At 35.3% G+C, this 144,179-nt stretch overlaps 9 protein-coding genes, 8 long non-coding RNA genes and 6 pseudogenes across 29 annotated transcripts; 9 read left to right on the forward strand and 14 right to left on the reverse strand.

Moving 5' to 3' along the window:
- Nucleotides 1-403: 403 nt before the first annotated feature.
- Nucleotides 404-4,232, reverse strand: LOC147506237 (uncharacterized). Its single transcript, XM_086558483.1, is given in 3 exon segments — nt 404-953; nt 1,232-3,346; nt 3,349-4,232. Coding segments are annotated over 3 exon segments (3,069 nt in total). The 5' UTR covers nt 3,887-4,232; the 3' UTR covers nt 404-537.
- A 2,217-nt stretch (nt 4,233-6,449) lies between these two features.
- LOC147506238 (3-isopropylmalate dehydratase large subunit, chloroplastic-like) lies at nt 6,450-12,536 on the reverse strand. The gene is given in 16 exon segments (XM_086558484.1): nt 6,450-6,849; nt 7,803-7,961; nt 8,051-8,098; nt 8,832-8,963; nt 9,133-9,187; nt 9,816-9,865; nt 10,033-10,050; nt 10,053-10,130; nt 10,265-10,342; nt 10,472-10,546; nt 11,286-11,402; nt 11,482-11,550; nt 11,661-11,813; nt 11,895-12,065; nt 12,160-12,288; nt 12,373-12,536. Coding segments are annotated over 16 exon segments (1,527 nt in total). The 5' UTR covers nt 12,427-12,536; the 3' UTR covers nt 6,450-6,708.
- Nucleotides 12,537-12,678: 142 nt separating this feature from the next.
- Nucleotides 12,679-14,689, forward strand: LOC147506239 (putative receptor-like protein kinase At1g11050 pseudogene; annotated as a pseudogene). The gene has a single exon (XR_015221133.1). The product of XR_015221133.1 is annotated as a putative receptor-like protein kinase At1g11050 pseudogene (transcript).
- Nucleotides 14,690-14,797: 108 nt separating this feature from the next.
- LOC147506240 (elongation factor 1-alpha-like) lies at nt 14,798-17,618 on the reverse strand (annotated as a pseudogene). The gene is made up of 7 exons (XR_015193657.1): nt 17,208-17,618; nt 17,021-17,122; nt 16,908-16,940; nt 16,682-16,824; nt 15,743-15,957; nt 15,146-15,633; nt 14,798-14,948 (listed from the first exon to the last, which is right to left on the reverse strand). The product of XR_015193657.1 is annotated as an elongation factor 1-alpha-like (transcript).
- Nucleotides 17,619-18,477: 859 nt separating this feature from the next.
- Nucleotides 18,478-19,582, forward strand: LOC147506241 (uncharacterized). Its single transcript, XR_015193659.1, has 4 exons — nt 18,478-18,531; nt 18,618-18,805; nt 18,918-18,985; nt 19,070-19,582. It is a non-coding gene; the product is annotated as an uncharacterized LOC147506241 (long non-coding RNA).
- A 4,937-nt stretch (nt 19,583-24,519) lies between these two features.
- Nucleotides 24,520-28,465, reverse strand: LOC147506242 (uncharacterized). Its single transcript, XR_015193658.1, has 6 exons — nt 28,136-28,465; nt 27,727-27,769; nt 26,000-26,087; nt 25,799-25,877; nt 24,627-24,684; nt 24,520-24,549 (listed from the first exon to the last, which is right to left on the reverse strand). It is a non-coding gene; the product is annotated as an uncharacterized LOC147506242 (long non-coding RNA).
- A 225-nt stretch (nt 28,466-28,690) lies between these two features.
- Nucleotides 28,691-30,239, forward strand: LOC147506243 (uncharacterized). Its single transcript, XM_086558485.1, has 5 exons — nt 28,691-28,765; nt 29,119-29,148; nt 29,265-29,492; nt 29,634-29,924; nt 30,020-30,239. Exons 2-5 carry the CDS (start codon nt 29,141-29,143, stop codon nt 30,123-30,125), a joined length of 633 nt encoding a protein of 210 aa, XP_086414611.1. The 5' UTR covers nt 28,691-28,765; nt 29,119-29,140; the 3' UTR covers nt 30,126-30,239.
- A 6,558-nt stretch (nt 30,240-36,797) lies between these two features.
- Nucleotides 36,798-40,630, reverse strand: LOC147506244 (uncharacterized; annotated as a pseudogene).
- Nucleotides 40,631-42,870: 2,240 nt separating this feature from the next.
- On the reverse strand, nt 42,871-48,986 carry LOC147506245 (3-isopropylmalate dehydratase large subunit, chloroplastic-like; annotated as a pseudogene). Its single transcript, XR_015193655.1, has 15 exons — nt 48,773-48,986; nt 48,560-48,688; nt 48,295-48,465; nt 48,061-48,213; nt 47,882-47,950; nt 47,684-47,800; nt 46,869-46,943; nt 46,662-46,739; nt 46,432-46,527; nt 46,216-46,265; nt 45,533-45,587; nt 45,232-45,363; nt 44,454-44,501; nt 44,206-44,364; nt 42,871-43,253 (listed from the first exon to the last, which is right to left on the reverse strand). The product of XR_015193655.1 is annotated as a 3-isopropylmalate dehydratase large subunit, chloroplastic-like (transcript).
- A 98-nt stretch (nt 48,987-49,084) lies between these two features.
- Nucleotides 49,085-50,936, forward strand: LOC147506246 (putative receptor-like protein kinase At1g11050 pseudogene; annotated as a pseudogene).
- A 133-nt stretch (nt 50,937-51,069) lies between these two features.
- On the reverse strand, nt 51,070-54,036 carry LOC147506247 (elongation factor 1-alpha-like; annotated as a pseudogene). The gene is made up of 7 exons (XR_015193656.1): nt 53,627-54,036; nt 53,425-53,526; nt 53,312-53,344; nt 53,083-53,228; nt 52,142-52,356; nt 51,545-52,032; nt 51,070-51,347 (listed from the first exon to the last, which is right to left on the reverse strand). The product of XR_015193656.1 is annotated as an elongation factor 1-alpha-like (transcript).
- Nucleotides 54,037-54,991: 955 nt separating this feature from the next.
- Nucleotides 54,992-55,861, reverse strand: LOC147506248 (uncharacterized). Its single transcript, XR_015220765.1, has 4 exons — nt 55,714-55,861; nt 55,533-55,653; nt 55,269-55,449; nt 54,992-55,174 (listed from the first exon to the last, which is right to left on the reverse strand). It is a non-coding gene; the product is annotated as an uncharacterized LOC147506248 (long non-coding RNA).
- Nucleotides 55,862-62,227: 6,366 nt separating this feature from the next.
- LOC147506249 (replication protein A 70 kDa DNA-binding subunit B-like) lies at nt 62,228-63,587 on the reverse strand. Its single transcript, XM_086605721.1, has 5 exons — nt 63,475-63,587; nt 63,054-63,215; nt 62,699-62,969; nt 62,518-62,617; nt 62,228-62,423 (listed from the first exon to the last, which is right to left on the reverse strand). Exons 2-5 carry the CDS (start codon nt 63,201-63,203, stop codon nt 62,228-62,230), a joined length of 717 nt encoding a protein of 238 aa, XP_086461847.1. The 5' UTR covers nt 63,204-63,215; nt 63,475-63,587.
- An 867-nt stretch (nt 63,588-64,454) lies between these two features.
- Nucleotides 64,455-68,383, reverse strand: LOC147506250 (uncharacterized). 9 transcript variants are annotated; one of them, XR_015193667.1, is made up of 8 exons: nt 67,506-68,382; nt 66,832-66,996; nt 66,491-66,633; nt 66,217-66,402; nt 65,527-65,935; nt 65,334-65,457; nt 64,859-65,162; nt 64,455-64,770 (listed from the first exon to the last, which is right to left on the reverse strand). It is a non-coding gene; the product is annotated as an uncharacterized LOC147506250 (long non-coding RNA). The 9 variants fall into 9 exon arrangements; XR_015193668.1 differs by having other exon boundaries at nt 64,851-65,162; nt 66,832-68,383; XR_015193665.1 differs by having other exon boundaries at nt 66,728-68,381.
- A 7,534-nt stretch (nt 68,384-75,917) lies between these two features.
- Nucleotides 75,918-77,223, forward strand: LOC147506251 (uncharacterized). Its single transcript, XR_015220766.1, has 5 exons — nt 75,918-76,087; nt 76,210-76,268; nt 76,357-76,544; nt 76,657-76,724; nt 76,809-77,223. It is a non-coding gene; the product is annotated as an uncharacterized LOC147506251 (long non-coding RNA).
- A 3,187-nt stretch (nt 77,224-80,410) lies between these two features.
- On the forward strand, nt 80,411-81,751 carry LOC147506252 (uncharacterized). Its single transcript, XR_015220767.1, has 3 exons — nt 80,411-80,845; nt 81,199-81,306; nt 81,437-81,751. It is a non-coding gene; the product is annotated as an uncharacterized LOC147506252 (long non-coding RNA).
- Nucleotides 81,752-81,971: 220 nt separating this feature from the next.
- Nucleotides 81,972-86,185, reverse strand: LOC147506253 (uncharacterized). The gene is made up of 5 exons (XR_015220768.1): nt 85,876-86,185; nt 85,466-85,508; nt 83,525-83,603; nt 82,364-82,421; nt 81,972-82,286 (listed from the first exon to the last, which is right to left on the reverse strand). It is a non-coding gene; the product is annotated as an uncharacterized LOC147506253 (long non-coding RNA).
- Nucleotides 86,186-89,593: 3,408 nt separating this feature from the next.
- On the reverse strand, nt 89,594-92,167 carry LOC147506254 (HIPL1 protein-like). Its single transcript, XM_086605722.1, has 4 exons — nt 92,129-92,167; nt 90,585-90,817; nt 90,433-90,490; nt 89,594-89,754 (listed from the first exon to the last, which is right to left on the reverse strand). Exons 1-4 carry the CDS (start codon nt 92,165-92,167, stop codon nt 89,677-89,679), a joined length of 408 nt encoding a protein of 135 aa, XP_086461848.1. The 3' UTR covers nt 89,594-89,676.
- Nucleotides 92,168-96,059: 3,892 nt separating this feature from the next.
- LOC147506255 (uncharacterized) lies at nt 96,060-97,379 on the forward strand. The gene has a single exon (XM_086605724.1). The coding sequence runs from the start codon at nt 96,060-96,062 to the stop codon at nt 97,377-97,379; it is 1,320 nt and encodes a 439-aa protein (XP_086461850.1).
- Nucleotides 97,380-99,011: 1,632 nt separating this feature from the next.
- Nucleotides 99,012-99,782, forward strand: LOC147506256 (uncharacterized). Its single transcript, XM_086605725.1, has one exon. It carries the CDS (start codon nt 99,012-99,014, stop codon nt 99,780-99,782), a length of 771 nt encoding a protein of 256 aa, XP_086461851.1.
- Nucleotides 99,783-102,317: 2,535 nt separating this feature from the next.
- LOC147506257 (uncharacterized) lies at nt 102,318-109,673 on the reverse strand. Its single transcript, XM_086605726.1, is given in 7 exon segments — nt 102,318-103,365; nt 103,489-103,592; nt 104,851-105,717; nt 107,181-107,218; nt 107,518-107,640; nt 109,348-109,518; nt 109,607-109,673. Coding segments are annotated over 7 exon segments (2,418 nt in total).
- Nucleotides 109,674-113,412: 3,739 nt separating this feature from the next.
- Nucleotides 113,413-115,174, reverse strand: LOC147506258 (uncharacterized). The gene is made up of 2 exons (XR_015220769.1): nt 114,571-115,174; nt 113,413-113,887 (listed from the first exon to the last, which is right to left on the reverse strand). It is a non-coding gene; the product is annotated as an uncharacterized LOC147506258 (long non-coding RNA).
- A 988-nt stretch (nt 115,175-116,162) lies between these two features.
- Nucleotides 116,163-117,510, forward strand: LOC147506259 (GDP-mannose transporter GONST3-like). Its single transcript, XM_086558487.1, has one exon. It carries the CDS (start codon nt 116,163-116,165, stop codon nt 117,276-117,278), a length of 1,116 nt encoding a protein of 371 aa, XP_086414613.1. The 3' UTR covers nt 117,279-117,510.
- The last annotated feature ends 26,669 nt before the right edge of the window (nt 117,511-144,179 follow it).

A 144,179-nucleotide genomic window follows, 5' to 3' on the forward strand; every position in this document is an offset into this window, starting at 1 on the left:
ACTAAATACGTTGGAACACACTAATTTTGTGTTTGTGCCTGTTCCCGTTGTTCTACCCAATGATTAATATGTCTTTTAGAATTGAGGTCTACGCTGTTAGTGTATAGAACAAAAGTTTGTTGTCTGAAATTGAGGTTAGAGAACGATAATGGAGAACGATAATGGATTGTGGCCACGTTATCAACGATAATGCAGACTCGATCAAAAGTGAGCTATCTACGTGATATACTGGTATTACCGTTATTACCCACTTGTCCGATGGAAAAGGATTGTGTCACATTTGTTTTGGTTATATACTTATATTGCAGTGGCCTGAATTGGTTTTAAAGTTTTAATGAACCCGGCCAGAGTTTTTGTAAACAATAATCCAGTGGCTATAGAGTATAATTAACACTTGGCAATACGAGAGAAATGAAATTTTATTATTTGTACAGAATGAGAAACAGTTGTACCACCGACTTGAAATGAGATAATACAAACTTGGAAGAAAGAAATATATTGAAGGAAATGGCTCTAGAAACATAATTTTGTTAACTATTAATATAGAAGGCCTGCTACTGGTGAGGTACTAAAGATTGGTTTCTCTTTGTTATTATAGTAGTTACTACCATTGTTACTAATGCTTTTCCTTCTTGGTTTTGCTTCACCAAGCATTGTTATCACATCTCTCATTGAGGGTCTGTCCTTTGGTAGCTTAGCTGTACATAGAAGTGCTATTCTTAGGACTAAGAGCATTTCTTCCTGAACAAGTTTGCATTGAGCGCCTACATCGGCATCGAGTGATTCTTCCAAGGCATCTTTGTTTCTGACCTTCCCACGAATCCATTCAACAATGTTCATTGACTCACCAAATTCAGGATCCACCGGTCTTTTTCCCAAAAGAAGCTCCATAAGCACGACCCCAAAACTATAGACATCACTCTTTTCATCTACCTTCAATGTGTATCCGTATTCTGCAATGGAAGAATCCAGACACAAAATTATAGGTTGAATTTCAGCCATCTCAAGTACTCAATATTGCAATCAGTGACTATTAACATTAAGCTAGGTAGGAGCTATTAATTTGGAATTGGACCATACTAGCTAGTAATAATGTGATTCTGTTATATCTCGCATTCTTGCAACAGAACTTGGTGCAAACTTTCTTCTATCAACCTAAAAGCTCAACTTATTTTGCCAACGGTTGGATTTTTTCAAAATAACAAAATGGAGATATTCACAATTGATTTACCTGGTGCAATGTATCCATAGGAGCCGGCAACCATTGATACGGTCTCATTCTTATGAATCATCATCCTTGCAATTCCAAAATCAGCAATTCTAGCCTCAAGGTTTTCATCAAGTAGAATGTTGTTAGACTTAACATCCCTGTGGATGATTGGAGGATTGCAGTCGTGGTGGAGATAGGCTAGTCCTTGAGCGACGCCAAGTGCAATATTGTATCGTGAAACCCAATCTATTGACGATTTCCTAGCTTGTTTCCCATGTAGCATTTCACCAAGGCTTCCATTTCGCATGTACTCATATAGTATCATCACATCAGAGTCATTGTGAAGATAACCCAACAGCCGAACAATGTTCCGATGTCGAAGCCTCCCTAGAAGATTCACCTCTGCTAGTAGATCATTCGCACTTCCAGTCTCAATATCAGCCTGTGAAGCCCACAACTTCTTAACAGCCACAATGGAATGTGGCCGTTGCAACTCTGCCTTGTAGACGATCCCTGTGGCACCCATGCCAATCACATTTGACTCTTTGATGCATGCTAGTATGTCACTACTAGTGAAGCCAATTCTTTGAAATGCAGACATCCTCCATGGCCACTCCCCGCTTTCAACCTTAAATTGAGCTTCAAAACAACCACTGTTCAAGTACCACCTATTGTACAGCCACCGCCCATATAAAACTGCTGTTCCTATACTCAGAAGCACTGAAATACCCACGAGCCATCCTGCGATTATGTGTTTGATGTGGACGTTTTGTCTTTTTGACGATGTTATGGCATAACTGTGAGAACATGGTGGTAGTACGCCTCCACAGAGGCCTGGATTGCCCGCAACGTCATCCAAGTTGATAGTTCTTAACACTCCACTTGTCGGAAGTGGACCTTCAAGCTTGTTATATGAGATATTGACTGCTTCTAACGCTGGTGAGCTGCCAAAATTTTGTGGTACGGTACCAGTCAAGGAATTCTTGGACAGATCAAGAATAGCTAGAGTTGGCATCATGGCAATGGCACTAGGAATCTCCCCTGTGAACAGATTGTTCTGAAGGTTTAGAGTCACCATCTTCTGACAAGAGGCAATGCTTGCTGGAATGCTTCCAGTGAGATGGTTTGTTGATAGATCAAGCACAGTGAGTGAAGGGGACTCCTGGAATTGGTCTGGGATTTGGCCTTCCAAATTATTATCTGAGGCCATGAAACTTTGAAGATTTGGGATAGAAAGAATGCTGGAAGGAAGTGATGACTGAAAGCTATTTTGAGAGAGATCAATAAAGGTTAGTGATATGGACAATGCAATGTTACCTGGTATATCGCCACTAAGACTATTGTTTGCCAACTCCAAACGCTGAAGTTTCTCGAGTTTGCCTAGTCCAGATGGAATAGTGCCAGAAATGAGGTTATTCTGCATACGAACTCGGACTAAGGAGAGACATGTAGATAGACCGAACGGGATTGGACCAGAGAAGGCATTATTGAAGAGAATGAGTTTAGTGAGATTATCGCTATCGCACAAACTAGAGGGGATTTCACCAGACAACGAATTTGACGATACATCTAACCACTGCAAAGGCGTGTTCCGTCCAAGATTTGCTGGCAAGGGACCTGACAGAGAATTGTTCCATAGCTCAAGCACCTCTATCTTGGTTAGTTCACCAAGTTCAGTAGGAATGTGACCTGTTAATTGGTTGGACATGACATTCAAGAGCTGCAAATTCTTCAAGTAGCCTAACTCTGCTGGAATCTTTCCAAATAACTGATTCTCAGACAAATCCAAGAACACTAATGATGAGCAGTTTCCGATTTCACGTGGGATATCACCTTCAAAGTTGTTTTTATATAGAAAAATCGTATTCAATTGCTTTAGCCTCCCCAGTTCGGCTGGAATCCGTCCACTGAGACTTCCCACCGCCAAGTCGAGATACTGAAGATTGGTGAGATAACCAAACTCAGCTGGAATTTCACCTTCAAATGCATTATATCCTAGAATGATACTCTCTAAAGATTTAAGCTGCCCAAGCTCACTTGGTATATGACCAGAGAGATTATTACCTGAAAGACCAAGAAACTTCAAGTTTTGCAGATTCTTGTAAGCCAATGGAACTGAACCTTCAAAGAAGCCCCTCTGAGATCTAGGATTTCAAGCAAGGTAGCATTTGCAAGGTCTTCAGGTAACAGGCCTGAAAAGTTATTACTCGACGCATTGACAATTTTTAATCCTCGTGCCATTCCAAGACCAACAGGAAACGCACCGATAAAGTTATTCTGGCTGACATCGAAACTCATTAGAAATGTGAGACTGTATATTGATTTCGGTAATGACGATGAGAACCCATTGCAGCATAGATTTAGAACAGTTAGACCGTGTAGCTGCTGGATGTCATCCGTAATGCGGCCACTGAGATTCATGTAGGAAAGATCAAGCTTCTCGACTGCACCATTTGAGTTGCACCAAACTCCAGTCCAATTGCAATGGACTAAATGATTCTTCACTCCATTGCCTGGCAACTTCCAATCTCCAAGGCGATCCATCGGGTCTATAATATCTGCTTTTATCAATAACAAGGCTGATACAGCATCGTTTGAAACATTTGAGCTTGCGCCATTTGCTAAAACCATAGAAAGGCTAATGTGAAAGAGGAAGAACACTAATGAGGTCTTCATTTTATTGTTCTTCTCCCCTTCTTTCTGCTAGGTTCTGAGCCATTTTAGCTTGCGTCTTTGCAATAACAAGAGAGGAGGCAGAACAGGATTTGAAAACACTGTTCTATTGACAATAAGAGAAGATTGGTTATAATATGGAAAATATGTCGTGCAATCTTGGGTTCTGCAACAGCTGTTGTTTTGCATAAATGTCTGGAGATTTTGGAGTTATATAAACCTTTCCAGACATCAAACATGGAGAGAATGTATTCATGTTAATCACATTGTCTTCATATTTTCCTTCTATGATCATTGTCAAACTAACTTAACTACATGTTAATCATAAACGTTTAATTTTAAAACTTTCTTACTGTACTTTTGGCCTATTTTTTATTCAGTTTTCAGGTTCATCAGTTTTGCTCTTACAGGTGATTTGTCTATTTAACAATGTGAGCACCTATGCATACTTCGAGTCTTCACTCTTCAATATTGTTTGGATTGAATCAACTAATCAGCATCAAGCAGTACTATCCTCTCGGAAAAATAAATTTTTTAACAGACTTCAGTTAGAAGATTGAATAGAGTATAGTTTTCATCAAAATTTATAAATAAAAGTTACTACTTTACATGGAATTTCAAATCTAAAGTTGCACATAAATGATTCAGGTGTAATCTTTCTCTAATAATTGGTAACTGTTAAATCACAACTCTCAAGAGAATGATCACATATTTGGACCACTACTCCACTAGTTAGCTGTTGTACTTTTGATTTGTATAATTAAGTTCCTTTTTAACTGTTTAATAGGTGAACTACACACACATATATATTACATAGTTGAACTCATATATTAAAAAATGAATAATTGGCGTTAAGGGTCCTTAAGGGACTATGGATGCTTCAATCCAATGCCAAACGGAATCCAATAGAAAATGAAATGATGCATGCATTTGTCGCGCAATGGCACTCTTAGACATTGTGGGCGAAAATCCATCTAGGCGAAAAATCTCTCTTTCTCCCCACAATAATATAGCACCAATTTACTGAAACTAAAGTAATTGCAAACTTGAAAAATAGATTAACACTTTCACCAAAAAATCACTCACCAGCCAATAATTTGCAAGGCATAGACTTAATAATGGGTGAATAAAGCAGAATCTTTTCATGTTATAAGCAAGCGCATATAGAATCAGAGCAAGATAATTTCATTTATTTAGTCTTTTTTATCACAAACACGGTACAGATATAATGGAAGTGAAGAAAATGGTGCAACACTAAAAGAGATTATCCCCATCAACAATGATTGAAGATGGCCTGCACTGGTTGTGGGCCCACCAACCGCCATTCCTATTCCTGTATCACAATTCACAAACGCTCTGGGTTTCACATGCACACATCTGGCTAAGTCCATTATAAAATGAACCAGTACAAGTGAAGGTTAAAAAATTGTTTATGAACATTATAAGAAGATGGTAGCCATGTGAAATGGCAGCTTCCTTGGGAAGAACTTTGGTCCATTATTAGAAGCCCAGGTATAGAGAAGCAGCATATTTTGAGTTATTAATAGTTATCTTGCACCCTTATTGAGTTGGAAGGGTGCTTACTACCTGCTTCCACATGGCATTATTTGATTTGAAATCACATCTTCCACTGATGATTTGATGATGGTGGAAAAGTGGGCCTTTCACCTATGTGGGACTTGTGATTCTTTAACAACAGCACCTACTATTATTACAATTGTGAATCTTTGGAAAAGCTATGAAGAGCTCCATTAGAATGATGGTTATGGTTCAATGATGGTTATGATAATTTGCCGGTGAAAATTCATGCAGGCTCATGGACATAGTGGATTCACTAAAATATTAACAAGGAGATGTTAACACAAATCTTCATTGCTTCCTCATACTATTAAATCTATAACCTCCCCCCTACTCCCAAATATGGCTCTGTGGCTGGTGAATGTTGACGTACATTACTAGACGAAAATCCATAATTTTTCACTATCTACTCGAACAGGAAATTCAATTTATCACATCGCGAATTCTTTAACGATTTTGCAGACTGGCGTACATTTCTTAAGCTATTTGATGTTTGCACATCAGTACATGATCTGAACCCATCTTCAAGTTACACACTAGCATACGTTATAAACTGAAATTTATAATCTAGCCTAGCCCTGAAATACACCTGGGCTTTCAGTTAACTTGCAAATCTAAACTCTTTAAGGCAACAATGAATGTTAAGAAAGAATCCTCTGTACCTTGAATCTGTCTTTTGATCCATGCGTTCGCTTGGAAAATTGCCTCAAAAAGCAAATGTTGAGAATCACCCTTCAGAAATCAGACCTATCGAAATCCGTAGAGCTGGTTCTGTAAATATTTTCTTTTTGAGACTTGAGAGTGATAGTCAGTAGTGACACTTTCAGATGAAAATGGTTGGCACATGTCATTTCATGGGTGGCAATGTGGCATCTATGCAACCCTTCAACTCTTTAAGGAGTTTCTTTTTAGCATTACACACTTCATTTCTGATTCACAAGCTGCATCATCTTTTCGGCAACAAATTTAAAATCAAGAACACCATGCATTTTACACCAGTACGAATTCTTAGTTTTTACTATTTCCTTTTATTACGTCAAAACATAACTACTATGCATTTTACACCAGTGTGAATTATTAGTTTTTACTATTTCCTTTTATTACGTTTATACAATTCCAAGTTCGGAAATAAGATTACAACAGACAAAAGATCCACCTCTGCTACAAGTCATCTCTCTCGTGGCTTATATCAAGAGAAAGGTAAGCACAGCCTACCAATCATTAACTGATGAGCTATTTATCTTCCGTTACTGCAAAAACTCCCTTGGGTCAGTGACGAAGCCTGTCAGAGCAGATGCTGCTGCGGTGTATGGGGAAGCCAGATATATCTGGCCTTCTTTATGTCCCATTCGACCAGGGAAATTCCTATTCGTCGTTGAGACACAAACCTGTAAAAGAGTAACAGTTTAAGGTGTCTTCACATAATAGATCACCCACCTTAACAAATTCAATTAAAGATTCATAAATTGGATTTTTCACTAGCATTGGAAGCACCATCATGGACATTCAAGATAAAACTAAACTAAAGTAAAAGCTGCAATGCAATTGGTTCAGAGCTGAATCTCACCATAAAGGTGTTCACTGTTCAGTAGAAGGACTGTCTTTGGTTAGTTACTTGATTCATGATCTAAAGAATTATGGCATTGTTTTGTGACCCTCTATTTCCTTCAGTAACTTTCCTTTTAGAAATTTCATATCTGGAGAACTGGGTGTGTATAAGATTAGATGCCTCAAAGCATGAAACTGAATTATCGTGTGGTGTGCACTGAGATGCAACCAAGTCCCAAGTGAAATTAACATGTAAATCAAACTCCTATGAGAAAAAGATATAATGAAACAAAGTCCATCTTCTTTGATAAGTTATAACCTAAATTCTATTCTCATTGTATTTTTCTTATTTTAATTTATAATTATCTGTATCTGATCACGCCAAAAGGCTATCGTCATAAGCCCAGGTCATTACCGGCTCCAGCAACCTTTTTATATTATCATCAGGATTTCTACTTTAAAAGGATCTTTTGAACACATCAAGTCACTTCTTTATTTTGACTACATATGAACTGGCTACATGGATGCAATGCTTGTATAAATTCCAGCCGACGAGCATCCTGTTAGTCCACTAAAGGTATAAAGGCAATAAATCGTAGTACAATTCAATGTGCACTAAAAAGTATGTAGCAAGTCATGTATTTGCTGATCTATCTCACTTGATAAGAAAATGGGTTTGGAGAACAGAGTCACTTCAACTGACGATCCCAAATTGGTTATCCAGTGTGACTTATACCAAGTACTTTATGACTCTCACAGAAAACAAACAGTTCATAGACATTATATGACTTGCCTGAGGTTCGTTCATGCGAGCATAAGTATCCCTCGGGCCACCCAAACAAGCACCACAGCTAGGACTTGCAGGTGTATCACAACCAGCTTCTTCAAATATTTGTGAGCAAGTCTTTCCACCAGATCCCGGGACAGGAATGCTATATATATCCATCCAAACCTAGCACATTCAAAAAGAATTTCGTTAAAGTGGATATTTTAACTGTAATTCCAGTATAAAATCAGAAGCAGAAAAGGAAGACTAGTAACCTTTTGCGTAGCAGGTACAATAAAAGTTGGCACTTTGACCTTTTTGCCCTGCACATAAGGCAAGAATTTGGTGCTTAAAAAAATGAAGGAAAAAATAATTGTGAACCTAATATAGATAGTTGCATACATAATTCTTACAATGTCCATAAAACAAATATGGTATGTGTCTTGTTGATACATTGGTCCAGATTCAGTTGAAGTTGTTCAATTTCAGACATGAATCAAACTTATCATATAGTAGCAATATACATAGACATTTTGTTTTGGTTTCCTTCATGAATTAAATGTCAATTTCCAGTATATGAAGAGAGATAAAAAAAAAAAAAAAACATGGTCAAAAGACCTACAAATCTACAGCAAAAACATAAACAAAGATTGGAAGAAAGTTCGAAGCTGATTCCAGCATGGTTGACAAAATAGACAGTATCGCAGAAATAAAATGTTCCCTCCACTTGCCTTTTTTTTAAAATCCCTGCTACACCCAATTAAATTAAATATATAACATCAGATTGCCAAACAAAACATTTGCATAAACAAATGGTCATTGAGTAAGTGTTTCTAGTGTGTCAGAAGAACCAGATTGACAACGTTGAACATGAAAAAATAGCAAAAGAGAAGGAAAAGTATTATGTGCATAATTTTGTTCAATCTTCACCAGACACGTATTTTCACCAGACCATTTGATGGTAGAAAATATGGTTTAGATGGCAGCATAAGCTATGACATACAGTTAACAGAAAAACAATGGTAAGAAAAACCAGGGAGATAAATGACTTCTTACCGATGCTTGGAAAAGTTTTGCCACAGCAAAAAAATCCTCTGTCTTTCCACCGGTACATGAGCCTATATAAACTCTGTCTATTTTCACATCTTTGCATTCTCTTGCCAAAGCACGATTATCGGGAGAATGAGGCTACAGACATAATGGAAATAATAAGGTTTTGAGGCAATACTAAAGGCAAGCAACATTAACAAACACAAGAACTGTGACATGAACATATTAATGAATGAATCATTCCTAAAAGAGATCCATTTTTGAATATCTATATTCACAAAGCAACAAGTCTACTGCAATCACTCACCTTAGCCACCAACGGTTCTAGTTTGGAAACATCAAATCTGTACTCCGAGAGAAACCTATAGACAGATATAAACATATCAGGGCATAACTACATATATAGTATCAAATCTTACTTCTACAACGAAATCACATCATATCTCATCAGATTATTGCATTCCTAAGAAGCAGAGTTGGAAAATGGGGCAAATTTTCACAAATAGTTATGTTGAGATGTTTAGTATAGACCTACATGGGACATTGAATGCCTTGCATTACAGTAATGGCCTCGTCACTCATCACCATTTGGCTTTGAGTTGGATGCTCCTAAAGTTTAAGAAGTTAGAAAAAATAAAACAAGTCACACCCAATCAGCTAGTAAGGCCAAGAGCTATTAAGACCAGGAACAAAATTTTAAAATGGAAATGTAAGGCCTAGTCAAGCCAGGTTTTTGAGATCCAATTTGAAATTTTGATGGGCTGAGTGGTGATTGCTTACATTGTGAAACAAATATGTGGATAATTTGAATATATCTTGGTTAAGCATGTTGCTATTTCAGAAACATGGTGTGGCAATGTTAAATGGGAGTTCCTAGGGTAGACTTCTTAATCAGAACACAATTGACAGCAAAACAATAATTCTCTTCTTTACTAAGACATTCAGAACAAAACACACAATTAACTACACAGGATTTAAACTTTCAATTACCTTGCCTCGTCATCGCTATACACTGGTTGATATTCCACTGATGTCTTGCCCTGTGTAATATTTAAACAGTATTAGACATATTACCCACATAACTGATAAAGTAAGAGATTAGCTTCTTTCTTTTTCAATAAAAGATTATGCATAGTAACCCAATTTTTTTTTCCGATAACATGCATAGAAACTCAATACACATCCAATAGCCGCTGGCTGCACTAACCTCAAGGTACTTATATAATCATTACTGTCAGCAGGGACAACACCATTTTTCCCTCCCGCTTCAACAACCATGTTGCACAATGTCATCCTCTCTTCCATCTTTGCGTGGAAAACAGTTGTAGACATATAAGCAAAAATATAAGATAACTTCTGCCAGACCATGATAAATACCAAAACACTTATTTATGCTTTTCGAAGGTAATAGCAATACGTATTCCCTTAAAAGTACTCACAGACAAACTTTCAACAGTAGAGCCAACAAATTCCATCGACTTGTAAGTTGCACCAGCTACACTTATTTCACCAATAATCTGCAATTGTGAAACAACGGAATGGAAAAGCTATGATGAGATCACTTATGTCTTTTCATCATGAGCTGAGTAACCTTCGCACAAACTAAAAGGAAAACTTTCAGAAAACAAAAATACAGATGCACTCACCTGCAGGATCAAATCCTTGGCCAGTAAATAACTTGGCATTTCTCCATCCATTACGAATCTCAACGTTGGGGGAACCTGCAGCTCAATGAATGAGAACATGCAAGTAGCTGACATTGATAAACAGTAAAAGTAGAGCACAAACTCCAGAAGTTCGCATAGAACCCATAGAAATAAGTCACATAACAAAGGAGAAAACAACAGATTATGTAGCATTGTTATGGCTAATCAACAAAACAGAACATGCCACCACCAAACCCAAACGAAAAACAAAAAAACCAATAATATGAATTAAGAGGCGGTGGCACATTGGCATAGAAATTGCATAATATAAGACAACTGTAACTGGTTTCAACCCAAGTCACATTGACAGGGTACGCTTGTCAGTGTCCGACAGTGGACCTATATGAAGTAGCACACGGGGATACTGCTAATTAGAAATGAAAAATATTACTATTCTTTAGTTACAAGACTAATTTTTGGGGTCAAGACCTTACAAAGCAGCTCCTCACAAATAAATAAATATGAAACTGGCTTATCATGGAGTTGAAAATTGCAACTATGTTATTAGATTATTTTCTTAGTCTTTTAGGGTATAGAAGAAACCCTAGTTTGAAATGGTACGGAAAATGTGCCCCGTGTGTCCTACACAGATTTTTTTCAAGAATATGAATTGTCCATCTTACTTAGGTTTCAACAGTTTTTATGCTTTCAGAAAAACTCTAAACCTGTAAAAAAATGAGTGCAGTGTGCACATACATAGCTTGACCGGATGGGACTGGAATATCAATAAGCTACAAAGAAATCACTAACATACCTTTAGAAGGAGTTTTCCAGCACCCATAACAAAACCGGCATCAGTGTTTCCAATTCCACTAGCGAACTGGCCAAATGCACCAGCATTGCATGTGTGTGAGTCAGTACCAAGCAGGACCTGCAGGCAAATTAAAAAAAAAAAAACATTAAAGGGTCACAAAAATAATAGAAGACTACTGAGAGAGAGAGAGAGAGACCTCCCCAGGCCTACAATGACCTTCTTGAGCTAAGGCAACATGACAGACCCCTTTATAATCTGGGTTAGCCTGCAAAACGATTGAACAAATACTTGATAAAAAAACTGGCAGAATATTAAATTCACTTAGCTGGAAAGATCAGTGGCAAGTTCACAACCAAAACAAGAGATCACACATACCCTGAAATCACCAAGATCCTTGATATCATAGAAGTACTTGATATCTTGCTCTCCACAAAAGTCCCGCAAGATGTCCACGTTACGATTGGCACGCTCATCACTTGTGAATATATAGTGATCAGGTATTATTACAATCTTTTCGCGATCCCATACCTTTCAGTTTAGAAATATTCAAATTAGACCTATAGTTACTAAGCATTGTGTATGTTTCAATCACCAATTGAAAAATACTACCTTAGCATTTTCGCCGAATTCTTTCTTAAAAATGCCAATAGTACCAGGACCACAAACATCATGTGTCATCAAAACATCAACATTCACCCAAACATTCTCTCCAGGAACAAGTGCCGACCTCTCCGACGCCCTGGCCAATATCTTCTCTGTCATTGTCAATGCAGTTTTCACCTATTTTACCCATCCAAACAAAAATCACAATTAAAACAAATACTCAAAACACACCCATCCAATTAAAACAAGTGTAGAATCGTAAAAACTCAACTGATCCAGTAGTAGAAGGTGGGCGTTGAGATTGAGTCGGTGTCATAACTGAAACAACTTTCTTTGAACATCTTTTTTTAGGAATAATGTTAAATGAAGTTGAAGAGAAAGTAGACACACCCAATTCTTTCTGCACATTAAAGAAAAAACAATAAAGAAATGATTTTTATAAGAAAAATGTATGAAAGAAAAGTTTATTCATCATGCAAGATACCTTTTTGATGATGAAAGATGTGGAACCGGAAGCTGTGATTGTAGAAGTAGGCATGGTTTTGTGTTTTAACCCGTTTCTGGTGTGTTTATAGTAATGGGATAATTAGGAAGTGCCTGAAAACTGGGATTTTGAGAGTGTGGCGGCTGAACATACGTGGATAGATATTAAGTCAGGCCACACGCTAATATTTCGTTTGCTATTTCATTGGTATTTTGTGGAACGTTGATTTTTTATTTTGCAACCAAATTTTTGTAAGGGTTCAGTATATAGTTTTGAGGATCCATTCTCGGCAACAGAAGTTGACTCCAAAACTTCCCTTCTCTTCTCTTCCTCGCCTGCTACTGTTTAGTTTCCGTTGATGCTGCTATCGATTTCAGTTATGTAGAAACCTTCCCATGGGACAAGTCTTTGTGCTTAGACAACCAAACGCAATGCTGCCAGTCTCTACTCAGCGTGTTTGGTATAGGTCTTGCGCAGCATCTCAAAGATACAAATATGTTCCAACTACCAAATGCAATTTCTTCCTCTGATTGCATTAGAGATTTCCAAACTAAGCTTACGGCATTGTCCTTGCAGCAATCCTTGGCGCTGACATGCTTTAATGATACAAACGCGTTTGCCATTAAAGCTTCAAGTTGTGCAGGAATAGTTACAAGAGATGATTGGGTGCAACAATCCAACTGGACGAGTTTTGTAAAGGAGACGTATCGGGCTTGACCACTTGCAGCTCATGCCTTGCGGCTGGTATGAAGGTAACTTCACAGTTGGTGTCCTTCGACAAAAATGCTAGCGACAAGTGTTTTTACTTCACGGTTTTATATGCTGCTGGCATTGTCAACGAACTTGGTCCTGATGATACTAGAACTGCTTCATGCATACTTGGCTTACAACTGGCCGGCTCAGCCATTGGAAAGATGTCCAAAGGTGTTGATAGTAAACATTTCAAATTGTTCTTTGGAGTTGTCGTTGGTGCTTTTGCAGCTGCCATGGTCTTATTGGGACTAGTCATGGTTTATCGATTTTGGAATAAGCGGCAAAAGCACAAGGAAGGTCATGTGAAATTTGTGAGCCATGCCAAAGCCACTTTGAAACCCCATACTGGTGCTATATGGTTCCAGATAGGAGAGGTTAAACTTGCTACAGACGGGTTTTCCCAGAGAAACTTGATTGCTGGATATGGAGTGGTTTACAAGGGAACTTTATCAGATGGGACTAAGGTTGCTGTGAAGAAGATTATGGATTTGGATTCGAAAAGGGGCGAAGAGTTCTTCAATGAGGTTGAGATAATCAGCACCATAAAGCATAGGAATCTCCTCCCTCTTAGGGGTTGTTGCGCAACTAGTGATGATTTGGAAGGTAAACAAAGGTACCTTGTCTACAATTATATGCCGAAAGGCAGCCTCGACGACCATCTTTTCAACTCCAAAGTTATTAACAATAGCAAAAGTTGGTTGAGTTGGCCTCAACGGAAGAACATAATCATAGATGTTGCAAAGGGACTTGCCTACTTGCATCATGGAATCAAGCCTGCTATCTATCACAGAGACATAAAGGCCACTAACATACTCTTTGATAATGAAATGAAGGCAAGGGTGGCAGATTTTGGATTGGCCAAACAATGTAAAGAAGACCAGTCTCGTCTTACAACCCGAGTTGCTGGGACGTATGGTTACCTAGCACCTGAGTATGCTCTGTATGGGCAGCTAACAGAGAAAAGCGATGTTTACAGCTTTGGCATTGTAATTCTTGAGACTATGAGTGGAAGGAAGGTTCTTGATATGTCATCTCCGACGTCGCTGCTGATCACCGATTGGGCCTGGATGCTCACAAAATCAGGGCATATATCAGAAGTACTTGACGCATCAATACGGGATGGAGGTCCAAGAGGGGTTATGGAGAGATTCGTCCTTGTTGGGATTCTTTGTGCGCATGTGATGGTTGCTCTTAGGCCTACTATTTCAGAAGCATTAAAGATGTTGGAAGGCGACATTGACATACCCAGACTTCCAGACAGACCATTGCCACTCAGTCACGAGTCCTTCCGATCTTCTTTGCTTAGCAGTCGGTCAACATCAACAACCACCAGGCTGAGGTAGAGCAATTTAGCAGCATCAGCAGAACGAGTTGGTGTTTTCCACCAAAATCTGCAAGATGTTGTTCGTGGATACACAAATGGACCCACTATTAGCACATCAATTAATGCACCAGAAATATGCTAGATGCTCCTTCTCTAGTAATTTTGGACTACCAATTTTGATTTTTTGGTTTGTACATATCAGTAAACAATGGTTCATATCATTTAGTACTTTACTAGTTCTTCGGCCTGTGCGTAGGCTAATCTATTTGAATTGGTAGAGTTTACATTTAAGGAAGTACATAAGAGCAACAACAGATATAGAAGTGTAGTAATATAGATACGGTTGTATATGAAAGTATATATTACATACTAAGCCATCTGAATTCTTGTACAGAGTAAAGAATTGGATAGTATACAGGCATCATAGATGAAGTATAGGAGTATGAGATAGATGATTGTCCCTGGAATCTTTAGGAGTAGTCCTACCATCCTTCCATACCTACATATACATATATGGAAACAACCAAGCTTAATTTAAGTTGGAAAAGTGGTCATTAGATGTCCTTAGACTCACAATTAAAATGAAATGTTCTACTCTAAACGTTGATACCTCCAAACCAAGGCAAAGAGCATGTATTTAATAAGAATTAAACTTTAAGACTATTGCGAAAAAGAATGCTGCGAGTTAGAACTTACTGTGAGACGCCAATTGAACCCGCCGATAATTGAATGAAAGCAACATTCTTCACATTAAAACCAACATTGTCACTGGGTAGCGGTTCCTGAAGAGCCTCATGGTGCATTTCGGCTGATTTAACTTCAGTGGTCTATCCAATAGTGCCAAAGGTGATAACAATACCAGGTTTGATCAAACCAGTCTCGACACGACCAACCGGCACAGTTCCAATACTACCAATCTTGTAAACATCCTGAAGTGGGAGATGTAGAGGCTTGTCTGTGGGTCTCTTGGGTTCTGAGATCAAGTAAAAAGCTTCAAGGAGGGATGGGCCCTTGGAACAATCAAGGTTGGTAGACCTTTCAATCATGTTGTCAACCTCAAAACCAGAGATGGGAACAAAGGGTATTTCATCAGGGTTGTACCCAACCTTCTTCAGGTAAGTAGAGACTTCCTTGAAACTTTCCTCATACCAATCCTTAGAATAATTTGTAGTAGTGGCATCCATCTACACACACAAGATTCAATTAGGAATCTGTTGAATATACCAAGCTTCATAAAGATATTCACATAAACATAAACACGTCAATAAAGCTGTTATACACTTATACTTATACCTTGTTGAGATCAAGTCAAGTTCCTCAAAGAGGGATGGACCCTTGGAACAATCAAGGTTGGTAGACCTTTCAATCATGTTGTCAACCTTAAAACCAGAGATGGGAACAAAGGGTATTTCATCAGGGTTGTACCCAACCTTCTTCAGGTAGGTACATACTTCCGTGAAAATTTACTCATACAAAGCCTAAGAATAATTTGGAGGAGTGGCATCCATCTACACACAAAAAATTCGATTAGGAATCTGTTGAATATACCAAGGTTCATCAAGATATTCACATAAACATAAACACTTTAATAAAGCTGTTATACATTGTAACAACAACAAATCATCAGCTTCACTCCCCGAGTGAAGGCAAGTAGAGTGTCCTCACTGGTCTGACCATCCTTGGATATACCGCCGTTAATGTCGGGCCGAGCATATACACAGGTAAGCACAAATGAAAAAAATGTCATGATCAAATGGCTTTTGTGCACATGAAATAGGTAACTTTCTTACCTGCACCAAAATGTCAATGCAACTCAAAGACTCCGCAAGAATAGAAGCTGCCGGGGGTGTCAAAGCACTGTGATAGACATATAGCATACATCAGTTTAATGGAGAGGGGGGAAAACATTATATTAGCTCCAACTGGAAAAACTTAACAAAGGTGAAAAACATTATAAGCCTTATAGCATAAGATAAGACACAAAGCTTTTATAATTTTTTTTTACTGACAGAGCTAATATAATGAAATAACATTCTGATTTTGATAGAGGTAATATTATTAGTAACAAATAAAAATGTAGACTGTATGATTGTCATTTATGTCCTAATAGATATAAAGCTAACAAAAAAGTTTTATAGGATAGGATTCAAAACTGTTGCACAATATCTAGGATCCTACGATAAGGTGTAGCCTACATTAACATAGTTACATAGATATGAAACGAAAACTTACATCAGCACTGTGATTCAACAATGTTTGAAGTGCTTCATGCTTTCCAGCACCCGATCTTTGTAGAGGAGTTCCAAGACTTGAGTCAATGTTCACCTCAGAACCTCTCAAAAGTAGTAATTCGAATTCGAATAACTGGTAGTCTCCTGTGATAATACCAACCCAAGTTAGTCATTCAAAGCAATAAAGAACATCATTTGAAACAGAAAAATTGACAAAGGAAAAGGACCTTTTTCAGCAACATAGTGCAATGGAGTAAAGCCTGCATCATCTGTTGTATTAGGATTGGCCACCTTATCCAGTAAGTAAAGTGCAGTACGTGCCCAAAAGTGAATTTTATACCTTTGAGAATATTATGCAAAGTCCAAATATAAGAAAAGAAGTTGGATTGTATTCACAAATGTGAGGGTTGTGGCTGATCAGCGTCGGCATTAGACCCAGAATCTGTAAAAAAGAAACCCCATGAATGCAACACTACTATATTAGGTTGTAAAGCTCGTAATAGCAACATTTTAAAATTATTGAAAACCTCTCTGTAAACAATGTTTTTTGTATAACCCAGTTTCTCACTTGTCAGAGTGATTGAACAAAATTTTACGTCCATCATCAGACAACGTCCGTGATACAGCAACATATATCACAAAGACAGGTTTCGACAAATAAACTCCAACATATTAATAAATAACGATATATCACAAAATAATCGTAAGCTTTGGGTGATAGAATGACTGAACACATTTTTTTTTTATAGAGTCTGTGTATATCTGTAAATGAAAAATAAGGGGAAGAAAAAAATAACAGATTAGAAATCAGTGAGGGATTGAAATAGGGAATTTGCAGTGAGGGATCGAGTAGTTTCTACTCAAGTACGTGTTGTAATGCTTGGGGAAGGAAATAGAGAGTGAGTGAAACGGTACGCTCTGCGGCTATTACTATAATTTTTTTTTAATTTTTGTTAAGATGACGTGGCACTATGAGAACACGGTAAAGGACAGCCCTCTAGTAGTGTTAATAGATAGATGGATTCATACTACATTTCTTTCATTAATCAATTACAAGGTTCCAGACTTCCTAGTTCCTATTATATATACTAGGTAAGTGCACGTGCTACGCACGTTAAAGTTTAAAGTTATGGAGGGCAATTAATTTGGTTAAATTGATTTCAAGTCAGTGTCGTGGATTATATATCGATTTTTTTTTATATGACCGGGTTGCTGAAGTTAAAGTCTGATATTGTGGGTTTTATTAGGAAATGGGTTTGGAGTTTTAAATAGAAATTGGGCTTTTGTACGTGATTGTCCAAGGCCCAGTTGATTACTTCTGACACGTGATGCGACCTTCAGAATTTCCTTAACATTTGTTTCTCTTCGTGATGAAAGGTAAAACACTTGTAAACATTTGATTGAAAAAAAAATTCGGTGTTAGTTTCATGCAAATGATGTTGTTATATATTAGAGAGAAGGTTGGAAAGTAAAATAGCACTGCTCCTGTGTATTTGTTTACTTACTATATCTGATAAAGTTAAAAATGTCTGATTCAGATCTCTTGATTAGTAGTGATGAGGATTTATTGGGTGGTATAAATGAACCAATTGAGATTAGTAGTCTTTGAATATTCAAGCAGTAGTGAATGTTCATTAAATACTCAACTTAATTATGACAATTGGTTTATGATTGTAAGTTTAATATATAAACAGTTTTTTTTTTTTTTTTTTTTTTTTTTTTTTTTTTTTTTTTTTTTTTGTGCTTTCATAAAAGTGTATATAGTTGCTTGATGATGGTTTTTGTTTTAACAAAATTTGAGGAAAGCGTGATATCCCTTCAGAAGAAAAAGGAATCTAATACTCATGAAAAGTAAAGTTGACATATTGATGAATTTAATGTTGTTAGCAGCATTTGTTTTTTTTATTAACTTGTTTTTTTTTTCGCCTCATTTTTAGCATTTAGATTATCCAAAGCTGGTTTAAGTAAATCAAAAGTAGGTGAGCTTAAAAAGCAACGTTTAAATGGAGTTGGGGTAGGGTGGAAGAAAAGAAAGAAGAAAAATCAAGGGTATGAATTTCGTTCACCTACAGGTGAATTGAAAATGGTTGTTTTAGCTTTAAGGGCGCCGACTATGGATATCAAAGTACGTTGTTATCTTCATATACATTTTGGGTTTAATTGTATACTGCTTAATTGTTACTTTGATTAAAAAATCTTGTAATAATTGTTTGTTTTTGTTTAATCATTTATTGTAGGATTCTTTTGAGAAGCATACTTGTGGCTATGGGAAATTATGTGCTAATAATACTTATGGGTTGAAAAAGTAATTGGATTTTATTTTATAGTTCATATTTTTTTTATTTATTTTTTCATTTATAAATAGATATTTTTTTTGTTGTTGTTTTAGATGTGTGGAAGGCTTTGGAAGAAAATAAAAAGTGGGTTAAAGCTCTGAGTTGGAGTTTAAGCTTGTTGAAGAAGGAACGTATTAAAAAGGAGCTATTTAAGTTATGAGTATGCAGAATATTTAAGTTGTTCATGTTAAGAATTTGAGTAGTGTGTTTAAAAAGGTTGAAATGTTGATGCTGTATGTATTGTTGTGGGGAGGGGAAGTATTAGATGTAGTAATGGTTTATATGGAAGAGTGTTAGATAGTTGGTAGTCTGATGCAATAATGAATATAATATAAGTGTTAACCACTAATTTACAATATTGATATTGAATTTAATGTGTAAGTATGTATTGACAAAGCAAACATATTATTAAGGAGGTCAAAGGTGGAAGTTTACTTAAGTTAGGTACAAAAAAAAACAAAAAACAAAAATTATGATTGGTATATATATATTCAGAAGGAGTAAGTGGATTATGTTTGGGAAAATGTTGACCATGAAAAGGGATTGATAAAAAAAGAAAAAAGAAATTAAACATAATATTTAATAATTAACATAATTAAGTGAAAAAGGTACATATTACAGCTGAGATAGCAGAGAGAAAAGCAACTTAACACACTATATTAACAGATGGGATAGCAGAGAGAAAAACAACTTAACACACTATATTAACAGTACAAAGTGGACTTTGTGTAAGTATCTTGATTGAGAGCCCATTTGCTTGATTAAGTTCTTGTGATTCTATTTGCTTGATGAAGCTCTTGTAATAGGATATATTTTTGTAACAGTGAAGAAACTATTTTTGTGTTGTCTGTTGAACTCATCTATTTTTAGTTGAAAGATAGCTTTATATCCAATAAGATTTTGAAAGAGCTCCAAAGAGTATTTCAAAGACCATTGTCCCAGTATACAATCAATTATTGTAGACATCAAGTTACTGTAAATGAAAAAATGTTGAAATTTAGACAAATAATTGTAGCTTTGTACCTGTGATTCAATTATATGTAGCTCATTTTCAGTTTTATGTAGAAGTGTAACAGCTTCACGGAATGCAACAACTCGTGCTTTTGAAGTTTCGTCGATAATTTCCATTCTCAAACGGTACCTGAGCATTTGAAAATATTTAGTATGTATAAGTGATAAAATGTATGATGTTAACTGTGTATAGTTATATTACTTTTTTTTTATCAGGAGTTACTCCATCGTTGGGCATTAAAGAATATCCTGATCTTAGTAACTCGATTTAGGACAACTTATACATCCAACATAAAACCATCCATCATCAAAAGTATAGTGGAGATAGTTGCTTCACATTTGAATTGAGTAACCTAAACGTAATATCGTTAATAATGTCTGAAACCATAATATAAACAAAAAAATTCTATATATATATTTTTTGAGTACCTGTAACGGAATATCATTTAGTGACTCGAGAATATCAGATAGGGTAGTTAGCTCCTGCGATGATGTACCTTCAGTTGATTGGGATAGTGATTGAGGAGGTTGTACTTGTAATTGTTGAGGTTCTTTTTGAATTGGACTATATAACAGAAGACAATTTCATCATTAAAATGTTAAGTTGCAAATATTTGTTTAACTTAAATCTAATTTTGCTTTAGCAATGATACCTGTTTTTAATAATCGCAACTTCTGGAATGTCTAAATTAAGATAAAACTTTGTTGCTGATGTAGAGGATAGTACATATTCACCTGTCGTATATAAAAGATGATATTATTTTTAAAAGATGGTACAAAATATATTATGATATATAAAGTAGATATATAAAATAATAATAATTTGATTATATATGACAGTACCATTATCATATTTAAGAGCTGTAGAAGCAACAGTGAGAATCGATTTATTTGAATTTTTCTAGATTTTGTGGCGATCGAGTTGTTTGGCTGCATTGCCCCAAAGAGTAACTTTTAACAGATAGCCCCTACATGTAAAAACTTTGTTACTATATGAATTTAGAAAAATATAAGTGAAAAATTGTTAGTAATATTAGTATTATTAGTTAACTTACTCTTCATTTAGAAGTTCAATTTCTTTAATAACGGTATCAAGCCATTATTTTTCTTGATCGATCTTGCTTGGTTCCACACATGGATTCGATCCAACTACATCTGTAAAAAGACATCAAAATTTTTAGATTATATTTTGATGTATAAAAATATATAAAAGCTTAGCTGAAATCAATTATATATTTGATGACCTATTAGATGTCCGGTATTGAACTGGTTTGGTATATCGAGAAAAGGGATGAATGAGAAAGCATATTCGAAATGGAAGATTATCGTATTTTGAGGTTTAATTTTTGTAGTCCATTTGAAGTATATAATCCATTCTCCAAAGAATTAAATTACGGGAATTAACTGCTCTATAAGGAGTGAACCCTTCGATATAGTAAATGCGATTTTCTTCGATTTGATGTCCTAAACTTTGTTTCAACGCTTTAACGGGATTTTTATGTGTATTATGTGGCCTGATATTGGTAAGAAAAATAACAAATGGGTTAGAGTAAGATATTAATGTTAATCATAATTAAGTTGTTTAATAGGTTTAATGTGAATAAATAATAAAACGAATTATATATGTACATGTTCATCAAATAGTAGCATGTCGAAACTCTTGAATTGATATGTTGTATAGTCAGTTGTTTCCCAAATTCGAGCAACTCGTACAACTATTTTCCAATTGCCATTACCAATAATATCATTAACACAGTGATGGTGAGCATAAGACATCCTGGTAATAATGAGAAAGATTGAAAGGTAGGAAGTTTGGGATGAATATGTGATTGTGATCTTATTTAGAGTGAGTTATAGTGTTATGTTTGATATTGTATGGTATCCTTGAGACTGCGTTAAACTATACGTAGATATATATAGAGCCACCTAAATATGTTTAGAATGAAAAGGATAAATTGAGCCGCTTCATTGAAATTGTAAAAAGCCTGTGAATGTAAGGCAAATAGGTTAGTAGGTAGGATATATGATCAGGTGTATAAACGTGGGTTTATGGTGATGTGTAGATATGTGAGGGGAAATGGGTAAGGTAAAATTATAGATAAGGTGATGTGTCAATATAATGAATATATGGGGGAGTGGGTACGCATGAAATTTGGGGTAGTGTGAAATGGGATAAAGTTGTTAGATTGTCAGGTGGGAAGAGGGAGGGAAAGATATATGGTTGCCAACATCATTTCTATAGACAATGTGAGAATAGAACAACGTGACATGTGGAGCAAGAAGTGACGGGTGGACTCATGCATGTTATGGTTTATACAATGCTTTGTTTGTCTCGTAGCTTTTAACTAAGGAAGGTTTCAACTAATGCTTTATACTTGTAGCAAGAAGGAAGTGTGAGCGTGTATCAATTTGGTGTATTTACTTGACATTTTCTCGGACATTTCTTTTGGTTTGGATTAACATGCTTTATAGAATAATTCGTTTGTCTCGTAGATTTAAATAGTTAGGAGAGTTAACTAAGGCAGGTTCCAACTAATGTTTTATACTTTTGGATATATATATGAATGCCTATTTATAGGCATACGATATTAGATGCAACAAAATGATATCAGTTTATTTATATTGTTAGATTTTTTTTCCTTGAGTTTGAAACTATTTATTTTCAATATAAAAGAATAGTATAAAATATAAAACGACTTAACATGGTTAGATGCTGTTATGGGTTTAATTATATATTTAGAAGGAAAGTATTTTGTTATAATGATCTATTCTCTCATAAAAGTTGATTTTTTATGATGAAATCGACTTGTGGTGAATTTAGTACTGAGTATTACTTTTAAGTGTTTAAACACAATTAAACTTGTATTTCACCAAAGTCAATTTTATCGAATTGTCAAGTGCTTAAGTTTGGGGCATATTTGTTGTTAATGTCCTAATCTGTTCAAAAATATCTGGGTACAAAAAAAAAAATCGACAATGTTGTTTTGAACATTGAAATGTTACAATGTAGCAGAGAAAGGCACATGAACAGGAGATGGTTTTATTCAGATAATCAAGATGATTGAAGAGGTATGAAATTATATATAATAATGGAGTTAGTGTTTTTATAATGAGAAAAATATTGAGAAGTAGAAATTTGTTTTTGTTCAAGAGGTGTGTGGTGTTAATTTGCTTGTAAGTATTTAATTATTAGAATGACTTAGGTTAAGACATGGTTTATTATGTATTAAGTGTGAAACTGTATGGGGAGGGTGCATACTTTATCAATGTTTTTTTGTTTTTGGGGGTGTAACAGTTAGTTGTGGAAGCTATGTAGTAATTATTTTGATTTTTTTAAATAATTGAGGTGAAGTTTGGTATGTAGAGTTTCTTCAACTGTTTAGTGATTGTTTTATTTGGTGGTTGTACCGTTATAAATGAATGTACTATTCGACGTTCACAATCTGTGGCTAACTGACGTAGAAGCAAGAGATGGGAGTTAACGACGATTTCGATTGGAGTTGAAAAACCATAGGTTCTTCATTTGTTTGGTATGAATTTACTTTCAGTATTTGTTTGGTATGAATTTGTTTGTTAAATCATGGTTACTAATAGAGAATTTCAAGAGTTTGAAGATTCATTTTTCAGATTAATTTTTCGGTTAACCCAGTACTTTTTTTTGAGAGGTGAGTACTATGGAAGGAAGAGTAACACAACACTTTTTTTTTTTGAGCTGAACAACTGGCTAAAGTCTACATAATAGATGCTTGTCTGTTAAATAAAATAACGAAATAGTGATGCGCTAATGTGGCCCAGTTGAAGGTAGCTATCATCTTAAATGGATAACAAAATTAGACCACTTCTAATTTGGGTTAGCAGAGTTAACTTTTGCTGAATATTGCCTATTTGTAAGTGCAAAGCTAACAGGTTGTCTTTGAACTACCGATGAGTGGTGAAAATTAATCGTTATAACCTCTCTCTTTCCATATGATATGCGTGTGGACACTGCCTCTGGAAAAATTCCGTCAAGCTATTTTTGACATTCTAATATTGTGGAGGTCGTCTTAAGCATGTGAAGCTAAAATAGGAAAAGTGAATTGAACTGAAGTTATAGTAGAGTAACAAAAGTTAAATGAAAGCAACACTAATGCATTAGCTGTTAGTTGTCTCCTGGAGTTGACATAATGAAAAGGCAATCCAACTGAAGTGACTAAAGTAATAAAATTTTAGGGAAAACAATAGTGATGCACTACTTAGTAGTTTCCTGGTGAAGTTTACATATTGAAATAGAATGAACAAAATAACAAAAAGTATTAATGTCATAGGCTGCTGGAGTGAGCAGATTATTGTGATTACTTTCATAAGTTGATATTCATCCACTTTCATTATTTGGAGTTGTTTGGCGCAGGGGTATTTAATGGCCATTATATCCCAAGAATAAGATGAAGGGCATGAGTTCTCTTTTCGCTATCTTTCAACTATACTTTGTTCATCGACGCGTCTATCAATCGGATCATTTGAATGCTGCAATCCATTACGCGGCCTAAGTAGACAAAAACACAATTAAATAGGAATGAATTGAAAGTTTTCAAATAAAAGCAATATCGATATATTACTTACTATTTAAGCTTCAAATCTATCTCCAACGGAGACTCGCAAAGTGGTGGTGGCAGACCAGCTGTAGATATAAAATTAAGCAATTTTTGATCATATAAATGCCTTTAGTCATTGGTAACATATTGAAATAAGTAATATGTTTGGTTTTCTCCTGGGAACAGAGGGATGACTGAGCAATGTAATCGGACTCGTGATCATTATTGGACAAAGCATGATATCTAATACTTTTTAGTAACGTATCAATTTTCTACCCCAGATAACTATTTAAGTTTGATAGAGTAACTTATGTAAGTCTGTTCCTCAGGTGCTGAGCAATCACATGGCTTTATATTCAAAGTATATTGGGATTTTTTAAAATAGTCCGCAATTAATTTTACGAAATATGTTGTACTATTTGGTTTAAAGAAGAGGATAACAACAACGATAATGATTGTGAAAAAAAAAATACCAAATAGACGACGATAATAGAGAATGAAAGAAGAGTTCTCTAAACCCTTGTTTGGATTTAATTAAAGAATGCATGCTCTTAAAAACTTAGAATTAAGAAACGAAATTGTTAGCTTTAAAACTCCTAAAGTCGATTCTCCTCTTGTTATATTGAAAATGATGAAAAAGAAGGTTGTAACAATATATGTGAGAGGCAGGTTTGATAAGCAAAAGTAACGATTCTTTAAACAGTTGATGTTTTTGAATTACACCACCCCTTGGTTGGTTAGTGTACTCAAGTTTAACGGTAGAAACTTCGATGGTCTGTCTTTTGTTAGTAGCTGCCTTTCCTACTAAGCTTTTGGCTATTATTAGAAGGAAGGGCTTACTTGTTCCCGAAAAAAATGAAGGAAGCAAGAAAATTAAGTATAATTTGTTACCGAAAGGGATGAAGAGTGTAAAACATATTATGTAGCCCCCTGTTTAGTGCATACTATATTAACCATGCAAAGGCCTAGACTGTTAGTGAACAATAAGATAGTGCGGAAATTGGAATAGTTAGGGAAAAAACAATTGTACTTTGGACATTATGCATCATTAAAAAAAAAAAACAATCCAATTACTTAAAGCATATAAAAGCATAAATTCGATTTTGAAAATTCGAGGTAATAGCATATATTGCAATCAAATTTTAATCACATTAATTAAACATTTTCTAAACCCATTAATGCAGATTTTTTTTTACATACCTCGTATTTGTGCTTGTTCGATGCATTTCAGGTTTGTACCCATTATCCTGCTTATTCCGTTTTACAATAGGTAAGTACCCTATAAAACATATCATAAAGTCAATAATCATTTCCCTATTCAACCCATCCTTTAATAAACAAATAATAAAACATTAAGATCATTCCAGAAAAATTCATAAAGAAAGATTGAGTTGTCTATACCTAGTAGCTATTTACCAAGCACAATATAGACGAAGTCTCAGTCGGCCGATCGCTATATGTGAAAGTTGTGCGCATGCTTCCAAAATGACTGAGTTGAAAGGGAAGGTCTTATACAAAAAGTTAGAACTAAAGTCTAGTAAAGATGTATAGTCCTACTATTATAGAAAAGATAGGCAAATAAAGCTTAAGTGTTGTATAATAAAATACTCATAACCATTTCATTCTTTTTCAAAGTTATGCAACATAATGTGTACCATCTTAATCTAAGTCGTCAGCCGTCGCATATATGTAACACAATGTAACAAACTATAGATAACCTATTTGTGTAGTTATGTGACTTTTTAATGTCGCTAGTTATGCAGCATGAAACGTATTATGCATGTTTCCAGAAACTGTGCATAGAAGTTTCAACTCTTTCCATCTTTACTTGGTTTATGTTATGACAAAGTTCAAAGAGAAAAACTACATAAAAGAATAGACCCCTAAGGTGTGTATGTCACAGGCGAGAGTTTAAACTAAGAGACCCTAGTTGGTAAGGTTCCCAAGTTGTTTAAAACATAAGTAAAGTAACCTCTAATAAAATAATAAGCAATTAGCTTGGAATGTATAGTGCTAAAATTATGAAGTAAAAACTTACATCATTAACATTTAGATCTATATGCATTCAATCTACGTTAAAATTCATTAATTTTTTTTTGAAATGGAATTGTTATTACCTTGAACTTCTTACTCTATTCCAACAACGGAAAACCAAAGTTTATAGCTAAAATAAAATAGCATACAAATATATTTTTTACAAAGAGCGGAAAAGTCCTCTTCGAGTAATATTGTATACACTAAACCTTAACTACCAAACAAACCAACAAAAAACGAAGTTCACCGTCGCAAATCTCAATTGGTTATCGAGAAAATAGAATTAAAAACAAAAATTGGGGAAAAAAAATAGAAAACATTTTTAGATACTACAGGTTTGCAAGTAAAACCCGAAAAGCTATTTTGACGCTTCTAAAAAAGAAAGTAGTAAATCTTGAGAAGGCTTTCAAAGGGCTCGCATTCAAATTATGATCATTCAGCTTGATAAGGAAACAAAAAAAAGCCAATTCCTCTAATAGATAAATTGTTGAATGGGTTAAATGAAATTTGGTGTGATCGCTGCAAAATTGTAAGAAACTAAAAAAAAAAAATATAACAAAAATATCTAAAGAGAAGTAATCAACAAGAGAGAAAATTAGAGATCTCTATTTTATTTATATATATAAATTTTTTTGGCATGTAGCTTTTAAGAGAAAGTGAATGAGGGAAGAGTTGATAGAGATAAAAGGGTGCATAAGAAGAAAGACGACTACTTTTGTAGCCTTTTCACTGGGTACAAATGGTAACAAATCTGGTGTTAATGTGAAGAAGTTCCTTGTGATCAATTGAGCAAAGGTCAGTAGCTGATTTTCGACTTTAATTTACACAAAAGTATAGGTAAAAGTAAATGTGTTAAGAAGATAATAGGGAAGTAATAACAATAAGGTTTTTAGTTAGTATAGCAACCACAACAATTCCCTCTACATTGGAGAAGACACTTTCTTGAGAAGGAATTGGGGATACATAGGCATATAGTATGACAGGATATGCATTTTAGGTAAAATATTGATAGCATGCACATGTCACCTACACGATCTGATTTCAAGACGAAAAACACAACAAAAACTGTAAACCAAAAGTAAAAACACACTGACCTCAGTTGTGCAGCTTTGACAGCTTGAACTGCAGCAACTACATCTTCAATAACAACACAATCGAAAATAATTATATATATTAGTAAATTGATATTGTTAGAAGTGTCAGGCTAAACTATAACAGTCGTCGGCCGACCATTAGAGCATCAAATTTCATACTAAAAATATGGTTAAAGTTGAGCAATCATATGGACTGTTTAGGTACATGGCGTGTGCTGACTATTATAGCCCAAGAATAAGATCAAGGGCATGAGGTCCCTTTCACTATCTTTCAATTATATTTTGTTTACTGACATCTATTAAGCAGTCTTTTGAATTCTGAAATCCATTACGTCGACTAATTAGACAACACAAAAATTAAATATGAATGAAAGTTTTCAAGTAACAACAATATCTATATATTACTTACCATTTCAGCTTCAAATCCAAGGAAGACTCGCAAAGTGGTTGTGGCAGACCGGATGTAGATATGAATTAAGAAATTGTTGATGATAGAAATGGCTTAAGTCATTAGCAACAGAGTGAAATAAGTGAGCGATGTAATGCGACTCCTGACTATTATTAACTCGTGACCATGCTCAGACAAAGTAGGAACCAGCAGAGATATTCAAGTGGACAGTGAATGGTTAGCTTTCTATGGAATTAGAATGTGATATGGTACCTTATTTTGCCGATATGATTTTTGGGAATAATGAAGTAGTTCATTTTGTGACTCCACCCCCCACACTATCCATCTGTTTTCTCGACATTGGGTTTTTTTTTTGAAAAGCCCAAGTAAAGCCCATTAGATAGAAGCTTTTCCTTAGTTGACCATTTGCTTTAGTCAAATCCAAATAATAGTAGGTATCGACCACGTTGTTAATTTAATTAGGTGTTAAAAATTTTATGAATTTTGACCGCATCCGTATGGGTAATAAAGCGGAGAAATTAATATCATTGTTTTGTTGGGAGTCTATATTATCGTTCGGTTTATAGGTTTTCCCGATACCATCAGTGTATCCACAGACCATTAGTTCCAATTTCTCCAAAGAAGTTACAGGTAAACCTTCTTCCTTCACTTCCAATTTTTCAATGTATCCATTCCCATTCAAATTTTCACCAAACCGCACTGCAAATCGCCTAGACCCTCTAGGAAAATCTCTCTTCGCAGACACACTCCTCTTAAACTTATAAGATTGAATATCAAAGACAAAACTACCCTTTCAACAATTTTCTAATAATCTCGTCGTCATAACTACATTACCATTTACTTTATGTCCATCATTTACAAACCCAACTAATGACTTTCCCATTTTTAATCAACAACTGGTCAAATTACTCTAGTGAAAAAAACTAAATGTATGTGTGTATGTTGTTACATGATATACTGAATGTAGTGTATTTTTTTTTCAGGTTATTTTGGAATTCTATCAAAATGGAAGTGTAAGTTGAGTTATTTTTGTATTAGTATCCATTTATTTTTATGTTTAAATGTTTATTTTTGTTATAATTACTAATTTTTTTGTCTATTTATTTTTTTATTTTTTTATGTTTTGTAGAGATTGTTCGTGTAAATTTCGTAATTTTTTTTGTTGTCCAAAAGACAAATGGTCAGTAGAATCGCATGTTCAATATAATTATGAGTGTATTACTGTTTTCGGTTTTTTTGAATATCTGATTTTAAAAATCAAGCAGAAGAGGCGTTGTATACACCGTGGTGGGTCTAATATTTATGCAAATAGTGAAACTCAAAAGGCGGTTATGAGGATGAGGAACATATTAGATGAGTAAGTTTTTATTTATTTATTTATTATTTATTTATTTTTGTAATTTAATTACTTATAATGTTATTAATTTGATTTTGTGTGTGTGATTTTTTTATTTATTTATTTATTTATTTTTTTTTTTTTTTTTTTTTTTGTGTGAAGTGTTCGTGTTCGTTCGTATGCTATAAAGATGTTCTGGATAAATAATGAAATGGATAATCTAGTCGAGTATTATGAGAAAAACTTTGAAGGATTAACTTTTTTGAACTGTATGGAATTTTTGGTTGAAGTTCTTACGAAATATATTAATTTGGATGAATCTGATGAAGATGCTGTTTGTCCTCGTCTTAAAATGAAGAGCATTCAAGAACTTTATGATGAAGGAACTTCAAGTGGTTGGAATGTGGATGCTAAAAAAAAAAAGAAGTATTTAGCAATAAAAGTTGTTGATAGGTAATTTTTCTTTTATATTACCTATTTGCCGTTTATTTTTTTTCCTCTTAATTTCTATTTTAGCTGAATGGAATATTATATGTTTTATTTAACAGGTTGAGTAGTTGGTCTGCATCAGAAATAAAATGGATAGGAAAGGGCAAGGTTGAAGCATATATGGTGGTTGCTGATCTAATTGTGGATATTGTTAAGAAACACTAACTGTTGTTCTGTTAGTTTTAGAAAGTTGGTGTTAGTTTTTTGGTGTTTGGATGTCAGTTTTTTTTTTAGAATTGTAATATGTATAGTATTTATGGAGATAAAGATTGTGTTGTTTGGCAGTAGATTTTTGAGTTAATTATGCCTTTAAACTCTATTAGACCTGTGGGAGTTTGTATGCATGGTTATTGGTTATTTCTTTATATAGAGCTATTTTCAGTTTCGAGTTTGCAAAAAATCCAAATCGAAATGACATGCTGATAAGTACTATTTGTTTATGGTATTATGTAATAGCTTCAGTTATCAAGTCTTTGGCGTTGTTTTAGGATGCCGTCACAAACTAAAGTAGTAAATCAGTGTTTTGTGAAAACTATGAATAATAGGTATTGAAATAGGGTGAATTGACAATGAATCGAAACAGAGTATTATTGAGAAAAAATCGAATCAGAATAACCAATGAAGAGTATACGCGGAGGCAGAAAACACGAAACTGATACTCTGGGCCCAACATGATTAGTTAGCAACCTTTTAAATTACTATGCTAGAGTGGTTCACCACACTGCATAGGATAAGTTTTCATTATATATGGATATAAGGAGTTAACGTCATAGTAGTTCAAATTGTAACCTAATGGCTTATACACATAAGAATGACCACCGTAGTAACCACAACGAATGAATCCAACTTCGTTCTTACTTGCTATATGGATAGGGAAAGTACGTGGATTGTAATACAAAATACGAAATATCATCATTGATAGCGATGACAATGTCAAGCAATTTGTTATATCCACTTTGAATTGAGTCCAATAAATCTCTTGAGCCTTCTGCATAACACCACCTAACAAAAGAATATCCTGGTTCATATAGTCCAACAATAAAGATATCTGAGTTTTAAGAGTTGACACTGCAAGTCGTCATGAGCGATAGTGCCTTTTGAACCTAATTCAGGACATAACGTCTTAGCCAATGTGGATATAGCGCTGATGCTATGGGTTCAATCATTTACAGGTATGCTAAATGTGGAGATAGTGCTGATGCTATGGGTTTGAGCACGTCAGGAAGTCTTATCCTTGAAAATTCTCTGTAAGTCGAACTGACGCAAGTGGTAACCAAATAAATTAAGGAGAAGCAGTCCATATAAAAACAGTCTGATAACGTCGAAGTCTGATCCTTCAAAATTCTCTGTAAAGTCGAACTGACGCAAATGGTAACCAAATAAATTAAGGAGAAGCAGTCCATATAAAAACAGTCTGAATAAGATTTAAAAAAAACAAACACAACACAGTTAAAGAAAATAATATCTTGACAAATTTCTTTAGGATCACGTGGAAAAAAACACACAACGAACACACTTCCTGATGTAGAGTCACAAAGAAACATTATAGAGTTATGTAGTATGCTAGCATAGCACTCAGTTAGAGTGAAATTGGATTGAAGATAAATCTCTTCCATGGGGAAAGATAATTTTTATCTATCTCGCTTGGCAACCGTGGTCGTTCTTCATCTTGTATGCTTGTCTCTTCACCAGCAAAGTCCAAAGCATCCTGGAAATCCTTAGCTACTGTTAGCCACAACACATTGCAGGGGAGCATAACTATTAGCTAGATTATCACTTCCAAGACCACCACGCCTGCCTTTCCGAGGCCCAAAGCCCATACCCACTGTGAGCAACAATTATAGTGTGGGCAGCTCCACATACAATTTGGAGGGATTAATAACCTTAGAGCCATATTCATTACACGGAATGTACATATAGAGAAGCGCATCTCCAACATCAGTCAATGTTGATCCTTGACATGTTGCAAAATCTAGCCAAATCCATGCCGACAATGTAGCGTTAGTTTTAGCATCTTTCCTTTCTACAAAGTGAACTCCTCTTTGTATTCTCGACAATATTCAGAAGATAGACATATTTTTTGAAAATGAATTTCAAATACTTGATGACAATGGATGATGATAGAGGGATGCGGCATAAAATAAGAATAAATCTAGCTAGATACAAAAAACTAACCCGATAAAATAATGAGGTTGAATTACATAGGAGACTTCACCAAAGAAATAAAGCACAAAAAGCGAGTGAAGCTTATATAGGCTGTAGGCATGTTTGCAAAAAGTAAAGAGATGCATTGTTTGAAACCCAAGCACTTTGGGAATGATTGGCTCATAGAAGATAATGACATTCATCCCTGAAATTGTTGGAATATTTGCAAGAACCAATGTGATGATCAATCGGGGTCTATATTTTTTATTCAAGATTGTTTTCTATGGTCATTAAGCTTTCTAAAATCAGTCTATATTTACTCCCAACAAATCATTCAACTCTTGACAATGTTATATGTGGCACGAATATAATGTGAACCAGCAGGGCTAAGAAGAATGGATCTATCCAGGGTCGCATGTTTCAAGTCGATGAAACACTATAACAAAGATCCCAAAACTATATAAAAAAATGCATAAAACAACATAACCTAAAACCCGTTGCCTATCTCCATTCAATTCCACAAAATAACACATTTTTAACACAATCAAAACTATTAAAGTAAATTAAGATAAGGAGGGCCCAACAAACTCGAGACACATGGCAAAGAAAGAGTCTCACATATATTTTGCATTATAAATCTGCATATATGTACCGTAATCCATACATTAATGTTGTTAGGTAACAGATACCACTAATTTTGTGACTGATATTTGAAAGGGAGTATATAAAAAGTACTAAACTCACCTTCCATTCATGCATGGATCAGTCAAGGATCTATAGAAATAATCACCAGATTGATGCAGATGGTTAGTTCTTATTTACATTAGAGTGGCTATATACCAATATAGATGAGATGAAACTCGAGGAGCTAATGGAAGTATTTCCTACAGGAACTTTATATAGGGAATAGCCCTCATAAACAGGCCATCCATACTTACCACCCTTTGGTGATCGATTCACCTCTTCATATTTTACCTATATGACAATAAGTTAAAAATTAATAATATATGAGAAGTTCTACGATTTGTTCTTGTAATCGGGATCCTTGAGAAATGAATAAGTATATACTTTCAAGAAAGTTAAAAAGCTAATACTATATTTATCTTAGAATGAGAGTAAGTAAGAATAAAGTCTAAGAGGAAGCACAACAGGTTTATTTGGAATAAAGAGTTAACGAATGGTGCAAAGTGATAGTTCAAATTTTCATTAGAAGGGAATGGGGAAAAATAGTGAGCTATTCATCAAATACAATAGTTGAGGTTCTGATGGTGAGAGGTAACTTTTTGATGTGACGAAACAACAAAATTGGTATATGTTATCATCCACACTGAAAGTAAAAAGATTTCTAAATTTGGTGTAATGCGTACGGAAGAGGTGCACTTCTCCTCCCAGTTAGGCTGCCTAATTTTGGTGGCCACTAATTTCTCTCTACTCAAGATTTTAAAGTGGGATACAATTAACTAATAAAATTGAAACGAAAACATCCATTGAGTATTGTACTATATTGTTCGTTAACTAATAATTTGAAGATTATAAAATTGCAAATACCTTATCTTAATTCATGAAGCAATATAAGAAGTGACTTTGGACGCAATACTGCCCCTTTCTTGTGCAATTGGGTTATGCTAAGAACATCAAGGCTTTGTTTTAAAGATGAATATGTATGTACATGTATAGTTGTCGATCTGAGACAGAAACAATCTGATGGTTCCCTTATTTGGTATCTACAATATGAGTAATATGAGGTTAGCATGCACAATTTATGGGGGAAATTAACTGAGCAACAATGGTGAAAAAGGGTAATGTACCAGTAGTAATAGCAGTCGTCTTTGTTCTTGATGCTACCAGTAGTTTTCATTGGACCTGGCAGTTCAATTTGTATCGGCAAATAAATCCCTCGAGCAAATCTGTATTTTGACCTACATTTGGTTTCTTATAGTTGCGATCATAAATCTGTAACAGGGTTAGTATGATATATGATATGTATTAACTTTCTTTGTAATCATAATAGACTTGAAAGCAGCAATGTAAATCAATATTAGTATATATGTGTTGTTTTTAATTATGTACGGACAGGATAATATAACATATTCAGTTAGAATATCAATATAAATAACATTTGGTTTAGAAACACGACAATGTAGTAGTCCGCTTCTATCAAGTGGCTTAATAGCCAAAGATAAAGCATATAAGGATCACCTGTTGTAAGTAGGATTTATATTCAAATGTAAATGCAAAAAGAAAAATGTAATCAGTACAACAATTAAGAAAAGCATACACATGATGTCATCTTTACCTCATCTAAAAAATGGTATTGTGGCCGGTCAGAATTCTCCATGGCGTAAACTTTCCAAGAAAGTGGCAAAGGGTTTTGTCCTCGATCAAATCAAGGCTCTAGCCCCAAGTCCCCAGTTTGCATGATGATATCAATGGCCCTGTCACACATATTGTAAGTGTTAGATGGCCGTGCAGAAGTGGGAATTAAACTACAAAATGCATGCTAATATTTCTGAAAATATTCATCAATGGACCAAAGCGACTTCATATTTCATTAAATCAACTTGCCTCCTTTGAAAAGGGATTTTAAGTCTTTGCAAAAGCAAGTCGCTCCATCCAGTCTACAATCCGAACCACTTTCATTTAAAATTATCCTTATAATTTTAGAGCCAACTTGTGTAGTAGTAAACGCCGATGTAGATATAGAATTAAGAAATTCTTGATGATTTAAATTCCTTGAGTCATTGGCAACATAGTCAAATGAGTAGTATGCTTGTTCTTCTCCTTGGAATACACGGATGATTGATGGATGTAATTCAACTCATCACCATAAGCGCATAAAAACAGGAAGGGCTTAGATGTTAAATTGGACAGATGAATGGTGACCCTATTATGCAATGAGAATGTCATCACGGTACTTTTAATAATATTATCGACAATGCAAGATTGACTACTATCGCCAATGTGAAACAGCATGGGTGGTGAGAAGCATGGATCTCTCCGGGTAACATATTTTTAGTAAGATGACTCACTCTAATAGTTCACAAGAGCTTATAATATGTTATACATGCATCAATCTTTTTATTGCAATAGTAACATGAGCCATGTTGGGTAGTCCTTGGGGAAATCTCGACTAATACCAAAACATTGCCACAAATGGGTAGATCAATCACTTATATGTTTTAGTGTTCTGTTCAGAGGCTAAAAAAACATGGGGATGTGTCATTGTTTCTTCATCCCAGGTAAAGAAACTTGTTTAACATAGCAGGTTACCAAGAGGAGATTCTTTACGCACCTTGTAGGTGTATTATGCAAACGTCGGTAGGGGAAGTGAAAGCTTGAAAGAGTTGTACGACCCCAAAATAAGATAGTGGGTGCAAGACCTTAAGTTGACATTACAATGACAATGTATCGAGGGCTATGATTTCTTAAGCATGAAAAATTGAAAAATCGTTAGATATCGTTTTTACTTATTTTGGTGATAATATTAAAAAATAAAAATTGGGATATATCGAATATCACCGATATATATCGTTGTCAACAAAATCGATCAAAAGTCAAACTGGCATCCAACCAAGTCAAACATATATATATCAAATATGTCAGGAATATATCACGATATATCTTTATATCGGTTTTACCGATATATATCGATTTAAAAAAATATTAAAATTTTGGAGCCGATATTTCGGATTTTTCAAAGTCAGATTGCTGAAAAAATAATATATGTCGGCATTTTTTGATAAAGCGACCGATATTTTCGGCCTTGGTCAAAACAAAGGGATGCGGGGAACATTGAGCTTAAGGGTTTGTGCGGAATCCTCAGTCCTCAGTCCTCAGTCCCTCACCCTTTGGCTACTGTTCGATGGGTGTTGTGTGTGTGTGTGGGTTTTTTTCCTGGATTTTTACATGCTCAATGACATATTATGTGATTGACTAGACAATAATGCAAATTATGCTTGAATCTAAATTCGATCAATACTTTAAAGGCAAATCTGAACCAAATACCTAATCCAAGCACAAATTGTAGAAAATAATTCCAAGACTGGGTAAACCATTATTTTCTTCTTCAAAGCTGCTTTGTCTTCCCTCCAAAACATCTAGTTGTTAGTTGCCTTACGTTTCACTGGGCCCAGGTGCCAAATTTTCCATTTTCTTGTTTTGGGGTGACTAAAAATGCTATTTTTCAGGTAATATTATGTTTTGTATTGAAGTTTTAGATTTTTGGTATTTTAAATGTTCGTATATATAAGATGGGCATTTTGTTTATTTCAATTGGTTTGATATACTAAATACGTTGGAACACACTAATTTTGTGTTTGTGCCTGTTCCCGTTGTTCTACCCAATGATTAATATGTCTTTTAGAATTGAGGTCTACGCTGTTAGTGTATAGAACAAAAGTTTGTTGTCTGAAATTGAGGTTAGAGAACGATAATGGAGAACGATAATGGATTGTGGCCACGTTATCAACGATAATGCAGACTCGATCAAAAGTGAGCTATCTACGTGATATACTGGTATTACCGTTATTACCCACTTGTCCGATGGAAAAGGATTGTGTCACATTTGTTTTTGGTTATATACTTATATTGCAGTGGCCTGAATTGGTTTTAAAGTTTTAATGAACCCGGCCAGAGTTTTTGTAAACAATAATCCAGTGGCTATAGAGTATAATTAACACTTGGCAATACGAGAGAAATGAAATTTTATTATTTGTACAGAATGAGAAACAGTTGTACCACCGACTTGAAATGAGATAATACAAACTTGGAAGAAAGAAATATATTGAAGGAAATGGCTCTAGAAACATAATTTTGTTAACTATTAATATAGAAGGCCTGCTACTGGTGAGGTACTAAAGATTGGTTTCTCTTTGTTATTATAGTAGTTACTACCATTGTTACTAATGCTTTTCCTTCTTGGTTTTGCTTCACCAAGCATTGTTATCACATCTCTCATTGAGGGTCTGTCCTTTGGTAGCTTAGCTGTACATAGAAGTGCTATTCTTAGGACTAAGAGCATTTCTTCCTGAACAAGTTTGCATTGAGCGCCTACATCGGCATCGAGTGATTCTTCCAAGGCATCTTTGTTTCTGACCTTCCCACGAATCCATTCAACAATGTTCATTGACTCACCAAATTCAGGATCCACCGGTCTTTTTCCCAAAAGAAGCTCCATAAGCACGACCCCAAAACTATAGACATCACTCTTTTCATCTACCTTCAATGTGTATCCGTATTCTGCAATGGAAGAATCCAGACACAAAATTATAGGTTGAATTTCAGCCATCTCAAGTACTCAATATTGCAATCAGTGACTATTAACATTAAGCTAGGTAGGAGCTATTAATTTGGAATTGGACCATACTAGCTAGTAATAATGTGATTCTGTTATATCTCGCATTCTTGCAACAGAACTTGGTGCAAACTTTCTTCTATTTACTCTGCTATCAACCTAAAAGCTCAACTTATTTTGCCAACGGTTGGATTTTTTCAAAATAACAAAATGGAGATATTCACAATTGATTTACCTGGTGCAATGTATCCATAGGAGCCGGCAACCATTGATACGGTCTCATTCTTATGAATCATCATCCTTGCAATTCCAAAATCAGCAATTCTAGCCTCAAGGTTTTCATCAAGTAGAATGTTGTTAGACTTAACATCCCTGTGGATGATTGGAGGATTGCAGTCGTGGTGGAGATAGGCTAGTCCTTGAGCGACGCCAAGTGCAATATTGTATCGTGAAACCCAATCTATTGACGATTTCCTAGCTTGTTTCCCATGTAGCATTTCACCAAGGCTTCCATTTCGCATGTACTCATATAGTATCATCACATCAGAGTCATTGTGAAGATAACCCAACAGCCGAACAATGTTCGATGTCGAAGCCTCCTAGAAGATTCACCTCTGCTAGTAGATCATTCGCACTTCCAGTCTCAATATCAGCCTGTGAAGCCCACAACTTCTTAACAGCCACAATGGAATGTGGCCGTTGCAACTCTGCCTTGTAGACGATCCCTGTGGCACCCATGCCAATCACATTTGACTCTTTGATGCATGCTAGTATGTCACTACTAGTGAAGCCAATTCTTTGAAATGCAGACATCCTCCATGGCCACTCCCGCTTTCAACCTTAAATTGAGCTTCAAAACAACCACTGTTCAAGTACCACCTATTGTACAGCCACCGCCCATATAAAACTGCTGTTCCTATACTCAGAAGCACTGAAATACCCACGAGCCATCCCTGCGATTATGTGTTTGATGTGGACGTTTTGTCTTTTTGACGATGTTATGGCATAACTGTGAGAACATGGTGGTAGTACGCCTCCACAGAGGCCTGGATTGCCCCAAGCGTCATCAAGTTGATAGTTCTTAACACTCCACTTGTCGGAAGTGGACCTTCAAGCTTGTTATATGAGATATTGACTGCTTCTAACGCTGGTGAGCTGCCAAAATTTTGTGGTACGGTACCAGTCAAGGAATTCTTGGACAGATCAAGAATAGCTAGAGTTGGCATCATGGCAATGGCACTAGGAATCTCCCCTGTGAACAGATTGTTCTGAAGGTTTAGAGTCACCATCTTCTGACAAGAGGCAATGCTTGCTGGAATGCTTCCAGTGAGATGGTTTGTTGATAGATCAAGCACAGTGAGTGAAGGGGACTCCTGGAATTGGTCTGGGATTTGGCCTTCCAAATTATTATCTGAGGCCATGAAACTTTGAAGATTTGGGATAGAAAGAATGCCGGAAGGAAGTGATGACTGAAAGCTATTTTGAGAGAGATCAATAAAGGTTAGTGATATGGACAATGCAATGTTACCTGGTATATCGCCACTAAGACTATTGTTTGCCAACTCCAAACGCTGAAGTTTCACCGAGTTTGCCTAGTCCAGATGGAATAGTGCCAGAAATGAGGTTATTCTGCATACGAACTCGGACTAAGGAGAGACATGTAGATAGACCGAACGGGATTGGACCAGAGAAGGCATTATTGAAGAGAATGAGTTTAGTGAGATTACCGCTATCGCACAAACTAGAGGGGATTTCACCAGACAACGAATTTGACGATACATCTAACCACTGCAAAGGCGTGTTCCGTCCAAGATTTGCTGGCAAGGGACCTGACAGAGAATTGTTCCATAGCTCAAGCACCTCTATCTTGGTTAGTTCACCAAGTTCAGTAGGAATGTGACCTGTTAATTGGTTGGACATGACATTCAAGAGCTGCAAATTCTTCAAGTAGCCTAACTCTGCTGGAATCTTTCCAAATAACTGATTCTCAGACAAATCCAAGAACACTAATGATGAGCAGTTTCGATTTCACGTGGGATATCACCTTCAAAGTTGTTTTTATATAGAAAAATCGTATTCAATTGCTTTAGCCTCCCCAGTTCGGCTGGAATCCGTCCACTGAGACTTCCCACCGCCAAGTCGAGATACTGAAGATTGGTGAGATAACCAAACTCAGCTGGAATTTCACCTTCAAATGCATTATATCCTAGAATGATACTCTCTAAAGATTTAAGCTGCCCAAGCTCACTTGGTATATGACCAGAGAGATTATTACCTGAAAGACCAAGAAACTTCAAGTTTTGCAGATTCTTGTAAGCCAATGGAACTGAACCTTCAAAGAAGCCCCCTCTGAGATCTAGGATTTCAAGCAAGGTAGCATTTGCAAGGTCTTCAGGTAACAGGCCTGAAAAGTTATTACTCGACGCATTGACAATTTTTAATCCTCGTGCCATTCCAAGACCAACAGGAAACGCACCGATAAAGTTATTCTGGCTGACATCGAAACTCATTAGAAATGTGAGACTGTATATTGATTTCGGTAATGACGATGAGAACCCATTGCAGCATAGATTTAGAACAGTTAGACCGTGTAGCTGCTGGATGTCATCCGTAATGCGGCCACTGAGATTCATGTAGGAAAGATCAAGCTTCTCGACTGCACCATTTGAGTTGCACCAAACTCCAGTCAATTGCAATGGACTAAATGATTCTTCACTCCATTGCCTGGCAACTTCCAATCTCAAGCGATCCATCGGGTCTATAATATCTGCTTTTATCAATAACAAGGCTGATACAGCATCGTTTTGAAACATTTGAGCTTGCGCCATTTGCTAAAACCATAGAAAGGCTAATGTGAAAGAGGAAGAACACTAATGAGGTCTTCATTTTATTGTTCTTCTCCCCTTCTTTCTGCTAGGTTCTGAGCCATTTTAGCTTGCGTCTTTGCAATAACAAGAGAGGAGGCAGAACAGGATTTGAAAACACTGTTCTATTGACAATAAGAGAAGATTGGTTATAATATGGAAAATATGTCGTGCAATCTTGGGTTCTGCAACAGCTGTTGTTTTGCATAAATGTCTGGAGATTTTGGAGTTATATAAACCTTTCCAGACATCAAACATGGAGAGAATGTATTCATGTTAATCACATTGTCTTCATATTTTCCTTCTATGATCATTGTCAAACTAACTTAACTACATGTTAATCATAAACGTTTAATTTTAAAACTTTCTTACTGTACTTTTGGCCTATTTTTTATTCAGTTTTCAGGTTCATCAGTTTTGCTCTTACAGGTGATTTGTCTATTTAACAATGTGAGCACCTATGCATACTTCGAGTCTTCACTCTTCAATATTGTTTGGATTGAATCAACTAATCAGCATCAAGCAGCACTATCCTCTCGGAAAAATATTTTTTTTAACAGACTTCAGTTAGAAGATTGAATAGAGTATAGTTTTCATCAAAATTTATAAATAAAAGTTACTACTTTACATGGAATTTCAAATCTAAAGTTGCACATAAATGATTCAGGTGTAATCTTTCTCTAATAATTTGTAACTGTTAAATCACAACTCTCAAGAGAATGATCACGTATTTGGACCACTACTCCACTAGTTAGCTGTTGTACTTTTGATTTGTATAATTAAGTTCCTTTTTAACTGTTTAATTGGTGAACTACACACACATAGTTGAACTCATATATTAAAAGTGAATAATTGGCGTTAAGGGTCCTTAAGGGACTATGGATGCTTCAATGCAATGCCAAACGGAATCCAATAGAAAATGAAATGATGTATGCATTTGTCGCGCAATGGCACTCTTAGACATTGTGGGCGAAAATCCATTTAGGCGAAAAATCTCTCTTTCTCCCCACAATAATATAGCACCAATTTACTGAAACTAAAGTAATTGCAAACTTGAAAAATAGATTAACACTTTCACCAAAAAATCACTCACCAGCCAATAATTTGCAAGGCATAGACTTAATAATGGGTGAATAAAGCAGAATCTTTTCATGTTATAAGCAAGCGCATATAGAATCAGAGCAAGATAATTTCATTTATTTAGTCCTTTTTATCACAAACACGGTACAGATATAATGGAAGTGAAGAAAATGGTGCAACACTAAAAGAGATTATCCCCATCAACAATGATTGAAGATGGCCTGCACTGGTTGTGGGCCCACCAACCGCCATTCCTATTCCTGTATCACAATTCACAAACGCTCTGGGTTTCACATGCACACATCTGGCTAAGTCCATTATAAAATGAACCAGTACAAGTGAAGGTTAAAAAATTGTTTATGAACATTATAAGAAGATGGTAGCCATGTGAAATGGCAGCTTCCTTGCCAAGAACTTTGGTCCATTATTAGAAGCCCAGGTATAGAGAAGCAGCATATTTTGAGTTATTAATAGTTATCTTGCACCCTTATTGAGTTGGAAGGGTGCTTACTACCTGCTTCCACATGGCATTATTTGATTTGAAATCACATCTTCCACTGATGATTTGATGATGGTGGAAAAGTGGGCCTTTCACCTATGTGGGACTTGTGATTCTTTAACAACAGCACCTACTATTGTTACAATTGTGAATCTTTGGAAAAGCTATGAAGAGCTCCATTAGAATGATGGTTATGGTTATCACAGTGGTGATATTACAATGATGGTTATGATAATTTGCCGGTGAAAATTCATGCAGGCTCATGGACATAGTGGATTCACTAAAATATTAACAAGGAGATGTTAACACAAATCTTCATTGCTTCCTCATACTATTAAATCTATAACCTCCCCCCTACTCCCAAATATGGCTCTGTGGCTGGTGAATGTTGACGTACATTACTAGACGAAAATCCATAATTTTTCACTATCTACTCGAACGGGAAATTCAATTTATCACATCGCGAATTCTTTAACGATTTTGCAGACTGGCGTACATTTCTTAAGCTATTTGATGTTTGCACATCAGTACATGATCTGAACCCATCTTCAAGTTACACACTAGCATACGTTATAAACTGAAATTTATAATCTAGCCTACCCCTGAAATACACCTGGGCTTTCAGTTAACTTGCAAATCTAAACTCTTTAAGGCAACAATGAATGTTAAGAAAGAATCCTCTGTACCTTGAATCTGTCTTTTGATCCATGCGTTCGCTTGGAAAATTGCCTCAGAAAGCAAATGTTCAGAATCACCCTTCAGAAATCAGACCTGTCTAAATCCGTAGAGCTGGTTCTGTAAATATTTTCTTTTTGAGACTTGAGAGTGATAGTCAGTAGTGACACTTTCAGATGAAAATGGTTGGCACATGTCATTTCATGGGTGGCAATGTGGCATCTATGCAACCCTTCAACTCTTTAAGGAGTTTCTTTTTAGCATTACACACTTCATTTCTGATTCACAAGCTGCATCATCTTTTCGGCAACAAATTTAAAATCAAGAACACCATGCATTTTACACCAGTACGAATTCTTAGTTTTTACTATTTCCTTTTATTACGTCAAAACATAACTACTATGCATTTTACACCAGTGTGAATTCTTAGTTTTTACTATTTCCTTTTATTACGTTTATACAATTCCAAGTTCGAAAATAAGATTACAACAGACAAAAGATCCACCTCTGCTACAAGTCATCTCTCTCGTGGCTTATAACAAGAAAGGTAAGCACAGCCTACCAATCATTAACTGATGAGCTATTTATCTTCCGTTACTGCAAAAACTCCCTTGGGTCAGTGTGAAGCCTGTCAGAGCAGATGCTGCTGCGGTGTATGGGAAGCCAGATATATCTGGCCTTCTTTATGTCCCCATTCGACCAGGGAAATTCCTATTAAATTCGTTTGAGACACAAACCTGTAAAGAGTAACAGTTTAAGGTGTCTTCACATAATAGATCACCCACCTTAACAAATTCAATTAAAGATTCATAAATTGGATTTTTCACTAGCATTGGAAGCACCATCATGGACATTCAAGATAAAACTAAACAAAAGTAAAAGCTGCAATGCAATTGGTTCAGAGCTGAATCTCACCATAAAGGTGTTCACTGTTCAGTAGAAGGACTGTCTTTGGTTAGTTACTTGATTCATGATCTAAAGAATTATGGCATTGTTTTGTGACCCTCTATTTCCTTCAGTAACTTTCCTTTTAGAAATTTCATATCTGGAGAACTGGGTGTGTATAAGATTAGATGCCTCAAAGCATGAAACTGAATTATCGTGTGGTGTGCACTGAGATGCAACCAAGTCCCAAGTGAAATTAACATGTAAATCAAACTCCTATGAGAAAAAGATATAATGAAACAAAGTCCATCTTCTTTGATAAGTTATAACCTAAATTCTATTCTCATTGTATTTTTCTTATTTTAATTTATAATTATCTGTATCTGATCACGCCAAAAGGCTATCGTCATAAGCCCAGGTCATTACCGGCTCCAGCAACCTTTTTATATTATCATCAGGATTTCTACTTTAAAAGGATCTTTTGAACACATCAAGTCACTTCTTTATTTTGACTACATATGAACTGGCTACATGGATGCAATGCTTGTATAAATTCCAGCCGACGAGCATCCTGTTAGTCCACTAAAGGTATAAAGGCAATAAATCGTAGTACAATTCAATGTGCACTAAAAAGTATGTAGCAAGTCATGTATTTGCTGATCTATCTCACTTGATAAGAAAATGGGTTTGGAGAACAGAGTCACTTCAACTGACGATCCCAAATTGGTTATCCAGTGTGACTTATACCAAGTACTTTATGACTCTCACAGAAAACAAACAGTTCATAGACATTATATGACTTGCCTGAGGTTCGTTCATGCGAGCATAAGTATCCCTCGGGCCACCCAAACAAGCACCACAGCTAGGACTTGCAGGTGTATCACAACCAGCTTCTTCAAATATTTGTGAGCAAGTCTTTCCACCAGATCCCGGGACAGGAATGCTATATATATCCATCCAAACCTAGCACATTCAAAAAGAATTTCGTTAAAGTGGATATTTTAACTGTAATTCCAGTATAAAATCAGAAGCAGAAAAGGAAGACTAGTAACCTTTTGCGTAGCAGGTACAATAAAAGTTGGCACTTTGACCTTTCTGCCCTGCACATAAGGCAAGAATTTGGTGCTTAAAAAAATGAAGGAAAAAATAATTGTGAACCTAATATAGATAGTTGCATACATAATTCTTACAATGTCCATAAAACAAATATGGTATGTGTCTTGTTGATACATTGGTCCAGATTCAGTTGAAGTTGTTCAATTTCAGACATGAATCAAACTTATCATATAGTAGCAATATACATAGACATTTTGTTTTGGTTTCCTTCATGAATTAAATGTCAATTTCCAGTATATGAAGAGAGATAAAAAAAAAAAAACACAGTCAAAAGACCTACAAATCTACAGCAAAAACATAAACAAAGATTGGAAGAAAGTTCGAAGCTGATTCCAGCATGGTTGACAAAATAGACAGTATCGCAGAAATAAAATGTTCACTCCACTTGCCTTTTTTTTAAAATCCCTGCTACACCCAATTAAATTAAATATATAACATCAGATTGCCAAACAAAACATTTGCATAAACAAATGGTCATTGAGTAAGTGTTTCTAGTGTGTCAGAAGAACCAGATTGACAACGTTGAACATGAAAAAATAGCAAAAGAGAAGGAAAAGTATTATGTGCATAATTTTGTTCAATCTTCACCAGACACGTATTTTCACCAGACCATTTGATGGTAGAAAATATGGTTTAGATGGCAGCATAAGCTATGACATACAGTTAACAGAAAAACAATGGTAAGAAAAACCAGGGAGATAAATGACTTCTTACCGATGCTTGGAAAAGTTTTGCCACAGCAAAAAAATCCTCTGTCTTTCCACCGGTACATGAGCCTATATAAACTCTGTCTATTTTCACATCTTTGCATTCTCTTGCCAAAGCACGATTATCGGGAGAATGAGGCTACAGACATAATGGAAATAATAAGGTTTTGAGGCAATACTAAAGGCAAGCAACATTAACAAACACAAGAACTGTGACATGAACATATTAATGAATGAATCATTCCTAAAAGAGATCCATTTTTGAATATCTATATTCACAAAGCAACAAGTCTACTGCAATCACTCACCTTAGCCACCAACGGTTCTAGTTTGGAAACATCAAATCTGTACTCCGAGAGAAACCTATAGACAGATATAAACATATCAGGGCATAACTACATATATAGTATCAAATCTTACTTCTACAACGAAATCACATCATATCTCATCAGATTATTGCATTCCTAAGAAGCAGAGTTGGAAAATGGGGCAAATTTTCACAAATAGTTATGTTGAGATGTTTAGTATAGACCTACATGGGACATTGAATGCCTTGCATTACAGTAATGGCCTCGTCACTCATCACCATTTGGCTTTGAGTTGGATGCTCCTAAAGTTTAAGAAGTTAGAAAAAATAAAACAAGTCACACCCAGTCAGCTAGTAAGGCCAAGAGCTATTAAGACCAGGAACAAAATTTTAAAATGGAAATGTAAGGCCTAGTCAAGCCAGGTTTTTGAGATCCAATTTGAAATTTTGATGGGCTGAGTGGTGATTGCTTACATTGTGAAACAAATATGTGGATAATTTGAATATATCTTGGTTAAGCATGTTGCTATTTCAGAAACATGGTGTGGCAATGTTAAATGGGAGTTCCTAGGGTAGACTTCTTAATCAGAACACAATTGACAGCAAAACAATAATTCTCTTCTTTACTAAGACATTCAGAACAAAACACACAATTAACTACACAGGATTTAAACTTTCAATTACCTTGCCTCGTCATCGCTATACACTGGTTGATATTCCACTGATGTCTTGCCCTGTGTAATATTTAAACAGTATTAGACATATTACCCACATAACTGATAAAGTAAGAGATTAGCTTCTTTCTTTTTCAATAAAAGATTATGCATAGTAACCCAATTTTTTTTTCGATAATATGCATAGAAACTCAATACACATCCAATAGCCGCTGGCTGCACTAACCTCAAGGTACTTATACGTCGTACTGTCAGCAGGGACAACACCATTTTTCCCTCCCGCTTCAACAACCATGTTGCACAATGTCATCCTCTCTTCCATCTTTGCGTGGAAAACAGTTGTAGACATATAAGCAAAAATATAAGATAACTTCTGCCAGACCATGATAAATACCAAAACACTTATTTATGCTTTTCGAAGGTAATAGCAATACGTATTCCCTTAAAAGTACTCACAGACAAACTTTCAACAGTAGAGCCAACAAATTCCATCGACTTGTAAGTTGCACCAGCTACACTTATTTCACCAATAATCTGCAATTGTGAAACAACGGAATGGAAAAGCTATGATGAGATCACTTATGTCTTTTCATCATGAGCTGAGTAACATTCGCACAAACTAAAAGGAAAACTTTCAGAAAACAAAAATACAGATGCACTCACCTGCAGGATCAAATCCTTGGCCAGTAAATAACTTGGCATTTCTCCATCCATTACGAATCTCAACGTTGGGGGAACCTGCAGCTCAATGAATGAGAACATGCAAGTAGCTGACATTGATAAACAGTAAAAGTAGAGCACAAACTCCAGAAGTTCGTGATAGAACCCATAGAAATAAGTCACATAACAAAGGAGAAAACAACAGATTATGTAGCATTGTTATGGCTAATCAACAAAACAGAACATGCCACCACCAAACCCAAACGAAAAACAAAAAAACCAATAATATGAATTAAGAGGCGGTGGCACATTGGCATAGAAATTGCATAATATAAGACAACTGTAACTGGTTTCAACCCAAGTCACATTGACAGGGTACGCTTGTCAGTGTCCGACAGTGGACCTATATGAAGTAGCACACGGGGATACTGCTAATTAGAAATGAAAAATATTACTATTCTTTAGTTACAAGACTAATTTTTGGGGTCAAGACCTTACAAAGCAGCTCCTCACAAATAAATAAATATGAAAGTGGCTTATCATGGAGTTGAAAATTGCAACTATGTTATTAGATTATTTTCTTAGTCTTTTAGGGTATAGAAGAAACCCTAGTTTGAAATGGTACGGAAAATGTGCCCCGTGTGTCCTACACAGATTTTTTTCAAGAATATGAATTGTCCATCTTACTTAGGTTTCAACAGTTTTTATGCTTTCAGAAAAACTCTAAACCTGTAAAAAAATGAGTGCAGTGTGCACATACATAGCTTGACCGGATGGGACTGGAATATCAATAAGCTACAAAGAAATCACTAACATACCTTAAGAAGGAGTTTTCCAGCACCCATAACAAAACCGGCATCAGTGTTTCCAATTCCACTAGCAAACTGGCCAAATGCACCAGCATTGCATGTGTGTGAGTCAGTACCAAGCAGGACCTGCAGGCAAATTAAAAAAAAAAAATCATTAAAGGGTCACAAAAATAATAGAAGACTACTGAGAGAGAGAGAGAGAGAGACCTCCCCAGGCCTACAATGACCTTCTTGAGCTAAGGCAACATGACAGACCCCTTTATAATCTGGGTTAGCCTGCAAAACGATTGAACAAATACTTGATAAAAAAACTGGCAGAATATTAAATTCACTTAGCTGGAAAGATCAGTGGCAAGTTCACAACCAAAACAAGAGATCACACATACCCTGAAATCACCAAGATCCTTGATATCATAGAAGTACTTGATATCTTGCTCTCCACAAAAGTCCATAAAGATGTCCACGTTACGATTGGCACGCTCATCACTTGTGAATATATAGTGATCAGGTATTATTACAATCTTTTCGCGATCCCATACCTTTCAGTTTAGAAATATTCAAATTAGACCTATAGTTACTAAGCATTGTGTATGTTTCAATCACCAATTGAAAAATACTACCTTAGCATTTTCGCCGAATTCTTTCTTAAAAATGCCAATAGTACCAGGACCACAAACATCATGTGTCATCAAAACATCAACATTCACCCAAACATTCTCTCCAGGAACAAGTGCCGACCTCTCCGACGCCCTGGCCAATATCTTCTCTGTCATTGTCAATGCAGTTTTCACCTATTTTACCCATCCAAACAAAAATCACAATTAAAACAAATACTCAAAACACACCCGTCCAATTAAAACAAGTGTAGAATCATAAAAACTCAACTGATCCAGTAGTAGAAGGTGGGCGTTGAGATTGAGTCGGTGTCATAACTGAAACAACTTTCTTTGAACATCTTTTTTTAGGAATAATGTTAAATGAAGTTGAAGAGAAAGTAGACACACGCAATTCTTTCTGCACATTAAAGAAAAAACAATAAAGAAATGATTTTTATAAGAAAAATGTATGAAAGAAAAGTTTATTCATCATGCAAGATACCTTTTTGATGATGAAAGGTGTGGAACCGGAAGCTGCGATTGTAGAAGTAGGCATGGTTTTGTGTTTTAACCCGTTTCTGGTGTGTTTATAGTAATGGGATAATTAGGAAGTGCCTGAAAACTGGGATTTTGAGAGTGTGGCGGCTGAACATACGTGGATAGATATTAAGTCAGGCCACACGCTAATATTTCGTTTGCTATTTCATTGGTATTTTGTGGAACGTTGATTTTTTATTTTGCAACCAAATTTTTGTAAGGGTTCAGTATATAGTTTTGAGGATCCATTCTCGGCAACAGAAGTTGACTCCAAAACTTCCCTTCTCTTCTCTTCCTCGCCTGCTACTGTTTAGTTTCCGTTGATGCTGCTATCGATTTCAGTTATGTAGAAACCTTCCCATGGGACAAGTCTTTGTGCTTAGACAACCAAACACAATGCTGCCAGTCTCTACTCAGCGTGCTTGGTATAGGTCTTGCGCAGCATCTCAAAGATACAAATATGTTCCAACTACCAAATGCAATTTCTTCCTCTGATTGCATTAGAGATTTCCAAACTAAGCTTACGGCATTGTCCTTGCAGCAATCCTTGGCGCTGACATGCTTTAATGATACAAACGCGTTTGCCATTAAAGCTTCAAGTTGTGCAGGAATAGTTACAAGAGATGATTGGGTGCAACAATCCAACTGGACGAGTTTTGTAAAGGAGACGTATCGGGCTTGACCACTTGCAGCTCATGCCTTGCGGCTGGTATGAAGGTAACTTCACAGTTGGTGTCCTTCGACAAAAATGCTAGCGACAAGTGTTTTACTTCACGGTTTTATATGCTGCTGGCATTGTCAACGAACTTGGTCCTGATGATACTAGAACTGCTTCATGCATACTTGGCTTACAACTGGCCGGCTCAGCCATTGGAAAGATGTCCAAAGGTGTTGATAGTAAACATTTCAAATTGTTCTTTGGAGTTGTCGTTGGTGCTTTTGCAGCTGCCATGGTCTTATTGGGACTAGTCATGGTTTATCGATTTTGGAATAAGCGGCAAAAGCACAAGGAAGGTCATGTGAAATTTGTGAGCCATGCCAAAGCCACTTTGAAACCCCATACTGGTGCTATATGGTTCCAGATAGGAGAGGTTGAACTTGCTACAGACGGGTTTTCCCAGAGAAACTTGATTGCTGGATATGGAGTGGTTTACAAGGGAACTTTATCAGATGGGACTAAGGTTGCTGTGAAGAAGATTATGGATTTGGATTCGAAAAGGGGCGAAGAGTTCTTCAATGAGGTTGAGATAATCAGCACCATAAAGCATAGGAATCTCCTCCCTCTTAGGGGTTGTTGCGCAACTAGTGATGATTCGGAAGGTAAACAAAGGTACCTTGTCTACAATTATATGCCGAAAGGCAGCCTCGACGACCATCTTTTCAACTCCAAAGTTATTAACAATAGCAAAAGTTGGTTGAGTTGGCCTCAACGGAAGAACATAATCATAGATGTTGCAAAGGGACTTGCCTACTTGCATCATGGAATCAAGCCTGCTATCTATCACAGAGACATAAAGGCCACTAACATACTCTTTGATAATGAAATGAAGGCAACGGTGGCAGATTTTGGATTGGCCAAACAATGTAAAGAAGACCAGTCTCATCTTACAACCCGAGTTGCTGGGACGTATGGTTACCTAGCACCTGAGTATGCTCTGTATGGGCAGCTAACAGAGAAAAGCGATGTTTACAGCTTTGGCATTGTAATTCTTGAGACTATGAGTGGAAGGAAGGTTCTTGATATGTCATCTCCAACGTCGCTGCTGATCACCGATTGGGCCTGGATGCTCACAAAATCAGGGCATATATCAGAAGTACTTGACGCATCAATACGGGATGGAGGTCCAAGAGGGGTTATGGAGAGATTCGTCCTTGTTGGGATTCTTTGTGCGCATGTGATGGTTGCTCTTAGGCCTACTATTTCAGAAGCATTAAAGATGTTGGAAGGCGACATCGACATACCCAGACTTCCAGACAGACCATTGCCACTCAGTCACGAGTCCTTCCGATCTTCTTTGCTTAGCAGTCGGTCAACATCAACAACCACCAGGCTGAGGTAGAGCAATTTAGCAGCATCAGCAGAATGAGTTGGTGTTTTCCACCGAAATCTGCAAGATGTTGCTCGTGGATACACAAATGGACCCACTATTAGCACATCAATTAATGCACCAGAAATATGCTAGATGCTCCTTCTCTAGTAATTTTGGACTACCAATTTTGTTTTTTTGGTTTGTACATATCAGTAAACAATGGTTCATATCATTTAGTACTTTACTAGTTCTTCGGCCTGTGCGTAGGCTAATCTATTTGAATTGGTAGAGTTTACATTTAAGGAAGTACATAAGAGCAACAACAGATATAGAAGTGTAGTAATATAGATACGGTTGTATATGAAAGTATATATTACATACTAAGCCATCTGAATTCTTGTACAGAGTAAAGAATTGGATAGTATACAGGCATCATAGATGAAGTATAGGAGTATGAGATAGATGATTGTCCCTGGAATCTTTAGGAGTAGTCCTACCATTCTTCCATACCTACATATACATATATGGAAACAACCAAGCTTAATTTAAGTTGGAAAAGTGGTCATTAGATGTCCTTAGACTCACAATTAAAATGAAATGTTCTACTCTAAACGTTGATACCTCCAAACCAAGGCAAAGAGCATGTATTTAATAAGAATTAAACTTTAAGACTATTGCGAAAAAGAATGCTGCGAGTTAGAACTTACTGTGAGACGCCAATTGAACCCGCCGATAATTGAATGAAAGCAACATTCTTCACATTAAAACCAACATTGTCACTGGGTAGCGGTTCCTGAAGAGCCTCATGGTGCATTTCGGCTGATTTAACTTCAGTGGTCTATCCAATAGTGCCAAAGGTGATAACAATACCAGGTTTGATCAAACCAGTCTCGACACGACCAACCGGCACAGTTCCAATACTACCAATCTTGTAAACATCCTGAAGTGGGAGATGTAGAGGCTTGTCTGTGGGTCTCTTGGGTTCTGAGATCAAGTAAAAAGCTTCAAGGAGGGATGGGCCCTTGGAACAATCAAGGTTGGTAGACCTTTCAATCATGTTGTCAACCTCAAAACCAGAGATGGGAACAACGGGTATTTCATCAGGGTTGTACCCAACCTTCTTCAGGTAAGTAGAGACTTCCTTGAAACTTTCCTCATACCAATCCTTAGAATAATTTGTAGTAGTGGCATCCATCTACACACACAAGATTCAATTAGGAATCTGTTGAATATACCAAGCTTCATAAAGATATTCACATAAACATAAACACGTCAATAAAGCTGTTATACACTTATACTTATACCTTGTTGAGATCAAGTCAAGTTCCTCAAAGAGGGATGGACCCTTGGAACAATCAAGGTTGGTAGACCTTTCAATCATGTTGTCAACCTTAAAACCAGAGATGGGAACAAAGGGTATTTCATCAGGGTTGTACCCAACCTTCTTCAGGTAGGTACATACTTCCGTGAAAATTTACTCATACAAAGCCTAAGAATAATTTGGAGGAGTGGCATCCATCTACACACAAAAAATTCGATTAGGAATCTGTTGAATATACCAAGGTTCATCAAGATATTCACATAAACATAAACACTTTAATAAAGCTGTTATACATTGTAACAACAACAAATCATCAGCTTCACTCCCTGAGTGAAGGCAAGTAGAGTGTCCTCACTGGTCTGACCATCCTTGGATATACCGCCGTTAATGTCGGGCCGAGCATATACACAGGTAAGCACAAATGAAAAAAATGTCATGATCAAATGGCTTTTGTGCACATGAAATAGGTAACTTTCTTACCTGATGTCAATGCAACTCAAAGACTCCGCAAGAATAGAAGCTGCAGGTGGGTTGTCAAAGCACTGTGATAGACATATAGCATACATCAGTTTAATGGAGAGGGGGGGAAAACATTATATTAGCTCCAACTGGAAAAACTTAACAAAGGTGAAAAACATTATAAGCCTTATAGCATAAGATAAGACACAAAGCTTTTATAATTTTTTTTTTACTGACAGAGCTAATATAATGAAATAACATTCTGATTTTGATAGAGGTAATATTATTAGTAACAAATAAAAATGTAGACTGTATGATTGTCATTTATGTCCTAATAGATATAAAGCTAACAAAAAAGTTTTATAGGATAGGATTCAAAACTGTTGCACAATTCAATATCTAGGATCCTACGATAAGGTGTAGCCTACATTAACATAGTTACATAGATATGAAACGAAAACTTACATCAGCACTGTGATTCAACAATGTTTGAAGTGCTTCATGCTTTCCAGCACCCGATGCGCTTTGTAGAGGAGTTCCAAGACTTGAGTCAATGTTCACCTCAGAACCTCTCAAAAGTAGTAATTCGAATTCGAATAACTGGTAGTCTCCTGTGATAATACCAACCCAAGTTAGTCATTCAAAGCAATAAAGAACATCATTTGAAACAGAAAAATTGACAAAGGAAAAGGACCTTTTTCAGCAACATAGTGCAATGGAGTAAAGCCTGCATCATCTGTTGTATTAGGATTGGCCACCTTATCCAGTAAGTAAAGTGCAGTACGTGCCCAAAAGTGAATTTTATACCTTTGAGAATATTATGCAAAGTCCAAATATAAGAAAAGAAGTTGGATTGTATTCACAAATGTGAGGGTTGTGGCTGATCAGCGTCGGCATTAGACCCAGAATCTGTAAAAAAGAAACCCCATGAATGCAACACTACTATATTAGGTTGTAAAGCTCGTAATAGCAACATTTTAAAATAATTTCACTGTTTCTAAAGCGTTACTTGTAGGCAAATTATTGAAAACCTCTCTGTAAACAATGTTTTTTGTATAACCCAGTTTCTCACTTGTCAGAGTGATTGAACAAAATTTTACGTCCATCATCAGACAACGTCCGTGATACAGCAACATATATCACAAAGACAGGTTTCGACAAATAAACTCCAACATATTAATAAATAACGATATATCACAAAATAATCGTAAGCTTTGGGTGATAGAATGACTGAACACATTTTTTTTTTTATAGAGTCTGTGTATATCTGTAAATGAAAAATAAGGGGAAGGAAAAAATAACAGATTAGAAATCAGTGAGGGATTGAAATAGGGAATTTGCAGTGAGGGATCGAGTAGCTTCTACTCAAGTACGTGTTGCAATGCTTGTGGAAGGAAATAGAGAGTGAGTGAAACGGTACGCTCTGCGGCTATTACTATAACTAGCATGATGCACGTGCGCTGCACGTGTCAACAATATAGGCTTATATACAGTAGTGAGAACTAAAAAGTCTTAATAGAACCAACCAAAAAAAAAAAAAAAAAAATACTAAGAAGTCGCTAAGCTTAGGACAGTAGTGAGAACTAAGAAGTCGTAATAGAACCAACTAAAAAAAAAAAAAAAAAACTAAGAAGTCGCTAAGCTCAGGGAAAAGGATGGAAAAGGATGGCTTACCATTATCACGGGAAAAAGATGGTCTATATTGTACTTTTGAATAAGGAAGATAAGATTTGGCATATAGCTAGAAGTTTTTTACAGTGTTTTGTATCTACTTCATCCTCAATGAAACATAGTGTTTGGTAGTCATCTGCTTATGACGTAACTTGAAAGAAAACCATTTAGTAGCCTTGGATTGTTAAGAACCATGCTTATGACCACGGTGTTGCTGGCGTGTACTGGATTGTTAAGAACTCATGGGGAGCCAGCTGGGGAGAGAATGGTATTATATGTTTAGATCGTAATATGGCTGGCAGGACCATCAGCACTGGCAAGTGCGGGATTGCAATGCATGTTTTGTATCCCACAAAGATGGGTCAGAACCCTCCCAAACCTGCTGCTTTTCTTACTGACAGTCCTGTGAAGCCCCCCATATGTTTGTGACAGTTACTACTCCTTCCCTGCCAGCAACAATCTAAAGAGACTAAATAGGAGAAAAACTCTACAGAACAGAGAAATTTTAAAATAGCTTAAAAATATATTTGATTCTTCACAGTGAAGAAAATGCAGAAGAAGAAATTATCATATGCATATATAGATACAAAATATCATATATGATTTATATAAATGCATAATATCAGATTATCAGATACACATTGGTTAGTAAAGAATGATATATAAGAGAAAGCTTAATGTAACCTAATGCAAAAGAACAAAACATCATGGAGATTTAATTTAAAGATGCATGTAGTCTGATACAGAGTTGTTAGTAAAGAACTAAACATAAGAGAAAGCTTAATCTCATGTACATATATACATATGCAAAAGAACAAAATATTTGATCGGAACGCGTCCTTGATCTTGTAGCAAAATTTGTTGTTGATTACAACCGGTGTCATCCCTGGCAAAGCAAGAAGAGATTTGTATGAAAGTATATATTAGACACAACAAAATTTAATAGTAAGTGATTTGAATTGTATGAAAATTATACTTACACTTTTATTCAAACTTAGGTGTATTATGACTTGTTGAGTCATTCACAATTGGAGAAATTTTTGAAATGGTGAGTGAACTGTTTTTGTGCTGCTTGTTGAATTTGGTTATTTTTATTTGGAATATAGCTTTATATCCTACCAAATCCTGGAACATTCGTAGTAAAGTGTCTGTACCATCTTCCTGTACATGTTGAACGTGTGCAAGTTAAAATGCAGTTCAATGTATGTATTCAAGTTAGGAGAAACTATAATTATTTTTTTCACCTGTTGTTCAATGTGAGCAAGTTCTTTTTCAGTTCTTTGTAGCAGTGTTGTTGCTTCAGGATCGAATGCCACAACTTTTGCCGTAGATGTTTCATCATTTATCTCCATTCGCAATTGGTACCTGTGCAATATATATTAATTATAGCATATAAATATGGAAGTTATAAAAGTTAAATCTTACTTTTGTATTGGAGATACGATGCCGTCTTTTGCGCATTTGTAACCACTACTCGTTTTATCAAGTGTCTTTCGGCAATGTGGGCATGCAATGTAAGACCATCCCTTGTCAAGAAGTATTTTTGAAATAGCCGCCTCAACGGTAAAATGCATTTCCTATAAGTGATATAGTTCGTTATATGAGATATGGAATAATTATGAGATGGAAGCTATAGAATAATGTGTTGGAATCTCTAAGTGTATTTCGAAATACTTGTGAGTGTGTGCAAAGTGGAGGAGATGAACCATATGTGTTCTCTCCACTTTAGTGCATAGTAGATAGTCCTATATTGGTTATCCACCACATCGGGTTGGGTTCGGGCTTGGGCTTGGGCTTACTGTTGTGGGTAGTGGTTTGACCAATTGCCTAAACTTGTTTTGCTTTTTTCTTCAGCAGCAAGTTTTGGTGTTCTATTAGGAGTTGGTCTCTCTTCCTTATCTGTTTAGGAGACCAACCTAACCTTTATAAATAATTTGTGAGTCCATAGAGGTATAGACTTGATCGAGAAACTCAACTCGGAGAAGCGAGAAAACTCAAACCAGGTCCTTTTTCTTCTTCTCTTCTTCCACATCGGCCCTGGAGAGAGTTATATTCTTTGTTTCTAGAGGGTAGTCTGTTCTAGTGCAAAGTCGCAGGCTCTGTTAACCATTGAATCTGTGAGGGAAAGCGCCACTTGTTGCCTTTCGCACCATTGGAAGGGGCGAAATCTTTCCTTAAGGACGTTTTAATCAGCGCCTTGGTTATTTCCGATTCATCTTTGTCCTTGTTTCTTCATTGCTCTTGTTCATTCGTTCTACTTTAGTTCTTTGTGTTCATACAACTATTCTTACAATCTTAAGAAAGAGTTTTGTAGTAGAACAAAGGAGAGTGCTTTAATCTGACAATCAAAAGATAAGTCTTTTACTTTGAGTTATTGTTTGTGTTATTGGGTTATGACTTTAGAAATTTTCTAATAATTTCGTTTTTGATAGGGAAACCAATTAAAGATTGAATATTTATTGATCTTTTGTGGTTTATCAGACCCTATATGGTTGTAGACTTTTCTCCTATGTTTGTGGGAGTCAAATATGAGATTTCTATCAAGAAACACGTCAAAGTTCGTCTTTTTGACAGCTGCGTCACTCGTTACGGAAACTGCTATAACTTTCAGCTCAGAGCTCGGTTTTGCAATCCGCTTCTTGTGTTGGATAGCTGATTCAAAGAGCTTTCCAGTGGTATAAGGCTTGATACCCAATTCGTCCTGAGCTGGTTCAGAGTTACAGTTCTTTTGAACTGTTTTTCTGGAAGGAAGAAAATATGGTAATCCGATTTTTCAATCGGTTAGGTATCGTATTCTTTCACTATTTGCAATTCTTTTGGTTTGATTATATAGTGATATTCTTGCCTTGAGTTGCATGCTAGTTTTCTTAGGAGGGAAATCCCTAAGCTTAAACTTCTTTAATAACCTAGTCAACAAATTATACGTGTTTATCGAGGAATTAGTGGGTTGACTAGAAGTAGTTGATATTAATTTTCTTTGTACATATGTAGATGTATGTAGATGGTCTAAGAGAGACCTTAAGATAGTTAATATCAACCACACTCAAATCTTGGATAGTAATTATAATGTATTCAATGCATAATTGCTTACCTTTATTGAGTGAGCGTGTTGTTAGGCGATGGTTATAATTATCTTGTTGTGAAAATACATGTTAGATGAAGTAACTTGTAGCTTATATCTAATATAGCATATGTTAAAGTTGTGTAGCATGCTAATTTTGGATATTAATCATCATTGGGTTTGCTTTGAACTTGATGATAGTTTATTAGTAATTTTTCTAGTTGAAGACATTAATGGGTTGAGCCATTAGATCTTGTGGTAGTACTTGAGGTCTTGTTAATAGGGTATCCTATCTTGCTTGAGCTCATGTAAAAAAGGAGGTGAAGTCCTCGGTTGTTTTGCATATTAGGTGGCTAGATTTGCTTAAATATCGTATACTTTTTGTTGTGAGGGGGGTATAGTTAAAGTTTACTTTTCCCGAACCTATGATATGATATTTACCATGTTTTGGCATGAATGCATTATTTAACATTGACATGAAGTTTAACCATGTCATATATTATTAAGTAATGAGCATCGTTGTCTACGAGAGGAAACAATATGGGAAACAATCAATATCCTCTTAAACCTAATTTAGTCAAGGAGATGTAAGGTAATGGTTTGTCTTCTTAGACAATATCCTCCGGTGACTATTTTAGAAAAAGGAGATGTAACGCTTGTAGATTGTCTTATTAAGCATTATCCTCTATGACTATGGATAAATAGCCAAGGTGATGTACAAGTCGTGGATTGTCTCCCTATGGCCGGTTGGAATGTTGAATGATGAAAAGAAGGATGATAATGATATTATCTCGGGTAAAACCTTTTTCATCTAATTCTTCTATTCTTTAAAATTCATTTGAATCACTTGTGGATTTCCTTTCATATAGATAGCATGAACATAATATGATTATGTTTAATATGATCTAGAATCATAGACTTGAGTAAAGTATATTCTTGTCATAAGAGTGCATTTTATTGTTGTTGTTTCTTTTAGTGTTTGTAGCGGTATAATGTGTTTTGCATGTAAGTTTGATTAGGTTGAGTAACCATTGAACTGTGGGGGGTAGTGACCCATATGCATGACACTGTTTTACCATAGTTCATCTCACAAGATAATTGGAAAGACACTGAACTACAAAGTATGGAAAGGTCATGGGCCTATCCAAAAATACTTCAAAATGTGGGGGGTGTCTTGCCAAGGCTATTGTGAATGAATCTAAAAGAAATCTTTTTGAGACCTAGAATTATCTAGTAGATGTTCATTGGTGAAACTCATAATAGTGATGTTTGTTTTCAGTTGTCATGAGTGATAACAATTTTGTAGATACCACACTATTATTGAATGTCTTATATGCTAATTTTATTTGAGGTTGTGATTTCTGAGAAATTGGCATAGAGTGGTTGAATGTTCATAATGAACTACATAAGGTAATCCCATTATTTCTACACAAGAAATTTGGAAGACTATCAATGAGTATTTCCACCATTCACGGTGATGATGTTTATATGTTTCCTGAGGAAGATTCATTAACCTATAAGGAAGTTGTCTGTCTATGAGAAGTGTCCTTTTTGAAGGATACAACTTCTCTAAACTGGACTCTTGATTTATTGGGGAATCTATAAGTTGAATTGGATCTTCAAGAGAAAACTAAAAGCGTGATAGTTGTATTGCAAAATACAATGTTAATAATAATAGCCAAGGGGTTTCAATCGAGACAAAATTTATACTATTTTGAAACCTTGCTCATATAACTAGAATTTCTTCTACGAATTCTAAAGACTCTAGTTGAGTAGTTGTCTTGAACTACAATACCAAGTAGTACCGGTGATGAGTGAAGGTATACAATTTAGTTAAATCTTTGTATGAGTTGATTCAAGCCTATAAATGGCATGAGCAATTCAACAACATATTAGTGTCATATGGATGTCAAAGTACCGTTGTTGATAAAAAAAAAAAAAAAAATGTGTACTTTCTTTAGAGCAAAAGCAAGACATATGTGTTAATCTCTTTGTTTAGATGATTTAATATCATGAGTGCTAGCATTGAGAATGTGTATGAGACAGAAATTCCTATTTGAAACACGTCATAAACCGTCATTGAAAATGATAGTTTATTATGTTGTTAAACTCATTCTCAGAATCGCTATATTTAGTTGTCAAGATGTTGACGTTTGAATATGGTTGAAGGCCACAGTACCTTAAACCAGGCCGGCGGATGGTATAGGGGAATTTCGGGCACTCTGAGAATTGAATGGTGGTGAATATAGGAATTAAAACTCATGTTGGTCTCATTATATTGTTATAGCACTTAGTAGAAATATTTTTCATTGAAAAGTATGGGTATTATGATAGTAAGCATGTGTTAACACATTTTGTGGCAAATATCCATCTTATGAAAAATAATCTCCTTGTGTTTTCTCATACTAAATATGTCAATATCATTGGTAACCAATTGTACTTGATGGATAATGTATGTGAGACATGACATTGCCTACATTAATGGCATCGGTGATAACCCATTGTGTCCTTATAAGGAACTTTGATGTATATTGTCGATTATCCAAGTCTTATAGCAGAGCCATTGATTATGGACTGATATTTAGTAGATTTCCATCATTGTTAGAAGGGTAATATGTTATAAAACTGGATCCAAAGTAATGTTTATGTGTTTACCTTTGGTGGAAATTGAGTGTCTTGGATATCATCCAAGCTAATCGCCTTAGAAAAGGCATGTGATGATCTTTGAGTGGGTTAGCAACCTCTTGGCAAATCTTCTCATTGGCTCTAAACTTGACCTCGATGTGTATATGCTTTGCAACCGTCTCATTGCAATAGCTAAGACATGTTATATTATGTGTAATGGGAAAAGAATACATGTAAGTTGAGATATAACTTAATCACTGCTAGAGATTATGTTAGGTTGGACTTAGTTTGGCCACATGTCTAATTGCACCACTTCTTTGGAGGCAAGTGGTTATCACGTCGAGGGGATGGGACTTTTGCCTTAGATAGAGGATTAATCGACAACCCCACCTATGTGATTGGAGATCCCATGAATTAGGTTCAAAGGGAAAAACAAGTCACCTCGCCGCTCACGGTATGCTATTGTCTTTCTTTGAGGCGTCCCCCCTATGACTAGATAACATTATTGTATACTTTGTATAACTTGAATAGCAATGAGAAAAAGCTGAGTTATTTTACTCTTAATGGAATCCATAGTCCATTATTTTTTATGAGATAGTGTATTCTAACCGCTATGTACACTTGATGGATATCCACCTACGTGAATGTAGAACTGGGTCGGTTCTTATGAGTATTCGAGGCAAGTACTCTAGAGCATTCACATAACAGGCGGCGTAAGTAAGGGCCAAAAAAAGCAGCAACACCTTGAAGGGCATATATAATGAAAGAGCAATGTGGGTGCATGTCCTCTATTTTACTACAAGGGAATGTTGGTTCAAAGATTTTTTAATCCACCACTTTCCGTATTATAAGACATGTTACCCTATGGTGGTTCAAGCCCGAAAAAGCACCAATTATCTTATGCATTGTTTTTCGATTCTCTCGGCATTTCGTTAACCCTTTTCTTTTGTAATATCTTATTCCAAAATAGTGGGGGACTATTAGTATTTTGAAATAGTGGGGATTGTTGGAATCTCTAAGTGTATTTGAAATACTTGTGAGTGTGTGCAAAGTGGAGGAGATGAACCATATGTGTTCTCCACTTTTAGTGCATAGTAGATAGTCCTATATTGGTTATCCCACCATCGGGGGGTTGGGCTTGGGCTTGGGCTTACTGTTGTGGGTAGTGGTTTGACCAATTGCCTAAACTTGTTTTGCTTTTTTCTTCAGCAGCAAGTTTTGGTGTTCTATTAGGAGTTGGTCTCTCTTCCTTATCTGTTTAGGAGACCAACCTAACCTCTATAAATAGGACTGTGAGTCCATAGAGGTATAGACTTGATCAGAAACTCAACTCAGAGAAACAGAAAACTCAAACCAGTCCTTTTTCTTCTTCTCTTCTTCCTGTCAGCCGCCAGAGAGAGTTATATTGCTGTTCTAGAGGGTAGTCTGTTCTAGTGCAAAGTCAGGCTACTATTAACCATTGAATCCTGTGAGGAAGACGCCACTGTTGCCTTTCTCGCACCATTTGGAGGGCGAAATCTTTCCTTAAGGACGACCCTAATCCGCCTTGGTTATTTCCGATTCTTCTTGTCCTTGTTTCTTCATTGCTACTGTTCCTTCTGTTCTACTTTAGTTGCTGTGTTCATACAACTATTCTTACATAATGTATACTAATCGATATACCTGTGATGAATCATCATTAATTGCAGTAATTATTTCGACAACGCTTTTTTGTTACGTGATGCAACCGTTTGAGGTGACTCCTTGATAGAAGCTTGGTTTTATAAATTGGTGCGGATTTGTAGAAAAAAAAAAGTTCGTGAATTAAATGAGAAATCTAAAGTGTTGATCAGATATGCTAATGTGGAATTGAAGTTAATTTTCACTTGATGACTAATGAGAGTCTGAAAAGGAAATTAGGATTCAAAAACTTGAATGACTTCAATTTACTTGAGTATTTTAGTTTCTCAATATAACTGAAACTTAGTGTCAATAATTATAAAAGTAATAACTAATATTGATGTGACCGTAGTGAACAATCAATCAAAGAGTGCCAATTTCAGAGTTTACAAATGTTTAGTTACCAGTGCAAAAGTTTGCACTTCTAACATGCGTATGTGCTTTGAAATAAGTGTGATCCTTTGAAAGAGAGGAGTACCTGTTACTGATATTCGCAACTTCTGGAATTTGCAAATTCAGATATAGTTTTGTTGCAAATGTAGATGATAGAACATCAAAGACGCGTCGTCTGCGACATATTAAGTTTTATTTAATTTAAATGATAATAATAATAAAATATGATACAATTTGATCATTACCAATGTTGAGTTTGATGTGGATAAACATACCATCACATTTAACGCATGTAGAAGTCACGATCAAAACTGCCGTGTTAGAATTATTACTGATTATTTCATCATTGTGTTGCATTGCTGAGTTGCTCCACAATGTGATCTTCAACACATATCCACTGCATAATGTAATTAGAAATAGATAGTACGTGTGTGGTAAAGTAAGAGAGATATATAGCAAGTTGTTTGTTTGATTGGAATGAAATAACTAACTGTTCATCTTGGAGTTTGATATCTCGTACAAAAGTCTTGTTTCCATTCTTTTTTGTTACATTCCTTAGTTTGTTCCACTCGTGTACACGTCCAATTACATCTGTAAAGGAAGAAAATAGGACAAAAGATTAGAATGACGTTGGTTATAGTTAATATATAAAATAGTTTTAAAGGTATTTACCTATAAGATGTTTGTTGTCAATTTTCGTTGATATTTGATCGAAATTGACAAATGAAAATGCATGCTCTGGAAAGTCCATATCTTTAATTCTGAGTGGCTTTATGCTGGTGTGCCAATTGAAATTAATGACATATTCTCCCGGAGTGACATTATATTTATTCTTGCTTTTTGACAAAGAAAATCTATCTATAGAGTAAATCTCCTTTTCAACTATTTGGTGCTGGAACTTATTCATCAATATCTTATCAACTTTTGCATGTATCTGATGACCCTAATAAAAGTCCAAATGAAGTCCACATACAACTATATGTATACTGAGTTATTTAAAAAAAAAAAGTTATACAAATACACTTACGTGCTTGTCGATGAGCATCATGTCTAGACTTCTTACTTCGTCAGTGACGTAGTCAAGTGTTTCCCAAATTCTACTCACTCTAGCCATTATTTTCCATTGTCTATCAGTTGAGTCAATATCCGCAATGCAATGATGTTGAAGATGTGCCATTCGTCGCAATTTCTACGTGTAATATAAGATTAATTATTGTCTAGAAAATGGATGGAATAACAGTTCAATGAGAATGAGCGTAAATTTTGATATAACTAAAGTAATAATGGTTTATACTACATGGAAAACGTATCAGACAACGAAAATTTAGTTCTTGTTTAAGATTAAAATACGTGTATGTTGCAGTTAAATTGATTTCAAGGAAAGGGCAACAGTTAATAAAGAATAAGCTAAGTATGTGTATATGTGGAAAGCAAGTAAAGGAACTTACGGTAGTGTATGCTTGTTTAGAGTAGACTGTGATATAGTTTCACTTAAAGGAAGTAAAGGAACAGGTAATGGAAATTTTTTTTGCTTGTCTTTATCTACTTAACTATTGGAGATATGATTTTTTGCTTGTTTTTATCTGGTTGATGTGTAGTCGGTGGAAAGAGGACAGGTCATCCAAATTAAGAAGCATGAGGTGTTTAGTTCTGAAACATGGATGCTCTTCATAGAGATATGTTCCTTGATGGATCAGTTGTTTTTTGATTTATTAGAAAATTTAATTAGTTATATGTATGAGAGATAGTAATTGATTTATTTGGCTGATAAGATGGTTGCTTATATAAAAGGTAATGGAACTTACAAAGGATATTGAATATGTGGAAGATGGAGTCGAGAATGAATAAATGTTATCTGTGTTAAACAACATATCCAAAATGGTGCAACTTTGTATATGTCATGATTTTTATTTAACTTACAGTATATGTTAAAAATTCGGCAAAAATTGTAAATGATCAATTAAGGGAGCTGAAAAGCGACGTACACAAATGCAAAGAACACATAAGAAAAGAACTCTTAATTTAGTCCCTCGTTCTTCAATTAATTGTTCAGCAAAAAATCAATATTTATCCATTGAGCATATTATAATGATGACACCTAAACGGAAGGGTCTGGGATCATCAATCTACATGCAGTGACCACACTTCATAACACTTGCATGTTTCACCAATGACTTCAGCACAAAATCCTTCAAGCCTCAGTTACTTAAATATAATTATAGATTTTTACCCATTGATCCAGCTACATTACTTGCAGAGCCATCGCCAATTGTCGCTCCAAAAGGGATCCCTTGACCATAGCTCTCAGAAGCAGCTGTGGTATGTCAACTATACTCCTACTACCCTCGATGTTCCGGTTATGCGTACTTGGTCCCCTTGATTCAAATGAAGATGTGCGATCACCAACCTCACTTCCTGAAGGCTGCTCAATTACCAGCAATCATAAGATTCAGCTTAACTGTCAGGAAGTCCTAGATTATGACTGTAGCGCTACAATCCAACATAGGCGACCTAGATTCAGATCTTGACTCAGGAAAAAATATTTTTTTTCTTTCTCGTGTCTCTTTTAAGAGAAGCAGAGATTGCATGTTTGATAGGTCCAGGATGATGTGAAGGCCAGAGTAAGTTTGCATTCGGACCAAAAGAGAATTCGTCCCTAGCTGATTGAGTGGAGTGTTCTTCAAAGTCTGGAACGTTAAGAACCTATCTTGGCTCCCATCCACACAGGCTTATCAGCTTTTGGACTGTCAATGGAAATCATTAACCAAGGTAAAACGAAAACGTTGAAACTTCTACTTCGAGTAGCCAAATAATATATGTTTACCAAGTCACCTGCATGAATAAATTCCTTGTACGTAACCTGTTACTCCAGCCAAAGTTTCTGACTGGGCTAGAAGACGATCAATTTGTGAACTCTGAGAAAGTCGCATCAGACCAATTGTAGAGGCAGCAATAACAGAAAGGGAAACAAATTGCAACAATCCGTCGCATCGATCTTTAAAGCCCCCAGTTAGTGCTGAATGTGGGGTAGGAGGAAGCTGAACCAAGCTTTCCGCCGAGCTATTTTCCCTCCAAGGAAATGAGGTTCCGTGTGCAACATTAAGCTGCTTGGCAAAGGCTTTACCGGCATTATTAGCTTGAATCAAAACAGATGAGATTGACTACAGTTAGAAAGCTCATGGAGGAAATGAAACATAAAAAAAACAACTCCCCATGCCATTAAATCTAATATAGTATTATAAATTAACAACTCTGAATGTAATATAGTATTATTAAACTAACAACATTGAGGACAACAAAGGTTCACCTTCAGTTGGTGTCCACGATGCTAACAAAGCAAAACTAAGATTTGAGCCGCAAGATTCACATACAATTCTATCAACATCAACACTCACTCAACCTCTTCGGGCGTAATCCAATGGACTCGCAATCTGGAAAAAATATATAGGAGTCAAAAAAAAAAAAAAAAACAGAGAATAGAGTATGATAGTAAAAATCACTCTCAATTCTTGACCAGTAGGCCACTGACACCTTGAGCATTGGCCTTAGTGGTAAGGAGCTCTCAGAAGCAAAGTTAGTTGTGTTTTCAAAAGTTCCCGTGTTTCAATAGTCAGAACCATCATTTGTATACCCAGGAAAACTGATCCGTCGTCCTCGCGTTGGTCCCTTTCTGATGTTCACTTGAGATCGATTCTTTGGCAATTGCAAGTCACTATCATCATGAGCAAAATGATACTTATTACCATTCCGATTTGATGACACTGGTTTATTTCGGAAAAGTAATAGATGGGGCGGCTGAAAGTGAAACAATGGGGGCTAGACCCAAAGAACTGAGACCCCCGACCTGGAATATAGTAGTTTCTCACTATCGATATATCTGCGGGAACAGAACCCTTAATATAGTTGTGGCTGTTCAGTTGCAATTTTTTCTGTCAGAATAATTTTTTAGACAATTCATGATGAAGACATAGCCTTATCTATCTACGTATGCATTTAAAGAATTCTTTAAGCAGACGTAAAAAATAAAATTAAGCTAGATTTAATATAAATATCTGTCCTATGTGAGTAGAAAAAAAAAAGGATATGAAAGACGCAACCTAGGCCACATATGGTTGCCCATTCATTTTTAGAAGCTATACGAATAATGATAAGGTGTCATACATATAGGATTAAAAGGATGCTGTGTCTACCTTTCAGTATGTAGTACGTCCTGGTACAATGACATTGTAAGTGTTCTATATTATAACAGAACAGAGCGGCTGAGTGGCATATGTTCCAAATTTCACTCTTGGTTAAAGTATTGATCAGTAGAAAACAAAAGTGTACATATCATCTGGTTTCTCCATGTAAGCACGGTCATTGTTAGCATCACCAACCTGCGCAACAGAATTGTTTGACATAAAAGTTAGGTCCTAAAAAATAAATAAATAAACCTTTAGCACAAAGTAAACTTCAAGGAATTACATATACTTCCAGATCTGAAAAGATTCTTTTGCATTCTGCAATTAACTATTTATCAAATCCCCAAACTCAAGAATACACCAAGAAAGCATAGTCGTAGTGAAAGCCATAGGGGAAACAAAATTCAGATTATTCCATGCTCGAACCTGAAACATTAGGAGTGAACAAAAATAGATTACACATTAGTGAAAGTCATAGGGAACAAAAAATAGAGTACAAAGAAGATTTGAAGTTAATTACAGCAGAAAGAAGGAAGTAAGCTTTGAGAGACACTTTTGTGCTTTGGAGTTAAATGAGGAGAACACGTTAGTGGAGACTACATGGAGGTAGGACTTGGATGTTACCTTAAATAAAAACTTGCACTTCAGGAAAATTGTTGTAGTACTTCTTTGTATACCACGTTCCTCGTGTGAACTCCGGGATGATCAATGAGAGAACCATTCTTCACTAAAACCCTTGTTGTCTGCCTTGATATACCCCTTGAGAGCGCGACATATAATTGACCATGGCTGAAAACATGCTCCGGCAAATATACACCGACATGAGGTAAGGTTTGGCCCTGTGACTTATTAATAGCAAGTGCAAAACTTAACCTTACTGGAAATTGTTTCCGGGTAAGGCAAAACGGGCCCTAGCATCATCAAAGGATTTTAAGGGAATCCTATTTAATAAAGCAGGCATGCCAGAAAAACTTCCAGTGATTATTTCTGCATAAATAAGATTTTGATAGAATTTACGACACAACAACCTTGTGCCGTTGCATAATCCATTTTTTGGATCAAGGTTCCGTAGGAGTATTATTGGTGACCCTAGCTTCAAAATTAATTCATGCGGAGGTAACTCACCAGGAGACATAGAATGTAGAAACTCTGGAGGATACAAATTATGGGCGTCATTCTCAACATAGTCGAAGGAGTAGTACGTGAGTTCTTGACCAGGAAATATATTAATGACTTCATGGTTAAGTAAGTCCACATTCTTGTTCAATGGAGTTATCAAAGCTCTATCTATCATGTACCTGCTGTCATGTGCGTTTGACTGTAGATGCGGGAAGATTTGATTTATAAGGTGGTTTAGAGATAGATCATCTTCCCATGGAATTACTATATCATCTGGAAGTCTTATCATATCGCCTGATACATAAGTTTCTGTACCATCTCCTAGGGCTGTCCACAAATAACCGAAAACCGAAAAACCGAACCGAACCGGATCGAACCGGCCAGTTTTTTCGGTTTCTAATATAACCGGTTCGGTTCTCGGTTCTCAATACTAAGAACCGACTACTTTTGTGCGGTTTTCGGTTTCATACCTCGGTGAACCGTTATAAACCGAACCGAACCGAAATTAATCTTATTTCACATTATTAAATTTTTCTCTTTTTGACTGCCCATAAATGTTGACTTACTAAACTTAGTCAGCACAGCAACTTGGACACCCAACTCTTAACTTTACCTAAGAACAGCTACATATACATGGGCCAATATTCTTTGATGGGCATATGCGTTGAATATGGGACTAAAGTAAAATGGTAAGAGTTTCACCTTCAAGAAACTCTCTCTCACACTCTCTCTTTCACCTTGCACACTCCTTCATCCCTCCTCTCTCTAGCTCAAAAGCATTTTGATTTATAAAATAAATCCAAAATGAAGACATGAATAATTCTAAAAGTTTTAGAAGTATTTAAAACAAACTTCTCAAATTCTAACAATGACCCACTTCAAAAAACTATGATTCCAACTCATCAACCATTAAAACTTGGTTAGAAATGGAAAGTGAAGGAGAAAACTCCATAGTTACTATTTCGTATGAAACGTAGATTAGAGCATGGATTGAGCAATTAACTTTTAAGTCATCTCATGTTCATAAAATTGAATTGAATGGAACTATACCAAAACTCAAAAACTTGACAAACTATTAACATTACCAATCAAAGTGATGAGAATGGACTATGTGATTGGAATTAGATATAATGGAAAAAGAAGAAATTAGAAGTTATGTGAGATTGGGAAAAACAATGGTGTATTAAAAAAAGAAAGAAATGGGTGTTGGGTTAGAAATTGGTGGGTTGCAATTTGGTGAAGAAGAGAAAGTGATAATGGCAAGTTGGAACAACAAACTGTTTTAGTCCCATATTGCTTAAAAAAGCCAAAAGTAATGCTAAAAGGAAGTTACAAATAGAGTAGCTGAGGCATGGGTCTTAGCAGGTGCTCTGGATGGCTACATTTTGTGGGTCTATCGGTGGGCTGCTGACTAATTGTTAAAAGTTGTTGTCAAAGCCCAAAAACCGAAAGTTATAACCGAACCGAACCGAATTTTGGTTTGGTTTTTAATCGGTTTTAGTGACTTGTCAGTTCGGTTTCGGTTGCTATTTTATAGAACCGATCAATTTGATTCGGGCCAAGTTTTCATTATAAACCGGACCGAACCGAACCGTGAACACCCCTACCATCTCCTATTCGCAATAACAGATCTGAAAATAGAGGATCGGTTTTGGCCCGCATGTTTTCAGTGAGACGCAGGATTTGTATGTGTTGCCACAAAGGGGAATTGGTAATGCAAGCATCAATAGTCTGGCTTCTTGTGCCACGGCTGACGACAGGAAGTAGCTGCTGAAAATCACCTCCTATTACAACCACTTTCCCTCCAAAGGGTAGATTGTTATCAAAAATGTCCTTTAGGGATCTATCCAACGCTTCAAATGCATGTCGGTGAGTCATCGATGCTTCATCCCATATCAAGACACTTGCTTCACGAAGCAATGCAGCCACATCAGATCCTTTGCTGAATGTGCAAGTTGACCTTGAGTGTGTAGGAATCGGTATTTTGAACCTTGAATGAGCGGTACGCCCACCTGGCATCATTATTGACGCTATACCAGATGTAGCAGTTGCTATTGCTATATGACCGTCATTCCTTAAAGAAGCTATGAGGGATCGATATAGAAAGGTTTTTCCAGTTCCACCCGGACCATCAATGAAGTAAACATAACTTTCTTTCTTCTTTATAGAAGTCATTATACTGTCAAATGCATATCTCTGGCCAGAATTCATTCTGTCATATGAAGATAGATCATCAGCAGGTATTGGTACGGAGCGCTCTTCAATAATTGAACTTGGGACATGGGGCCCTTCTATGGGATCATCACATCGAGACGGGAGATCGAAATCGATATCTTTCGCCCTAGTTCACTCAATGAAGCCTCAAGATCGAGCAAAAGATTGATTTGCATCACGAGACTTCTTGAAGCATAATCCTCCATCATAAATGAGTGAAATTCGTCCCACAATTTCTTCACTCCAACGGGATTAATGTGAACTAATATTGTCACAAATAATCTTCTCATGGCAGAGGGCATGTGCACAACTGACGCCTCAAGCAATGATTCTCGAATGGCATTGTCGACTTCTAGTAGACCAAGATGTTGTTGCACACTTTTAAATGTTTGTGTGTATTGTGGAGCCAACTTGTAGAAGATCTTGGAAAGATGTGGCACCTCGAACATGATTCAACATCAACCTCAAGTAATATCTATCACCTTCACACGGAGAGACATTGGAGAGTCTTCCAATAACACGGTTTTTGTTTCCTCTCTTTCGCCAAACTTTGAGTTGCTTTGCACCCATTATAATGTTAAGGGAATTCTTGATACAGATACTTACTTGCTTCAGGATCAATACTATTCATATGAAAATACTCTGTTAACATTGTGCATGACGTTTTTTCATCATTCATCAGCACTCGAAGGTCTTGGCCATCTGTGAAAGTCACTTGATGCATGTTGGGAAGGTGAACCTGTAAGGTATAAACAGAAGGATACATTCTGTTTAAGGGAAACATATATATTCTCCATAAAGCTTCATGTGGGCATATCCAACGACCATCAACAAATTGTTTTATCTCGTCTTTATCATTGTTCGATTCTGAAGAGACCTCCATAGAAACACGATCACCCCCTTTGTAGACATATTTGTATAAATATTTTACGCTCTTGATGCTAGAACAGATCTTGACATTGATATGACAGTCATATTTCTTCAAGAGCCAAGGATTGTAAGGAACTACCCACCGATTATCGATCTCCTGTGTGCCATGATGAAGACGGACAACTCGGCCATTGTTTCTCCGTTGATATATCGGATAGGAATCGCAGTACCTTGCAGTGTAACAGTTGCAAAATCCTTTGGAAAATTCTTTTTGCATTTTCCATCTTTCATGCAAACGCAAGATGGATTCAGACTCCCGCATGGCCCATGAATCATATGCTTCAAGACAATGTTAAATAGCTCAGGCTCTATAGATGGATCAGGAATTTCTGCACGAACTAATTTGTTATAGTCATCAGGAGTACGTAGTTTGTCACATTCATCAAATATCGAAGAAAGTGAGCATGGGGTTCCCTCTTACGAATTCAATGACATGTACATGTGCAATTACCTTACCCAGTACATGGTGGTTGAACAAATCTTTTTTCAGCTCTTCACACTTGGCCCGAAACACTCTAGTAGTTACGTCTGGTCTGTCTTGTGCTGTTTGTCCAGGAGCCAATCTTTCATTGATTTCATCCCAGTTTGGATTGCAAGTCATTGTAAGGAAGATGTCGGGTTTGCCAAACTTCCGAACCAAAGCCATTGCATCGTGATATCTTCTGTGCATATCACGCGGACTACCAATGTATGATGCAGGCAAAATAGTCCTTCTTCCAACATTATCTAAAATATTAATTGATAATTTTAATAACAATAATGATAATAATCAGTACAATAATAAAATAAACAAACAAATAAATGTAAATTAATAACGAATTTACTTGAAGATGTTTCTCCAGCAACGACGGAGTCATGTAAGCCCTGGTATAGCTCGGCGCGAAGATTGTTTTGATTATCTCGTATATATCTCAATTGTTGAGTTGAGATTTTGACATACTGGTCAACTACATATTGCTGAAAAAGCCTTCCACCAATAAGAAACAGGGAGTCGACATGTTCTCTGATCTGAAGGATAAACCGATATCAAGAGAAAATAAACAAACTAATCCATAAGTGTGAAGCGGAAGTAAATAATATACACATAGGCTTTTTAAAATAAGAAATTAGAGGAACCTGTAACATGTAGGAGTAGAATTCACGACAACTTATCTGGCGTGAGTCATTGCGGAATATATTTAAATCCCAACCAAAACTACCATAAGGCAGTAAAAGTGGATACTGAAGAGGATCATAAAATCCAGCAGTGTCAGGCACATTAAGTAAATTACCAGACCGTGTCTCGACAATGATATCTCTGTCGCCTATATCAGAAGGTTCATCAGGACCGACTAAGATAGCAGCAACTTGTGATGAAGTGGGCATTGCATAGCGATGTCGTTCAATAGAGCTCTCTTTATCCCAGAACCTAATATTATCTATAATAAATGCGGTTGTGAAACTTGACGGAGTACACTAACAAAGGGATTGCATCTATCTAATATCTGTCTAAGAGTTGCAAGGATCTGTCTATCAAGTGAATTACTCTCAGAGAGTCTGTAGTCTAGCTCATTGTCAGTGTCATATATATACATTTGTAGGTATCTCGGTCTACTTCCAATTTTAGGCAATAAACTACCAATTTTATGGTATATAGATCCCAGTGATCGATAAGTATAAACACCATCTCTTCCATTAGCTAAGTTCTCATCAATATGTACACCCATTGATGTAAATGCAAATACATGATTGTACCTTCTTATATTATCTCTGAAATGTTTACCCACATTGGATTGTGACATGTAAAGATACATCAACGGAGGAGGTACAGGAGGTAGTGGCAGGTTGACACGTCCATTGAGACAACAGAACTCTCGTGATTCGTGAGGGTATAACTTCGCCTGACAGTGGATGCATGTACGCATGTTGCCTAAATGCATACGCTGAAGAGGAGGCGAGTCGGTAAAGTCTCTAGCACAGTTGTGAAATGATCTTTGCCTTTTGGATAGTCGTTTCGACCGGTTTGATATATCAGATTGAACAACACCGGGATCATCTGTGATGGTATAATTAAATGTGTTTGGAAAACCCCATAGCAATAAATGTATAAAACACAAAGTAAATACATAAAAAGATAAAGAAGAACCTGTGAGAGTAGATAGGTACTGATCAGGGTCTTCATTTTCATGACCTTCCTCATGTAGGTTCCAATCTCCGAAAATATTTGAACATGATTTTTTAAATCCGCCAACAACGGGAGTGGAAACTGCTCAAGTAAAAATGCAGTAAGATTAAATTATTAACAAAATTGATGACCATTTAATCATATACGTTGTTTAGATGAGAATACAGAGATCTAACACACCTGCATTATTAAATATAACATTCATAGAACCTTGACTAATATCCAAAACAGGAGTGTAATGGTGACCTCCAATCCTAGATACTTCTGAGTCCAGATGTCGTTGCAAAATGCTAAAAAGCTGAGATGCATTTAAGTTTTCTGTAGTCGATTGTTCGTCTATATAAATAAATAAATAAAATAGTAACGGAATAAATAAATAAATAATTAACAAAAACAATTATATATATAATTAATTAATTAAATAAAGAAGAAGAATTAGTGATTGTGTGATGAAGTATAAGAGTTGATGCAAAGAAGAAGAATTACGCAGTTCCGTAGTAAGTGTAGATGGCTGATCAAGGCCAAGTGAATGAGTTGTATACTTGCTAAATTCGTTGTAGATGGAATCATGGACATGCTGACCTGCAAGACACGGTAAGGTAACCGAATGCGAGTAAGCCCAAGAAACAAACAAATAATTTATAGAAAACAATATTAAAACACTACGTACACACCTGAATGATCAGACGTTAGTGTGTTTGTACATTCGAAGACAATTGTGTATCGGTTTTGACTTAAGAATGGATTGAAGAGTGTGATCTTTGTCAACCATATTGTCAATGGAAGGGAAACATCTTTGGCCCTGCAAGTCACGAATTGTCATAGTACTATTCGGGATGATTTTTTTGTATCTTGGTGACTTAAACATTATCATTATATGAGATGAAGTAATGGTTGATTTTACTTATGAGTTCTAATGTTAATTGTTAGCCGACAATTTTATATGTTTGATTTATTATAAGTGTTAAATGTTATTTAGATGGAGTCTATTTCAGTGATTGTCATAGTACTATTCAGGATGATTTTTTTTTGTATCTTGGTGACTTAAACATTATCATTATATGAGATGAAGTAATGGTTGATTTTACTTATGAGTTCTAATGTTAACTGTTAGCCGACAATTTTATATGTTTGAGTTATTATAAGTTTTAACCGTTACTTAGATGGAGTCTATTTCTATGAATCCGTTATGGGTCTAACAGCATTTCCAATTTAGATTATTGCCCATTTTCAATTTAGATTCCATGGGCCTAACAGTACTTATGAGTTCTAATGTTAACTGTTAGCCGACAATTTTATATGTTTGAGTTATTATAAGTTTTAACTGTTACTTAGATGGAGTCTATTTCTATGAATCCGTTATGGGTCTAACAACATTTCCAATTTAGATTATTGCCCATTTTCAATTTAGATTCCATGGGTCTAACAGCATAACAGGAGCATGAGTTACAGACTTACAGGTTGTTGTCCAGGTGAGGGTGAGATTAGATGAGTTGTCTGTGGTTAATGGTATTAATGGTATATATTAATGGTATATACGTGTAATTATACTTGAATAAAAGCAAGGAACAAACAATTAAGCGTGTAAAGAAAAAATGTACCTGATTGAAGGGATGTTAGCAAGCTTGCATGCTCTGAAGACAAATTTTCAACACCAGTCAAAGATAAACGACGTGCTCTAGCCCGATTCCTCACACGATCCCTTTCAGCTGCAATTTGTTCATTATTCATTTTTCGTTTACGCTCTCTGTATTGCGAGCGCCAACGTTCTCTCTGAATTTCTCGTTGCTCCTCGGTCATAATTCCGCAATGCTTTCTATACTGACGTCGACGTTCTCTCTCAGCGACAACCTGTTCATTAATCATATTCAGTCTACGTTCTCTATACTGTGAACGCCAACGTTCTCTCTAAATTTCTCGTTCTTCCTCGGACATCATATCGCGTCGCTCTCTATATTGATTTCGCCGTTGCTCCAACCGTTTATTTTTATTTTTATCAGATAATTGATTTGCGTTCGAAATAGCAGCCATTAATTGATTGGTGTTCGAAGTAGCAACCATTATTTATGAAGTTAAATGAGATTGGAGACAGGGAAGGAGAAGATAGATTGGAGTCGGTGAGATAGGAAGATAACGGGGAAGGAGAAGCTAAATTGGAAGGTACAGGGGCAAAGAATGGAAGGAAAAGTGACTCTAAAGGTTAATTCTTACGGAAGGTACAGGGGCAAAAACGGAAGGAAAAGTGACGAAGAGACCTAGAGGTACATAAAAAATTATTATTCCACTGTAGCAGGACTGTAGATAAAGGTCGCAATTTTTAAAATAGTTTAGATTTATTTTGCGAATTTCTCTCTTAATTTTTGTTAAGATGACGTGGCACTATGAGAACACGGTAAAGGACAGCCCTCTAGTAGTGTTAATAGATAGATAGATGGATTCATACTACATTTCTTTCATTAATCAATTAGGGCATCTCCAATGGGGGGTGTAAAATTACACCTCCACCTAGGCTCCACGTAGGTGCCATTAGGATTTTACACATCTAATTGTATAGTATTGTATAACTCATAAATATCCACACTCTATACTCTCCAATGGAAGAGTGTAAAAAAAATAGATTTTAAACTCGGACGTCACTCCAAGTGACGTCCCTCTTTAATTTAAACTGGGACGCCACTTGGAGTGGCGTCCGAGTTAAAAAATAAAGTTTCAAACGTGTGTTGAAGTGACGTCCGAAGTTTTAAGTTAAAAGGACGTTATTTTAAGTGACGGTAGGGATTTTTATTAACTAATAGCGAGAGGGGAATTCCCCACCTCTCTATTATTAGCTAATACACTATTACCTACGGTTTAGCACCCCCATTGGAGAGAGTTTTTTTATATTTGAGGTGTAAAATTTCCACTCTATACGGTTTACACCCCCCATTGGAGATGCCCTTACAAGGTTCCAGACTTCCTAGTTCATATCGATTTTTTTTTATATGACCGGGTTGCTGAAGTTAAAGTCTGATATTGTGGGTTTTATTAGGAAATGGGTTTGGAGTTTTAAATAGAAATTGGGCTTTTGTACGTGATTATCCAAGGCCCAGTTGATTACTTCTGACACGTGATGCGACCTTCAGAATTTCCTTAACATTTGTTTCTCTTCGTGATGAAAGGTAAAACACTTGTAAACATTTGATTGAAAAAAAAATTCGGTGTTAGTTTCATGCAAATGATGTTGTTATATATTAGAGAGAAGGTTGGAAAGTAAAATAGCACTGCTCCTGTGTATTTGTTTACTTACTATATCTGATAAAGTTAAAAATGTCTGATTCAGATCTCTTGATTAGTAGTGATGAGGATTTATTGGGTGGTATAAATGAACCAATTGAGATTAGTAGTGCTGAATATTCAAGCAGTAGTGAATGTTCATTAAATACTCAACTTAATTATGACAATTGGTTTATGATTGTAAGTTTAATATATAAACAGTTTTTTTTTTTTTTTTTTTTTTTTTTTTTTTTTTTTTTTTTTGCAGTGCTTTCATAAAAGTGTATATAGTTGCTGATGATGTTTTTTTTTTGTTTTAACAGCCGCCTGAGGAAAGCATGATATCCCTTCAGAAGAAAAAGGAATCTAATACTCATGAAAAGTAAAGTTGACATATTGATGAATTTAATGTTGTTAGCAGCATTTGTTTTTTTTTTATTAACTTGTTTTTTTTTTCGCCTCATTTTTAGCATTTAGATTATCCAAAGCTGGTTTAAGTAAATCAAAAGTAGGTGAGCTTAAAAAGCAACGTTTAAATGGAGTTGGGGTAGGGCGGAAGAATAGAAAGAAGAAAAATCAAGGGTATGAATTTCGTTCACCTACAGGTGAATTGAAAATGGTTGTTTTAGCTTTAAGGGCGCCGACTATGGATATCAAAGTACGTTGTTATCTTCATATACATTTTGGGTTTAATTGTATATCGCTTAATTGTTACTTTGATTAAAAAATCTTGTAATAATTGTTTGTTTTTGTTTAATCATTTATTGTAGGATTCTTTTGAGAAGCATACTTGTGGCTATGGGAAATTATGTGCTAATAATACTTATGGGTTGAAAAAGTAATTGGATTTTATTTTATAGTTCATATTTTTTTTATTTATTTTTTCATTTATAAATAGATATTTTTTTTGTTGTTGTTTTAGATGTGTGGAAGGCTTTGGAAGAAAGTAAAAAGTGGGTTAAAGCTCTGAGTTGGAGTTTAAGCTTGTTGAAGAAGGAACGTATTAAAAAGGAGCTATTTAAGTTATGAGTATGCAGAATATTTAAGTTGTTCATGTTAAGAATTTGAGTAGTGTGTTTAAAAAGGTTGAAATGTTGATGTTGTATGTATTGTTGTGGGGAGGGGAAGTATTAGATGTAGTAATGGTTTATATGGAAGAGTGTTAGATAGTTGGTAGTCTGATGCAATAATGAATATAATATAAGTGTTAACCACTAATTCACAATATTGATATTGAATTTAATGTGTAAGTATGTATTGACAAAGCAAACATATTATTAAGGAGGTCAAAGGTGGAAGTTTACTTATGTTAGGTACAAAAAAAAAAAAAAAACAAACAAAAATTATGATTGGTATATATATATTCAGAAGGAGTAAGTGGATTATGTTTGGGAAAATGTTGACCATGAAAAAGGATTGATAAAAAAAAAATAAAAAAAATTAAACATAATATTTAATAATTAACATAATTAAGTGAAAAAGGTACATATTACAGCTGAGATAGCAGAGAGAAAAGCAACTTAACACACTATATTAACAGATGGGATAGCAGAGAGAAAAACAACTTAACACACTATATTAACAGTACAAAGTGGACTTTGTGTAAGTATCTTGATTGAGAGCCCATTTGCTTGATTAAGTTCTTGTGATTCTATTTGCTTAATGAAGCTCTTGTAATAGGATATATTTTTGTAACAGTGAAGAAACTATTTTTGTGTTGTCTGTTGAACTCATCTATTTTTAGTTGAAAGATAGCTTTATATCCAATAAGATTTTGAAAGAGCTCCAGTAGTATTTCAGTACCATTGTCCTGTATACAATCAATTATTGTAGACATCAAGTTACTGTAAATGAAAAAATGTTGAAATTTAGACAAATAATTGTAGCTTTGTACCTGTGATTCAATTATATGTAGCTCATTTTCAGTTTTATGTAGAAGTGTAATGACTTCACGGAATGCAACGACTTCGTGCTTTTGAAGTTTTAAATTCGATAATTTCCATTCTCAAACGGTACTGAAAGCATTTGAAAATATTTAGTATGTATAAGTGATAAAATGTATGATGTTAAGCGTGTATAGTTATATTACTTTTTTCATTGTCGGTTACTCCATGCGTTGGGCATTCGTAAACATCACCAGTCTTAGTAACTGATTTAGGACAACTTATACATCCAACATAAAACCATCCATCATCGTAAAGTATAGTGGAGATAGTTGCTTCACATTTGAATTGAGTGACCTAAACAGAATATCGTTAATAATGTACAGAAACCATAATATAAACAAAAAAATTCTATATATATATTTTTTGAGTACCTGTAACGGAATATCATTTAGTGACTCGAGAATATCAGATAGGGTAGTTAGCTCCTGCGATGATGTACCTTCAGTTGATTGGGATAGTGATTGAGGAGGTTGTACTTGTAATTGTTGAGGTTCTTTTTGAATTGGACTATATAACAGAAGACAATTTCATCATTAAAATGTTAAGTTGCAAAAATTTGTTTAACTTAAATCTAATTTTGCTTTAGCAATGATACCTGTTTTTAATAATCGCAACTTCTGGAATGTCTAAATTAAGATATAACTTTGTTGCTGATGTAGAGGATAGTACATATTCACCTGTCGTATATAAAAGATGATATTATTTTTAAAAGATGGTACAAAATATATTATGATATATAAAGTAGATATATAAAATAATAATAATTTGATTATATATGACAGTACCATTATCATATTTAAGAGTTGTAGAAGCAACAGTGAGAATCGATTTATTTGAATTTTTCCAGATTTTGTGGCGATCGAGTTGTTTGGCTGCATTGCCCCAAAGAGTAACTTTTAACAGATAGCCCCTACATGTAAAAACTTTGTTACTATATGAATTTAGAAAACGCAAGTGAAAAATTGTTAGTAATATTAGTATTATTAGTTAACTTACTCTTCATTTAGAAGTTCAATTTCTTTAATAACGGTATCACGCCCATTATTTTTCTTGATCGATCTTGCTTGGTTCCACCTGTAGATTCGTCCAACTACATCTGTAAAAAAGACATCAAAATTTTTAGATTATATTTTGATGTATAAAAAAATATAAAAGCTTAGCTGAAATCAATTATATATTTGATGACCTATTAGATGTCTGGTATTGAACTGGTTTGGTATATCAGAGAAAGGGATGAATGAGAAAGCATATTCTGGAAATGGAAGATTATCTGTATTTTGAGGTTTAATTTTTGTAGTCTATTTGAAGTATATAATCCATTCTCCAGCAATTAAATTACGGGAATTAACTGCTCTATAAGGAGTGAACCCTTCGATATAGTAAATGCGATTTTCTTCGATTTGATGTCTGAACTTTGTTTCAACGCTTAACGGGATTTTTGCGTGTATTATGTGGCCCTGATATTGGTAAGAAAAATAACAAATGGGTTAAAGTAAGATATTAATGTTAATCATAATTAAGTTGTTTAATAGGTTTAATGTGAATAAATAATAAAACGAATTATATATGTACATGTTCATCAAATAGTAGCATGTCGAAACTCTTGAATTGATCTGTTGTATAGTCTGTTGTTTCCCAAATTCGAGCAACTCGTACAACTATTTTCCAATTGCCATTACCAATAATATCATTAACACAGTGATGGTGAGCATAAGACATTCTGGTAATAATGAGAAAGATTGAAAGGTAGGAAGTTTGGGATGAATATGTGATTGTGATCTTATTTAGAGTGAGTTATATTGTTATGTTTGATATTGTATGGTATCCTTGAGACTGCGTTAAACTATACGTAGATATATATAGAGCCACCTAAATATGTTTAGAATGAAAAGGATAAATTGAGCCGCTTCATTGAAATTGTAAAAAGCCTGTGAATGTAAGGCAAATAGGTTAGTAGGTAGGATATATGATCAGGTGTATAAACGTGGGTTTATGGTGATGTGTAGATATGTGAGGGAAATGGGTAAGGTAAAATTATAGATAAGGTGATGTGTCAATATAATGAATATATGGGGGAGTGGGTACGCATGAAATTTGGGGTAGTGTGAAATGGGATAAAGTTGTTAGATTGTCAGGTGGGAAGAGGGAGGGAAAGATATATGGTTGCCAACATCATTTCTATAGACAATGTGAGAATAGAACAACGTGACATGTGGAGCAAGAAGTGACGGGTGGACTCATGCATGTTATGGTTTATACAATGCTTTGTTTGTCTCGTAGCTTTTAACTAAGGAAGGTTTCAACTAATGCTTTATACTTGGAGCAAGAAGGAAGTGTGAGCGTGTATCAATTTGGTGTATTTACTTGACACGTATTCTGGACATTTCTTTTGGTTTGGATTAACATGCTTTATAGAATAATTCGTTTGTCTCGTAGATTTAAATAGTTAGGAGAGTTAACTAAGGCAGGTTCCAACTAATGTTTTATACTTTTGGATATATATATGAATGCCTATTTATAGGCATACGATATTAGATGCAACAAAATGATATCAGTTTATTTATATTGTTAGATTTTTTTTCCTTGAGTTTGAAACTATTTATTTTCAATATAAAAGAATAATATAAAATATAAAACGACTTAACATGGTTAGATGCTGTTATGGGTTTAATTATATATTTAGAAGGAAAGTATTTTGTTATAATGATCTATTCTCTCATAAAAGTTGATTTTTTATGATGAAATCGACTTGTGGTGAATTTAGTACTTAGTATTACTTTTAAGTGTTTAAACACAGGTCGCTTGTATTTCACCAAAGTCAATTTTATCGAATTGTCAAGTGCTTAAGTTTGGGGCATATTTGTTGTTAATGTCCTAATCTGTTCAAAATATCTGGGTACAAAAAAAAAAGGTACTGACAATGTTGTTTTGAACATTGAAATGTTACAATGTAGCAGAGAAAGGCACATGAACAGGAGATGGTTTTATTCAGATAATCAAGATGATTGAAGAGGTATAAAATTATATATAATAATGGAGTTAGTGTTTTTATAATGAGAAAAATATTGAGAAGTAGAAATTTGTTTTTGTTCAAGAGGTGTGTGGTGTTAATTTGCTTGTAAGTATTTAATTATTAGAATGACTTAGGTTAAGACATGGTTTATTATGTATTAAGTGTGAAACTGTATGGGGAAGGTGCATACTTTATCAATGTTTTTTTGTTTTTGTGGGTGTAACAGTTAGTTGTGGAAGCTATGTAGTAATTATTTTGATTTTTTTAAATAATTGAGGTGAAGTTTGGTATGTAGAGTTTCTTCAACTGTTTAGTGATTGTTTTATTTGGTGGTTGTACCGTTATAAATGAAGGTACTATTCGACGTTCACAATCTGTGGCTAACTGACGTAGAAGCAAGAGATGGGAGTTAACGACGATTTCGATTGGAGTTGAAAAACCATAGGTTCTTCATTTGTTTGGTATGAATTTACTCGAGTATTTGTTTGGTATGAATTTGTTTGTTAAATCATGGTTACTAATAGAGAATTTCAAGAGTTTGAAGATTCATTTTTCAGATTAATTTTTTCGGTTAACCTGGTACTTTTGCAGAGGTGAGTACTATGGAAGGAAGAGTAACACAACACTTTTTTTGAGCTGAACACTGCTGGCTAAAGTCTACATAATAGATGCTTGTCTGTTAAATAAAATACGAAATAGTGATGCGCTAATGTGGCCCAGTTGAAGGTAGCTATCATCTTAAATGGATAACAAATTAGACCACTTCTAATTTGGGTTAGCAGAGTTAACTTTTTGCTGAATATTGCCTATTTGTAAGTGCAAAGCTAACAGGTTGTGCTGAACTACCGATGAGTGGTGAAAATTAATCGTATAACCTCTCTCTTTCCATATGATATGCGTGTGGACACTGCCTCTGGAAAAATTCCGTCAAGCTATTTTTGACATTCTAATATTGTGGAGGTCGTCTTAAGCATGTGAAGCTAAAATAGGAAAAGTGAATTGAACTGAAGTTATAGTAGAGTAACAAAAGTTAAATGAAAGCAACATTAATGCATTAGCTGTTAGTTGTCTCCTGGAGTTGACATAATGAAAAGGCAATCCAACTGAAGTGACTAAAGTAATAAAATTTTAGGGAAAACAATAGTAATGCACTACTTAGTAGTTTCCTGGTGAAGTTTACATATTGAAATAGAATGAACAAAATAACAAAAAGTATTAATGTCATAGGCTGCTGGAGTGAGCAGATTATTGTGATTACTTTCATAAGTTGATATTCATCCACTTTCATTATTTGGAGTTGTTTGCGTACAGGGTATTTAATGGCCATTATATCCCAAGAATAAGATGAAGGGCATGAGTTCTCTTTCGCTATCTTTCAACTATACTTTGTTCACTGACGTCTATCAATCAGTCATTTGAATGCTGCAATCCATTACGCGGCCTAAGTAGACAAAAACACAATTAAATAGGAATGAATTGAAAGTTTTCAAATAAAAGCAATATCGATATATTACTTACTATTTAAGCTTCAAATCTATCTCCAACGGAGACTCGCAAAGTGGTGGTGGCAGACCAGCTGTAGATATAAAATTAAGCAATTTTTGATCATATAAATGCCTTTAGTCATTGGTAACATATTGAAATAAGTAATATGTTTGGTTTTCTCCTGGGAACAGAGGGATGGTGAAAGCAATGTAATCGGACTCGTGATCATTATTGGACAAAGCATGATATCTAATACTTTTTAGTAACGTATCAATTTTCTACCCCAGATAACTATTTAAGTTTGATAGAGTAACTTCTGTAAGTCTGTTCCTCAGGTGCTGAGCAATCACATGGCTTTATATTCAAAGTATATTGGGATTTTTTAAAATAGTCCGCAATTAATTTTATGAAATATGTTGTACTATTTGGTTTAAAGAAGAGGATAACAACAACGATAATGATTGTGAAAAAAAAAATACCAAATAGACGACGATAATAGAGAATGAAAGAAGAGTTCTCTAAACCCTTGTTTGGATTTAATTAAAGAATGCATGCTCTTAAAAACTTAGAATTAAGAAACGAAATTGTTAGCTTTAAAACTCCTAAAGTCGATTCTCCTCTTGTTATATTGAAAATGATGAAAAAGAAGGTTGTAACAATATATGTGAGACAGTTTGATAAGCAAAGTAACGATTCTTTAAACAGTTGATGTTTTTGAATTACGCCACCCCCTTGGTTGGTTAGTGTACTCAAGTTTAACGGTAGAAACTCAGTGACTGTCTTTTGTTAGTAGCTGCCTTTCCTACTCGCTTTTGGCTATTATTAGAAGGAAGGGCGACTTGTTCCCGAAAAAATGAAGGAAGCAAGAAAATTAAGTATAATTTGTTACTGAAAGGGATGAAGAGTGTAAAAACATATTATGTAGCCCTGTTTAGTGCCTACTATATTAACCATGCAGTGCCTAGACTGTTAGTGAACAATAAGATAGTGCGGAAATTGGAATAGTTAGGGAAAAAAACAATTGTACTTTGGACATTATGCATCATTAAAAAAAAACAATCCAATTACTTAAAGCATATAAAAGCATAAATTCGATTTTGAAAATTTGAGGTAATAGCATATATTGCAATCAAATTTTAATCACATTAATTAAACATTTTCTAAACCCATTAATGCAGATTTTTTTTTATATACCTCGTATTTGTGCTTGTTCGATGCCTTTCAGGTTTGTACCCATTATCCTGCTTATTCCGTTTTACAATAGGTAAGTACCCTATAAAACATATCATAAAGTCAATAATCATTTCCCTATTCAACCCATCCTTTAATAAACAAATAATAAAACATTAAGATCATTCCAGAAAAATTCATAAAGAAAGATTGAGTTGTCTATACCTAGTAGCTATTTACCAAGCACAATATAGACTTAAGTCTCGGTCGGCCGATCGCTATATGTGAAAAGAAGCATGCTTCCAAAATGACTGAGTTGAAAGGGAAGGTCTTATACAAAAAGTTAGAACTAAAGTCTAGTAAAGATGTATAGTCCTACTATTATAGAAAAGATAGGCAAATAAAGCTTAAGTGTTGTATAATAAAATACTCATAACCATTTCATTTTTTTTTTCAAAGTTATGCAACATAATGTGTACCATCTTAATCTAAGTACAGTCAGTCGCGTAAGCATATATGTAACACAATGTAACAAACTATAGATAACCTATTTGTGTAGTTATGTGACTTTTTAATGTCGCTAGTTATGCAGCATGAAACGTATTATGCATGTTTCCAGAAACTGTGCATAGAAGTTTCAACTCTTTCCATCTTTACTTGGTTTATGTTATGACAAAGTTCAAAGAGAAAAACTACACAAAAGAATAGACCCCTAAGGTGTGTATGTCACAAAGAGAGTTTAAACTAAGAGACCCTAGTTGGTAAGGTTCCCAAGTTGTTTAAAACATAAGTAAAGTAACCTCTAATAAAATAATAAGCAATTAGCTTGGAATGTATAGTGCTAAAATTATGAAGTAAAAACTTACATCATTAACATTTAGATCTATATGCATTCAATCTACGTTAAAATTCATTATTTTTTTTGAAATGGAATTGTTATTACCTTGAACTTCTTACTCTATTCCAACAACGGAAAACCAAAGTTTATAGCTAAAATAAAATAGCATACAAATATATTTTTTACAAAGAGCAGGAAAGTCCTCTTCAGAAGTAATATTGTATACACTAAACCTTAACTACCAAACAAACCAACAAAAAAACAGGAAGTTCACCGTCGCAAATCTCACGTAGTTATCAGAAAATAGAATTAAAAAACAAAAAATTGGGGGAAAAAAAATAGAAAACATTTTTAGATACTACAGTTTGCAAGTAAAACCCGAAAGCTATTTTGACGCTTCTAAAAAAGAAAGTAGTAAATCTTGAGAAGGCTTTCAAAAGGCTCGCATTCAAATTATGATCATTCAGGCTTGATAAGGAAACAAAAAAAAGAAAGCCAATTCCTCTAATAGATAAATTGTTGAATGGGTTAAATGAAATTTGGTGTGATCGCTGCAAAATTGTAAGAAACTAAAAAAGAAAAAAATATAACGAAATATCTAAAGAGAAGTAATCAACAGTAGAGAAAGAATTAGAGATCTCTATTTTATTTATATATATAAATTTTTTTGGCATGTAGCTTTTAAGAGAAAGTGAATGAGGGAAGAGTTGATAGAGATAAAAGGGTGCATAAGAAGAAAGACGACTACTTTTGTAGCCTTTTCACTGGGTACAAATGGTAACAAATCTGGTGTTAATGTGAAGAAGTTCCTTGTGATCAATTGAACAGTGCCGTAGCTGATTTTCGACTTTAATTTACACAAAAGTATAGGTAAAAGTAAATGTGTTAAGAAGATAATAGGGAAGTAATAACAATAAGGTTTTTAGTTAGTATAGCAACCACAACAATTCCCTCTACATTGGAGAAGACACTTTCTTGAGAAGGAATTGGGGATACATAGGCATATAGTATGACAGGATATGCATTTTAGGTAAAATATTGATAGCATGCACATGTCACCTACACGATCTGATTTCAAGACGAAAAACACAACAAAAACTGTAAACCAAAAGTAAAAACACACTGACCTCAGTTGTGCAGCTTTGACAGCTTGAACTGCAGCAACTACATCTTCAATAACAACACAATCGAAAATAATTATATATATTAGTAAATTGATATTGTTAGAAGTGTCAGGCTAAACTATAACAGTCAGCACCGACCATTAGAGCTTCAAATTTCATACTAAAAAATATGGTTAAAGTTGAGCAATCATATGGACCTGTTTAGGTACATGGCGTGTGCTGACTATTATAGCCCAAGAATAAGATCAAGGGCATGAGGTCCCTTTCGCTATCTTTCAATTATATTTTGTTTACTGACATCTATTAAGCAGTCTTTTGAATTCTGAAATCCATTACGTCGACTAATTAGACAACACAAAAATTAAATATGAATGAAAGTTTTCAAGTAACAGCAATATCTATATATTACTTACCATTTCAGCTTCAAATCCAAGGAAGACTCGCAAAGTGGTTGTGGCAGATCGGATGTAGATATGAATTAAGAAATTGTTGATGATAGAAATGGCTTAAGTCATTAGCAACAGAGTGAAATAAGTGAGCGATGTAATGCGACTCCTGACTATTATTAACTCGTGACCATGCTCAGACAAAGTAGGAACCAGCAGAGATATTCAAGTGGACAGTGAATGGTTAGCTTTCTATGGAATTAGAATGTTATATGGTACCTTATTTTGTCGATATGATTTTTGGGAAGAATGAAGTAGTTCATTTTGTGACTCCACCCCCCACACTATCCATCTGTTTTCTCGACATTTTTTTTTTTTTTTTGAAAAGCCCAAGTAAAGCCCATTAGATAGAAGCTTTTCCTTAGTTGACCATTTGCTTTAGTCAAATCCAAATAATAGTAGGTATCGACCACGTGTTGTTAATTTAATTAGGTGTTAAAAATTTTATGAATTTTGACTGGCATCTGTATAGGTAATAAGCGGAGAAATTAATATCATTGTTTTGTTGGGAGTCTATATTATCGTCAGTTTATAGGTTTTCCCGATACCATCAGTGTATCCACAGACCATTAGTTCCAATTTCTCCAAAGAAGTTACAGGTAAACCTTCTTCCTTCACTTCCAATTTTTCAATGTATCCATTCCCATTCAAATTTTCACCAAACCGCACTGCAAATCGCCTAGACCCTCTAGGAAAATCTCTCTTCGCAGACACACTCCTCTTAAACTTATAAGATTGAATATCAAAGACAAAACTACCCTTTCAACAATTTTCTAATAATCTCGTCGTCATAACTACATTACCATTTACTTTATGTCCATCATTTACAAACCCAACTAATGACTTTCCCATTTTTAATCAACAACTGGTCAAATTACTCTAGTGAAAAAAACTAAATGTATGTGTGTATGTTGTTACATGATATACTGAATGTAGTGTATTTTTTTTCAGGTTATTTTGGAATTCTATCAAAATGGAAGTGTAAGTTGAGTTATTTTTGTATTAGTATCCATTTATTTTTATGTTTAAATGTTTATTTTTGTTATAATTACTAATTTTTTTGTCTATTTTTTTTTTTTTAATTTTTTATGTTTTGTAGAGATTGTTCGTGTAAATTTCGTAATTTTTTTTGTTGTCCAAAAGACAAATGGTCAGCAGAATCGCATGTTCAATATAATTATGAGTGTATTACTGTTTTCAGTTTTTTTGAATATCTGATTTAAAAAATCAAGCAGAAGAGGCGTTGTATACACCGTGGTGGGTCTAATGTTTATGCAAATAGTGAAACTCAAAAGGCGGTTATGAGGATGAGGAACATATTAGATGAGTAAGTTTTTATTTTTTATTTATTTATTTATTTTTTTTGTAATTTAATTACTTATAATGTTATTAATTTGATTTTTGTGTGTGATTTTTTATTTATTTATTTATTTATTTTTTTTTTTTTTTTTTTTTTTTTGTGAAGTGTTAGGTGTTCGTCAGATGCTATAAAGATGTTCTGGATAAATAATGAAATGGATAATCTAGTCGAGTATTATGAGAAAAACTTTGAAGGATTAACTTTTTTGAACTGTATGGAATTTTTGGTTGAAGTTCTTACGAAATATATTAATTTGGATGAATCTGATGAAGAGGCTGTTTGTCCTCGTCTTAAAATGAAGAGCATTCAAGAATTTTATGATGAAGGAACTTCAAGTGGTTGGAATGTGGATGCTAAAAAAAAAAAGAAGTATTTAGCAATAAAAGTTGTTGATAGGTAATTTTTCTTTTATATTACCTATTTGCCGTTTATTTTTTTTCCTCTTAATTTCTATTTTAGCTGAATGGAATATTATATGTTTTATTTAACAGGTTGAGTAGTTGGTCTGCATCAGAAATAAAATGGATAGGAAAGGGCAAGGTTGAAGCATATATGGTGGTTGCTGATCTAATTGTGGATATTGTTAAGAAACACTAACCGTTGTTCCGTTAGTTTTAGAAAGTTGGTGTTAGTTTTTTGGTGTTTGGATGTCTTTTTTTTTTTTAGAATTGTAATATGTATAGTATTTATGGAGATAAAGATTGTGTTGTTTGGCAGTAGATTTTTGAGTTAATTATGCCTTTAAACTCTATTAGACCTGTGGGAGTTTGTATGCAGGGTTATTAGTTATTTCTTTATATAGAGCTATTTTCAGTTTCGAGTTTGCAAAAAATCCAAATCGAAATGACATGCTGATAAGTACTATTTGTTTATGGTATTATGTAATAGCTTCAGTTATCAAGTCTTTGGCGTTGTTTTAGGATGCCGTCACAAACTAAAGTAGTAAATCAGTGTTTTGTGAAAACTATGAATAATAGGTATTGAAATAGGGTGAATTGACAATTAATCGAAACAGAGTATTATTGAGAAAAAATCAAATCAGAATAACCAATGAAGAGTATACGCGGAGGCAGAAAACACGAAACTGATACTCTGGGCCCAACATGATTAGTTAGCAACCTTTTAAATTACTATGCTAGAGTGGTTCACCACACTACATAGGATAAGTTTTCATTATATATGGATATAAGGAGTTAACGTCATAGTAGTTCAAATTGTAACCTAATGGCTTATACACATAAGAATGACCACCGTAGTAACCACAACGAATGAATCCAGCTTCGTTCTTACTTGCTATATGGATAGGGAAAGTACGTGGATTGTAATACAAAATACGAAATATCATCATTGATAGCGATGACAATGTCAAGCAATTTGTTATATCCACTTTGAATTGAGTCCAATAAATCTCTTGAGCCTTCTGCATAACACCACCTAACAAAAGAATATCCTGGTTCATATAGTCCAACAATAAAGATATCTGAGTTTTAAGAGTTGACACTCGCAAGTCGTCATGAGCGATAGTGCCTTTTGAACCTAATTCAGGACATAACGTCTTAGCCAATGTGGATATAGCGCTGATGCTATGGGTTCAATCATTTACAGGTATGCTAAATGTGGAGATAGTGCTGATGCTATGGGTTTGAGCACGTCAGGAAGTCTTATCCTTGAAAATTCTCTGTAAGTCGAACTGACGCAACTGGTAACCAAATAAATTAAGGAGAAGCAGTCCATATAAAAAACAGTCTGATAACGTCAGGAAGTCTGATCCTTCAAAATTCTCTGTAAGTCGAACTGACGCAACTGGTAACCAAATAAATTAAGGAGAAGCAGTCCATATAAAAAACAGTCTGAATAAGATTTAAAAAAAACAAACACAACACAGTTAAAGAAAATAATATCTTGACAAATTTCTTTAGGATCACGTGGAAAAAAACACACAACGAACACACTTCCTGTTGTAGAGTCACAAAGAAACATTATAGAGTTATGTAGTATGCTAGCATAGCACTCAGTTAGAGTGAAATTGGATTGAAGATAAATCTCTTCCATGGGGAAAGATAATTTTTTATCTATCTCTGGCAACCGTGGTCGTTCTTCATCTTGTATGCTTGTCTCTTCACCAGCAAAGTCCAAAGCATCCTGGAAATCCTTAGCTACTGTTAGCCACAACACATTGCAGGGAGCATAACTATTAGCTAGATTATCACTTCCAAGACCACCACGCCTGCCTGTTCCCGATGCCCAAAGCCCATACCCACTGTGAGCAACAATTATAGTGTGGGCAGCTCCACATACAATTTGGAGGGGATTAATAACCTTAGAGCCATATTCATTACACGGAATGTACATAGCAGAGAGCGCATCTCCAACATCAGTCAATGTTGATCCTTGACATGTTGCAAAATCTAGCCAAATCCATGCCGACAATGTAACGTTCGTTTCGCATCTTTCCTTTCTACAAAGTGAACTCCTCTTTGTATTCTCTGACAATATTCAGAAGATAGACATATTTTTTGAAAATGAATTTCAAATACTTGATGACAATACGATAGAGGGATGCGCGCAAATAAGAATAAATCTAGCTAGATACAAAAAAACTAACTGATAAAATAATGAGGTTGAATTACATAGGAGACTTCACCAAAGAAATAAAGCACAAAAAGGCAGTGAAGCTTATATAGCTGTAGGCATGTTTGCAAAAGTAAGAGATGCATTGGTTCGAAACCCAAGCACTTTGGGAATGATTGGCTCATAGAAGATAATGACATTCATCCCTGTAAATTGCTGGAATATTGCAAGAACCAATGTGATGATCAATCGGGGTCTATATTTTTTATTCAAGATTGTTTTCTATGGCTGGTCGCTTTCCAAAATCAGTCTATATTTACTCCCAACAAATCATTCAACTCTTCGACAATGTTATATGTGGCACGAATATAATGTGAACCAGCAGGGCTAAGAAGAATGGATCTATCCTGGGTCGCATGTTTCAAGTCAGATGAAACACTATAACAGTATCCCAAAACTATATAAAAAAAATGCATAAAAACAACATAACCTAAAGCCCCGTTGCCTCTCTCCATTCAATTCCACAAAAATAACACATTTTTAACACAATCAAAACTATTAAAGTAAATTAAGATAAGGAGGGCCCAACAAACCTGAGACATGGCAGCAGCAGCCCACATATATTTTGCGTATAAATCTGCATATATGTACCTGGTAATCCATACATTAATGTTGTTAGTAACAGATACCACTAATTTTGTGACTGTATATTTGAAAGGGAGTATATAAAGAGTACTAAACTCACCTTCCATTCATGCATGGATCAGTCAAGGATCTATAGAAATAATCACCAGTAATTGATGCAGATGGTTCGTTCTTATTTACATTAGAGTGGCTATATACCAATATAGATGAGATGAAACTCGAGGAGCTAATGGAAGTATTTCCTACAGGAACTTTATATAGGGAATAGCCCTCATAAACAGGCCATCCATACTTACCACCCTTGGTGATCAGATTCACCTCTTCATATTTTACCTATATGACAATAAGTTAAAAATTAATAATATATGAGGCGTTCTACGATTTGTTCTTGTAATCGGGATCCGCAGAAATGAATAAGTATATACTTTCAAGAAAGTTAAAAAGCTAATACTATATTTAACTTAGAATGAGAGTAAGTAAGAATAAAGTTTAAGAGGAAGCACAACAGGGTTTATTTGGAATAAAGAGTTAACGAATGGTGCAAAGTGATAGTTCAAATTTTCATTAGAAGGGAATGGGGAAAAATAGTGAGCTATTCATCAAATACAATAGTTGAGGTTCTGATGGTGAGAGGTAACTTTTTGATGTGACGAAACAACAAAATTGGTATATGTTATCATCACAGACTGAAAGTAAAAGATTTCTAAATTTGGTGTAATGCAGAAGGAGGCGGCACTTCTCCTCAGTTAGGCTGCTAATTTTGGTGGCCACTAATTTCTCTCTACTCAAGATTTTAAAGTGGGATACAATTAATGAATAAAATTGAAACAGAAACATCCATTGAGTATTGTACTATATTGTTCGTTAACTAATAATTTGAAGATTATAAAGAACAAATACCTTATCTTAATTCATGAAGCAATATAAGAAGTGACTTTGGACGCAATACTGCCCCTTTCTTGTGCAATTGGGTTATGCTAAGAACATCAAGGCTTTGTTTTAAAGATGAATATGTATGTACATGTATAGTTGTCGATCTGAGACAGAAACAATCTGATGGTTCCCTTATTTGGTATCTACAATATGAGTAATATGAGGTTAGCATGCACAATTTATGGGGGAAATTAACTGAGCAACAATGGTGAAAAAGGGTAATGTACCAGTAGTAATAGCAGTCGTCTTTGTTCTTGATGCTACCAGTAGTTTTCATTGGACCTGGCAGTTCAATTTGTACCGGCAAATAAATCCCTCAGAGCAACTGTTATTTTGACCTACATTTGGTTTCTTATAGTTGCGATCATAAATCTGTAACAGGGTTAGTATGATATATGATATGTATTAACTTTCTTTGTAATCATAATAGACTTGAAAGCAGCAATGTAAATCAATATTAGTATATATGTGTTGTTTTTAATTATGTACAGACATATAATATAACATATTCAGTTAGAATATCAATATACATAACATTTGGTTGGGAAACACGACAGAGTAGTCTGCTTCTATCAGTGGCTTAATAGCCAAAGATAAAGCATATAAGGATCACTGTTGTAAGTAGGATTTATATTCAAATGTAAATGCAAAAAGGAAAAATAGTAATCAGCACAACAATTAAGAAAAGCATACACATGATGTCATCTTTACCTCATCTAAAGTGGTATTGTGCTGGTCAGAATTCTCCATGGCAGAAACTTTCCAAGAAAGTGGCAAAGGGTTTTGTCCTGATCAAATCAAGGCTCTAGCGCCCCAAGTCCCCAGCGTTTGCAGTGATGATATCAATGGCCTGTCACACATATTGTAAGTGTTAGATGGCCGTGCAAGTGGGAATTCGCCAACTACAAAATGCATGCTAATATTTCTGAAAATATTCATCACTGGACCAGGCTCAGCTTCATATTTCATTAAATCAACTTGCCTCCTTTGAAAAAAGGGATTTTAAGTTCTGCAAAGCAAGTCGTTCCATCCAGTCTACAATCTGAAACCACTCAGCCGAAAATTATCCTTATAATTTTAGAGCCAACTTGTGTAGTAGTAAACGCGATGTAGATATAGAATTAAGAAATTCTTGATGATTTAAATTCCTTGAGTCATTGGCAACATAGTCAAATAAGTAGTATGCTTGTTCTTCTCCTTGGAATACACGGATGATTGATGGATGTAATTCAACTCATCACCATAAGCAGACAAAACAGGGAAGGGCTTAGATGTTAAATTGGACAGTGAATGGTGACCCTATTATGCAATGAGAATGTCATACGGTACTTTAATAATATTATCGACAATGCAAGATTGACTACTATCGTCAATGTGAAACAACATGGGTGGTGAGAAGCATGGATCTCTCCTGGGTAACATATTTTTTAGTAAGATGACTCACTCTAATAGTTCACAAGAGCTTATAATATGTTATACATGCATCAATCTTTTGTGCAATAGTAACATGAGCCATGACGGGTAGTCCTTGGGGGAAATCTCGACCTAATACCAAAACATTGCGACCAATGGGTAGATCTGAATCACTTATATGTTTTAGTGTTCTGTTCAGAGGCTAAAAAAACATGGGGATGTGTCATTGTTTCTTCATCCCAGGTAAAGAAACTTGTTTAACATAGCAGGTTACCAAGAGGAGATTCTTTACGCACCTTGTAGGTGTATTATGCAAACGTCGGTAGGGGAAGTGAAAGCTTGAAAGAGTTGTACGACCCCAAAATAAGATAGTGGGTGCAAGACCTTAAGTTGACATTGCAATGACAATGTATCGAGGCTATGATTTCTTAAGCATGCTAAAACTGAACTATATAAAAATATCTTCCCTGTTATGCTAGCACCATGAATGAAGTAGACCGAGCTATAATTACGTACACGTGAATTCACAATGGTCTGGAATGTAGAATAAGACGGGAATATAATGAGAATTATACAACTATAAATACAAACTAAAGTACGATGGTGAAATAAACTCTTGCAACAATTGTTTAAATCGCGAAGGTAAAACGATAAAAAATAGTATTTTTTTTCAATGAATCAATCCAATTCAATTAAATAGAAATAGAAATATAGTGTACTTACCCGACTGAAGGCAGATTTTGTAAGGGTAACTTTTGTTGAGGCTTGTGTGGGGTACAATCTAGTAAGAGAGAAGTTGAACATTCTTGAAAGAGATTCTTGTAGACACAGCGACGACACCAATAGAAGCTTCCAAATTTTAGCCTGAGCATGTGGTTGATGAGAGTTGACTTTTAAAGATACACGGGCATATCCCTTGTGCACAAACTTATAGAAAGATTTGACTGATTTGATTGTAGCACACACCTCTAGGTTGATGTCACAGTAATACTTTATAAACAGCAAATGTTATATGGAACAACCCATCTATTGTCACCAGAAACTTTATTATGCAGATAAACAACTCAACTGTCAACACATCTTCGGTATATACCATATGGATTAGTTCTATGTGTACATTCACTGGTGCAAATGCTTTGGGAAACCTTTTTTTACACAGCCCATTTGGTCATGCAAACACACTGAGCATTTAATGCCCGTAAGGACCATGGCTAATGTTCTTCATTATTATGTTGTATAACCTTGGGCTGGTCACGGGATCACAAATTTCAACATGTCATATTTTGTCATAATCATCAGGCTTTCTAAGCTTGTCGTTGTCATTGAATAGTATGAATATATGACCGTGGGGGTAGAGCATATATTTGAAATTCAATCACATGGATGTATGCATGGAGCAATCATCCTAAAATACCCTTTTCGAATAAATATTTTTTTAGTTGGTATTCATATCTGGCCTAATATGTGATATTTACATATATTTAACTGGGCAAATAAGTTGAGATAAAGGTGGTTGGACATTATTAAGTGGCAAATATAAACCATAATCCCTTATCAAAATTCATATTTTCTTATTTATATAGCAAGGGAAAAGCAGTTAGATAGCATGGTATAACTACAAATAATTATATAACTTACAAAAGGTGACTATTTATTGATAACAAAATATTATGAAAACTAAACTAACAGTAGAAATGGAAAACTTACAATGGAACAGTTGACAAAATAATACAATGTATATCTCTGGACTTTTCAGTTGTACTTCAGTATAATACCTGGTATCGTGTAAAATTGTTCCATTTCTAAGTTACTTCAAAACTATCTTGGATCTTTTGTCTGTACATAATAAATAAATATAACATTAGAATATAACTAAAACAATAAAAAATAAATAATTGTACAAATAAAAAATAAATAAAATGATATGCTATGTAAACAAAAAGGAATCAAATTGGCCATATTTCCTAACTAAAGTTAATCTCTTAGTATCTCAAATATGACTATGTAATATTTTAGTTGCAATAGTTGGAGTAAGTAAATCGGAACGCACTCAATTGTTACGGAGTTAAATTTTTTTGATGTACTTGTATAGGTAATAATTGATTATGTGTTGTCCAAATATTTTGTTTGTATTGTTATTCTTAATGTAGGTATTAAATAGCTTGTGGGTGTTTTTGGTCAAGTGTGTTTAGTAGAGGTATTATGCACTAACAGCAAGTGAGATAAATAAAACAGTAACACTGTAGTCTATAAATGGTTTAAAATGTCCAGTGAAACAGCGTAGCACCAATTAATTGCCTTTTTGATATAATAGGTTAATAGTAAATAGGTAGTTCAACTAATGCATCATAATATTGAAGGTAATGAGTGATATAATGTCAGCATGGAATTACTTTAATGTCAAAAAGCAAGTTGCATATAAAGGGTTCTAGTTGGTTAGTTAAGATTAACCATTAACCAAATACCGGGGCTATAATAGTATTGCATAATAAATTAATTAAAAAGACAAAATATTAAGTTATTAACCATATTTGTATTAAGGTAATCATGTTATTACTTAGAAAACGAAGCTAAATAATGAAATTGTATATCGAAGGATTAGAAATAGGTAATAGTAAAAGATTCAAACGGTGATTTCCGTATAATTCTAAACCAATGGACATTAAGTAAACAAATATCCCATAGAAACCTAGTAGACATTAAGTAAACAAATAGTAAACAAATTAGGAAGTACCTGGCTCAAAAGAAAGCTTTGTGTAACAATTAAGTTATAAAGCGGAGTAAGTCGGCATATACGTCGATGCAAAACAAAAAATATGGCTGTTGGAAGTGATGAAGTAACTGAAAGAGCTGAGGTTGCTGGAAGTGATAAGAACTGTGAGGGTGCTAGAAGTGAAAAGGACTGTGAGGGTGCTGGAAGTGACAAGGAAAGTGAGGTTGCTGGAAGTGATAAGGACTGTGGGGGTGATGGAAGTGAAGAGGAAGATGATGTACAAGAGATCGAGCCAAAGCCAGCAGAGCCAGCTAGAGAGAATGCGAAGAGTGACAGCTCAAAAATCACGAAAGTCCAAGGGAGCAAAAAAGAACAAAACAGAAGTACAAAGCAGGGGACATTCAGAGTAATACCTATAACAACTAGGGCAAAGGCGGCAAGAGAAAAGATAGAAATACCGAAAGAAGGGAACAGATTTAGTCCCTTGGAAAATCAAGATAAATATCAATGATAAGCATGGGGTGTTGGAATATGCGAGGCTTTAATAAAGAATTCAAACAATATGAAGTGAAGGAACTCATTCGAAAGTTTGAACTTAACATAATGGGGATGTTGGAAACAAGAGTGAAGGAAGTAAATATGGAGGCAGTACTGAACAAGGCATGTACAGGATGGCTTTGCGAGAATAATTACAACAGTGATGACTTGGGAAGGATTTGGCTGTGCTGGAATTCACTTGAATGTACGATGACTTTGATTCTAAAAGATGACCAAAGTATAACTATGGAGTGTACGCTGAATACAGGGAAGAAGTTAATGGTGACTATGGTATATGCATCAAATAGCATGAGCATCAGAAGAGAATTATGGAATAAACTAGTGAACATCTCTGATACTACTCTACCTTGGATAGTATTAGGTGATTTTAATACAGTGCTTAGTGCCCAAGAGAGGGCTAGAGGGGCAGACACAAGAACATTACACTTCCAATACCTATTGGATTGTGTAACGATGGCTGGACTAGTGGATTTGAGATACAAAGGCCACTTCTTCACATGGAGTAATAAGCAAGAGAACAGAGCATGGAGGAAACTAGATAGAGTGTTAGTGAATGCAGAATGGATGACTGAGTTTGGAGACACACAAGCTGAATTTCTGAATCAGGGAGCTATATTAGACCATACACCAATGGTGGTCTACAAACTGACACAGAGGAATTATAAGAAGAAGATGTTTAGATTCTTCAACTGCTGGGTCCAAGAAGAAGGATTTGTGGAAACTGTAGAGAGGGCATGGGCAATAGAAGCTGTGGGAAATCCGATGTATAACGTTCATGAAAACACGAAGAATGTGAAGATGGATTTGGTTACTTGGAATAGAGAGAAACGAAGTCAAAGGCAAACAAGGGCAGATGTAACAAAGGAGATAATGTTAGAGGTGCAAACAAAGCTACAAACGGACCCTATTAATCAAGTACTGATGAGGGAAGAAAGAAAAGCAATAGGCGAGTATGTGAAAGCAGCCATAGAAGAGGAGTCAGTGTATAAGCAGAAATCGAGGGATAAAGTAATAACACTCGGGGACAATAACACAGAGTATTTCTTCAAGTCAGTTAAGGCAAGAAGGAGCACGAATAGAATTACATGCTTAAAAGATGATAAAGGGAAAGCATTAGAAGACATAAATGAGATAGGAGAGGAATGTGTGAAATTTTACAAGATGCTGTTTAGTCCAGAGGATATGCAGAGGGTAAGGTTTACTGAACTGGAAGGTATACTGACCAAAGGGAAACACAAGCCAAGAGGAACAAGAACAGATGCAAGTAATGATTTCTAGGGATGAGATTGTTGAAGCTCTAGCAGATATTGATAATGAAAAAGAGCTTTGGCATGGATGGATTCAATTCAGTGTTCTTCAAAGTATGTTGGAGGATAATAGGAGATGACTTCGGCCAAAGCAAAGAAGGAATTTCTTTAACTCGGGAGAATGCTTAATGAGGTAAATGCTACATGTATTACTTTAATTCCTAAAGTGCAATGCCCTATAACCCTTGGTGATTACAGACCTATTGCTTGTTGTACGGTAGTGTACAAATGTATAACCAAGATACTAACAAGAAGAATGAAGGAGTTCATGCCTAGAGTTGTGACACACAACCAGTCTGCATTCATTACTGGAAGAAGCATACAAGATAACATCCTGCTGTCACATGAACTGGTTCACAACTATCACAGAGAGTCATATCCTCCAAGATGCATGGCCAAGATTGACCTAAAGAAGGCATATGACTGTGTAAGATGGGAAGCTGTGACATTGGCACTGGAGAGAATAAGAGTACCCGGAAAATTCATCAACTGGGTTAAAGTGTGTATGGAAACTGCAACCTATTCAGTTATGCTAAATGGCTCTCCATATGGCTATTTCAAAAGCACTAGAGGAATTAGACAAGGAGATCCTATGTCGCCCTATCTTTTTGTGCTAGTGATGGATCTATTTACAGATATGATGCAGAGAAGTGTAGAGGAAGGAAGGTACAAGTTACATCCAAAATGTCATGATCCAATCATTACTCACCTCTCATTTGCAGATGATCTACTAGCCTTTATGCATGGAGAAGTGGACACAGCTAGATGTCTGAGCCAAAATCTGCAAAAGTTCAAGGAATGTTCAGGGCTTAAAGTTAACATGAACAAAAGTCAAGCCTTCTTCTCAGGAATGAGTCAGGGTTTGTGCAATGCCATGCAGAATGCATTACAGTTTCAAGTGGGAACCTTGCCAGTGAAGTATTTAGGGTTGCCGCTGATTACGACAAGACTGAGATCATCAGACTGCCTGTCTTTATATGAGAAAGTGGAGAAAAGAATACAGAGCTGGAAAGGGAAATCACTCTCTTATGCAGGGAGGTTACAACTCATAAAAGCAATACTCAATAATCTGAGCATCTATTGGACTGCCTCATTTAGGCTTCCAATGAAGACTATTGAAGATATCAATAGATTATGCAAAAATTTCTTATGGAAAGGGCCTGACCTAATGACAACTCATGCACTGGTAAGCTGGGAGGATGTGTGCTTCCCATATGATGAGGGAGGGCTTGGGATTAGGGATCTGGAAACTCAGAACAAAGCTGCAAACCTGAAACAAGTTTGGCAGATTGCAAGTAACAAGGAAACAATATGGGTTGAGTGGTTTAAAAAGAATCTTATCAAGCAAAACAACTTCTGGGACATGAAAATTCCAAGCAACTGTTCATGGAGCTGGCGGAATGTGTTGAAGCTAAGAACGTAAGTCGCCTCAATGATATTATACAAGATAGGAGATGGCGAAATACAAAATTTTGGAGTGATCCTTGGCATCGGGGAAGGAGTCCTAGCAGCAAAATTCCCCTCGTCTTTGCGATATAGATCAACAGTAATTTAAATCACGAAGGTATCGTGGTTTTATAGAAGATGGGAAGTGGAAAGTACCATGAAAAACATAAGAGTGCAAATGAATGAACTAGTGGCTGTAATGGAAGAAGAAGTGGAGATTGAGGGAGGAGAAGACAGAGTGGTGTGGGTAGAAACACGCACAGGAGAGTTTCAGCTAAAAGAGACTTATGAAAGTATGAGGGCGATAAAACAGGCACCAGCTTGGCATAAATTGATCTGGTTCACCAACAGAATCCCAAGACACTCGTTTATAGGGTGGATGTTCTTTAACCAAAGTCTGAAAATGCGAGATAAAATGAGGCAATGGGACATTATAAATGATGATATCTGTGTTTTGTGTTGGCGGGAAATTGAGACACATCAACATTTGTTTTTTGAGTGTGCGTATTCTATGAAAGTATGGGAAAAGCTGCTGGAGTTTGCAGGTTATAAAAGGAATAACGTCTTAACAAGTCAGGAGGAAGTGGAATGGCTGCTTCAGAAGAGTGAGGGGAAAGGTAGCAAACAAGACGCCCTAAAGCTGGTAGCAAATGGGTTTTTTTACTGGACATGGCGAGAGAGGAATAACAGAATATTTGAGAGGAAGACTTGCTTTGTAGATCAGTTGGTACAACTCATAATCCAAGATGTGAAAGTAAAGTTGAATACGATAAAGCAGAGAATGGAAGAAGGTCGAGGGTTTAAAAGATTTTATGGAGAGATGGAATATATATGTGGAACCGATACATACGATGAGTGCAAAAGTGCAAATGGGAGAGTGGGGAACAGGAATTATGACTCAACACATCGATGGTACTGCAAGGCTTGATAGGAGGATGGGCAGCTAGCATACGGATGAACAAGGTCGTAATAGCAAAGAACAAAGGGGGAGTTCAAAGCTCAAATCAATAGATTTCATCGAGCTTGAAGGACTGCAACAAGGAATGAGGCTAGCCAGCATACACAATATAAAGAGGATCAACGACCAAACCGACTCTTCAAGTGTGGTATCGTTTATAAAGAACAAGCAGAAACCATGGAGAATAAAGAAGATGATAGAAGACATAAAGACAGAGATAAATAAATTAGAATTTTTTGCAATTGCTCATGTTTTTAGAGAATGTAATAGGTTGGCGGATAAATTAGCAGAAAATGTACCTACTGTTAGCTTTATTGAACTTACCCCAAGCTCATTTTCTGAAGATATAAAGAAAATTATGTTTGAAGATGCTACTGGGGTAGAGTATGTAAGATTGTAATAACTCAAGTTTTTTTCTCTATGAGAAAGGGGTAGGGGACCTCTTAATTAAAAAACCCCGCTTGCCCAAAAAAAAAAAAAAGTCGGCATATACGACATTTCTTGTGTAAAACCCGCTTAACCCAGGTAGAACTCCTTTTTTAACCAAAAGTTTGGTTGTATTTCTCGAGACTCCTCTTGACATAGCAACATATAATTGGCCATGATTGAAAACATGATTGGGCAAATATATACCAACATGTGGTATTGTCTGTCCTTGTGACTTGTTAATAGTGAGAGCAAAACTTAAGCGAACGGGAAACTGCTTTCTTGTCAAAACAAAAGGTTTTCTGATGTCGGCTGAAGATTTTAACGGAATTCGAGGGATAAAAGCTGGGCTTCCATAGAAACTACCAGTCATTATTTCTGCATATATCATATTACTATAAAATCCTCGACATAACAATCGGGTTCCATTGCATAATCCATTTTTTGGGTTAAGATTTCGCAATAATATAATAGGACAGGCAAGTTTAAGAATAATTTTGTGAGGAGGCAACCCACCAAGAGATATAGAATTAAGGAACTCCTCTGGGTATAATTGTTGAACATCACTTTCAACTGAATCGAAAGAAAAACTTGTAAAACTTGACGATGGGAATAGGCTGATAATTTCATCATTAACCTTGTCGACTTGCTCATTTGTAGGAGTAATGATTGCTCGTTCCATCATATACACATCATCCAGTACATGATCATGCAAATTTGGGAAGACAAAATCGATTAATTGAAATAAAGATTGATCATCTTGCCATGGAATGACCATGTCATCAGGGATCTTGATCATGTCATTTGTAGTATATGTTTCAGAACCATCGCCGATCCGCATAAGTAGATCTGAAAATGATGGATCATTTCTTCCTCGCATGTTCTCTATTAGGTGAATAAATTCAATACTTTCCCAGATTGGAGAACTTGGTAAGCAAGCATCTAATATTTGAGATCTGCTTCCATATGGGACAACAGGCGGTGTTTGACGAAAGTCTCCACCTAAAACAAAGACCTTTCCACCAAAGGGCAGTTCAACTTCAGTAAGATCTCTTAAAGTGCGATCAACTGCTTCAAATGTATATCGATGTGTCATTGTTGCTTCATCCCATATGAACAAAGAAGAATGGCATAACAGTTTCGCGAGGGGCGAATGTTTTGCTATAGTACATGTAGACGTTGGATAAGTTGGTATAGGTATTTTAAATCTCGAGTGAGCTGTGCGACCACCTGGCATCATTATTGCTGCAATTCCTGATGAAGCTGTTGCAATTGCAATGTGTCCAACATTTCTCAGATAAGCAAGTATTGAACGATAAAGATAAGTTTTACCTGTTCCTCCCGGACCATCAATAAAATAAACTTTACTTTCATTTCTCATAACTGAATTTGTTATCTTTTCGAAAGCATATCTCTGTTTTTCATTCAAGCTAATAATAGAAGAGAGATCTTCAAGAGGCACGGGTACTGATTGTTCTTCTGATATTAGATCATCTTCTGTTGACTCTTCATTTGTGTTATTAGAAAAAGAAGGTAAGTTGTAGTCCGACAACTTCTTTCCATATTGAGAAAGATCAGAATTAATGTCTTTAAGCAGACGATTTACAGCTTGATCTGGGGAGAACGACAAAGAATAATCTTCCATCATATATGTATGAAACTCATCCCATAAATCACGGACATGAGGTGGATTGCAGTGCAGCAAGATAGCGACAAATAACTTTCGTAATGCATAAGGCATATGTATAGCTATTGCTTCCTGAAGAGTTTCACGAATGTCGTTGCCACCTTCGATTAAACCGAGCTTTTTTCAAGCACCTCTTTAAATGTGGAGCATACATGAGACCCAACCGCATTTAGGTTTTCATATGATGTTGGTCCACGGACATGATTTAACAGTATCCTCAGGTAATATATTTCACTATCAGAAGGAGACACAGTATATAATCTACCAATCACCCGATTATGGCCTCTTCTCAATTGCCAGAACTTACCTGCCTTGATCCATGTATAATGTTCAGGAATCTCCCGATATAAGTATTGCCTTGCATTCTCATCGACAACATTAAGTTGGAAAAACTAAGTTAACATGGTATGTGATATGTTATCATCATTTACCAAGTCAGATATGGATTCACCTTCACGAAATGTTACATGCTGCATATTCTCAAGATGAACTTGCAAAGAATAGACTGAAGGATACATACGGTTCAAAGGAAATTTAAAGATCCTCCACATTGCTTCTTGAGGACAGATCCAGCGCGCATCTACAAACTGCTTGATTTCATCTTGAGTAATAGATCCAGAAGACTCAGAAGATGAAAGTTGTAAAGAAACTCGATCAACCCCCTTGTATACATATTTATACAAATACTTGACCGACTGTATAGTAGAGCAAATTTCTACATTGAGATGACAGTCATACTTCTTGAGAAGCCACGGATTATATGGAACGACCCATTGATTATCCACATGAAAATCACCACGATGAGTATGAATTAGGTATTTGTTTATATTTCTTCTCATGTAAATTGGAAAAGAATCATCACCTTGAAAAGTCGAGAGGGAGAATTGTTTCGGGAAAGTTTTCTTACACTTGTTATTTTTCATGCAAACACAATTTCCGTTTAGAATTCCACAGGGGCCATGTATCATATGACGTAAGACAATGGCATGCAGTTCAGGTTCTATGAGGGGATCTGGAATTTCAGCTCAAACAACTTGATCATAATCTTCTGGACCTCTCAACTTATCAGCTTGATCAAGAATAAGAAGAAAATGAGCATGTGGTAAACCCCGTTTCTGGAACTCAATCACATGAACATGAGCAATGACTTTTCCCAAAACACCTCTTTTAAATAAATCTTTTTTTAACTCCTCGCACTTTGAATGAAAAATTCTCGTAGTAAGATCCGGTCTATCACTTGCAACTTGTCCATCGAGAAGCTCTCTTTTAATTTCGGCCAGTTTTGGGTTACATGTCATTGTTATAAATAAATCTGGTTTACCAAATTTTTGGACAATAGCCATCGCATCATGATATCTCTCATGCATATCACGGGGACTACCAATGTATGAAGCAGGTAGAACAACTTTTCTTCCAACTGTATCTATATTGATAAATAAGTAATAAATGTAACAATAAAAGTATAAATGATATAAAAAAAGAAACGTTGATAATGGAGTTGTAAAGAAGTAATAAAAGTATTTAATTGTAGTTATACCTGAACATAATTGTCCTATCGCGAAAGCATCCTTTAAACCTTGATACAAATCAGCTCGCAACTCTTCTTGGTGATCTCTTATGTATCTTAATTGTTGCGTAGAGATTTTCACATAGTTGTCAACCACATATTGTTGCAAAGCCAAAGACGAAGCAACAATGATTCACATGCCTCGAATCTATAAAAACTTAGAAATTACAATGAATAAAAAAAACAACCTATTATTTATTATTTGGTAAGGCAAGATAAAATAATTTTAAAATAAAACTGATAATACAATTCTGCCAATAATTCATGCAAATATAATAGCATTCTAGATACATAAGTACAAAAATTGCACATATTATTTATTATTCTTCCAAAGGTATATATATATATATAGAACAGAATACCAAAATTTATAGCAAGTGAAATACTCATGCCTACCAGTAAGATATTATCCTAGTAAAAAAGTATATTTTGTACGGTGTTATTTTGTCATTTTCTATGTATGATAGCCGAGCCCATAAATATTACTTCACTTCAATACATGATTAATCTATTTAGATAAGCGTAGGTATAAAGAGATAATTTAAAGACAGTTGGCCTCATCGATGAAAATGAGACAAAAAAACATAGAAATTTTTTAAGACTGAGAAAATCGTGTTTCCAAGTAAAGTAAAACTTCGACAGCAGCAAGAACATGGGCTTAGACCAATGAATAAACTTAACATGAAGATAATATAATTTGGATAATCGATAATCTTGAAAATAAGGTTGACAGATATGTATTAGAGATTAAATATATAAGACATAGAACAATGAATATTATTCATGGGATTAATGCCCATAACAATACCAAAACGCCCAGGAGTAGCATGAGTATAAGGTTAAGTATTATAAGTTGTACTAAAAATATGATGCAAGATATTAACTATGGCGAATTAATATTAATATTAATTTTCTTATATTTGCTGCTACATTTGTAATTTGCCAACTACCTAATGTTTTTTTTTATAGTTTTATAATAAAAATGACTCTTCTTATTTATTATGCTTAAATATGATTGTATTTTTTATGAAACTAAAATCTTATCATCAAATCTAGCTATGCCTATATTGGCAATATCCCATAAATAAGCAATACTATCAAGAGAAAGAATTATGTTTTTCCATTGGAATTAAAAAATTCACATGGCATTGATTAATATTTTGTTTTGGACAAAATTCACAAATAACTGAAAACATAATTACAAAGATTATGCAAATAACTATTAAATAATATTACATATGTAAATGGGTTATCTAAAAACATAAGCCTAATATATATCAATGTGTATAAATGAGCATGATATAGAAAGTATTCAAGAATATAAACTTGTCATTGAACAAAATAAAATAAGTAATTACCTGAAGCTTGTAAGAGTAGAATGCTCTACAACTAACCCGTTTCAAATTCGAAGCGAAAATAGTCAAGTCCCAACCAAATGTTCCGTAAGGAAATAATAAAGGATATTGTAAGGGATCATAAAACCCAGCAGTGTCCGGAAGATGATATAGATGTCCATGTGCCGTCTCAATGATGATATCCCTATCATTCCTATCAAAAGGGTCTTCCCCTCCATCCAGTATTGCTGCAACTTGTGATGTTGTAGGCAAATTATATTGTGGTAAATCATCTGGATGGTCCTTTATATGCAGCTTCACATTGTGGTAGTCATCACGTTGAGCTATTTGCCGCAGAATACCAACAAAAGGATTGCACGAATCTAAAGTTCTTTTTAAAATTGCAAGAACTGCTCGATCTAATGAGTTATTTTCAACCAAACGGTTATCAATTTCATGATCAGTATCATAAACATACATTTGAAGATATCTTGGTCTCTGTCCCTCTTGTGGTAATAGATCTCCAATTCTGTGATATATAGATCCATTTTGACCACTTGCCAAGTTTTCATCTATATTAACACCCATAGAAGTAAAAGCATGCACATGATTATATGATCGAATATTCTGCCTAAAATCAACTGCTTGTTGGCAATTTTTCTTGAACAGATCTAATAACTCATTTGGAATAGGGGTTGAAGGTAAAGATACTTTACCATTTAAGCAACAAAGTTCTGATGTTTCATGAGCAAGCAGTTTTGCAGAACAGTGACGACATATTCTTGAAGGTGACAATTGAAAAGATTGCATAGCAAAAGAATCGACATAATTCCTGGCACGGTTATGATAACCACGACGGGGATAACTGGATGGAATTGAACAATATGATCTCTGAGTTGCAAATATGAAATTGATAAACAATATTACATAAAAAAAAAACACAAAGACAATGTCAATATGTCTATCGAATCTGGATATAAAACTGGTAGAACAAACATAATCTAAGGAAACCAATCCCTCGATGACTTGATAACTGAAAATGGTCATTTATACTCATATGTAGTAACATAGTGATACCTATAATTATAATAGAAAAAAAAAAAAAAAATATCAAAATTTTATATCATTATATATAAACAAAAAATATAAAAATAAAACAACAGATTCTAAGATGAATAAGAACTTGCAGGGATACACTGCTGCTAATTTAAGTTAACATTTTGTGAACGAACACTATCATCCGAGTTTATGTTTGATGAGCCTAAATAGAAAATATCAAATCATAAATAGAAATATCACAACTCAGTTGAACATTTGAATTAAAATCTAAGTTTTGCATAAGAGTATGGACATATTTTTGAAGTTGGCATATCAAGAGCTTGCCTAGTAGAGTAATCTACATAATTTCTTGGGCGGTTATCATAATTATGACGCCGATAGCTTCGGATGAATGAATAATATAACCCCTGATATCTATATGTATAAATAATATGAAATTGAAAAATTATAAGTATCACTCCGTTACCACGTATGAATGTAGATGAGCATCTTGACATATCCACTTATGAGTCTCATGAGACTATGTCTATTCTAACAGGTTGGTATTTAGATCCCTAAACATAAATAAAAATATACAATTTAACATGCATAAGAACCTGTAGGCATGAGATGGACATATTTTTGAAGTTGGCATATCAAGAGCCTGCCTAGTAGAGGAATCTACATAATTTTTTTGGGTGGGTATCATAACTGTGACGCCGATAACTTCTTAGGAATGAATAATATAACCTCTGATATGTATATGTATAAATAATATGAAATTGAAAAATTATAGGTATCACTCCGTTACCACATATGAATATAGATGAGCATCTTGACGTATCCACTCATAACTCTCATGAGACTATGTCTATTCTAACAGGTTTGTATTTAGATCCCTAAACATAAATAAAAATATACAAATTAACATGCATAAGAACTTGTAGGCATGAGATGGACATATTTTTTAAGTTCGCATATCAAGAGCCTGCCTAGTAGAGGAATCTACATAATTTCTTGGGCGGTTATCATAACTATGACGCTGATAACTTCTTAGGAATGAATAATATAACCCCTGATATGTATATGTATAAATAATATAAATTTGAGAAATTATAGCTATCACTCCGTTACCACATATGAATGTAGATGAGCATCTTGACGTATCCACTGATGAGTCTCATGAGACTATGTCTATTCTAACAGGTTTGTATTTAGATCTCTAAACATAAATAAAAATATACAAATTAACATGCATAAGAACCTGTATGCATGGACTCATTATGATAATTGAAGGGAACATTCGGTAAACGAACCGTATCATCTAAGTTTATGTTCGCTGAGGACGATACATCTATTAAACATAAAACATACAATAATAAATACAAATATTATATATGCATATATAAGCAAATGAAAATAAAGAAGATAATCAAAAGTAAAGCAATCTATAGCTGATAAAGCATGGTTAAATATTGACGTATCATCATTAATCATGACATATTTTAACATCTCAATAAATAGCTGAGTTAATGTAAAAAGACTAAACAAAACAGCTGAATGAAGAAAATAACAGATATTTTGTATTCGGTTAGTCAAATTAATGAAAAATATACTAATAGTAGTAAATAACAGAGCATTAAATATGCATACCTTCCTCAGTAGGATGCAATATTGATAAGGAATGAAAAATATCATTAGCAAATTCACTGTCACCGCCTTCAACACTGTTAATCTCTTCATTAAAACCATTTGTGTTGGGACAGACGTCAACATCTAAAAAAAAAAAAACAAAGACAATGTCAATATGTCTATCAAATCTGGATACAAAACTGGTAGAGCAAACATAATATAAGGAAACCAATCCCTCGATGACTTGATAACTGAGAATGGTCATTTATACTCATATGTGGTAACATAGTGATACCTATAATTATAATAGTAAAAAAAAAGAAGTATCAAAAATTTATATTAGTATATATAAACAAAAAATATACAACTAAAACAACAGATTCTAAGATGAATAAGAACTTGCGGGGATACACTGCTGCTAATTTAAGCTAACATTTTGTGAACAAACACTATCATCTAAGTTTATGCTTGATGAGCCTAAATAGAAAACATGAAATCATAAATAGAAATATCACAACTCAGTTGAACATTTGAATTCAAATCTAAGTTTTGCATAAGAGTATGGACATATTTTTGAAGTTGGCATATCAAGAGCCTGCCTAGTAGACCTCCGTTACCACGTATGAATGTAGATGAGCATCTTGACATATCCACTTGAAATATCCACTGATGAGTCTCATGAGACTATGGCTATTCTAATCCTAAACCCTAAACCCTAAACCCTAAACCATCTAAAAAAGAAACACACAAAGACAATGTCAATATGTCTATCAAATCTGGATACAAAACTGGTAGAGCAAACATAATATAAGGAAACCGATCCCCCGATGACTTGATAACTGAAAATGGTCATTTATACTCATATGTGGTAACATGCATAAGAACCTGTAGGCATGGACTCATTTTGATAATTGAAGTGAACATTTGGTAAACGAACCGTATTATCTAAGTTTATGTTTGCTGAGGACGATACATCTATTAAACAGAAAACGTACAATAATAAATACAAATATTATACATGCATATATAAGCAAATGAAAATAAAGAAGATAATCAAAATTAAAGCAATATATAGCTGATAAAGCCATATTGATGTATCCACTGATGAGTCTCATGAGACTATGTCTATTCGACCAGGTTTGTATTTAGATCCCTAAACATAAATAAAAATATACAATTTAACATGCATAAGAACCTGTAGCCATGGACTCATTCTGATAATTGAAGTTAACATTTGGTAAACAAACCGTATCATCTAAGTTTATGTTTGATGAAGACAATACATCTATTAAACAGATTACGTACAATAATAAATACAAATATTATACATGCATATATAAGCAAATGAAAATAAAGAAGATAATCAAAATTAAAGCAATATATAGCTGATAAAGCATGGTTAAATATTGATGTATCGTCATTAATCATAACATACTTTACCATCTCAATAAATAGCTAAGTTAATATAAAAAGACTAAACAAAACATCTGAATGAAGAAAATAACATATATTTTGTATTCAGTTAGTCAAATTAATGAAAAGTATACTAATAGTAGTAAATAACAGAGATAGAATCGGATATAAATATGTATACCTTCCTCAAGGGATGCAATATTGATGAGGAATGAAAAATATCATTAGCAAAAATTCATCGTCACCGCCTTCAACATTGTTAATCTCTTCATTAAAACCATCTCGTGTTGGGACAGACGTCAATATCTAAATTCAAATAGATAAAACGAAAATCCAAATCCGTGTTTGAAGTGGACGTTCCTAAGAAAAAAATGATATGGAAAGTCAGCTAACAAAAATACAAAATCAAATAGATCATAAATGAAATAAAAATAATACCTGTAGAATCAAGAGTAATTTGTATAATATTGTTGTCAATATTTAGCAACGGGCCCGTGGAAGATGCAGTTAAATTTGATATTTCTGATTGCAAATGTTGTTGCATAACTGGAAGAAAGGGGTCTTCACTCGGCGTAGCATAATTATCATTAGTAATGTTAACTGAAGTAACTGGATGAAGGTAAAAACAAAAAACTTAAATGATAATAAGGATAATATGAAGAAATAGAGGAAAACAATTTTTTTTTTGTTTGCTAACCTGGTGATGGAGCAAGGACATATGGCAATTGTGTAGGAGTGGATGTCCCGATTGTGTCCTGCCTCATACGTATTCTCTGTCGATACTCTTGATTTCTTCATTAAAACAAAACCCCCCACATATGTGAAAGCGTCCATTAGTAGGGGTCTCCATTTTATTCATTTAATCGGGGCTAAAGCCCAATTTGCAATACCATGGATCAATGTATGAGCCCATTAACTCATGTGTCTAAGGCTGAACCTTAGTCACATGGCTTTGCCACTAATGTACATTGATTTATGTCCAAATTCATTTATTATCAAAGAGATAATTATCAATTGACAGTTATATTCTATCACGATTACTCAAGATAATGAGAATATTTGAGCTACAAGGACTCTCTACTCTACCTATATAAATACCAAATTGTTTTTCATAAGGAACTACGTTGAAACTTGATCCCTAGAGAATAGATCTTGGGTACATTAGGGCAGCCATTATTTGGTTGAGTTTCATCTCCCCAACATCAAATTCCTCTTCATCTTAGTGCGTTCTTTACCATTGCTCTCGTTGTGTTGAAGTAGTTTACTGCCGAAAAAATAATAAATAGAAATATGGGGAATTTAGAATTCATTATGAATGAAACAATCAAGATGGTAAGCACAAGAGTATGGACCAAAATTCGACATATTCCTCTTGCTAATAATAAGAACCCTCGAAATTCAAATCAGATGCAAGAACCGTTGAACAATCAAGTTGATCCTAGTAGTAGGATCAATCTTAACATATGTGCGTAAACAGAAAATGATCCGCCCCATGCGCAAATACAACAACCGACACCAATAACGGTCTTGCAACAAGAAAACCGACACTATGGCTAATGCCCCGTCCATGTCGAATTGACATGGATATGGATACATTACTCTAAACCAACTAACGGAAAAGGTGATAGTAACAAGGCCCAAAATATCGATATTGATAAATATATCGGTGTATCCAAAAACCGATATATATCGGATATATCGGATATTTCAGATATATCCATTTTTTTGGTAATCAGTCCAAACTATTTAAAATATCGGAAATATCAAATATATCGGAAATATAATATCAGAAATATCGGATATATATATATCGGAAATATCGGATTTATATTTTAAAATGGTCAAAAAATCAACCGATATATATCGATTATATCGGAAATATCGATTATATTGGCAATATAAAATTTCATATCGGAAATTCCGATATATATCGGAAAAAAAGTTCTATATTCGGTGGATATATGTCGGAAATATCGATGTCGGTGTACCAAAATACCAATATATATCGGCGATATATCGGATATATCGGCGATATTTTGGTCCATGGATAGTAATAGCCAATTCACCCCTAATACAGTTGAGCGTGAGTTACGATGAGTCAAAAATTTAAATAGGAACTTGAGAAGGAAGCTGGCAAAGAGGCAAAGGCCGGTGGACGATGTTGCAAATTCAACAACATCAAGGCAACCATGAAGGGATCAAAAGTCATTCGGTGTATGGGACCGTCTTGACGATCCACTTAAAGAAGAAGCACAACAATCAACGCTGCGCTCTAGGAGTAATGACCCTATTACCCATATTTATGTGGAGAATCGGATTGGCGGGGATAACTACTACCCTGACATGTCCGATCTCAAAGGAAGATTTACCTCGAGAAGCAATTTCGGGAAGACCGCCATCCGAGATATGTCCGACATGATCTGGGAAGGCGGGCATCCTAGACAAAACAAAAAACATGGAGACATGGTATAATTATAAGCAAAGGGTGACAATAACCATGGCTGGTTCTGAGGGGATAAACAAAGACAATCACCGGTCGGAGCGATCGCGTGCGCCAAAGATCTCTAACTTCAATAAGAGATAATGGAAGGTATCCTTCTCCACATGGGCATGACGGGGGCATCCAGGTTGTTCGAGCCAATACTTTAACTCTACGAACAACGGTTGAAAGAGTTGATTGCAAAAAGAACTTTAACTATAGAAAAGGGGTAAGAATGAAAAATGAAATATGATCAATGATGGCGTATTTGATAAGTTTTTCGCTCGACATTAAAGAAGCTTACCACCATCGACTTCCAACAACCCGATTTTAAACTTTATGATGAAAATGGAAGGAGATCCCGACTTGATGTTCTATCGTTAAAAATAAGTTGGTGTTATGGGGTGGAGATGATCCGCTCACATTTCTTTCCATCAACTCTAAAGGGGAGAAGCAATATTTGGTTTAAAAGTTGCCTTCAAGATCAATTCACCAATTCAATGAACTAGAAAATCAGTTTGTTAATTGTTTACAATTGCAAGGCGCGAAAAGGATGTTGACTCACTTTTGAACATCAAGCAACAACGTGACGAAAAAAATACACTTTTGTTACTAGGTATATGCAAGACTAAACAAAAAGCTGAAACGGCGATACAAATGCCTAAAAGCGTCCACGGAAGAAAGTATAATTTTTTAAGCAATGACCGGACCGACTCGACAGGGGAAGCATGGTCAATTTGAGGAAAATCGCCATCCTAGACAGTCCATTAATCGAGGGGAAAGAAACGGAAGAAAGTAAGAAAAACCTTAATCCCATCTTGGATTTGGATCGACCGGACGGGGAATAAATAGAAAAATCGCCATCCTAAAGTAATAGGAAAAAAGCGCCACGAAGAAAATAAGGAAAACCTTTGATGAGGAATGGGAAAAATAGATTTGAGACCTATTAAGTGGTGACCTTTCTTAAATTAATCGACCTTTTGACTTGGAATTTTGCAGTAACAACACATTGTTTTCACTTAGTGATTATCAAACTAGTTTAAAGGTTTAGACTCTCGGTGTTAAGCAAGTTGCGTTTATCTACTTCCAATTTCTCTCTCTTCTTCAAGTCCTACTAGAATCACATGCTAGTCACATATTCTAGTCCATGTTTCCACTTAATTTTTGGAAACTATCTCTATCTCTTATCCAATACGGATTTAAATTTAGAGTCCTAGTTTTCTATTGTATTTGATCACATCACATGCAATAATTTAGTTGTTGTATGCATGTAAACTTATCATTTCATCAAACTTATCTAGTTAAGTACATATATTTGATACACTTTTTTATTTTATATGAAATATAATAACGTCTATTTAAAAATTATCCAAGTCCACTACTTACTTCAATTCATTCGAAGTTCTTTTTATCTTATTATTACTAAACTGCCCCTACAATTATAATTTCAACGGTCTAATCCTAGTATCGCTATTCTGGCGGCATCGTCGTCAACATCAACATCAATTTTCATATTGTTCGTCATGGATCGGTATATTTTCGCACTCAATTTCTTTTGAAATTTTTTTGTGCATTTTTCTTTTTCAGTGCATTTTTCAACCATTTTTTTTAACTACATTGCGTCCTGTATACATTATTTGATATTCTTTCGTTTCCAATAATTCACGAATTTTTTCCGATTGTCCATTTTCCTATCGTTTACGTTCACAGGACACTTTGTTATACATTTCGCTTACTATTTTCGTATTCCATTTTTTCCTTGCTTTTACTTCTCTTCTTTGCCATGTGAACTTTGTTCGCATGACAAAGAGGGGGTGGTGTTTCGACCCCCACATACGTGGCAAACGTCCATTAGTAGGGGTCTCCATTTTATTCATTTAATCGACAGGGCTAAAGCCCAATTTGCAATATCATGGATCAATGTACAGGCCCATTAACTCATGTGTCTAAGGCTAAACCTTAGTCACATGGCTTGCCACTAATGTACATTGATTTATGTCCAGATTCATTTATTATCAAAGAGATAATTATCAGTTGACAGTTATATTCTATCACGATTACTCAAGATACGAGAATATTTGAGCTACAAGGACTCTCTACTCTACCTATATAAATACCAAACTGTTTTTCATAAGGAACTACGTTGAAACTTGATCCCTAGAGAATAGATCTTGGGTACGTAGGCAGCCATTATTTGGTTCAATTTCATCTCCCCCAACATCAAATTCCTCTGTTTCTTAGTGCGTTCTTTACCATTGCTCTCGTTGTGTTGAAGCAGTTTACTGCCGAAACAGCTCCCTTTCTTGATAACGTTGTTCCTCTGACATACTCGACGGCGTGCTCTCTTCCGACACGGTCCGCGTTCACATTTGGCGTCTCTCGCGCTTAACTGTCATATCTCGAACACGATGAATGTGCTTCCTTTGTTGAGAACGTTGGTGCTGTAAGGGTTCTGGCAGCATGGAAGGCATAGGCTGATTATTGACCGAAGACATTGGACTATCCAATTAGAGAGAAAAAAAAAGTTAATACACATATATGTCAACAGAATATTACAAAGAATAAATAGTCATTTAACAAAACAATCAATTTATAAGAACGATCAGAACAAAGTTGTAAAAAGACGAAGAGCAATAATGCCAATCTAAAGGTGTTGAGAGAGGTTAGCTTATACATTTTATTATGCACATATGTTCCAAACTAAAAAAAATAACAGCTATATCATAAGCTCTTTAGACGAAGGCGATTCTTTGGTGAATATGAACAAAGCCATATTCTCAAACAAACCATTTTCCCCACGAAAATTAGAAAACTAAAAAAGTCGAGCACCAAAGTTGTGAAGACACAATTTCAAGCCTTAACTTGCTATATCATAAGCTCTTTAGATCGCGATTCTTTGGTGAATATGAACAAAGCCATATTCTCGGCAAACCATTTTCCCCTACAGAAAATTAGCAAACTAAAAAAAGTCGAGCACCAAAGTTGGCAAGACACAATTTCAAGCCTAAAAAGCGACAAAGCGGGGAAAACCTCATGAAACCATTTTCCCCACAAAGTAGCGAAGGGGAAAACCGCATGAAACCATTTTCCCCACAATAAATTAGATAACTAAAAAAAAAAACAGAGCAAATGGAAGTTGTAAAGAGAAAATTTCAAGAACAAAAAGTGGCAAAGTAGGAAACCTCCAAAGAAGCGTATGAGATGGATATGGGGTAGCCAAATCGTGCAGTTACGAGGGATTGGCACTTGATTGGAGGAGTGAACCATGAACTAAATCCTTGATTCCAAATAGACTTGCTTCAAGGAGCTTACGATTGATGATCTTTTATTTCTTTCAATGGCAAAGTTGGCTAATTTGAAATGGAAGTTCAAGTAACTCTTGTTCTAATGGCAAGTTTGGGTTTTGTTATCAACGAGAAAAGAAATTTGCATCTGTAAGATAAATACATGCATTGAGAAGAAATTTGGGGTTTTATCTAAATCTAACGGCTTCAAGGCTTGAGTGGGGTCGAAAGCAAAAGGCGTGTTTCATTACGGTAGGATCGAACAGACGGAATCACAGCCGGAAGGCTTAGAAGGCTAAAACCAACAGATGTTAAAAAGCAATAAGAGGGTATGGCGGTGGAAGGCTAGCTCGTTAAAGCCTCTATGTCCTAGCGGCTAAAAGCGAAGCTTAATAAATAGGGCACGCCCCTTTAAAGGGGTTTAGATATATATGCTTTATGTATGAAGAAGATTGTATTTTTTAGTGGCAGTAGAAAACTTTTTGAACACAAGTGTGACAGTGACGGTAGATTTTACGCGTACCCTATCTCTGCCCCAAGAATTTCGAAGAAAGGTCATAATAAATACAGTTGTCCACATAGGGTCAAACTAAGAGTGTCGATGGGTACACGTTTACCCGGAATGGGAACTGGGAACCATAGAAAAATGAGTACTAAAAAACCCATACTTTTGGAATCGAATGGTTTTAAATTTAACGAACAATGGAAATGAGCGTTATCATACTTTTAACATAAAAAATACGAAATAAAGAAATAAAAATTCAATAACTAAAATTTTCTTATTAGTGTAATATGTAATTTTTATAGTATTTAATGTTATAAATAATATAAAAATATAATTTATAACTTTAAATATATAGTTTTATTTAATTTATTATTGAATGACATAATTACTTATATGAATATTTAAAAAACGATTCGTTCGTGCGATATTTTTGTGTTTTTAGTATACATTTTTTTAATAAAATCAATAAAAAATAGTGTAAATAGTAAATATCTTAAAAACCGAAATGAAAAACCAAAACCGAAAATACCCGCTATGAACCAATAAACTATAAAATTAAATGGTAATACAACACTAAAATAGGCTACTGTGGGCCGGGCTGAACTAATCTTCTGGGCTGGAGGCCCGTCTACGGAGCCCGGGTCTTTAAAAAATGAAATCGGGGATCGTCACTGAACATATCGAGCTCGAGGAGAAGACAGGTCCCAATTTTGAGATTTAGAATTTTTCAAGAGAATTTGGATGCTGCCAAGCGAAGGTATTATAGAGCTTAAATGATGAGTACATTGTTCAAGTGTACATGTTGCTTATTTATATACTAGCTATGGGCAAGTAGGATCAGTGTGTTTATTAGGATTATTATATGCAATCGAATGTTTTGGAGGTTTCTTTTCTGTCATTGTAATATCATTGATTAGCATGATATGAATTTTGTCAAGTAATAAAAAAAAAGTAACTATTTGTTGAACAGAAGCCGATACTTTAGATGGTGAATGATGCGGAAAACCCCAAGGATGCTCCCATAATATCCACTTTGCCCTCTGGTGAAGTACAATCAACCTGGTATCATAGCTTGCTCCACCATGTATCAGTTTACGGTATCGCTGCTGGTTACTGTATTTCGGCATCTCTGCTCTCTATTATTAACAAATGGGCAGTCATGAAGTTCCCTTACCCGGGAGCACTAACTGCGTTGCAGTACTTCACAAGCGCTGCTGGGGTTCTTCTCTTTGGGAAGCTCAAGATTTTGGAGCACGACTCGCTTCACTTTCTAACCATGTGGCGATTCCTACCAGCCGCAATGATATTTTATCTATCGCTTTTTACAAACAGTGAGCTACTCCTTCATGCCAATGTAGATACATTCATTGTCTTCAGGTCAGGAGTCCCGATTTTTGTTGCAATAGGGGAGGCCCTCTATTTGCATCAGCCTTGGCCTTCAATTAGAACATGGCTCTCACTTTCCACCATCTTTGCTGGAAGTGTGCTCTATGTCCTAACAGACTATCAGTTCACTCTGACAGCCTATAGCTGGGCCCTTGCTTACCTGATCAGCATGACTGTGGACTTCGTCTATATTAAGCATGTGGTCATGACAGTTGGACTTAACACGTGGGGTCTTGTACTTTATAACAACCTCGAGGCCCTTCTTCTATTCCCCTTGGAGCTGCTTATAATGGGGGAGTTGAAGAAGATAAAGCATGAGATCACAGATGAGTCAGATTGGTATTCTTTTGCGGTGGTTCTTCCAGTGGGTTTGTCATGCTTGTTCGGTTTAGCCATCTCCTTTTTTGGGTTCTCATGTCGCAGGGCAATATCAGCCACAGGGTTTACAGTGTTGGGTATAGTGAACAAGCTATTGACAGTAGTGATCAATTTGATTATTTGGGATAAGCATTCAACTGTCGTGGGTACCATTGGATTGTTGATCTGTATGGGAGGTGGGATTATGTACCAGCAGTCCACAAGCAACAAGCCTAAGGTAATTGAAGCAGCAGCAAAAGCAGGAGATGAGGAGGAACATCGTCTTCTCGAAATTGAGATGAACCAAGAAGGCAGTGTTAGTAGAAACGAGGGTGTTGATTCGGGAGAGGTGAAATGAAGGTGGTCTCCAAAATCTAATTTTGATGTTATATTTTTTGTTCATAGAAAATGTAAGCATTTGTTTTTGGAAAAGGGACAGCTGGGTGACAACAAAGATAATGATTGTTTCAGGTATATCAGTTTTTTAGTTGTTGTTTCTGGTGGTTTATTGAGGTGAATTCTGTACATTGCTCATTCTTTCAAGGCTGAAGTTTCATCTGACAAAGCAATACCAAATGAGTATTCTGGAATTTTGCTTTGTTTACTGCATCTTTTCCTGCTGCTTTCTTTGCTGAAATTTTCTGTCCGAATTGTTTCTTGTTTTAGAAGTCTTTAGATAACCAATCTTCCTCCTTAGGCCATGTTACTGAGAACTGGTTGCTTTTGGATCCTGAATTGCTCAAGTGAAGTTTAATTAATTGTCGTGTGATGTCTTCTGTCTTTGGTCTTGTGTGAGTTTCACAAATTATTCCTTCCGTTGTATGTATCCTTAAATTATAATGCTGCATCTCCTGTAATCTGGAAGAATAAATCTTTTTAAATAATATTTTTCTTTTGTTGTTAAATTAGAAAATTCAATCCTTAGTGATCAAGTTATCTGTGCATTCTCCCGAGAAGAGTAGATCTATTTTGGTCTATGTTGATTTTTACCTCCAAATGACTGGTAGATTTAATCCTTATGTCCTGTCTATAAACTTTTGATTTTCTATATGAAAAGATTGGTTGTCTTGAAGTATTTGTTCTCCCAGTTTCATTTGGAATGATCTTAACTAGGCTTTACCCTGCGCTTAATTGTCTACAGAATCAGTTGCTTCTTACTATTGTGGTTGTATGCTTTCTCATTCTTGTCTCCCAGTTAACTTGGGTGAGCATGAGTCGTCCAATCATTAGTCTGCAGCAAAACATCTATTTGAGATTGAACCTGAGAACACTGGAAATTATACTCTTTTGGCCAACATATATGCATCGATGGATAGATGGGATGATGCAGAAAGGGTGAGAAAGATAGCAAGTGAAAAGGGATTCAGGAAGTCTCCTGGGTGCAGCTGGATCTGAAGGGAAGATCAGTCAATATGATATACTGATTTAGTGTTGTACTATTTACTTTGAATTGTTTCCCATTTGGAGGAATAGAATCAATAATATCACAACGCACAGGAGAAGAATATGCCTTCAATAACAAGTTCGTCTTTATATATATGTCCGATAGAAGAATATGTAAGCATTCTGGGGTTTAGTGTCGATTAAGAGTTCTATACTTAAAACTAATGTGTTATATATTATTTTTTTTCATACAGAAACCAGGGATCGATGATTGTGTAACAATCCCAGGTAGGTTGTATATTGTTTACTAATTTGGATGCTGAAAATGATACAAGGTGCTTTAGTTTCTTCAGCCCTGATTGTTTTTCTTATATTTTATCATAATTTGTTATATATTTGTTTGGGTTTTGCTTCAAGCATCGTTTTCATCTTGCAAATAGGTAGGATGTGACAGGAACAAAGAATGTTTATCATTGGTGCGACAATTGAAACACGGTCATATTCATGACGAAGGCAACTTTTCCTGATTTCTTCAGGTACTTCTGTTAATCTTCTGTTATTAAGTCTTCTTCATGTTTTCCTTATTTCTAATGTTCAAATTAAAGAGATGTTGTATGATTCTGTTTAGTAAGACAAAATATTTTATAATATTTGTTCAACAGTCACAGGTAAATTAATTATTTTCGGGACATTTTTTGTTTCTACATTAGCATGTTTTACCTTGCCTCTTCATCATCTTGGAAGTAATTTAGTAACTTCAAAAGACGAAGTACAAAAAAATTGACAGTTTAACAACTTCTGTTGCATTGCCTTTCCAAGTGATATTTACCATTGAAGTTTGAATAGGTATGCCTTTTCAAAGTGTTGGTCGATCTAGATTATTTTCTTCTAGCATTGTAATCTGGTTTGGTATTTTATTGTCGATACTGATTACGTGAGCAATTGAATTGCATACGAGACCCAGAGTTGTTGCAATATAGCAGTTGATTCATCTGAACCTTCAAAACAGTCCTCGATGTTGCCATGTTGATTGTTATAATGAGTGGGGTTTGTGTAAATTAGCCGCTCATGCGGCCACAAATGATTAATCTGGAAGGTCCATATCTACTGTACTTTTTGAGTAAGGGTGTTATGGCTTAAGGTTCCACTTCAGTGCTTGACTTCTTCAACAATGGGCTGACATGAATTTAGTTGGTCAGTATTATAAACTCTATTCCCAATTCCCATTTCCATAATTAACTGAACTTTGTATTTTGTAACTCTCTAGGAGTCATGACTCTTTGAGATTTTAGGAACCTTATTTATTTATTTGAATTGACTTGCTCTAGATTGGAAGAGATTATGCTATGCGTGCGGAATAATGCTTCAAAAATTATGGTATCCTCAATATGACGGAAATCCGACAATATAAAGAGAGGGAATCTTTCTCCTGACACCAAGACCATCTTGATCATCTGTTCGAAGTAATATTTTCAAACATCAAACCATAAAACATCCGCGAGCAATGGTTATAAATTTAATTATACAAATTCTTTTAAGTTTTACCTCATGATATTTCAGTTTCTATTTTGTGAGAGATTGTGTGATAGGGGATATTGTACAATTGTCAAGCCTTCATATTTACAAAAATCTATATAATTCTTCCTACCTGTTTCCAGGTACCCTCAATTATTCATCATTCATTTGCACCTTCTTCTATTTTTACTTTTTGCCTTTCTAAAAGCAGGGCCAAGGTTAGTTGTTATAAAGAGGGCTTCGGCTAAACATATATGGGTTAAAGTCCATGAGCAAGTGACAAGGTTCAAGTTTTTGGGCAACATCCCGGAAAACCAATTAAGAAAGGTGCGAGAGGGAAACTTTGGAAACTATACATCGCCGCGTTACAAACTGATGAAGCAGGAGGTATAGTAAAGGCACTATTTTTTTTTTAATCCTTTTTTTCAGTTTATAAGTGAAGACTGAAGAGCAAGAGTTTCTCTTATTTTGGGTTGGATACCTTATATTTTCGAAACACCATGGCCGGAAATGAAGTTACCGATGATCTTTCACTTTCAAATAATGTTGTTGATTGGCTGGAACTCCCAAGTCATCTTACATTCGTCATTGCAGATAAGCTCTTGTACAATGTTAAGGACCTTATTCGGTTTGGTTCTGTTTGTGTGTCTTGGCAATCTATATTTGTTGAAATTCGGAAGGATAGACACCGTTTACCTCGCCAACTTCCTTTGCTTCTGCTTCCCAATGAATTCAATAGTGATGGTCAGACACGTAGTTGCTACAGTCTGACTGAGGATAGAGTCAGCAGTTACCAGTTTCGAGTTCCTCATGACTGGCACTGCCAAAGTTCCAGTCATGGGTCGCTGGTAATAGTGTGCGACAACTTTGATGTTTTTCTATTTAATCCATTCTTGTCTGTCAACAATGAGATTCAGCTTCCCCCTTTAACAGCTTTTACACTTGATCTGATGGATATTGTTCCTAATGACTACATGACCGAGGCATTCTTGTCCGCAGATCCGACTTTGGATCCGAATTATGCAGTTATGGCAATCCATGGTGGATGTAGATTATTAGCCTTCTGGAGGCCTGGTGACAAATCGTGGACTTCTCTGGATATCAAATACACGTTGGCTATGGATATGATATATTTCAAGGATCAATTTTATGTTGTAACACATTTTGGAGAAGTTTTTGCCTTTGATGTGAATCATCCTTTCCCCAAGGTGTCGGTAATCTTGCCAAAACAAAAAAAGGGGGGGGGGGTGGGGGGGTTAGGACTCAAACTATCTTGGTTAAAATGTTGAGACTGTACTCAGCATTCAAAGACTGTAGTTTGCAATTTTGCATAGTTATTTGGTCTTGGTGCACTGCACAGACAAAAATCTTTTCGTCTACAGGGCAAGATACGTGGCCCAATGAGCTGCAGTGTCAGCAAACACCCGGATAAATCCGTGTGCAACAAATTCGCACTCCAACAAATATTGAGTGCGAATTCCATGACCCAACTACCTGTAACCATTTTCCTCAACCAGTTCTCAGACTTGCCATCAAGAAAAATGAGTTCCACCCAAAACCAAATCAATGTCACAGAAGAAGAAGAAGAAGAGGAAGCATGTTTACGTGCCATGCAATTAGCTAGTGCATCAGTATTGCCTATGGTATTAAAAACAGCTATAGAGCTTGATGTCTTTGAGATCATTGCTAAAGTTGGTCATGGTGCCTATATCACCCCTTCTGATATTGCCTCTCAACTATCGACAAATAACGCACATGCAGCTGTTATTGCTTGGCCGTATCCTGCACTTGCTTGCTAGTTTTGAGGTGCTGAGGTGCAATTTGAATTGCTAGTTTTGAGGTACATTCAAAGTGCTAGTTATGATTAGGCAATTTGAATGTACCTGAAGAATTTTATTTTTACTAGAACCAAGTCCTCTAGATGTTGTGAATAGATAGAAGGGATCAAAGTCAGATCAGATACGAAATTCATACTTAATTAGGGCTAGTTCGTTTGTTTTCTGTTGGTCTGGTTTGACAGTTGGAGAGTTGATTGATTACCCTATCTAATGTTGCTAAAAACTTAGCCGCCCATGGTCCTGGGGAGATTTCACTTGTGATTGCCATGCCTCTCATCTAGACACTTATAAACTGAATTCAAGATGATCTGTTGGCTGTTGCAATACTAAGCTTTCTACACCTGGTGTCTACTCTGTTTATTAAATGGAATTCTGAGCAAAGTTCGTGAGCCTTTCCAGCATCGACGTTACACAATGGTGAACTATGCAAGACAATTAATGATAGTCTCGTCTAGCTAGTTGAATGGTGGAGAACCATTTGGAGAAGAAAAATAGTACATGCAGAATTAGCTCTGCGAACGACAACATACATTGTGGTACCATTCGGACAGGGACATATAACATGTTATGTGCTCCATAAGTACACGACTACAAGTAGTGGTCGCTACTTCATTCTTATACTTGCATATGTTTTTGTTGCAATTAAGTGGTCTATTCTAACAATGGAAATATGGAAAAGTTTATGTCCAACTACCTGAATGTAGGTATTTTGCTCTTCAACTTGTCGAAACAAGGTTCTGCTACCTCTCCCCCCACAAAATGGTGATTACCCTTGCAAACATCAAAAGATGGTTGACAAATATGTTGGAAATCTGCACAGTGATCATTTCTGTTGGGTGGACTCGCATCAAACACTTCCCCACCTACTGTAATACCTGTCGGTATAGCCCAAGTAACACAAAAGTTCGGTCTCATTGTTTTCAAAGTTAATCTAGGTCGATAGAATGAACGCTTATGAATTTTATGACATGCTAATGTCAATGCTGTTTGAATAAATTACAGACGGCCCAGTTAAGAGAAATAGTGGAGACAATATCAGCATACATATGGTAGTTGGGGTATTTGGGTAGATCGTAAACGTTACACCTACTATTTTTGATATATGCATTCTACATTCTCTTAAGTTCCACTGAATCGGCTTAAAGCATACATCACTACCTGACAGAACGAGCTGATATATGTACTGTATTTTCAAGATTGGATCCACCGTTGCTATGTATACGTCACGTCGTTGTTTGTATAGGTACCACTTGAAGGATGCAGTCCTTGATGGTGGAATTCCTTTCAACAAGGCATATGGAATGACAGCATTCGACTACAATGGTACATATCCCAGATTCAACAGAGTGTCCAACAGAGGAATGTCAAACCATTCAACCATAATCATGAAGAAGATTCTTGAGATGTACAAAGGGTTTGAAGGTTTGAAGTCTCTGGTTGATGTTGGTGGTGGAATCGGGGCCTCACTTAACATGATTGTTAAAAAGCACCCCACAATTAAAGGAATTATTTTTTACTTCACCCATGTCATTGAAGGTGCACCATCCTATCCAGGTATGGTACTAACATAGAACAAAATTTTGGTATTGGGCCAAAATCTCGGCATTCTGAATACCATTACTTTTGATATACTGTATGTAATCAACACAGTGACTGCCAAAACTAGCCCAAGCATGAAAGCAGATAAGCAAATACATAAGCAAATACAGAAATAGGAGATATTTGATACTCCCAAAGAAAGTATTATTGGGATAGTACAGTAAGAAAAAATGTTGAATGCCTGAATGTCTGAATATCATATATCAGAGATGACAAGAAAAAATACCATGTGATGTACAATTATTCTCTTTTCTTTTGTTGCTATTCAGCTCAACTAGTGTCTCTAGACATGGGATGATGAGTTGTTGACTCGCGTGTTAACCAATAGCTGTGTTTCTGTTCGTTCTTGTAGAAGAAGCTCGTCTCGGGCTACTTTAATATTGAATTCTCATTTTCCCGTGAAACAATGAGAAAATATCTAGATGATCCTTACAGAAAATCAACTCATTTAGAATATTCCCAAGCTTGTTGTGACTTGTTGAAGTATAAGCGTGAGAACTTATTTTATTTAGTAGTTTATATTTCGGTGAAACCTATCACCCGAATTGTAGGTTAGAGTAAATATACTCTAAATCTTACCTTTTTCTTGTGCCTCTATCATTTCTTCTTCTTCTCCACTCCATCTCTTTAACCAAACTAGCTAACCACTATATGTATCTCCTACCATAATTTAACATGGCATTAGGAGCCGACTATGTTTAGAAAATGCGAGGAGAGAGATCCGCAGTTTCAAGGTTCCAGTTTTAGTATTAGTTGCTGTCTTAGTATTGTTTCGCTTCCGTAATCTCTCGGTATTGATAAAGAGGAGTACATCAGGTTTTAAAAGGGGGAAGGCGTGGTATTGTTATCTTGCTGCATCTCTTAATTTCTACATGCAGCGCACGCGCTTAGTTAAAGAAGTCTTCGAGGCGCGCACGCGCTCGGAGTACTGTATCTTGCAGTTTCTTCCTTTCCATCAAATGAGTTTTTCTTTTCTTTACAATGACTGATGTTGTTCCAAAATCCGATGAATTCGGTAATACGTTTGTTTTCTTTGTTGGTATGACCTCTGTCAAATTGGAGGGTGTAGCTAATTACCTTCAATGGGCAGAAGCAGTTACTGTTTATGTTATTGGAAAAGGTAAGGAAAGTCATCTAACAGATCCCCCAGATGATAAAGGAAAGACAACCTAGACGAAAAATGACGCCTTAGTTAAGAATTTTCTGTGGAATACTATGGAGAATGATGTTTGTATTACTGTGCAGTTTTTCAAAACCTCTAAGGAGATTTGGGAGTATCTACAAGAATCATACTCTCAATCTCAGAATACTTCTCGTATCTTTCAGTTGTATGAGAACATCTTTGATCTCACTCAAGACGATATGTTTATCTCTAAGTATTATAATTCTCTTCATAGCAAATGGGAAGAATTGAATATTTATCACCCACTTACTATAGACATAAATCAGTTGAAGAAACAAAGAGAGGAATTTCAAGTCTCAAAATTCCTATCTGGGCTACGTCCCGAGTTTGCTAATATGAAAGCCCAAGTTCAAGCTGAGTCTAAGCTCCCTACTCTGTCTGAAACCTATTCTCGTCTTTCTTGTATTACTGCACCTCCTCCAAGGCACAATGACAGTGCGACTTTATTGATCCCTCCAAGCAGCAATAACAACCCCTCCATTGGTCGTGGTAATGGAGGTAGAAGGGGTAGAGCCAGTCGTGGACGTGGAGGTGATCGTAACCAAGGGAGTGGCCGTGGTCGTGGTATTGGCAGTTTTGATCCTTGTGAGCATTGTGGGCACACAAATCATAGTTCTGATTTTTGTTGGGATATAACAGGACGCCCACCTTTGCACAAAACCAACAATGCCATAGTAGTTGATAAGAAAGTGACCGATTTTCAACAAGTTCAAGAAAACCTTGCAGCCCTGATGAAGTGGACAAGCTATTCCAGTTAATTCATCGAGTTCATCCAACCAACCCACTACAACCCTAGCCGATTCAGGTAAAACATGTCTTCATACAAGTGGTAACAACTCTTGGGTCATTGACTCAGGAGCTTCTTATCATATGACAGGTAATCCCAGTTGTTTTTTAATCTTAAGTATACTCACACACCATCATATGTCACATTAGCAAATGGGGCTAAGGCTAGTATTCTTGGTCAGGATACTATTCAGTTAACTCGTAATATATCACTTGTCTCTGTCTTGCTTATTCAAAATTTCCCCTTTAATTTATTGTCTGTTCATCGTCTCATCTAATCTCTTCACTGTATGTTTTCTTCCACTCATGTTGTGTTTCAGGATCTATAGACAAAGACACTAGTTGGTGGGGGGTATGAGCACGGGAGCATCTATTACTTTCAAGATGGTTATGAGCACTCTCACCAGAAGCAGGCGTTCACAGTCTCAGTCTCTCCTGTTCAGTGGCATATACGTCTTGGTCATCTTCCTCTGGCTAGTTTGCAAAATTTAGTTCCCAATATTTCTTCTAGTATTCAGTCTTTAAGTTGTGAGGTTTGTGAGTTAGCTAAACATCGTTGTGCTACTTACAAAAATAGGTTAAATAAGTGTTCTAGTGCTCCTTTTTAGTTAGTTCATTTAGATATCTGGGGTCCTTGTAGAACCAGTGGCCTTTTTGGAGCCAAGTACTTTATTACATTTATAGATGATTTCTCTATTGTTTGTTGAGTATATATTATGGAAAATCATTATCAAGTATTCTCTATATTTCAAAAATTCTATGCTGAGATTACTAATCGGTATTCTGCACACATGCATGTTTTTCGAACTGATAATGCCAAAGACTATATCTCTGCAATATTCAAGTATTTTTTAGATGACCATGGCATTACACATCAAACCTCCTGTGCGGATACACCTCAACAAGATGGGGCTGCTGAGAGAAAGAACATACCCATTCTTGAAGTCGCCCGATGCTTAATGTTTCAAACAAATCTCCTAAAGTTTTATTGGGCAGAGACAGTCCTTACTGCCACATACTTGATTAATCGTATGCCCTCTTCAGTGTTAGGCGGAAAAACACCACACTATGTTCTTTTTCCTGGTCAACCTTCTTTCCATCTTCCCCCTCGTATTTTTGGTTGTGTCTGCTTTGTTCATAATCTTCAACCGAGTCGTGATAAGTTGGACTCTCGTGCTATTAAGTATGTTTTCCTTGGGTATTCACGTACACAGAAAGGGTACAAGTGTTATAGTCTTCATCTGTACAAATCATTTGTTTGTGCTGATGTTACTTTTTTTGAAGATGTCCCATTTTACTCTTCAGAAAGGAAGGTGTCCTCTGAACCATTTGAAGATTGTGTTATGCTATTTGGTGTTGTTGATCTTCCTGCGACTATTGGTGTTAATGAGGGAGCTAATAATCAGGTAACCGCTACTAATGTTGGAGCTCCAATAGATGGAGCGCGTGTGCCCTTTGCATATAGTTGATGTTCGTGATCCAGTAGATGGAGCGCGGGCACACCCCACAAATGGCCTTACAGAAGCGCGCACGCCCATTACCTACAGTTGTTATTCGTGAGTTTGAGGCCGAAAGTTCAATTGCTCCGCTGCCATCCCCTCTTCCCACTGTGTCTGTGGATCCTATTGCCATTCCGTCTAACCTCGATGTTCCTATTGCCCTATGGAAACTTGAACGTCCACCTGCCAGTATGCGTCTTCCTAGTAAGTATGCCAAGTATTCTATTTCTCAGTATGTTTCCACTGATCATTTATCACCATCTGTCAAGTCTTTTGCTATGTCCTTGTTATGCGTCTCGTCCTTCCGACTCTGTGGAAGCTCTATCCCATCCTGGCTGGAAGCAAGCAATGGACGAGGAGTTGAGTGCCTTGTATTCTAATGACACTTGGGTCCTTATAGATATTCTTTTTGGGAAGAAAGCGGTTGATTGTAAGTTAGTTTTCACTATTAAGCATAATCCGGATGGTACTATTTCTCGTTTAAAAGCTCGCATGGTTGCAAAAGGCTTTACCCAGACTTATGGTATTAATTACTTCGAGACATTTTCTCCTGTTACAAAGTTAGTCTTTGTGCGTATTGTTATTTCTCTTGCTGTTCATCATCATTGGCATCTGTTTCAGTTAGATGTGAAGAATGTTTTTTTACATGGAGATCTCCTGGAGGAAATCTATATGGTACAACCTCTAGGTTTTGTTACTCAAGGGGGAAAAGTCTGTCGATTAAAGAAGTCTCTTTATGGGCTCAAGCAGTCTCTTAGAGCTTGGTTTGCAAAATTTAGTCAGGTTTTGATGGTTAATGGAATGATTAGGTGTGAATATGATCATTCAGTGTTTTACCGAAAGACCCAGCAAGGAATTATTGTCTTAGTTGTGTATGTTGATGATATCATTGTCACGTGGGTCCGACAACAAGTGGTGCTTTCGACTTAAACTTAATCTCTCAAGATAGTTCCAGACCAAAGATTTAGGAGAACTGAAGTATTTCTTAGGCATTGAAGTTACAAGGTTCCCTCATGAAATTCATCTCTCATAGAGAAAGTATGTATTAGACCTGCTCCGTGAGACAGGTAATTTAGGAGCTCGCCTAGTAGAGACTCCTATGGATTCGAACGACAAACTCTAGTAAGATGTTGGAGAGTTGTATGCCAATATTGAGGGATACCGTAGACTAGTGGGAAAGCTGATCTATGCTACTATCACTCTCCCAGATATCTCGTTTGCAGTTAGTGTAGTATCTTAGTATATGCATGCACCACAGATTCCTCACTACCAGGCAGTTATTCGTATTGTGCGGTATTTGAAAGGTTCTCCTGGTCGTGGATTGGTATATCGTTCTAATGAAAATTTTGATGTTGTTGGATATTCAGATACTGATTATGCAAGATCATTTTCAGATAGACGATCCACCACTAGGTATTGTACCTTTCTTTGTGGAAATTTGGTGACATGGAAGAGTAAAAACAACAGTTATGTCAAAGTCTAGTGTAGATGCTGAGTATAGAGCTATGGCTCAGGGGACTAGTGAGTTAATGTGAATTCGTAATCTGCTACATGAGTTAGGTTTTAAGGTACAGTTATCGATCCCTCTTCATTGTGACAATCAGGCAGCCATTCATATCGCTTCTAATCCAGTCTTCCATGAGCGAACTAGTTTCCGAGTTCCTGTTAATTATTCTTTGAGGTTTGTTGAATGCATTTGTATCCAGTTTTCGATTGTTTGTCAATTATTCTTTGAGATTAATTAGTTCAATGCACTTGTATCCAGTTCCTGGTTTCCCGTTAATTATTCTTTGAGGTTAGTTCATTGCAGTGTTACATCCAGTTTTTGATTTCCCGTTAATTATTCTATAAGGTTAGTTCATTGCAGTGTTGCATCCATTTTCCGATTTACCTTTAATTATTCTTTGAGGTTAGTTCATTATATTTGCATCCAGTTTTCAATTTTCATCATACTAATTATTTTTTGAGGTTAGCTCAATGCATTTGTATCAAGTTTCTGATTTCCCGTTAATTATTCTTTGAGGTTCGTCGATGTATTTGCATCCGGTTTCCGATTTTCCATTAATTATTCTTTGAGGTTAGTTAGCTGGATTTGCATCTAGTTTCCGATGTCATGTTAATTATTCTTTGGTTCAGTGCAGTTGCATCCAGCTTCTAATTTCCCGTTAATTATTCTTTAAGGTTAGTTAAATTCATTTGGATCCAGTTTCCAATTTCACGTCAATTATTCTTTGAGGATAGTTTGATGCATTTGCATCCAATTTTTTATTTCCCGTTAATTATTTCTTTGAGGTTAGTTTATGCAGTTACATATAGTTTTTGATTTCCCGTTAATTATTCTTTGAGGTTAGTTCAATGCATTTTTATCCAGTTTTTTATTTCTCGTTAACTTTTATTTGGTGTTAGTTCAATATAGTTGCATCCAGTTTCTAATTTTCCACTAATTATTCTTTGAGGTTAGTTCGATGCATTTGCATCAAATTTTCAATTTCCCGTTAATTATTCTTTTAGGTTAGTTCAATGCAATGTTGCATCCAATTTCCTATTTCCCGTTAACTATTCTTTGAGATTTCTTCAATGCATTTGCATCAAGTTTCCGATTTTCTATTAATATTCTTTGACGTTGGCTAGTTCAGTGCATTTGCATCCAATTTTCCGAGTTTGCATTAATAACTCTTTAAGATTAGTTCGATGCATTTATATCCAGTCTCCTATTTCCAGTTACCCTTCAATTATTCTTTGAGGTTAGTTTATTGTAGTGTTGCATCCAGTCTCCGATTTCTCGTTAATTATTATTTGAGGTTAGTTCGATGCACTCACATCTATTTTTCGATTACCCATTAATTTTTCTTTGAGGTTTGTTCAATGCAGTGTTACATCCATTTTCCTATTTCCCGTTAATTATTCTGAGTTAGTTCAATCCAGTGTTGCATCCATTTTCCGATTTCTCTTTAATTATTCTTTGAGGTCAGTTCAATGTTGTGTGCATCCAACTTGCGATATTTTATTATTATCCTATTTCTCGTTAATTATTTTTTAGGGTTGGTTCAATGCATTTGTGTCCAGTTTCTGATTTCCTAATAATTATCAAAGTTGGTGTGTAATACCAACTTCTATTTATCATTACTCCTCAAAAGCAGATAATAAGAATGTTCATCGTTTGCTAATTCATGTTAGCATGTAAAGAGCATGAGCACTAATATATTTATTGATTCAATGACCTTTTTTCCAAAAAACTCAGGTACTCCTCTTCATGGTTTAATATTTGAAAACCATCATAGACAAATGTGGAATGTGGTCCGTGATAGAAGGCAAATAAATACTAAATTTACTAATAGTGCAATTACAAAAAAAATCACTCTTAAAAACATGAAAATTTCAAAACAAACCTGTGATAAAAATTTCAATTTTGTTCTACGAAAGAAATTTATTAATTAGAACTCCATCACAAATTAAAGTGAAGTAAAGCATAAGAAAGAGTCGAATTAACACTGAATCACAACATCACTCTATATTAGAAATGAATTCAGACTGCAACACTAACAAAAACAAAAGGTTGGATAAGTTGCCTTTAAATATATATCAGTTGCTCTGTAGAGTCCATCATCAATAACTCGGGCATAGTCAAGCAAGATTTCAATGATAGCAATGAATTTCCGTAGATCTAGATATGGATAAGGCGCAATTTCCGCTAGATAAGAATCAATGAGTTGTCCAACCTTCAGGACTGAGCCATGACTTGGAGAACCAAGACCTTCAAATTCATACCCAAAATGTGATGCTTTTTTAGATTCTTCGTCTTCGATTTGTTGCAAAAGAAACCAAGTGCTAAGAAATCCTTCCTTTTGTAATTGTAAGTGGGACGAAAGTACCAATGAAGTAGCTTAAGGCTAACAAAAATATAGTAAAGCAACGCATGTGAAAGAAAATCAGCATTATATTAGATTAATAACACACCTGAATCTAAGAACATACAAAACAATCAGGGTAGAAAATCAATCAAACGTGCCCAACTGGGTTGAAAAATGCAGTACTGATTGCTTTAACTTTAAAATACATTAAACATTAACTTGTGAAACGAAAAATCGGGGAAACTGACTCCCACAAAATTTAAGAAATATCAAATATGAATTATGTTGTGTGCCTGAACTTTAATTTTAAGAAAATAAATCCATATGAGCATATTACTCAACTATTATGGTACATGATCATGGAACCTTTTGGTTTCCCTCAAGTATCTATATTATCATGTATGCTTATATCATTTTACTTTAAGTATGCATTTGAAGAATGGTAGTCTGAACGGCACAAATGTTCCAACATAAACATATGTACACAATAAAATTAGTGCGACCAAAAAAATTTAGAAGTACAGTTTCAAGTTTTGAATATATAGTCCAACAATTTCACAAAACACAACCTAACTCAGTTATATCGTATTAGATTTGCGAGGTTTACTTACTTATATATATATATATATTCAGCAAAACATACCCTAAAAAATAAAAAAAACCTCATTTATTCTACTAACTCTCCTATTGAAGAATCTCCTATTTGTGTTTCCATGTAAGAATCTCCTATTTTTGGCAGCGCCATTGACACTCTCTGAGAAATTTATCTACTCCAAAATACCATCAGCATGCAAACTACTAACACACAAACCTTAAACATGTACAAAGTAATTCATTCCCACTTGAGTACACTACTAACACCAAGAACCCCATTCAAAATTTAAACAACGACCATGAACTTATCAGATTATGCAAATATAACCAAATAACAACCGTGAAAGTAAGTTTGGATTACTTTAACTTCTAAAGATATTATGGATAGAATCATTGATGTATAACCATGCACGAATTGGTCTAGAAATGCTCTTAGGAAATTAAGAATGAAGAAAAAAAAAATAACAACCACATATTTGAAACAAATAAAAACAATATAGAATATGGGAAAAAAAAAACACTTGGTTATCAGATCCATCAATAAGTAACTACATTTACATCTTTAGGATGCACTGAAATCTTATTATTATGTCAAAAGAAGTTTATCCGTTAGCATGGATGGAACATGCTAATAACTACAGAAAAAGAAAATATAAGTCTTAAACATATTATATAAAATACAGCTAGTAGATGAGGATTAGGTGAGTGAAAATAGTTACTTGAAATTTTTTATTGATCAAGAATTGCTCATATGAAAGAGAAGTTCAAAGCTCCGAAACTATACATGTAAGGTGTAAAGTTTTAGATCCACTTACTAACGTTCTTACGGAACATACTAAAATATGTGGATAGTATATAGATAATGACGACTAAAATAAATAACTTAACCTTCTCCCTAGATGAGGAAGTAGACTGAGTTGATAAACAGTTATGGTTGGTATATATACATAAAATGTATGGTTTGTCAATCTCGGAAGTCACAGTCAAACGTACTAATGTTAGACCTGCATTACCTTCTCCCTTAGCACTCTAAACTTTATGGTAATCACAAATCAAAAGAAAGAAGACTTGTTGAAAGAAGACTTTTAAAATCAGCACAATAGTTGTAAATTGAAGAACTTGAGAATATGAGATACTTAAAAGTTTAAGAATTGAGACTTTTAGTTCCTATTTAGTTTTTTTCTCGCAGCTTGTTTCTCTAAACTTGTTTCTCTAGCTTTTTTATCAGCAATTTTTTTCTTCTGATTTGAATAGAGTATTTCCTGTAATCTTTATTGTTCTCTCCTGTAATCCTTATTATTCTTTGTTTGGATGTGTATAGATTAGAAAACAGAAAACATAATTAATTAGGACTCTTGAAAAGAGATTTAGTATATGAAGGAAACATAATTAATTGGGACTCTTACTTACTATTTTTTTTCTCCTATTTTTTCTTAATTCCCCTGTCGACGTGGACAACCCCAATGAGCTCGAAAAGGGACTGCTATTATATATATATAAAGATGCGCTATTGTGCAGGGTTAGATTCCTATCTGTATGTTTTCTTTCCAAATTCAAATAATACTATGTCCACCTATCTTTTTCCAATTACCAGATACTAACTCAAAAATGTATTTCTGTCTATCATAATTCCAATGAGTGTGTCCAACTATAACATAATGAATTTAGTGTGATTCATAAAATCAAAAGTTTGTCCAAGCAATTCACAGATGAACTAGATAGTATAAACTAAAATGTGATACACAGCTAGAGCGCAATATTAAGATGGAGTAGTAAGTTGATAACATCCCAATGTGTATAAACTATGGTATTAGTGATAGACTGACGACGTCTACTATAGTGGGATTGAATTGTGCTCAAGCCATGAAGTGTCTTCATGGTGGCGTATTATGCATATGTTCCTATTGCCAAATTAATCTGCAAGATTGGAATCATGCAAGAGCAAGGAAGTATACGTATATGTGTGACCAAGGCTGTGCTTGTTTACCTGGACATTTCCAGGTTAGTTTGGACTAAATCAGGGCACATTTTATGTAGATGGAAGTGTATCTACAACTATAGAGTCTATAGACCCACCAATAATGATTCAAATACAAAAAGAACTCTGCTGCCACGTAAATGCGGAGTTTTAGCTCTATTTGCATCATTTTGGGAAGGGTTTTGGAGGTAAAAGTACCTACACCTACTAAAAGCATTCTTACAAATGTTCATTAGCATCCTTGTTCTAGCTCTAGTGAAACCTGAAAATCTTTACGGATGAACTAGCAGAGCCAAAATGTCCAATGACTAATCTCGAAGTCTTCTGGGGTAAAGACAAAGAATACCAATATCGCCAAACAGATTTAAGACGGAATAATCAATCATCTCAGCATCCACTTCCAACACAATGGTATGGGCGATGGAAAATGGTGTAGGAATCAACTGTTTGAATGGATACTCACAAGAATCCAACCTATAGAAAGAGATCATAAATAGCATAAACTATTCACCACTTGAAATCACCCACAACTTATATGGGTTCATGATTTAAATTAGTTCAGGTGGTTTGGACTGCAGTTGCAACTTTAACATTAAAACAAACCTAAATTCAAAAACAGCTACTTCCCTTGAAGAATTATCCTCTCAATGCTATAGTATAGTATTTGTAATAAGAAAAAACCGAAGGAGAAGAGAAGGCATACCTGATAATGGGACAACGATAGAGTTTGCCATGTATTAGAGACCCCTTTAAGAATTTTGATCAAAACTTTAGCAGCCTCTTTCCGAAGGACCTTCAATCTAACTTCAGGAGTAACTAGCTAGAGAAGAAAGATCGCCCAGAGAATAATCTTTGTACATGTCGCCTATAAACGCGACTGATCTAAGATATGGAGTACATATCTTAATCACACATTTGTGATTCCTTCCAGCACATAAATGATTTTCTAGCACTAAGTTTTCTAGTCGAAGCACTGATATCTAGATACTTTAATTTTTAATGATCAAATTCTCCAGGAATGGACAACTTAAGAGCAATTTACCTTCCGCATGAATCCAGTTCCAATGTCTTGGGAGCTTAAAGTAGCAGAAGTAATTGCCAAAGTAAAAAAGAGAATCAGGCAATTAAATGTGATAACTTAACCAGTATTCAAAATGGAATTGGCGAACATTTCGTCTAACTGCAGCATTAATCCATCGTTTAATTCCATCTACTTCGCTTATACTCCAACAACATGATAGAGATAAACTGGAAATATTAAAGTTTTCATGGAGTAGCAAAACATTGTTGATTCATCATCACACAGGGGCGACGTGCGTATATCCAAGTTGAGATTCGGATGCCATCTTTTCGATATCTCAAGCACATGCAATAAACAACAATCATTTTCAGCACATACAGTACCGACATTATAGATCACATTATAGATAGATAAAAACAAATAGAAAAAAAAAAGGGTCCTGTTACTGTTAGTGACGGACCCATATTGTGTTGGGCAAACCCAAAAAAAAAAACAATTATTAGAAGTGTGTTATTGATTCCAAAAAATCCAAAAAAAAACAATTATTACAAGTGTGTTATTGGTCTCAAAAAGTTATTTTGTGTTGGGCACCTCCCAAACCAATGTGAATTTCCCCTTTTTAGTCCTTCTCTTATATTATCTTATCTTATCTTCTCTTCCACAATCCTAAATCTTAAATCATGAAAACTATATCCTAACACTAACATTAAAACAATTTTGAATATACGCGTGGTAGGGTTGAATATGCATGTGTGTGATGGTGGTGGTGAATGAAAAATTGAAAACCCTAAACTTAAACGACATTTGGAGTCGATTCGTTATTCACACACCAAACGGTATGGTCACACCGTCTAAATTGAGTCCAAAACGATGTGGTCATGTCGTTTGGGATTTGGACTTAGAAAAATCCCCAACGATTTGGCCACACCGATTGGACCGTTTGGACTAAGTCCCTAACGATATGGCCACACCGTTTGGAATTTGAACTTTGAAAAAAATATAAAGTTATATTTTTTGGCATCTTGACCGGTGTGGGCACATCGTTTGGACTAAGTCCCAAACGGTGTGGCCAAGTCGTTTGGGACTTAGTCCAAACGATGTGACCACACACCGGTAAGTTTTTTCTAACTCTCAATCCCAAACCATACATGGCCACATTTTGGACTTAGTCCGGACGGTGTGACCGGACCGTTTTGGTTTGCACAAACGAATCTAACCAAACGGTCGGTTTAAAGTTTGGGGTTTTCGAATTCAACTTTTTTGGGTTTTTTTGTAATAATTGTTTTTTTGGGACCAATGACACACTTGTAATAATTGTTTTTTTTTTGGGTCTGCCCAACACAATATGGGTCGTCAGTAACAAATACTAAAAAAATTGTGCATGTGATTGCCCGTCTATAATATGGGTCTGAGGTCTGACTAATTTGGGCTGTTGCTTTTGGGCTTGAGCACAAGTTACTAAGGGGTCCACATTAGAAGCCCAATTACATGTAAAAAAATAGGAGCCCAACATTAGAAGGCTTGTTTTGCAAAAACAGCGATACAGTAGTGGGTTGGGCTCGACACATAGTACTTGATAATCTGCTCTGGTTTCACTAGGTAGGGGCCGCAGAACCTATTACAGGTTTGGCCTGTTACATAACCAAATTAACTGGAAGGATCAAACAGCATAACACCACAATACTACAGTAGTTATTTTCTTTCTATCTAACAAAATAGAACGGTGTGGGGCTGAAGGGCCCTATCTGACGGTTCAAATTTTTTTTCAACAAAATATGACATGGCGAATTCAAGTGATTTAGGAGTTTGTGCAATTTTGTTAAAACACTCAGTATCCATCGGATCTATTCAGAAAGTCAACAATTACGGCTGGCTTAAACACTGAGCTAGCCCATATACTCTTGGGCCTCCAAATTTGACATGGTGGGTTTATGGATAATAGGAAATTGGGTTGGCCTTGATTGGGTTTTTTGGCACCGAAGGCGCGACGAGTTGTTAAGTGCCGTACGACACGGGCAAACCTAGTATTTAAAAAAAAAGCTTGGTATGGGGACCACAGACTTCATCTGACAACTAACATTGTATTTTACAAATTGTGACATGACATTTTTAAGTGAGCTCAAATAGTATGATGATTAGCTAAAGGCTACTTGGGTAACACTGGATCAGACTTACAAATCAACAAAGGTCGTTGGATTTGGGCGTTTGAATAAAAGGCTTAAAAATTCTGTGCCTTGACTGTTTATACAAGTTTCGTTCTCTACTACTTGGCCATTGGTTAATCGGAATAACTCTAGGCTAATGACTTTGGGTTGGTGTAACCATATTGTTTTTATCTCTCTGGTTACTTGAAGTTCCTCTTTGTGATTGAGGAATATCCATAGTTTCACCAATCCTATTTACTATAGGAGTTGTTATCTCAGCAGGCACATAAAGTGCTAGCTGAAGTCCAATGGAAGGATTAGTTCCAGTATTATGTCTACCAGTGTTGAGCTCTTCAACCTCTATTCCATTCCCCTAATCATGACTATTCTGGCCTACTTCTTCTGTTCTAACAATGGAAGGACCCACACAAACTACTGGTACTGACTCCGCAAGAAGAGTGTTCGACACTGCATCAACTCTTTGTTACTTGTACTATTGGACAATCATTTAGTGTACCACTTGTTACACCTCTCTTAGTTGCAGGCCTTCTCACTGTCCAAACTTATTTGATCAATGGTGTAACAAGTGAGAAGTTTGGGCACCATAATCAGTTGCACTACTCATAATCAATGGTACACCGGCCATAACTTCTTTGAACAGAGAGCTCCTTTGATCAGTTTGATTATGAGTAGTGCATAAAAATGGATTTGTAATTTCCGTGTTTATTGACTACATTTTGTCATCATGCTATTTTATAAGCTGGTTTTAAATAGCAACAGCTAGCATACAAATTTATTTTTCTGCTATAGCACAATGTACACAATGAGTTTGAGTGTTATTCTGTAGACTGATTCTAATATTTGCTCATTTTGTAGCAAGACACAAGCATGATAATTACTTTAACCCTATCTCTAGCAGTAACTTTTGAAGCACCTCTAATATTCCATAAAAATATCCTCATTGAAGGGGTTGCCACCAGGGAATTCTGAGGAACCGGGGCTTTCTTTTTTCCTTTCTTCTTCTAATTGGCTTGCTTGAGGGTGTCAGACCATAAAATCTTTGAAACAACAGTATCCATTGATTCCAGAATTTGAGATTCAAGCACATCAATTGCTTTTCGATTTCTGTTTTGAACTCTTGTAACATTGGAGAGCCTACTTAAGGTTCTCACCAGCACACAATGTAACATTATTTCATTTTTGCTATCAATACAACCAATTACCCTTAACAAAAAAAAAAAAACATCAATTGCTTCCCAAGGGACGAGAAGTTGTTACTGACTTCTAGTCTTTGTTCTTCAATCTTTGAGAGCTAGCTTCGGTAACGCTAGTGATTATGTTTTCCTCGGCATGAACCTGATCAGAAAGTTATTCCCCTACTTCCTCAAGTACAACCGTATCTTGTGGTACCGGTGATTGGATGTGACTGTTCTTGCCTTACTACCTAAACTGCCCTGTTATCATCTAAAACATGATTAATATGGTGATAGAAAATAGTTCCGAAAAAAATAATGATAAATCAGCCCAAATTAAAGATATGAAAGGTCAAATTCAGTTTGGTGTCACGACCCACCTAAAATGAATCAAAATTACCCCCAAAAAATCATACTAAATAAAGTTTAGCAACACACAAGTTCTGAGTTAGTTTGAACAACATAAAACAGTAGTGTCCCGTAAATTCTGAAAGTATGTGTATATGCAAAATACTATCATAATCTTTTATCCAACATAATATTCTAGCTGGCACACTACAATAACTCAGAGTTATTGGGGTCCATAATTCCATATTTATTAACACGGATTTTGCTCTTTAATTAGTTCTGATTTTGCATTGTATCTAGCAGAGGTTTCCATTAATTATGGTCAAAATTAAGGCCGGTTTCAATTCAGAAGTGATTATTCATGATGTAGACAAAGTTATTTCCTCCCTAAACTTATATCTAAGAAACCAAATCATTTTAAGTTTACATTAAAATATTCAATAATGTTTCTGTCTTGCAAACAAAATATTGTTTGTGTACAATTAGACATAAAATCCTCATTCTGTACTATGCATCACATGTATTTGGTTATAGTGAATGGAGCTTGCAACACATGACAACCTTCTTTTTACCATGATTTTTCACTTATATAAAGAAGTAAATAACGAATCAGTTTCCACAGACTAAGTTTTCTTTTCTTTAATTTGTATTTCTGGTTTACATCTGGTGAGTTGAGAAGATGGCTGGTAGAATCAATATCATTGTTAAATCAGTAACCAATGCAACTTACAATCTCAACGTGGAACTTGATGATACCATTTATGCAATAAAAGAAAAGCTAGAGCCTTTATGTGCTGTTGGTAGGAACCAACAGTATCTTGTGCACAAGAACGAAGAGTTACTAGACTCTTATAATGTTGGAATGTATGTTACTAAAGATGGGACAACGATCAATCTCAAATTCAATAATAAGGATCAACCACCGCAGGAGTCATTGGAAACCTCATCCAGCAGTGGTCGATCGAGTTATAATGAGTCAGATGAATATTCGGCTCATAATTCATCTGGAGCACCTAGCCCCGCAGAATCTCAAGCTTCATCTGAAGGAACTACCAAGGCAGAATCTCAAGCTTCATCTGAAGGAACTACCAACGCAGAATCTGAAGCTTCTAATTAATGAAACTCCTCATGTTTCTCCTACTAGGGAATGAAAAGCCATAATAGGTGACAATAAGTTAAAGAATAGGGCGACTTGTTCTACAATATAATCCGAATCAAGGATTGAACTAACGAATATGTAAAAGCTAATATGTAAAAGCTTTCTATCCTATATATCAATTATCATATTATTATTATTATCTTATTATTATTAATTCTAGCAATGTGATTTCTTTTTCTTTCTATAATTCAAATTAAATATGTTGGAATTAATTTGTTGGAAAAATAATAGTACTCCTTAGATATGTATTATAGCTATACCCTCTTGGCTCTATTTTTTGAGCCTTCACAAAGTCTCCAATATTTGCTAAACACTTAGGCTAATTAAAAAAAAAATATGAGACTTTTAAGGAAAATTCTGACAAATAAAGAATTGACACTAAGGAAAATCATACAAATAAGAGATTGACAGCTTTTTATTGGACATTTATTATCTTTTTCTTGGATTAGTTTAGCTTCTAGGTTTATGACTCATTATTTGGTCTTGGTGCGGAATGGAATGACCAAGACATTGATAGGGCAACTAAATTTAGTACATGTGTATGAACCCTACAATATGGGTTGTATAAGAAATTTGTATTTTATGTTAGATTTACCTTACAGTTTTTATAGGCTCATTTTGGGCCCAAGCTAGATGCATAGATGGGTTGCTATTGAGTTGACTCCAAATCCAACCTATCACATGGAAGTTTTAACCGTCCACCCGAGTTTCATCTCAGCTTTTGATGTAATTTGAGCTAAAGCCTAAAAGCCAAAATAAAGCTCGATTTCATCCAACATAGTATGAAACACATTAATATCACACTTAAACATAGGTTGGTAACTTGATATAGATCTAGAGAAATCAATAACAAAATCCGTCTGCCCAAAACAACCAAGTGATAAAACTTATGTACGTAAATTATGTACATAAATTATGCAAGCTTTGAGGGGCTTCAACCACTTGGTGGATGGTTATACTTAATAGATAATGGTAAAATTTATATTGCGTAGCAACTGAGTTGAACTAACTTCAAAGAATAATTAACGGAAAATTAGAAACTAGATGAAACTGCATCAAATGAATATTTAAGAAAAATTAACGGAAAATCGGAAAAAAAAAATATAAAAATGCACCGAACATCAAATTAACCTCAAAGAATAATTAATAAGAAATCGAAAACTGGATGCAAATGCAATGAACTATCCTCAAAGAATAATTAACGGAAAATCAGAAACATGATGCAATTGCATCGAACTAACATCAATGAATAATTAACGCGAAATCGAAAACTGGATTGAAATACATCGAACTAACCTCATAGAATAAATAACGGGAAATCATAAACTGGATACAAATGCATTGACTTAACCTTAAAGAATACTCAACAGGAAATAAGAAACTAGGTGCAATTGCATTGAACTAACCTCGAAGAATAACGAAAAATCTAAAATTGGATAACTGTTAATCGGAAACTGGATGTATTTTACGAAAAATCGAAAAATTGATGCAAATGCATTAAACTAATCTCAAAGAGTAATTAACTGAAAATCGAAAACTGGGAGCAACTGCATTGAACTAATCTTGAAGAATAATTAACGGAAAATTGGAAAGTGGATGAAACTTCATTGAACCAAACTCATTGAATAATTAATGGAAAATCAGAAACTTGATACAAATGTATTTAACTAATATCAAATAATAATTAATGATAAATCAGAAATTGGATGCAACTGCATTGAATTGAACTCACTTAAAAGAATAATTAATGGGAAATCAGAAACTAGATGCAAATGCATCATACTTAACTTATAGAATAATTATTGAGAAATTGGAAATTTGATGCAAATTCATTGAACTAGCCTCAAATAATAATATTTAATAGGAAACCGGAAACTGGTTGAAAATATATTGAGCTAACTTCAAAAAATAATTAACGGAAAATCGGAAAATGGATGCAACTGTATTAAACAAACCTCAAGAAATAATTAAAGACAAATTAGAAACAGGATGCAACTGCATTGAACTCACTACAAAGAATAATTAACGGGAAATAGGAAACTGGATGCAACTGTATTAAACAAACCTAAAAAAATAATTAACGACAAATCGGAAATAGGATGGAACTGCATTGAACTCACTACAAAGAATAATTAATGGGAAATTGAAAAGTGGATGCAAATGCATCAAACTAAACTTATAGAATAATTAATTAACGAAAATCGGCAACTGGATGCAACTGTACTAAACAAACATAAAAAAATAATTAACAGAAAATCGAAAACATGATGAAAATGCATTGAACTAACCTTAAATTATAATAAATGGGAAATCAGAAACTTGATGCAACTGTATCGAACTAACGGAAAATCATAAACTAGATGCAATTGCGTTGAATTAACCTTAAAGAATATTTAACCGTAAATCGGAAATTGGAAGAAAGTGCATCAAAATAATAATTAACAGAAAATCGAAAAGTTGATGCAAATACATTGAACTAACCTAAAAAAAAGAATAATTTAATGGGAAATCAAAAATTGGGTGCAAATGCATTAAACTGACCTCGAAGAACAAGTAACGAAATATCAAACACTGGATGCAATTGTATTGAACTACCCTCAAATAATAATAAACAACGGGAAATCGGAAACTGGACGCAACTGCATAGAACTAACCTCAAAGAATAGTTAATGGGAAATCGGAAATTGTATGCAAATGCATCAAATTAACTTCAAAAAATATTTAATGGGAAATCGGAAACTGAAAGCAAATGTGTCCAACTAACTAACCTCAAAAAATATCTAACGGTAAATCAGAAACTGCATGCAAATGCATTGAAATAATCTCAAATAGAATAATTTAATGGGAAATAAAAAATTGGGTGCAAATGCATTGAACTGACCTCGAAGAACAAGTAACAAAATATCGAAAACTGGATGCAAATGCATTGAACTACCCTCAAATAATAATTAACCGGAAATTGAAAGTTGTATGCAAATGTATCGAACTAATCTCAAAGAATATTTAACGAGAAATCGGAAACTGGAAGCAAATGTATCCAACTAACTAACCTAAAAAAACAGCTAACGGGAAATAAAAAACTGCATGCAAATGCATTGAACTAACCTCAAAGAATAATTAACGAAAAATCGAAAACTGGATGCAACTGCATTGAACTCATCTCAAATAATAATTAATAAGAAATCGGAAAGTGGATACAACTCAATTGAACTAACCTCAAAGAATAATTAACAGAAAATAGGAAGCTGAATGCAAATGCGTTGAACTAACGTCAAAAAATAGTTAACGGGAAATCAGAAACTAGATGCAAATACATTGAACTAACATCAAAACGTAGCTGTATTATATGTAGTAAAAATGTCTCAACAAGTGTAGTTTTGCAAATGATGTTTATCATATCTCTTTTTGTATGATTGAGAATGTTATTCAAGTAACGTAGCTTTAATATGATCTTCGCCTCATTGGGCATTATCGCAAATTAAAACTTCAATCAAACTTCTATTATTAAGCAACAAAAAGAAGTTGAAGGGTATTGAACTAATCTCAAATAGAATAATTTAATGGGAAATAAAAAATTGGGTGCAAATACATTGAACTGACCTCGAAGAACAAGTAACAAAATATCGAAAACTGGATGCAAATGCATTGAACTACCCTCAAATAATAATTAACCGGAAATTGAAAGTTGTATGCAAATGTATCGAACTAATCTCAAAGAATATTTAATGAGAAATCGGAAACTGGAAGCAAATGTATCCAACTAATTAACTAACCTAAAAAAAATAGCTAACGGGAAATATAAAACTGCATGCAAATGCATTGAACTAACCTCAAATAATAATTAACGGAAAATCGGAAACTGGATGCAATTGCATTGAACTCATCTCAAATTATAATTAATGAGAAATCAGAAAGTGGATACAACTCCATTGAACTAACCTCAAAGAATAATTAACAAAAAATAGGAAACTGGATGCAAATGCGTTGAACTAACGTCAAAGAATAGTTAACGGGAAATTAGAAACTAGATGCAAATACATTGAACTAACATCAAAATGTAGCTGTATTATATGTCGTGAAAATGTCTCAACAAATATAATTTTGCAAATGATGTTTATCATATCTCTTTTTGTATGATTGGGAATGTTATTCAACTAACGTAGCTTCAATATGATCTTCGCCTCATTGGGCATTATCGCAAATTAAAACTTCAATCAAACTTCCATTATTAAACAACAAAAAAAAGTTGAAGGGTATTATCAAGAGTGTATTCTTTCTTTTTATGGAGAGTGACTTTTATGGAGAGTGACGTTTTCACGTTGCAAGAAATTTGGATGACTGATCAATATAATATCCACATCTCATAGTTCTGTATAGTTGCTAATAATTTTCTAAATAATTTAATGTAGCATCACCCGTTCGTAGGACGGGTTCGGAAGCTAGTACATACTAATGGATATTGCTTTGAAGCCAACATGAAAGCTCTAGTGTTTAAATACATGAATAATGGATCTTTTCATAGAGTTTTATACGAAAACCACCTTAATTAATTTACAGTGGGAAAAGTTGTATGAGATTGCAACTGAGACAGCAAAAACGCTCTCTTATTTGCACGAGAGCTGCCATAAGGTAATAATTCACTATGATGTAAAGGCTGGTAACGTGCTACTTGACTCAGATCATTCCCCTAAAGTTGCAGATTTCGGATTGGCTAAGGTTTCAAAAAGAGATCTTTATATATCAAAGACCATGAATACTGAGTAGTTGAGAATGCTCCCAGGCACCCACGTCAGCCCCCCTTTTTTCTCTAAGACTGACACATCAGATTTTGCGATAATTCGGCAGAAAAAAAGGAATTCTACGCCCTTTTTTTGCCGATTTCAATTGTTCGTTGTTCAAAATAGCTAAAAACCTCTTTCCATACTCTACAAAACATTTCGAACTCTACCAAAAAAAATTCATCTATTCAAACCCTCAAAATAACAAAAGAGAAAGCATCTGCTCGATAAAAAACATCAACAGTGATTGATAAAGACGATGATGAAAAGTCTCATGTAGAAAACTGCATAGAGAGTAAAGCCATTGTTAAAATGGTGCCTTAATTAGATTCAACCAGGTTTTTTCTCTTTGTTTTTTGTTTATCTATTTTTTTTTTCAGTACCTCCTGT

This window comes from Coptis chinensis, chromosome 4, assembly GCF_015680905.1.
Source record: "Coptis chinensis isolate HL-2020 chromosome 4, ASM1568090v1, whole genome shotgun sequence".
NCBI lineage: Eukaryota > Viridiplantae > Streptophyta > Magnoliopsida > Ranunculales > Ranunculaceae > Coptis > Coptis chinensis.

What these genes read in the sequence shown, in the direction of transcription:
- LOC147506249 (XM_086605721.1), bottom strand. Translation starts at nt 63,203, where the DNA reads ATGGCACATCTTCAACATCATTGCATTGCGGATATTGACTCAACTGAT. An exon ending in TGATGCTCATCGACAAGCAC is followed by an intron (nt 62,970 to 63,053) that starts GTAAGTGTATTT and finishes GACTTTTATTAG; the next exon opens with GGTCATCAGATACATGCAAA. An exon ending in ATCAAACTCCAAGATGAACA is followed by an intron (nt 62,424 to 62,517) that starts GTTAGTTATTTC and finishes TACATTATGCAG; the next exon opens with TGGATATGTGTTGAAGATCA.
- LOC147506254 (XM_086605722.1), bottom strand. Translation starts at nt 92,167, where the DNA reads ATGGAGAATTCTGACCAGCACAATACCACTTTAGATGAG. An exon ending in GATCCATGCATGAATGGAAG is followed by an intron (nt 90,491 to 90,584) that starts GTGAGTTTAGTA and finishes ATGGATTACCAG; the next exon opens with GTACATATATGCAGATTTAT. An exon ending in CTGCTGCTGCCATGTCTCAG is followed by an intron (nt 89,755 to 90,432) that starts GTTTGTTGGGCC and finishes GAATATTGTCAG; the next exon opens with AGAATACAAAGAGGAGTTCA.
- LOC147506255 (XM_086605724.1), top strand. Translation starts at nt 96,060, where the DNA reads ATGGGGTGTTGGAATATGCGAGGCTTTAATAAAGAATTCAAACAATAT.
- LOC147506243 (XM_086558485.1), top strand. An exon ending in ATGAGGAACATATTAGATGA is followed by an intron (nt 29,493 to 29,633) that starts GTAAGTTTTTAT and finishes TTTTGTGTGAAG; the next exon opens with TGTTCGTGTTCGTTCGTATG. An exon ending in GCAATAAAAGTTGTTGATAG is followed by an intron (nt 29,925 to 30,019) that starts GTAATTTTTCTT and finishes TTTATTTAACAG; the next exon opens with GTTGAGTAGTTGGTCTGCAT.
- LOC147506256 (XM_086605725.1), top strand. Translation starts at nt 99,012, where the DNA reads ATGAAAAACATAAGAGTGCAAATGAATGAACTAGTGGCTGTAATGGAA.
- LOC147506259 (XM_086558487.1), top strand. Translation starts at nt 116,163, where the DNA reads ATGGTGAATGATGCGGAAAACCCCAAGGATGCTCCCATAATATCCACT.